Below are 120,734 nucleotides of genomic sequence, written 5' to 3' on the forward strand. Positions count from 1 at the left end.
GTATGTTTAGCATGCACGAGGTCCTGGGTTCAATCCGTAGTACCTCCATTATAAATAAATAAATACACTTATGTACCCCCCCAAAAAAGAACAAAGAATCATTTTGCTATACATCTGAAACTAACACATCATAAATCAACTATTTCATTTTTTTTTAAAGCTTTATGTAGAAAAACTTAAGAAAACCAAATTTACTTCAAGTGATTTCCTTCCTTCCTAACCATTTAGTCTTGAAAAATAAAATGAAAAGAAACCCCAAAATTAGTCACTGATGAGTAGAGATAAAGTAAGATAGCTATTTTCCAAAGCCCAGCTTAGAGAAAATAATTTCTGTATATTGATCTTACTCTAAGCGTAGCTTCAGATTTTTTTTTTCCTTCTTAATTGTCCTCAAAATTTAGTCACTTTTTAAACCCCACCCCCAAAAGCACCACATGCAAGGAAAGGGGAGAGGATGGATTTAGCTGCATCCAAAGGAAGGATTTCTGTCCAACAGCCATCACGATCAAAGCTAACAGGTGGCAGACCAAAGGAGCATTTGCAGTGACTGAAATTGGAAAAGGATTAATACATATTATACAAGGATTCTTGCAAATCAGCAGGAAGAAGGAAATCCAAAAGAAAAATGGGCTGTGGGTGATTCACAGGGCAAGCCCGAGTGGCTAACAAGAGGAGAGAAACTGAGAGCCAGACCTGTGCAAATGGAAATAAAGAGCGGCTACCTTGTGCCCCTGTATTGGCAATGATGTGGGGACAGTCACTTCTGTACTGCTCATCCTGGTGAAGACCCCAGTCTGGGAAGCAAGCTGGCAGCACTTTAGTTAGCTTGTCTGTGTCCCAGATCCGGTGTTCCCCAGGGGCATTTCTCCCTGGGTCCATAAGGGACAGAGGATGCTCTCAGCAGTGTTATTTAAGGTAAAGGTGGCAGCTGCCTGCTGGGGGGCACTGGGCAGCCATCAGAAACGGTGAACTAAACACAAGAACAACGAAATGGATGGATCTTAAAAACAGTGTTGAATACTTAACAAAGATACGAGCTTCCTAGCATAGTGCCATTTATGTAAATGTAAGGCCCGCAACACTGCGTCTGTCTGTGTGAGGATGTGCATGTTTCAAATACCAAACATTAAAGTGCAGATTATGGGGGATACAGTTGGTTATGAAAGGAGGACAACTGATAACACTGGTCTCCTTGTTTTAGGCTGACCAACCACACCCATTGGCCCAGAGTTTCCTGGTTCTCACACCCCAGTGAAGCCTCAGTTCAGGGCCCACGGGGGTGGTCAATTACCCCACCCCCAAGTCTCTTTCCAACAAGGCAGCCCTAAAAAACCCAGTTCAGATCACAACACTTGTTTGGCCAAACCCACCCAGTTGGCTCCTCTGTTTCACTCAAAGGATGAACCAAAGTTTTTATAATGGCCTACAGGGCCCTACACAATGTGCCTCCCCCAACTCCACAGCTCTCTGACCACATCTGATCTCTCTCCCCACCCCACTCCGCTCCAGTCCCACTGGTCTCCAGACCTTCCATGACTTGCCGTCCCTGCCCACCTGGCCACCTCCTTAAAGCTGGCACTGCTTTCCCTCCCCAGCACTTTCCATCCCCCTTACTCTGCTCTAATCTCTCCCCAGGGTACCACCTTCTAGCACACTGTACAGTCATTGTGTTCCCTGGGAGGCCGCTCTACCCGAAGGTAATTTACAAGGAGGGGGTTTAGTGTGTTTGTTTCAGTGTTGAATTCCCAGTGTCTGGCACAGGGCCTGATACGCAGTAAAGGCTCAATAAATATTTGTGGAATGAAGGAAAATAAGATCCTTGCAGGAAGGGGCAACAATGAGCTAAGACCCAAGGGGCAATGGATGCTTAACTCTACCCTCTCCCTCTGGGGTGCAGGGGCAGGAAGCAGGGCTCAAATGTCTTCCTTTATTGAACAGAAAGAAAGTGCTTCCTACACAGAATTATCCTAATAGCGTAAGAACTTATGATGTGCCAGGCAGCCTGTTGTAAGCACTTTATCAGCTCACATTATCCCGAAGACAGCATCTTGACGAGGTGCATTTATTGCTCTCACTTTATAGGGTGTAGAAACAGCCGTGGCGAGGTTATGTAACTTGCTACACAGCTAGAAAGTGGTGGGGCTGGGACTTGGTGTCCAGCCCCCCCACCCCCACCCCCATCTCCACCCCCATCTCCAGTGTATTCCACGGCTGTGCTGTTGGGTAACCGCAGGGGCTGGAGTCCACCTGCAGGTCCAGCTGCAGAAAGAGATGTCGCCACCTAGCGGCTGCTCTTACCTTGTGCGCGTGCGCACTCTCTCTAGCACGTTCTAGGAAGAAATGGTTCTCATGATGAAATAGTTAACGACTCCTCAAAAAGGGAGGGAAACCAGTGTGAGAAATGAGCGAATTCACTATCAGATTTGAACACACTTCTGCCAGTTATCAATAGATCAAGCAGCAAAACTCAGTTCACTGCTCTTAAATCACATGCCAAGTAAACTTAATATATGGACATTTATAGAGTATTTACTTAGAAGCACATGTAGAACATTTACAAAATTTGAGCTTAACAAATTTTGAGCAATTAGTTTCCCATAGACCATGTTTTCTCACCACAGTATCATTATGTTAGACATTACTAACAAAATATAATTTTTTAAACTCTTAATATTTGAAAATTTAAAACACATTCCTAAGCAACTCTCATGCCAAAGAAGAAGCCATACTAAGAATTAAAAAATAACTAGAACTGACCATTAATGAAAAAACCCTTAGTCGGATGATTTAATTGGCTGGTGTCCCTGAGAAGAAACAGGAGTGGACCTGAGGTTCCTTCCTTTCCAGTCAAGATCCGGGTGAGTGTGTGCTTTAGAGGTGGCACCACTAACAGCTGCCAATTAAAAAATAAAGTAAAATACAGTGTATCCCCAGGGAAAATTAGAAAGTGACCACATGGGCTCAGGGAAAGGTGCAGACTCAGAAAAGGGCTAAGAAGACATTAGTTTCTTCTGAGGAGGCTCTTTGGCAGAGAGGCAGCCTTCAACAATATAAACAAACAAACAAACAAACCAATAGCAAAAGAAACAGCAAATTTTAGGGAAAGGGGAGAATCTGGTTTCCACAGTTATCACATTATTAGATTGAAATGTCCAGTTTTCAACAACAACAACAATGAAATCAGAAGGCATACAAAGAAACAAGAAAGCATGGCCCATTCAAAGGGAAAAAAATCAACAGTAACTGTCTCTGTAAAAGACTTGAGGGCAGATCTATTAGACAAAGACTTTGAAAGAACTGTCTTAAAGAGGCTCAGAGAACTAAAGGAAAATGTGGAAACAGTCAAGAAAACAACATATGAACAAAATGGAAATATCAATAGATTTAAAAACTAAAAAATCTAAAAACAAAAAGAATTTCTGGAGTTGAAAAGCGTAATAACTGAAATGAAAAACTCCCTCTCTTCGTCCCCTCTACAAGACCACCCTGCCTTCAGACACCAGCTGCAAGCTTTGGGGTCCCCAGGCCCCTGCACTTCTGACCAACTGGCTACAAATTCTGGGTTTCTCACGGTACCTTCAGGTTGATAATAATTCTCTAGAATGACTCTCAGAACTAAGGAAAACACAATACTTAGGATTATAGTTTTATTATAAAGACTACAAATCAGGACCAGCCAAATGCAAAGACACATAAGACAAGGTCTGGGAGGGTCCCAAACCAGAAGCTTTCCTGTCGTCAGGACACGTTACCCTCCAGGCACCTCGCTGTGCATCACCAAACAGGAAGTGCCATCAAGCCTGTGTGTCCAGAATTTTTATTGGGGTTTTGTTATATAAGCATGATTGGTTTAATCTTTGGCTACATAATTAGATTCAATCTCTAACCCTCTTCTCCAGAGGTTGGAAGGTCAGGCTGATACCATGTAGCCCCAAACCCCAACCTTCTAATCACATAAGTGGTCTTTCTGGAGTGGCCAACCCCTATCCTGAAACTATCCAGGGGCTGACCACCTCGTTAGCATAAACTCACCTCATTAGCATAAATTCACCTTATTAGCATAAATATGCCTTAATAGCATGGAATTGGGTGTAGCCTAAGGAACCCAAGGAACCCAACATGAACAATAAAGAACCTCCTATCACTGGGGAAATTCCAAGGTTTTAGAGGCTTCCTGTCCAGAACCAAGACGAAGACCAAACAAATTCTTTATTATACAGCCCCTGACACTCTGAAAAAATATCTGCAGTTATCGCAATGCAACCAGTCCCGGAGTAGCATCCATGCTCTCTCGGCAACTCTGTTCTCCTTCAACCAAATTGACAGAACTTTCCCTGACTTTGAAGGGAAGAAGTGACTGTGTGCAAAACTATGGAAACTGAGTGATATGAACTTTTGATTTTTGAAAGGGAGGGAAGTCAGGACCGAGTGAGAACGTGGGTCGAGGAGCTACACGGGACAAGCAAGACCAGCTTCGGGTCTGCTCCTAGGACTCCGCCTCCTCAGAGAAATCCAGCCATTCATTCCACAACTATGCATTAAACAAAAGTACTTGAAATAGCAGTGAAAAAACATTAAGGAAAATAAAAAAGCAAACTCTGCCACTGTGGTGCTTACGTTCCAGTGGAAATGAAAACAAATGGATCATGTATACAGTATGCGACCAGGTTTAGAGGCTAAATGGAGAAATATAAAGCAGAGAAGCTAAATAGGAAATGCCAGAGGGGTAGGGGTGGAAGTTAAGTCAAGAAAGTTCTCCCAGAGAAATGACACTGAAGTCAAGGAAGCAAGGGAGGAAATCCAGAGACTCAAGGAAAGACAGTCCCAGCACAAGGGAACCTGTGCAAAGGCCCTGGGGCAGGAGCAGGCCTGGGGCATTTGAGGAACAGCAGTGGGACTGGAGCAGAGAAATGGAAGGCGAGACAAGGGTCAGAGAGGGTGTAGGAGCCTGTGGGCTGTTGTAAGAATTTGGCTTTCACTCTCAATGGGATGGGAAGCCAGGGCAAGGTTCTGATCAGAGGGTTGACAGGATCTGATGATATTTTTAAAGTATTACTTGGCCTGTGTGCTCAAAAATCCACCGTTGGGGCCAAGGTAGAAGCAAAGTGATCAGCTGGGCTATTTCAATCATCTAAGCATGAAGGGACAAGCGGAGGAGGTGAGGAGTGATTGGGTGCTGGAGAGCCAGCGAAGACAGAGCCAGCAGGATTTGGAGCAAATCTGGGGATCAAAAAGAAGAGTCAGACAGCAAAAAGGATGCCCATACCCTCTCTGACATGGGCAGATTGGGGGAGAGGACCGGGAGTGTAGTTCGGAACATAACCCAGTTGAGGTATCACTCGGATACCCAGTGGTGAGGTTAGCGTAGAGGTGGACATGGGAGTCTGCTGAGTTTTGGAGAGGACCAGGCTACGGATGTACACTTGAGAACTGGCAGGATATAGAGGTAGTTAAAGCCGGAAGCCGGGAGGGCACCCTCCACAGGGAGCCCTGGAGTCCTCCCATGATGGCCTTAAGAGGTCAGGGCTACAGGGGCAGGGAAGTCATTATCACAAAACAAAGAGAATGGGCACCTTCAGGGCAGGGAGGCCGTTTGGGGAAGGAGCATGTGGCTTGTGGGGATGTTTCCGGGATGCCAGCAATTTTCTAGTTCTTGAGTTAAACGGGAATTATACGAGGGTTTGCTTTATATTAGCTTATTATGCTCACATTTATAGTTCATGCACTTTTGTGTATGTAGGTTATATTGCATAATTTTAAAAGTTTTGAGATGATAGATAGATAGTTAGACAGATAGATATTGGGCTAATAAGGAAAAACTAGGAGAATGAGACTGGCCATAAATTATGTATGCTGAGCCACAGGGAGCTGTTTTTTGTTTTTGTTTTTGTTTTTTTACTATAGCTCAGGAGCTCCAGGGATCCTTTAAGGGGAAATGATTCTAACTCCCAAGGTAGAAGCTGTGTGGAGAGAGGGGTGGTGTCCAAAGACTGATGTGCATGAGCTTAACATCCCTGTTATGGTCTCCTAGCAACCAAAGAGGCTGGTAGCTGGGGACCCGCCCCCGACTGCACTGATATTCCTTGGGTTGCTCCTTTCATCATAATCTCACACCTGATCATGACGGAGCAACTTCCCTCTCAAGAGCATGTGCACGCTGAATTCCTTTCACCTTCTCAGCAGCTCCGTGAGGTACGTGGGGAAGATATCATTATTTCTCAATCTACAAGAAAGGACACCAAGATTCAGAGAAAATAGAACAAGGGGCCTTTGTTATCAGATTCAACCCCTTGTTTCCTGAGGAGAAAACCTGGGACTGAGGTCCAAGTTGTCTGACAACACAGGTCCATTTGGAGGAAGCGTTTTGGCCGCAACTGGCTCATCAACAGCTCCAGAGAATTAGGATAAAAAGAAAAATAAGATCTTAGTTTCATTAAGAAAGTAGTTTGACGTTGTGGATGATGGAAGGGGTCTTGGGAGCCTCCAGTGGTCCCTGGCCCACACTTGGAGAAGCACTGCTAGCCTAGAGCATCATTGGCCAAGTGGGAGATGGGTGTTACCTGGAGGAAAGGTGGGGCAGTAGCCTGGGGAACGTGGGTTTGGGGAGACACGGCATTGTTTCCACTTCTCTTAGGAGCTGGGCAGATCCTAGGAAGGCAGTGCGGGCTCAGGGTGATGAGGGGAGTGTGACTGTGGAGGGGAGAGGCTGAGGGCAAAATCCCCAGAGTCACAATGTGCCAACAGCCAGCTGTGGCTGGGAGGCCCAGGAAGGGAGGACCATGTGTGTGCTGTCTTAGTCAGCTCAGGCTGCTGTAACAAAATACCACTGACTAGGGGCTTAAACAAGTATTTATCTGTCAGAATTCTGGAGGCTGGAAGTCCAACATCAAGGTACTGGCAGATTCAGTTCCTGGGGACGACTCCCTTCCTGGCTTGCAGACGGCCGCTTTCTTGCTGTCACACGGCAGGAGGAGAAAGAGAGAGGGCTTGGATCGTCTTCTTTTCATAAAACCATGAATCCCACTGTGGAGGCTCCACACTCGTGACCTCATGTAACCCTCATCACCTCCCAAAGCCCATCTCCAATACCATCACACGGCTGGGGCATCAACATGCGAGTTTAGCTGGATGCGATTCAGCCCACAGCAGTGTTCCTGCCATTGTAATAATGAGCCCCTGGAGTTGGGGCCTTTTCTCTGAACCATGACTTCCTCAGAACTTCCCACCCTCTCCAGATTTTTTAAATAAGCCAACTGCCCTTGCAGGTTCTTGGGCGCCTTCTCCCCCAGGAATGAGGGGCTGGCCACATCATGATTGTGGATTTCTCTCCCTCCCCTGCGGTGCTGAACTGGGTCTGGGCACGCAGGAGCCTTGTAAATGCCAGTGGCTGGAATGAAATGGAGTCAGGCTGTGTCCTCAGTCAACCCGGCGCAACCCGGGCAGGCTGCTCCGCTCCGTGCTCTCTGGGAGCCTGCAGGGCTTTTGCTGGGCTGTGGCTGGAGTGGGGTGCAGGGGGACAGGTGCTGCCCAGATGCCAGCCCATCATGCAGCAGAAAAGCTCCCAATTTTGTCTGGCGCTCCTCCTCCCTGTTTCAGCGGCATCTTTGAGACGAGGTGGTCAGAGCTGGCAGAAGCCAGGTGTCTGGGAATGAGATTTGGACCAAATTTTTTTTAAACTTTTTTTCCTCTAGATGACTGTGCGAGGTGAGTCTCCCAGTCAGCAAGAAACTTTCTGGTGGAGGAGGGAAGTGGGAAGTGGGAGGAGCTGCAAAATTATAATGTGGGCGGAGCTTGTCTTCAGAACTTATCACCCCACGTTCTGTGGCTTTGCCAAGTTTCCAAGGTCCACTCTACCCCAGTCCCGTCCCACCTGTTCCCAGATGCCCTGGGGCTCCTCCTTGAACAAGAATTAAGCTGGTTTCCTGGGCTTGTATATTTCCCTCACCACGCCCACCTGGGCCAGCCTGGGACGCGTTGCCCCTTCTCCTGCCCAGTCCTTACCCCCTTCGCACCCACCTCCCCAGCGCATGCATGCCCCTCAGACTCCACGTGCCCCCCAGGACTCTCCAGTCCCTCTGATCTCTGCTTGATGCACGGTGCCAGGCACTTAGACCTGAATCTCATATGAATCTCATATGACATTGGTTATTTAATGTCTATATGATTTTTCTCTCCCAAATCACAAATATAAGCCCCAAAGCACAATATATACCCAATAAAAGAACTGTATCAAATTTTATTTATTCCTAGTACCAATCCCTCTTCCAAAATCTGGCCATTACACGCACGCACACACACACACACACACACACACACACACACACACACACACACACACACACACACATATACACACATGGAGACAGGTATGATGATATTCTAGGTGCTTTGTGAAAACTGTTCAGAAATAAAAAGACAAACCATAGACAGGGAGAAAGTCTTTGCAAAATACGTATCTGATAAAGTACAGTTTCCAGAATACACAAAAGACTCAAAACTCAACAATAAGAAAACAAACAACCCAATTAAAAAGTGGAGGAAATATCTGAAAAGATAATTCACCAAAAAAGGTAGGCAGATGGCAAATAAGCACATGAAAAAATGCTCCACATCATGTCATCAGAGACGTGTAGATTAAAACAACAATCAGACACCACTGCACACCTATTACAGTGGCCAAAATCCAGAACAGCAACATCATCAAATGCTGGTGAGGATGTGGGGCAAAGGAACTCTCTACTCATCTCTGTGTGAGGGAATGTCACTTTGGGAGACAGTTTCTTACAAAACTAACATACTCTTTTTTCCCCCATAATTACTCTGCTTTATGTGACTCCCCCACCGCCGCAATTGTTTTTATTGTGGTAAAATACGTATAACATGAAATTTGCCATCTTAAACATTTTCAGTGTACCATTCAGTGGTATTAAATATATTCATACTGTTGTGCAACCATCACCCCATCCATCCTCATAACTCTCTTATACATCTCATAACTCCATCTCCTACATCTTGTAAAACTGAAACTCTATACCCTTGAAACAATAACTCCCTGTCCCCTCTCCCCCCAGCCCCTGGCAACCACCATTCTATATCCTCTAAGTAGTAAAATCATACAGTACTTGTCTTTTTGTGACTGGTTTGTATCATTTAGCATCATGTCCTCAAGATTCATCCATGTTGTAGCATGTGAGAATTTCCTTCCTTTCTGAGGCAGCGTAATATTTCATTGTCTGTGTAAACCATTTAAACTAAACATGCTATTACCACATGATCCAGCAGTTGCTCTCCTTGATATTTACCCAAATGAGTTGAAAACTTATGTCCACACAAAAACCTGCACACGCATGTTTATGGAAGATTTTACTCATAATTATCAGAACTTGGAAGCAGTCAAGATGTCCTTTGGTAGGTGATGGATAAATAAACTGTGGTACATCCAGACAATGGAATATTACTCAGCCATAAAAAGAAATGAGCTATAAAGCCATGAAAAGATACAGAGAAACGTTAAATGCATATTACTGCATGGAAGAAACCAATCCGAAGAGGTTACATACTACATGATTCCAACTGTATGACATTCTGAAGAAGGCAAAACCATGGAGCCAGTCAAAGGATCAGTGGTTGCCGGGGGTTAGAGGAGAGGGTGGGATTAACCCATAGTGTAAGACCAAGAACGATTTTACATCCTAGAAAATAGATTATATGAATGAAATTATACTTTTAAAATAGGAAAACAGCGTAAGAATAAAAAGCTACAGATTTCTGGATCTGAAAAAGCCAGATAGGAGGGCCTGACAGATATCCAGGCAACACAGGACCACTAGAATATGTGAACGTGTGCTCCCTGGGGAAGGGCAGATGCATCCTAACCACTCCTGATACTTGTGCTTTCTGAGCAGATTTGTGACCCTTCTTGTGGTTAGAAGACCTCAATCTGGGTCTGGTTACAGCGCTGCTGCTGACCTGCCAAAGGGCTGTGACCCTGTCGACAGCCTTCTGGATCTTTGATTCCGTGTCTGAAAAGGAGATGCAAGGACCAGGTGTTCTCCAAAGACCCTTTGGTTTTGTAACTTGGAGCTGGAGAATGCAAGCGCTCAGTGCTGTGTGAGATGTGGACCACTAGGGGGAGCTGCCTCCCAGGAGAAAGTGTCCACACTCATTAAAAGTGGTTGTGAATCACATAGATCAATGGAATAGAACAGAGCGCCCAGAAATAAACCCAGGCACTTATGGTCCATTAATCTATGACAAAGGAGGCAAGAATATACAAAGGAGAAAAGACAGTGTCTTCAACAAGTGGTGTTGGGAAAGCTGGACAGCTACAAGTAAATCGATGAAATTAGAGCACTCCTTCACAATATAAACAAAAATAAACTCAAATGGATTAAAGACCTAAATGTAAGACTGGAAACCATAAAATCCTAGAAGAAAACATAGGCATACAACTCTTTGACATAAATTGTAGCAATGTGTTTTGGATCTGTCTCCTAAAGCAAAATAAACAAAACCAAAAATAAACAAATGGGACTTAATTAAAATTAAAAGCTCTTACACAGCAAAGGAAACCACTGACAAAACAAAAAGACAATCTACTGATGGGAGAAAATATTTGCAAATGATATGACAGACAAGGGGTTAATATTCAAAATATATAAACAGCTCATACAACTCAACATCAAAAAACAAACATCCCAATGAAAAAATGGTCAGAAGACCTGAATAGAAATTTTTCTAGAGAAGACATACACATGGCCAACAGGCACATGAGAAGATGCTCAACATCACTAATCATCAGAAAAATGCAACTTGAAACCACAGTGAGGTATCACCTCACATCTGTCACAATGGCTATCATCAAAAAGTACACAAATAACAAATATTGGCAAGGATGCGGAGAAAAGGGTGCCTTGTGCACTGTCAGTGGGAGTGGAAATTGACACAGCCACTGCGCAAACAGTATGGAGGTTCCTGAAAAAACTAAAAATAGATCTACCACGTGATCCAGCAATTCCACTCCTGGGTGAATATCTGAACAAAACAAAAATACTTATTCAAAAAGATACATGCACCTCAATATTCACAGCAGCATTATTTACAAAATATGGAAACAACCTAAGTGTCTATCAACAGACGAATGGATAAAGAAGATGTGGTGTGTATATAGACAATGGAATACTACTCAGCCATAAAACAGAATGAAAATGTTGCCATTAGCAACAACATGGTTGGACTTAAAAGGTATTATGCTTAGTGACATAAGTCAAAGAAAAACAAATACTGTATGATATCACTTATATGTGGAATCTAAAAAAATAAACTAGTGAATATAACAAAAAAGAAACAGACTCAGATATAGAGAGCAAGCTAGTGGTTACCAGTGGGGAGGGGAGGGGGGAAGGATGAGAGAGGGTAGGGGATCATGAGGTACAAACGACTAGGTGTAAAATAAATAAGCTACAAGGATATGTTGTACAGCACAGGGAAGATAGCCAGTATTTCATACTAACTATAAATGGAGTCTAACCTTTAAAAATTATGATTCACCATGTTGCACACCTGAAAGTTACATAATACTGTAAATCAACCATACCTTCATTTAAAAAAAATAAAATAAAAGTGTTTATGATTGAACCCTACAGATTTCTGAGTCAGAGAAAGCCAGATAGCAGGGCCTGCTAGACACCTGGCCAGTAAAGCACCCCCGGAACAGGGGAAATATTTGACCAACCTGACTCCTTGAACTACAGTCCGGTTCTCCAGGGCCAGATCCAGACCCACAGCCTGGCCCCTTGACAGACATTCCAAATCACTGTCCCAAAGGGCTGGACCAATGTTTGCCTGGTTGGTTGTTGGTTCCCCCTTTGACTTAACAAATAGGCAGGTTGGAGCCTCTTCTTGAGTTCCATGGAAGTAAATGACTGGTTTCTCCATTCTCATCAGTATGGGTACTCATTAATAACATCCACTAAAAATGATGTCTATTTTAATCATGTCCTTTTGTATTTCAAGTAAAACTTTTCAAGGGAAACTTTTTGGTTCCATCTGATTCACTTCAACAAACACTGATGGCTTGTGATATGTGCTGCTGAACCCAGAGGTTAAGGGTCACGGACTCATGGTTTCTGCACGCAAGGAGCTCATAACAGTCCTAGAAGAGGGGTAAATGGAATATACAGATAACAGGAACACGAAAAGGAAGCGATACATAGCGCAGGAATGATGCAAATTAAGTGCTGTGGAGTCAGGAGGAAGGCAGATCCTCTACTCCAAGTGTCCACATGGCGGCTCCAGCTCCCGGTTGCCTCCTCTGGGCCTCTGCCTGTGCCACCTCGCAGGTTGGCCCTTCCTGGCCTCCCCGCCCCCACTCCCATCGGCTGAAAGAGTGTGCGTGCTTCCCTCGCCTTCTCCCCTCCTTACCCAGCTTGGGTTTTGTCTGCAGCGCTAGCCACCGCCTGACTCCCATGTTTCATTGGCCAGCACATCAGCGGGGCCTCCGCCGACTCGCAGGCTGTGCTTCCTCCATGGGACCTGTGCAGACCCTAGTTAGGAAGGTGATTAGGCAACAGACCTCAAGAGCCAAGGACTGATCCCCACGTCTTGGGAACGTGATTCCCGTGGCCCTGGGGAGGTGAGGTGCGGAGTGGGCAGAGGGCCCTGCCTTCCCTTTGCCTGCGCCTTGTGGGGCCCCCAAGCTCTGCACACACAGGGGGTCTGCAGCAGTGCCCGGTCCTCCTCCCTGCAGGAGCGCTTGCCAAACAGCTACTTACACTTCAGTGCCACCCAGCAGGGACAGTTCTGTGTCCTCTGTGCATTTAGCCCTTTTCTTTCTTTAGGAGGTTTTGAGTAAGGTGTTTCCTACAGATGAGGCAGGCTGAGGCAAAGGAGGCACCCGTCCAGAGCAGAAAGTGGTGGAGCCACGATTGGAACCCAGGTCCTTGGACTGCAGAGGTGAGCTCTGAATCCGTGGTGTGGCTCCGCACAGAGCCTGGGAGATGGGGGTGGCATGGACGGACTTAGAGACAGGAAGCATATGGCCGTCACGTTGTTTCATCTAGAGAAAGAGTCTACTGTCTTCCTGAAGTGGTCTCCCATGTCTTTGGTTCAGTTCAACAAAAGTGCATCCATGAACTATTCTGTGCAAGCTTCAAATCCTCATTTTCCCTTGGGAGTGGGGGATGCAGGGACACAGGTGGATTTACTGAGGCCTCTAGTGTGCCGCTGCTTAGAACTTGCAGGAGGGGTCAGGCACCCGTTAGTGATCCCAGTTTGATCACTTATCAGCTCTGTGACTCTGGGGAAGTCACCTAGTCTCTCTGAGCCTTGGCTTCCTCATCTACAACAATTAGCAGACACCACACAGTAGCTATTGAATAAATATTACTTTCTCAAGCATAATTGTCCTGGTGTAATTTATACTAGTAATAAGTGGTAAACAACTTAATGTCTAATTGTAGAGAAATGATAGCATAGAACCTGGAATAGTCAAAACCCATTAAAAAGGACATTGAAAAAATGCACACTAAATAATTTAGTAAAAAAAAAAAAGCTGGATATAAAAACTACATCTATAATTTGGTCTTAAAAATATGAAGGAACTAGTCCAAAATGTGAAGTGTTTATCTGTGGGTGACAGGACATCAGGGTGACAAGATTCTTCATTATACCTTTTTTGTATTTTCTGAATGTTCCACCCAAAGCTTGCTTTTTTTCATAGTCAGACAAAACATTATTTACAAGGTTAGTTACTATTCATTTTATACCTTATTGGTTAATGCTGTAACAGGAAGGATAGGACAAGCAGGGGAGGAATCAGAGAAAAGGGTGAGGGAAAAGGAGAGAGCCCCGTCCCACTGGCATTTATTGAGCATCTTCTGTGTGCAGGGTGTTGACTGTAACAGCTGAGTGAGATGGCAAAGAACTAAGTGTTGCTGGGCAGACAGGCAAGGAAACGGCATGTGCAAAGGCCCTGAGGTTTGAAACAGGCAGAGGACATGGGGGAGATGGGTAAGATGGAAATGGCCTTGGCGAGGGCCCATCACCTGCATAAAGGGGTTCAGGCTGCATCCCAAGGGCCTTGGAGTTACTGTGGGCTTTTTCTTTTTCAGTTGAAATTTTAATTGAGATAACTGTAGATTCACATGCAGTCGTAAGAAATTATACCGAGATAGCCTTCAGTTTGCCCAGTTTCCCCTACTGGTGACATTTTGCAAAAGTATAAGACAAAAAGCACAACCAGAATACTGACACTGATGCAATCCACCGATCTTATTCAGATTTCCTCAGTGTTACTTGTATTTTGTGTCTGTAGTGTGTGTGTGCTTGTGTATGTTAAGTTCATACGGTTTTACCACCTGAGTAGCATCTTTTATCCACCACCACAGTCAAGATACTGAATAGTTTCAACAGCACAGGAACCCCAATGGCCCTTTTAGAGCCACGCCCACCTCCCTCCTGTTCCTTCTCCTCCACTGCTTGCCAGACCAGGGGGTGATTCAGTGTGGAGGGAAAGGAGGGCTGAAGAGAGCTCACCCCGGTTGGGATGGGCTCTGAGTTAGGGTGCTAAGTTTGTGGCTTGCTAGGTGAGCTGTGGCTGAAGGTAGGATGTCCTAGGGACCACTTGATTTACAGATTCAAAAGGTGAGGAGAGAAGTCTGAGCTGGACTCTGGGATCGGGAGTCACCACCTATCAGGGCTGGAGCTGTCGGTTTGCTTGGGAGGGAGTGGAGCAGGAGGAGAGGATTGAGGAAGGAGACGAGGAGGAGAATCACCACCTTAATGACACAGACTCAATCTGCTGACAGTCCCCTTCGGGGTTCAGCCTGCACAGAGGCCCACAGACGGGTGCCTTGTTTTACAGCTGGCTGCTTCCTGCCTGGCCAAACCTTGCTCTTGCTTAAGGAGCCCTGGGAATCGCCTCGGAGGGCTCCCTCAGCCCGCATGACCCCTCACTTGGTCCCCAGTGTGAGCTCAGAGCCAGGCGTGGAATGTCCTTCTGCACAATATGCATCCTTTGCTATGAACCTTTCAAGCCCCTCAGCGCACAGGGGGAAGGACCTTAGAGGTCACTGAACCCTAAGTCTCTAATTTACAAAGGAGAAAACTGATTCTCAGAGGAGGGAGAGGCTTGGGTGAGGCTGTAGACGTGATCTTCTGGAAGAAAGGGCATCTGTATTTCCCTTTCGAAACTGCCTTCCCCACAGAGGAGAAACCCGGGCAAGCCGGATGAAAGTTTCTGACCGCTTTCATTCATCAGGTTTTATTGAGCGTCTACTACGTGCCAGCAGGGCTCGCTGGGCTCTCTGAATAGGGAGATTGATTAGGCACAGACCCTAATGCTGGTGGATAAGGACACCGAAGGGTTAAATTCCGCGAGCTCTGCGGGGGGTGGGGGGGATAGTGTAGAGGAATCTCCCAGAGGAAAAGCCCGCTCCCGGGTTCTCAGGCTCCGGAAACCTGGGCGAGAAGAGCCTGGGAAGGGCTGTCCCGGGGGCGCGCGGCCTCCCCCGCAGAGCCCCTCCGTCCGCGGGAGCGGCCGCTCTCGGGTTACAACAAAGGGGCAGGAGGCCGGGCCTGCTGCGGGGGCCGCCTCCAGGGAAGGGGGAGGGTCCGGGGAGGGGTTTGCCGTCGACGCGGCTTAAAAGTACCGGGAAAAGAGTTAAGGAGCGACTCCAGCCCGCGGCTTCCTAAAGTTGGAGCTCGCTCGCTTTCTCCGGAGAAGTCGGCACGTCCCCTCTGCTCAGGATAGGGGCTCCGCGGATACCGGCGCAGAGAGGGGCCACCGTGGAAAACCGGCTCCAGCCGAGCCAGTTCGCACCCCTGCGGCCAAGTAAGTGCGCTGCCTGCACCTCGCCCTCCCCACGGCGGTTCGCGGGAAAGCGGGGGTGTCCGGGCGGGGGTCTCCGGGCCCCCTCCCTCGCAGGGCCGCCTCTTAGCGGTGCTTCGGGTTCCCGGAACCCGAGCAGCGGGCACACAGAGCAAAGGCTCCTTGCTCAGAGACGCGAGGACGTGCATGCTGACGGGTCCTCCTCTGGACTCGGGTGGACCCACCCAGCCCCACCTCGCCTGAACCCGGGAAGCCCACACAGCTGGCGCGCCCGCGGGAGCAGGGCGCTCGGTTCGTTGCTCTCCAGCGGCGCCTGTGACCGGGCCGGACAGAGCCCGTCGAGATTCATTGCGCGCTAGGTGCCTAGGAGGGTGCAGCGTGGGGGCCACTGGGGACTGCGCTGGTGCCCAGAGTTCTGGCTTTTGAGGATGTGGAGTGCGCAGGGGACGGGGACGCACTGGGGTATCCCCGGAGCTGTGGCTTTGGGGATGTGAAGCACGTGGGACTGGAGGGAGTTGGGGGAGGTAGATGGGGCATGGGGCTAGGGCTGCGCCTGGGAGCTTTAGCGCCCACTGCCTGGAATTTTCTCCCCAGCCTGCCGGAAAGGCTGAGCGCGGGAGCGCCCTGAGCCCTGTGGGTGGAGAGGTGCGGTCTGCGCCCCAGTATTCATTACTGGCTCGTCCGGGTACCAGGAAACCTCTCCCGCTGTTACTACCGGGAGGCCCTGGGGTAGGAAGGAGCCAGCACTAGCGAATCCACGGAACGTACGTGCAGCGTCGCTTCGGGGTTAATCCCGGTCTTGTGCGGAGGGTCCCCTAGTCCTCCGCGCTCGCAACTTTTACGCAGGCGCTTTAAACACAGCGCTTCCGCTCCCTCCGCCCCCCGCCCCCACCCCAATCTGGAAGAGCTGCTTGCCTGCGGTGTCGCTGTAAATCAGCGCCGGAATAGAAATGATTAGAAGAAACAAGCGAGATTCCTTTCTCTCAGTCATCTGCCACCCCAAAACCCAGCGGGGGTGGGGTGAGGGGACGCCGCGAAGCACTGCGGGGGAAGGGGACTGAACTTCAGGGCTAGGAAACCTAAGTCCTGACAAGAGGAGAGATATGCGTGGAAGTCAGAAACATGCCCCCAGTTAATTTCGTCCCCTGAAATCTTGGAACTGCGGAGAGTTTAAAATCAGGCCAGTCGTTTCTTTTGGCAAAAGGAAAAACGTGCTGAAGCTCAAGGCTGTTCCTTTAATTCAGGCCTCGCTCCTACCCTACCGCTAGCCTGACCGGGAACCCCAAAAGGCCATGTGTCACCCTTGGTGGAATTACTTAGTTATTTATGGTGTATTATGTATCTCATCGTCAGGAATGGGGCTTGGGACGAAGACGAAGGGTTCCTTTCCCTGGTCAATTCCCAGATGAACGACTGACTCCCGGGACCCTCTCTTAGCTAAACTATTCACCTCCCACCCTCCTTGTCCTGTTCCCCTCTCTCGTCCCTAGTATCTGTCCCTGGTATGACCATCAAACCCATAGCAAAGTGCGTGCACGCCCTGGGCCTCTGGTGGCTCTTGGGGCCCAAGGGAATGCTAAGTGGTGCATGTGTGCGCATGCGCGTGCATCTTTTTGTGACTTTGTGTTAAAAAGTGACTTGGTCTAAGGTCGCTAGCCATGAAGTGACAGAGCTGAATAGGAAACTCATGTCTGAAGATAAAGCGTCAACTTGACATTACAGGTTGGCTGATATTTTGTTGCACAGCAGACGAGATTTTGTGAAGAAGTTTCCATCTAGCTCCTTTACAGCTGGGCTCCTTGCCAGGCCTCTCCTGGCCTTTTCCCAAGTCCTTGTCCTCCGACTGCTGGATGACCAGTGTGCAAGGGTCTTGTGAGTGAGACAGATTTTCTATGCCCTGGATGTGATCATTAGTGAAGTTTTCTAGGGTCCTAGAAAGTTCTGCATTGTTTATTTAAAATTTATTTTTATTCTGAAAAATTTCAAATATGCACACTAGTAGGCAGAAGGCCCCCATACACGTCTCACACAGCTTCAGCAGTTCTCCATGTTTTGCCACACTTGCTTCAAATATCCCCTTCCTATTTCTCTTTCACTGAAGTGTTTTAAAGTAAACCCCAGACATAAAATCATTCCATCCCTACAGATTTCAGTGTGATCTCTAAAAATATTAAACAACCATTATGCCATCAATACACTTCAGAAAATTAACAATAATCCTTTGGTATCATCTAATACCCAGTCCATATTCCAGTTTTCTCCCAAATGTCTTTTTACAGTTGATCTGAGTTCTGCTGAGTTTTATGACTTAGGTTCATATTGTATGTTATTATTTTCAAACCACTATTCTATCCACCATGTTATCTGATTCTTACAATTTCCCACTAAAGAGTGAGGTGGGTTTTATTGAATTCATTTTGTAGTTGAGTAAACTGGCCAAACAGATAAGCTGTCCAGATGGCCCGGCTGGCGACTAGCAGACCTGACCCAGCCTCCTGATTCCTGGGCAGTGGTGGTTCTGTTTTTCAGTGCTGCTCATGGAATATCAGCTGTTCTCTGAAGCGTTCATCTTGGCCCTGGCTTCATCCCGGGCTTATCCCTTCCTATGCACCTGCTATGAGAAATCCCAGTGTAAATATTTAATAATTGGCCATTTGGAAAGAAGTCAGCTGCAGAGTCAGGAAGCCTGGGCGTATTTCCCCATCATTGTAAAACTGTATGAAAGCAACTCACCTCTCGTGAACTCAGGGTGGCCCTCTCTGAACTAGGAACCATCAGCCGTCCCCGTTCTCTGGCTCCTAGTTCTGAAAGCATGGTGAGTGAAATGACTGTAGTTGGAATTCCTGGAAGAGACAAAGGCCCCAGAAAGAAATCTCATTGAGAACAATTACCCCTCACTGATCATTGCCCAAGTATTTGGCAGCTGGTATCCTTAGTTGGAAGCTGCTAAACTCGATGGCAGAGAAAAAGCTCCCCTCTGAAGTCCTTCATTTATGGGCAACTTTGTTTATTCTACCATTGTCTGATGAGGATACAGAATGCCAGAACTTTTTACTTTTAGCATTTTCACTCCTTGTGTTTATTTGCTTTGGAAAGGGGTGGTGTCAAGGTCATTTTCACATCTTATTAATGGAACTCATGCATTGGAATTCTCCTTCCTTGGCTGGCTGTGTGGGAAAAATGGAATCTCTTATTTCTTGACTCCTAGATTTTCTGCTCTCACATTCATGACCCTGAAATAGACATCGAATGAACAGACTTTCCACAAAACAGCCAGTTAGGGACAGAGAAACCGGTCGCTCCAATCCCATTATTCAAGCATAGGAACGCAAAAGGGCCAAGCATTAGCCTTTAACCACACTGTCCTCTGGCAGCCGTGAGCTCTCTTCCCCTTCAGCTAACAGGCTGTCCCTGTGGGGCAGAATACCTTGGTGATTCCCCATCGGCAGCTGCCATTGCTTTCTCCTTTTTATCGTTTTGGGAGCTTTAGGAGGTATGGTTTCCCTCTCACGGGCCTGCTGGGTTCAGAACAGCTTGTAATGACTCTTGTTCATTTCCCCCTGGAGGGGGCGCTGTGGTCAGTCTGCATGGCTGCGTCACACACACCCCCTGCACTCTGGACCCTGGGCCCACCAGGCCTCAGATGGAGTGGCCATTGAACCAGCAGGACTAGAATTGTGTGCCAGCAAAGGGAGAATCAGGCCGATGCCTGGAGAGACAGGTCCACAGCAATGCGCTACTTACCTTCTAAGTCTCTGCCAGGTCTAGCTTGAAGCGAGTCTTCAGACCTTCTCCTGCTAGTCATTCAGCCATCCTCCTGCGGGAGCATGCGCGTGCTGGCCAGGTGTGCCAGCGAGCCTGCCCCCGCCTCTGGCATCGTGAAGTCTTTAGGCACCAGCATCACCCTTGCAGAACAAGCACTTACTCGAGGGTGATGAAGCATGATGGTGACAGTTTAGATAAGACTTCTGTCCAGAGTTTTAAACACTCCTTTTGTGCTTCCCGTGGCGGAAACAATATACCCAGATAAGTGTGTGTGGCAAACACTGGTGTTGAATGAGAACTAACCCAGCAGGTAATGAGGATGTGATTAGAATCACAGCCAGTAAGTTCTTCATGCCCAGGCCTTTTTGATGCCTTCACTTGAACATTATAATAAATTATATGCACATGGGGGTACATTTTCTTTTTAGTTTTTTCATGGTCAGAGTCTCTGTCAGGCAAGGAGACACTGGTGGCCCTGTAGCCGTTTCCATGGCAACAGCTCCCATATGTCCTCCTTCATGTCACCAACATAATGCTTGAGTACCTTCTGAGAAAAGAATGCTGCTTTCCTATAAAGCATATGCTTAAAGAGAAGATCGCTTTTGTCAGTGACTTGTGAACAGCTTAATTTGCTCAATTTCTTTATACTGCCTTCTTGAACTTGGACCCAAGAACTTCCCCTCACCACCCCCAGCCTTGTCCTGGGGCATCACTGATGTCTTGAGATAAACATAGCACAGCTTTCCAGAGTGTTTGCATGACTCATGATCTAGTAAAAAAAGATGCTTTTCTAAATATAAATGTAAAGCTCTTCTAAAACAAACACAAATGTAAATTTGAGTAAAGTACCTTTTTAAAGTAACCTCCTCCCCCAAGAATAGCAGACTTAAGTACTGTGGCACCAATCATACGCTTACAACTGGACAAACTTTTGTTTTTATTGTGGTAAAATAGACATAAGATAAAGCTCACCATGTTTAGGTATTACATTCACATTGCTGTGCAACCATCACCACCATCCATTTCAGAATTTTTTCATTTTCCAGAATGAAACTCTTAACTCTTCATTCTCCCGTCACCCTGGCAACCACCATTCTGCTTTCTGTCTCTATGATTTTGACTGAACACTTCATATAAATGGAATCATATAGTGACTTGTCTTTTTGTGACTTGTTTATTTCACTTAACGTATTGTCTTCGAGCTCGGTCTGTGTTATAGCATATGTCAGAATGTCCTTTCTTTTTAAGGCTGGATAATCTTTCGTTATTTGTATTTACCACATTTTGTTTATCCATTCATCCATCCATGAACGGTTGCTTCCACTTTGGGTAATTGGGAATTACGCTGCTACGAACTGAGGTGTACATATAGCTCTGTTCTGGGTGAGCTTTTACAAAATGAACATACCCGTGTAACTACCACCGAGGTCAAGAATAAGACATTGCCCAGAGTGCACAGATGTAAAGGTAAAATGGGAGATCTCAAATACATTTGTTGCGTGCATGTGGCTGCTTCCACAACACCTCAGGGTCTCAGGACTGGATGATCGTTTTCTCTACCATGAGACGATTTAGGACAGATGTTTGAAAAACCCAAAACCTTTTATAATCTGAAAGGCAACAAGATTAGTTGTGAGATTTAAGCAACTTCTTTCCTTAAAATGTCTAGGGAAAATAGCACAACGTCCTTGGGATTAGCAGTTGCAGCCGTATTAGGACAACGCCACCAAGTATTATTTTTCCAGGCTCTCCCTGGGCCAAGGGCTTTGCATCCACCTGGAGAACTCGTCTGTCAGCTTCTGCTGGAACATGAGTTTTAAGCCTTGAGTGAAAAATTCTGTGGCCACATATTGCCTTCCCTCCTTCCTTTCCTTCCTTCCTCCTTCCCTTCCCACCTGGTCCTCTCTTTCTAACTGAGATGATTTATTAGTGACTTTAGATGTGCCAGACACCCTGCCAGTCTCTGCAGGAGACAGAAATGAGTAAGACCTGATATTTGACATGTGCATTTAAAAAGAAATCATCAGTCAAGAATAATATTCTGATGCCTGGCAACCAACCCCATGGTGTCCACCTGGTGCCAACAGCAGCCTTAGAGCGCAGCCAAGGAGTCTGTGGAGTTTGGGCTCGTTGCAACCCACGATGAGAGAAGGCTACCCATCAGGTTACCTGGAATTGCTCTAGAAAGCCTATAACCAAATTGTAAGAAGAATTTTTTTAAAATGCTAAAGCTGCCTTGAATTCAGGTGTTTTGTCTGGGAGCACTCTACTAAGCACCATGTTTAGGGACCATTTTAATGATTCAAGAATAAAAAATTAAAATATAGACATCAGTGAAACCCTGTGAGTTCTCATCCTTTTCCGTGGCACTCTTGATTTTCTTAAATTGGTGTTCCCCAGGTGTTCTTTCTTCCTGCAGCTCTCAAAGCCATGCCCACCTCTCCACCCCACTACCAACCCCCATGTCACGTGTTACTCCAACATCGTGAAGTTGTGTGATGATGGTACCCCAGCGTCTCCTTTCCCTGGAGAGTTGCTAGTTTCCTAACTGGCTTCCTTTCCCTTGGTCTCAGCCCATGGGAAACCATCCTTTATGCAATAGGCACAGTGATCTTTCCAGAGCAAGGAATGGTAAACCTTTTCTCTAAGAGCCTGATAGCAAATATTTCAGATTTAACCAGTCCATACGATCTTTGTCTCAACTGGTCAACTCGGCTGTTTTAGTAGGAAAGCAGCCAGAGACAACAAGAAATGAGCCTGGCTGTGTTCCAATAAAAGTTTATTTCCAAAAACTTCGCAGATTTGGCCCATGGGCTGTAGTTTGCGGACTCCTGCTTTTTTTAAAAAAACTTTTTCTCCTTAACAGAGGTACTGGGGATTGAATCCAGGACCTCATGCACACCAAGCACATGCTCAACCACTGAGCTATACATTCAACCCGTTACTGACTCTTGCTTTAAATCACAAATCTGGCCCCCTCACCCTCCTGCTTACCTTTCACTGGCTCTTCATCCCCAAAAGGCAAACTCAGAATTGGTTGGCATGACATTCAAGTTTCCTCTTGGCCCTCTGATTGCTTCTCCAGGCTCACCCTTCCCACCTCTTCCCACCACACCCACTGTCCTGCAATTCTCAACTCCACATGACTCCCAGAACACCCTGTCTTATTTCCGACCTGCCTAGAATGAGCTCCTTTCCCACCATCTACCTGTCAAACTCCTGTTTGCCTTCAAAACTTGCTCAGGGGTCAGCCGTCTAGAGCGTTCCCTGTTCCTCAACCCCACTTATAATCACTGCCTTCCCAGTTCTATTTCTGTACTTGTATCATTTCTCTAAATATACCGTCAACTCCTTGAGGGCAGAATGCATGTCAGATTCATCTTTTAATTCCAGTGTCTAATACAGTGCTTGCCCTGCTGCAGACGCTTAGTAAATAGACACTACTAAACCAAAGTGTTGTTTAAGTTGATTCTTTTTTTCACAGCTTAATTGAGATATCATTCACTCACCATATAGTTCACCCATTTAAAGTGTCAGTGGATTTTGCTATATTCACGGATATGTGCAACCATCACAAAGGGAAAGCTGTATACTTAAGCCTCTTTATCCTCTCATCCTCCTCCCCGCACCCCTAAATGGCCACTGATCTACTTTCTGTCTCTATATTGCCAATCCTGGATATTTCATATAAAGGCATCATATAATATATGGTCTATTTGGTCTGGCTTTTTTTTTTTTTTTTTACTTCATGTAATGTTGTGAAGCGTCATCCATGTAGTGGCATGTATCCACGCTCCATTCCTTTTTATGACCCAGTAATATTCCATTGTGAGAATACACCACATTTTGTTTATCCATTCACTGTTGATGGACATTTGGGTTGTTTCCACCTTTTGGTGATTATGAACAGCGGCCGCTATGAATATTCGAGTACAAATTTCTGTTTGAACATCTGTTTTCAATTCTCTTGGGCATAGAAGTAGGAGTGGAATTGCTGGGTCATATGGTAATACTTTAACTTTTGGAGGAACTGCCAAACTGTTTTCCACAGAGGCTGCAGGATTCTATATTCCGTCCAGCAATGTATGTGGGTTCCAATTTCTCCACATCTTCACCAACACCTACTTTTCCCCCACTTAAAAATAATTATAGCCATCCTAGTGGGTGTGACGTGGTATCTCATTGTGGTTTTGATTTGCATTTCCCTGAGGACTAATGATGTTGAGCAGCTTTTCACGTGCTTGTCGATCATTTGTACGTCTTCTTTGGGGAAATGTCTATTCAAGTCCTGTGCCAATTTTTAACTTGGATTGCTTGTCTTTTTGTTGTTGAATTTTAACAGTTTTATATATTCTGGATACTAGACCTTTATCAGATGTATGATTTATAAATATTTTGTCCCATTTTGTGGGTTGTCTTTTCACTTTTTTGATTTTTTTTTCTCAGTTCACATTTTATTTAATCGACTTTTATTCTGTGCTGAGCACGAGGGATCCAGAGATGTGTATGCCCTCCAAGGGGTTCACAGTCTTAGGAGGGAGACAGATTTGCAAACAGTACAATAAATACTTGATCAATGTGCCCTTTTCTCTGCCCCCCACTTCTGCTGTCCTGGTACATGAAGCATCTTAATAGTGTCTTTTACAACATTGCTTTTTTGGGGGGGGCACAGGTAATTAGGTTTATTTACTCATTTATTTTTAGAGGAGGTACTGGGGATTGAACCCAGGACCTTGTGCATGCTAAGCATGCACTCTACCACTAGAGCTAGCCCCTCCCCCCTTGATAGTGTCTTTTGATGCACAAAAGGCTTTAATTTTTATGAAGTTCAATGCACATAATTTTCGGTTTGTTGTCCATGCTTTTGGTGTCCTATCTAAGAACCCATTGCCAAATCCAAAGTCCTGAAGATTCACCACTGTGTTTTCTTCTGAGACTTTTATAGTTTTAGCTTTTCTACTTAGATCTTTGATCCATTTTGAATTCATTTTGTAAATTGTGTGGGCTAGAGGTCCAACATCTTTCTTTTATTCAGTTACTCCACATTAGTTTTTGAAAAGACCATTCTTTCCCCATCGAATAGGCAAATCAATTGATCAGAGATGTATGAGTTCATTATTGGACTCTCAGTTCTATCCCATTGAGCTATATGTCTGTCGCTGTACCAGTACCACTCTGTCTGGTTACCATTGCTTTGTAGGACCTTTTGAAATCGGGAAGGTTGAGTCCACCCACTTTGTTCTCCTAAGAATCGTCTTGGCTATTCTGGGTGTCTTACAATTCCATATGAATTTTAGAGTCAGCTTGTTAATTTCCATGGGAAAGTCAGCTGAGATTCTGATGAGGATCGTGACGAATCTGTAGATCAACGTGTATTCTCATCTTGATATTAAGTCTTCCAATCCACGAACATGGAATTTTTTCACTTATTTGGATCCTCTTTAATTTCCTTCAACAATGTTTTGTACTTTACTGAATATAAATTTTGCGTGTCTTTCATTAAGTTTATTCCTAAGTATTTTATTCTTTTTGATACTGTTGTACATAGCATTATTTTCTCTGTCTCTCTCTTGTTTGGTCTTTAAATTTATTTATTTATTTATTTTTTATTGAAGTATAGTTGATTTACAATGTTGTGTTAGTTTCTGGTGTACAGCATAGTGATTCAGTTTTATATATATGTGTGTGTGTATATATATATGTGTGTTAGAACTCTTATCAGTTCTAACAGTCTTTTAGTATATTCCTTAGGATTTTTTTATATATACATATGACTAGATTCTTAAATACAGAGTAGGTGTTCAAGGGTTGGATATGTGGTGTCCTAAGCAGGGAACAGAAAGTCAAAGGCAGGATGGAGTGGAAGCAGGTATCTTCTGGGAACCCCATGCGCTCAGGTCAGTATGACCAGAGCTCAGGGTTGTGGGGTTGAACCTAGTGGATGTCATGCTAAAGAAAGTGGAAGCATCCTGTATTTGCCAGTGGGAGCCGTGCCACGCTTGGAGATGCGGTCAGAGTATTAGAGAATATTAGAATATTCTTAGAAGGAGGTCCAGAAAAGACTTGTGATCAGCACCAGTGATACTGATCAGCTCTAAAAGTAGCTGAGAAAGTCTGCCCTACCCCCACCCTCCCGCCCAGTAAGAGCGAGAACGTGTAGCTCTCTGTGTATACGTCACTGCTCTGTGGATGTCATTATCTTGACACAGTCCTAGCTGGCTCTGTGCAGCTGAGCCTGGCCAGTCTTGGTGAGGTGGCAGCTGGCGCCTGCTGCTGTTACTCACTGGGCTTCTGGAAGGGAGCCAGTACTTCTATGGATAGCGGAATCCCAGATCATAGGCCCTTAACAAACTTCAGAACGGCGCTCCTGCCCCTTCCCCTGTGTCACCAGACATTTCTACACGAGCCGGAGATGTGGTTGTGGTCTCTGTGCCAGCTGCTGCTTCCTTTCATGGGCCTTGGGGTCTGTTTGTCATCTAAGGGGCTCAGGCCTGAAGAACTGACTGTTGGTTCAGATTGCATTGCTTGGTTGGGAGCTTGGCCTGGGAGCTTCTGGAGACACAGAAGATGTCCAAAGCCAAGGTTAAGTCCTGCTATGACTAGCACTCCTTGAGGCATGAGGGAAGCTAAACAGGGAGGGCTTGGGGAGGGTGGCACTTAGGAACTGAGCTCAGGAGGGGTCTCCCTGGCTGTTTTGAGGGTCCATCTCTTAGAAAAGCTGGTTTGTATACTCCCTCCATCCCAGGACTCACTCCACTTCTCCCCTCCTCCCCTGCCTTCGGCCCATTCGCCCCTCTTACCCCCAACTGTCAGAGCCCCTCTCTGCCTCAATGTCTGTGCCTGGACCAGCCCTCCACACTCCCTCTCCAGAGATTTGTATGCAGTGGCCTCATCCCTAACTACACTTCCTCCCCTGGAAACCAGACTTGTTTGCAGTGATTGGATTGCTTGCCAAATTTGCACACCATTCTGGCCCTGACTTCTGCTCTCCTCCCCTCCCTGCCTTTTATGGATTTTAATATCGCCTTCAAAGTGGCACGGAAATTCAGACCCATTTGGCTGCTGTTAGTTCTGGGAAACAGTGGGTCTGAGAGTGTGCGAGGGGAGAGGGGCGGGGGTGGTTAAAACCTGTTACCCAAGTGCTGTGCTAAGAGTGGTCGATGGGTGAAGTGACACCCCTCCTGGAATTTTTCCAGGTTGTTGCCGATTTTATAATTATAATAGTTACCACTCATTGAGCATTCGCTCTGAGCCAGTCACTGACTGTCCTGGGCACTGGGTACTTTTGATGTGACCCACTAAGACCCTAAGACCTTTACTCTATTTGCCGAAGCCAGATTTGCACCGAGGACCCCTCACAGATGCCAGCTCTCACTCTTTCAATTGTTATATGTTATCCTGTGGTCAAACCATATCTCCATTTTTTTAGAGGTTGGAGGATGGCTAATTTCAACTGAGTGGCCATCCCCACCTCCCTGTTTTCTCTGCCACTGTAACGGTATTGCTTTCAAGCAGCAGCACTGTTTTTGGATTTTCCCTGCCCCTTCTTTGTGGGCTATATGCTGTAGAGATAAGATGTGTCTCTTACAGACTCTACGTACGTGGCTTCCACTTTCTGATTCAATCCAAGAGTCTCCGGTAGGCACATTTTAAAATGTCTGAAATTGTACCTTCGTTCTCCCCAAGAAACAGCCTGGTCAGAAAGAGATTCCACCGAGAACCGGAGTTGGACTGTGGGGAACCCCGATGGGTCACAACAAATTATGCCTGACAAAGGCCTCTTTCTGGAGGCTGAAAAAAAATTCAGCTTTGAATGCCTACCTTCTGGCCATTTCACTGTGCCCCAAACATTCCCACTCTGTGGCCAGAAATAGACAGGACCGAGGTGGAATCTTTGGCCAGGGGCCAAATGGAGCAGCCCCAGCCAAACCTGGTGTCAGAGTCTGCATTCTTGTCTGAGGTGGTTGGAAGGGCCCCTCGTCCCCACCCGCTTCCCTCGTGCTCCGAGCACCCACCCCCCATTCACCCAGGACAGCCTTCTTCCACAAAGGAATGTGTTCCCTGTGTAGCCAGCAAGCAGCATCCAACCACAGCTGTGGTCGCCCCTCCGGTGCGCTCTGGGCAGTGAATGAGGACCATTCATCATTCCTGGTGGAGCAGGAATCCCCGGGTGGGAGGGAGAGGGTCTGATGGAGAAGACAGCCCCCTCCCACCCCTGACCCCAGATCTGAATGCCGACATCTGGCGGAGACATCAAGCAGAGCGTGCTGTCTGGGCGAAAAGAACCCAGCTGGGCTCTGAGTCTCACCGTCCCCACCCCACCACTGTCCCCGCCCCAACACCGTCCCTGCCCCAGGGCCCCTGCTCCTGGCTGGGGAGCCGCATGGCTGCAGATGGGATGCTTCCCATTTGAGGCAGGCGGGCCCATTACTGGGGGCCCTGGAGCACAAGATGTGGGGAGGAATGAATCATTTCTCTACCTACCAGGGGCCTCAGAAAGGGAGAGGACAGTCACGCCAAAGCTGGGGCCCAAGTGAGGCCTGTTTTAAAAGGTCTTGTGCCCCAGACAGTCATGTTGGCGGTTGGGTGGAGGACGGCAGTTAAGAGGATCAGCTTGTATTAAGAGCAGTGCTTTTTGCTAAATGCACTGACAGCACTAAGCAAAACTAGTGTGTAATTTCTACAACGTGTTTCCCTCGTACCTGCGCATATCTTTGTTACTAAGAATCAGTTGGTCACGTTAGGCATTTTTTGACAGTGAGGTGTCAGTGGTAAGAGGCCGAGGCCTGTTGTGTTATTTAAGAATGCATTGGGGAAATCTAAAGCTACTTGGCTTTTTAGAAAATATCGCCGGGCCGGCCAGTTCTACAACACAGATTTTTTTGGAGTGGGCTTTGTTGTTCCTCCCCAGGCAGAATAATTCAGCTGTCAAATGAGCAGCCTAAGAAAAGGACCCTGGAAATTCCAGTCTTACATTTCCTCCTTTTCCTTTGGGAGCCCTGGTTGGGTCAAAATTCAGTAAAGGATCTTCAGATATTCACCCATTATCAGTACAATGCCATTCCCGGAATCATGGAAATCAGTGTTTCCAGAAGGTACTGGAAAGTTCCAGGGGTGATATGTTTCGAAGCTGTGTCCTCCAATAAATGATGTTAGCAGACAATCAGAGTCTTGTTCATGATGAACTGAGAAACGTGAGGAAGATGCAGGCTTAGAACTTCTTTCGCCCTCTGACTGCACCCTCAGCCCCAGCTCCCAACAAGACCCAGAAGCGTCGGTTGACTTCAGCCCTGCGTAAATGTCTTACTTGCAGGCACCACAGGCTGCCTGGAGCCCACCCTCCCACAGAACTGGGCACAATTTAAGCACCTACTCAGTTTACACAGCACACGTGAAGATATGTTTTGATTTAGGTGATTAAGCTTTTCCTAAATAGTGTGCATTCTTGAGAGCCAATGTCTATTCTTAGTTTTCAAGCAAGTTCTTGCAAGAACTGGGTCCTGGAGGAATTACCTAAGCTTATCCTTGGGAGTTCCCAGTACCCCAAATAGCACTTGGGGGAAATATGAAGATCAAAGTCAAGTACAACCACTTGCATTATACAACTTAGCATCAACCATAACCCACAGTTGGCACTTAAACATCCTGACCTAAATCTAGCAAACAGCACCTGTTTGAACCTAAATATTCTATCTGATGTTTGGGGGCCACCTGCTATGGGTCAGGAACTTAACAAACATGATCTTTGATTGTCATGAGTCACAGAAAAGTAGGTGTTACTTGTTTAAAAGTTGCTTTTAAGTACATATCATTCCCATTCTATAGATGAAATTCTGAGACTTAGAAAATCTGAGCGTGCCTGAGGTCACAGAGGCATCAGAAGGGGGATTTGAACCCAGTTCTCTGGGACTCTAAAGCGCCGGGCCCTGCCGCTTACTGGCAATTGGGAGGTGATACCAGGTCCAGCCCATCCTTCCTGGAGGAAGAATGTGTAGGCTCTGCCTGTTGGGGGCGCTCCAGGCCCTCGGGGAAGGTGAGCTGATTCTGGCCGATGTTTGTCAGGAGTGCCTGGGACTTTAAGTCCCTGTGATGTGCAGGAATTCCTTCCCCATCTCTCCCAGACACCCCCCGGGGGCCTCTTGTCGGCAAAGCTTACAGCAGTGTCAACTGTGTGAACGTATATCCTCAAATGGATTGAACTGAACGTAAGAATGACCTCAGTTGCTTAGCCAAGAGCCCAGTGAGAAAATATTGGGAAAGATAACTTGCCACTTCCTGCCACAGTCACAGCCGGTTTCTGCTGGCAGGCGCCGGCTCTTGGTCACATACTGCCGTCCTTGGGAACCTTGCCTTGACCCCTCGGGTCATGACCCCTCCTGAGCTAATCCGTGTGAATGATTAAGGCCATCTGCTCTGGCAGTTCCTAGATTTCACTCAGATGAGGTTTTAACAGGGTGGGTCTTCCTCTTTTAGGACTTTCCTCTGCATGCCTGGAGGAGAGTTGGGGAAACCTGAACTTGGTTTGCTGTGTGTGAACCAGCTGCAGAAGTGTCCTGCTGACCCAGCTGGCTTGTGTTCAGGGTGGACGATGTTCCTGGGGTTTCCGTGGTGGATGGCCATACAGCCTCACTGGCGTGGACCCTGGGCTGTTGATGACCTTGGAGGTGATCGCACATGAATGTTGAGAATAGGACTTTCTATTGTCTAAAAACCCTCCCAACTGGGGTATCAGATAGATGTCTCCACCAGGCGTCTGGACTTTTTTTAGTGAAAATCTGAATCTCTTACTGAGGGCCGATAGAACAGGTGTGAAGGGAAGAAATATGACTGCCATCAATCCGAATGTCATCAAATACCCAGAAGGTTAGAGGGAAAATTTACCATATTTGTTTATGATTAAGCACCAGAAAAAGGTAAGAGACATAGTGCCCTTCTGACTTTTTTCCCTTTTGTTCTATTCAAATTAAAATTCCAGCTTTTCTTTTGTTTTTAATCTTTAAGATCCTAGTACATTCCTTCCTTCCGTCCTTCCTTCTTTTCTTTCTTTCTTTCCTTCCTTCCTTCCTTTTCTTTCTCTTTCTTTCTTTCTTTCTTTCTTTCTTTCTTTCTTTCTTTCTTTCTTTCTTTCTTTCTTTCTTTCTTTCTTTCTTTCTTCCTAAGCCCCTTTAGGGGCTGGTATTTCTTTTCTTTTCTTTTCTTTTAAATTTTTATGGGAGGGAGGTAATTAGGTTAATTTATTTTGTAATGGAGGCACTGGGGATTGGACCCAGGACCTTGTGCATGCTAAGCATGCACTGTACCACTGAACTATACCATCCCCCCTGGTGTCTTTCTTAATGAAGCTCAAATCCTTTGACCCGAAGCAGTCTTCTCAATTAGTTAATAAAGGTATCAGTTCTGGTATCTGGCTGCCTCAGTGCAAATCCCAGCTTGATTACTTTTTAGCTATAGCCTTTCTGTCCCTTGGTTTTCCCTCAGGAAAATACCGATGTGGACAGTACCTTTCTCAGAGGGTGGCCTGGAGCTGTGCCATCCAATATGGCAGCCACCACCACATGGGGCCACCGGGCACTTGGAACGTGTTAGTCCACACTGGGATGTGCTGTAAGGGTAAAGTACACACCAGATTTCAAAGACTTAATACAAGTAAAGAATGCAAAGCATCTCATTAATAATTTTTAAATTGATTACATACTGAAATGGTAATATTTGGGATATACTGGGTTAAATAAAATCTTTAGCATGTATTTCTCCTATATCATTTTAGTTTTTAATGGGGCTACCAGAAAATTTTAAATTATGTAGGTGGTTTGAATTATGCTTCTGTTGGGAAATGCTAGTCTAGACCCAGAAGATTAAATGAGTTCACACTTGTAAAGCACTTTTCACACAGTAATTGATACAGAAGGAGTCATCAATAAATATAGTATTTAAAAAAAAATCTTTTCTCTTTAACAGAATCCCACTTTCAACGCCAGCCCTTGTGGTGTCCAGGTTGCTGTATAAAAGCAGGGGTCATCCTTTTAGAACAGGTTGCGGGGTGGGGGGATGGAATACATAAATTAAGCAGAGAGTAGGAAAGTGTAGACGTCCATCTATAGGTGCGGGGACTACATGGAAGTGCTCAGCATGGTCCTTGCATGTAAAATGACTGGGCCCCCAAAGGTGAAGTGCGTATGTCTCTCAGCTCCTTGTAAGATTCTATTATGCTGAAAGATAGCGCCTCCTGAGTTGCCCCACAAGCCTTCCTCCTGCCTCCCCGAGGCTGGCATCTGTTTGGAAATGGCCTCGGAGGGGCAGCGGGTGTGCGGGCTGCCCGATGCACTCGCAGCAGGAGGTGATGCCCATCCCCTGGAGCCTCCCGAGCACAGATGCAGGCGTTGTTGGAGGTGAGCCCAGCGAGAGGGCAGAAGCCGCTGGGGCAGGCTGCTTGGAAGGGAGTGGGGTTGGAGGAATCCCTGTTCCCTGCGGGTCTGCCCTGTGGGCAGACACTGCCGGAATCGGTCCTCCCCTCTGCACCGCGGCAGCGCTCCCTCCTCAGGCCTTGACGGGGCCTTAGGGCGTCAGTGTCTGGCATCGGTTTAGGGGCTCATCCTTTTGGGGGCAAACTTGTGTGTGCTGCAAGGTAGCACATTTCCCAGGAAATCAGCTGAGTTGGGGTGGGATCGTGTCTCACTCTGCTTCTTCTTCTTTTTTTCTTTTTTCTTTTTTTTTTTGTATATATGTATTTTTATTGAAGTATAGTCAGTTTACAATGTCGTGTCAGTTTCTGGTGTACAGCACAAGGCTTCAGTCATACATGAACATACACATATTCATTCCCATATTCTTTTTCACCTTAAGTTACTATAAGATATTGAATATGGTTCCCTGTGCTGTACAGTATGAACTTGCTGTTTTTCTGTTTTATATATAGTAGTTAGTATCTGCAAATCTTGAACTCCCAATGTATCGCTTTCCACCCTCTTTCCCCCTAGTAACCATAGTTTGTTTTCTATGTCTGTGAGTCTGTTTCTTTTTGTAAATAAGTTCGTTTGTCTTTCTTTTAGATTCCACATGTAAGTGATAGCGTATGGTATTTTTCTTTCTCTTTCTGGCTTACTTCACTTAGGATGACAATCTCCAGGTCCATCCATGTTGCAGCAAATGGCATTATTTTATTATTTTTTATGGCCGAGTAGTATTCCATTGTATAAATATACCACAGCTTCCTTATCCAGTCATCTGTCGATGGACACTCACTTTAGCCTCTTCTGGGTCCAACTTTATAACCCATGACTCCCATCCACAAGCACTGATTATTTTCTGGGGTGAGCTTTTATGATCCCAGACCCAACAGCTGCCTACTACCTGTACAACACAGAGTGAATTTTCGGAGGCACTGATGTCAGCAGATTTGAAGGGCATGGGGAAGGTCCACCTCCTCACAAAAAACCCTAACACCTTTACTTCCAACACTGCACAATATGTAAAATTCAACTATTAGGATTCATATCTAGGAGTTCCCTGTTGCTTTCCTATGCAGTCAGGTCAGAAGAAAAAGGCAGTTTTGATAAGATGTGAAGACTTGAATAGGAATTTATATTTATTCATTCAATAAACATTTACTGAGTCCCCACAGAGTACAAGGCTCAGAGCCCCACAATCAGGGGTTCAGAGGTGGTGTGAAGGAAAAGCCAGGCTGGGCTAACAAGCTGAGTCACAAATCTAAGTGTAACAAGTGTTGGATTGTTCTGAGTTCTACTGGGCTAACTCGTAAATCTAAATTAATAAGTGTCGGTTTGCTGATTCCCTGTTCATGTTTTTGCTAGCCAGCTGGATTTTCAAAGAGACATATCTGGCCTTGAAATGTTGATTTGCTGCCTCACTTCCTCTACTTTTGTGATAATGATGTTGCTAAAGCTATTGCGTGCCTATTGGCCGAATACCCCAAGCTTGTACTTAACCCTATAAAACCTCATGTGCAAGTCTTGGAGGTGCTCAGAGCTTCGGAGCAGAAGCCCCTCTGAGCCCACCGGCGTAATACATCTGAGTACTCCAACCCTCCGAGTGGTGCTTGTTTCTTGACTGGCCTGTCGTTTCCGTAACAGTGGCAGGAAAGAAAGAAGAAAGTTAGTGTGAGTGAATCTACGCTGTGTGCTAGGGATTTCCACTTGTTGTGTCACTTAACCATCACACACACACACACACACACACACACACACACACACACACACACACACACACGGAGGAGGGAGGGCATGTTTGAGGTGTGTTCTGTAGCAGCGCATCATCAGGCAGTAATGGGGGACCCAGGGAGGAAATGTTACTGAGATCTAGCAGCAGAATCAGGACCACTGATACTGGACCTGGGCTCAGAGGGAGGGATTCAGAGCCTAGAAGGCTGACCAGAGCAAGGCAGGGGGACACAAGTCAACTCATAACAACAGTCTTATCACCTAGGACTTCTAGGACTTCAGTGGAGTCATCAAATCTTAGAACCAGAAAGGTTCTAAAAACGATTGATCTGGTGCCTAGGATGACAAGTGCCTAGCAGGCATGCCACCACTCTCCTACTCAGCCCCATGGCAGTCGTCACAAGTCCGTGCCAGTGTTCTTGCCCCTTGGGTCTTGAGGTCACACCACTCAGCACCCTGGATAGCCACAACCAGCTGATTGAATCGGACATACAAGTCGAGGTCTTCTTGCCCTCCCTGTCCTGGCCCACCCTCCTCATGACACAGATGAGGAGCTGGAGGCTGGAAGTGGCAGGGACTGGTTAGGACTGTGGAAGAGACTGTAAGCCTCAGGTCTTGTCATGATCCCTGGCTGCATCTTGGGGCCCAGTGGGATGCTTCAGATCCTCTGCAAGCTGCCCTCAGCCAGGAACTTAGAGCCTGGCTGAGAGACAAAATAAGGATGAAAAGGGACAGACAGTGGCATCCTGGTATAGGGGACAAGACTGGCAGCTCAGATACCCAAGGTCAAGACGAGGCTCTGCCGAGTACTAACCATTGACCATGGGTCAACCTATTTCTTTTACCTGTGAAGTAAAATGAGGTTGACTTGCTGAATCTGAATTCCCATCCTGCTCAGCCCATCCATCCTTCTTTTCCAGCATCTTCCAAACACTGTGCTCCAAACACCATCTCTTCACTGACCCTGCCTGATTGCTCATTTCCACATCTAATTTCTTTCATCAGTGTTTGCTCTAGGCCAGACCACTCCACTTAATTCTCCTTCCCAGCCCTGCTCCAGGGCATCCTCCTCCCAAAGCCTCTCCTGACCTTTGTGCTGAAGTGGGTGGAGTCCTGGACTTGCGACCCAGGAAATATAAACTATATTGCCTGCTCTTCCTCCCTTAGCTTTCTGACCCTGGGCACGACCCTCCCATTTCAAATAGCCCTGTGTGTCCTTTCTGACTCTAACCTCCACTGATTTTGTTCCAACTCACAGGGACCTCTCATACCCATAATTCCTAACACTCCCCTAGTCTGGACCCAACTACTTAATACTTGAGTAAATTCTTTCCTTATAATTCTCCCATCCAGATGGAGAGATGGGACCAACCCAGGAGATCGTGGGAGAATTGAGGATAGAATTTACATTCTAGATGGGGAGACAGCACCAACCTCACAAGAATCTGGGCACCACTCATTTCTTGTATTTCCCACTGCAGCAGCTCCATACTGGTTCCATAATAGGTGCCCAATTAAATTCTCATCAAGTGTAATGATACTTCTTTTTATTTACATAGCACAATTGGTAATGATTCTCCGAGCTGAAAGGAACTGAATGAGGAGATGGATCACAGACACTAAGAGGTCATAGACTGTCCTTTCTTCCGTGGAAAAAGGGGAGGGCATATTTCTCTGCATATTTTACTTACCACCTTCTCTGGGAGGATGAATCCAAGAGGAAGTTTCTACTGCAGAGGCTACCAAAATTCAGTCAACAGCCCTGCAATTGTTCAATGAAAGATTGACTTCTTTTACCTGCTTTAATGATCCTTTCTGGAAGAAGCATGTGTGTAAACCCAGCCATTACTTACAGTAATGGCAGAAAAAGCAGAAGGAGGCTGTTTTTCCTGTTTGAGGTCTGAGTACTGTTTATCACCCTTCTCTCGGAGTTCTCACAACTGGGAATTCACACAAGGCACCTAAAGCAGATCCAAGTAATCACTCTGGGTGATAAAGGTGATGAGGGAAGGCAGCTTGGGTCAAGATGTGGCTCCCACCCCCAGGGAAAGGTGAGGATGAGCTAATCAAGTCTCTCTTCTGCTTTGCCACGGTTTTCATTGGCTGGATACATTCCATCGCAGGTAAAAACCAAAGTGTCTATTTTGCAGAGAAAACAAACTGCAGAAGGAGAAGTGATTTTCTAAGGGTAACAGAGCCCACCCGTCCAGCTCCTCTGTTAGCTCCCTGCTGTTTGTAAATAAAATTAAGACTCTCACACATGATCAGCAGGACCTGCGGTTTACCTGGTCCCCACCCTCGCCCTCTCCCCAGGAGTCTGGGTCTACCTTGAACTATCCATACCCGGTTATTGGCCAGCTTAACATGTGACAGGCACCTTGCTAGGCACGGGGCCCAGCCGAGTCTCCCCCCCCCCCCCATCACCCACAGCACCCGGTCCACGTGAGCAATGAGCGGAGAGGGGACATCCGGCCCCACGGAGCCAGGCAGCGCCCAGCCGACCGCATGCTGACCCGGCCTGGTTCGCAGAGAGGCCGCGGGGCCGGAAAGCCAGGTCAGCGCGCTGTCCCCGTCGGGGACACCAGTCACCCGAAGCGCCCCCGTGGGCTCACGTGTGCCGCCCACCCAGGGCCACGTGCGGCTGCCGCCTGAGCTCGAGGACTCCGCGGCCCCGGGGCCCACGGCGCTGGGAAGGGCGGAGGAGCGGGGCCCCGGCCCCCGCGCAGGAGCGCAGAGCGCGGCGGCCCCGTCGCCAGCCCCGGGGTCACTCCGCTGCTTCCGGGAGGGGCGCCGGTCCCCGCCGCCGCCGCTGGGACCTGGACCCACCGCCGGCCCACCCTGCACCCCCCGGGTGGGGCTCGTTTCCAGACCGGATCATCAGGCTGCCATCAGCCTTGCAATGGTACGCACCGCAGCGGTGGCCATAAGCAGGGTGACCACTCTGGACGGATGCCCTACAGACCACAGTCGCCCCCAGCAGCTGGGGTCCCCGGCCGAGAAGGGGCTGAACTCCAATTCAAGTGCAGAACGGAAACTGGCTCGTGGAAGGAACGGGTGAGGCCTCTGGTCTGCAGGGTGGGTGTGGCAGAAAGGAGCCCCCCCGCGGGGCAGAGGGGCAGCGGGCGAGGGAAGCCAAGCAAGCATCTTCCACTCCATCCTCGGAGCTCGGCCTTGGACGTTGGCAGTTTTTCCCTCCTGAGGGTTGGATGGATGCCAACGTGAAAAATGAATTTTACAAAGCAATAGGGGAAAGATACACAACAGGAACATACAGTAGAAAAAAGGATTTATAAAAAATGAAGAGCTAATTTCCCAAAAAAGAAACACAAGTGGTCAATAGAGCCAGAAGAAAAAAATATAGGTCAACCTCACTAGTAACAAAAGAAATGCTGGTTAAAACAATACCTTTTTTTTTCTTAGCAGATGGAGAAAGATTTGAAAACATGGGCATAGCCAGAATTTTTAAGTTTGTGGGGAAACTTACATACTCCACGCTGATGTGGATACTGGCACAGTCTTTCTAAAAGGAGTTAATACAGTTTTTCAAAAGTGTTCACTTTTTACCAGCCCTTTGACCTAGCAATTTTACTATTAGGAATTTATCCCAAGATTGTGGAAAGTTTCAGTTACAAGGATATACATTTCAACAATGTGTATAGCAGTAAAAAAAAATTTACCGGTAAGATTATTCAATCTTATGGTACATCCGTAAGATTGAATACAGTGTAATAAAAATCTTGTAAAAGAATAGTCAGTGAGGCATGATGTTTGCAATATACCGGTACATATGAAAAGCAGTTTCCAAAGCAGCATGTAGAAAATTATTCCAATTATTAAGAGGAAATATTTATGTATGTTGTCAAAATGTCAGCCTCTATACTGTGTTGAATTGAGTTTTGGAGACAGAGTTTTGGGTGAAATAGGAAAGAAACAGCTTTAATTGCTTTGTCAGACAGAGGAGACCACAAAAGGCTAGCATCTTTAGAACTGCAAGTCCACCAGAGATGGGGTGTGGGGAGGTTTTATGGCAAGGGTCTAGGGTGTGAAGCAAGTGATTAGAATCAGGGTGTATGGGTCTTATATTCTTGTTCCAGAAGTCCACTCAGATACAATTGCATCTGGCATCATGGAAACCTCGTGATGGGTTTGTGGGTTTCCGGAGCCCAGGTGGTTATTAGAATATGACCTTCTTCCTAGAACAAAGGAAGCTGGGGTGGAGGGGGGATCAGGAAGTGAGAGTGAGTATGAGGGGGCAGTTAGGGGCTCTATAGCACAAAAGCAGTTGAGCAAGTTAAACAGAGATGGTGGGTTGTCAGAGAAAAAAAGCAAGTTGCAGGAATTCCAAGTCAAGAGAAGGTATAGCTCAAGTGGTAGAGTGCATGCCTAGTGTGCACAAGGTCCTGGGTTCAATCCCCAGTACCTCCATCAAAAAAATTAATAAGCAAATCTAATTACCTCCCCCTGCCAAAAAAAAAAAAAAAAAAAAGAGAGAGAATTCCAGGTCAGAGTGAATCAGCTTTAGCATCAGGGAAGCTACTTTCGAACAGAAGCGAGTTTACCGCTCCAGGTACAGAGAGAAGGCTGGGAGGGGTGTTCACCAAAATGCTGACAATGATTACCTTTGACAGGGTTATTACTGATTGTTTTCTACTTTTTATTTGTTTGCATTCTCCAGATTTTTATTACCAGCTTGTATAACTTTTGCAATAAGGAACCAAACAAGAAAGAAAAGGAAAAAAAACCATCGAAATTATTTTTAAAAGAAAAGAGAAGCATCTGGGTCTAATATTTCACAATCCCCCAGAGTAAGGAGTAGGAGAAGGCCCCACAAAAGAAGCAAAAAATTCAGGAGCACTTTTCTAGGAAAGATTTAGGAGCTGAACGCTGGCTATTCGCACAGATTGGAGAATCCAAGAAGATGGGTGGGGCAGTTTAAAGATACGCAAATCCAGAGGTTACGATTTCTTTTTTAAAAAATTGCAGAACCACGTATTTTTTCCATTTCTTTTTGAGGCGTGAATAGACAATCTGCAAGCCCCTTTGGCTCTCGCACGTGGGGTGATAGGCAAATCCTGGACTGGGGTGAAGCTGCTGGGGGCTGCAGAGCACAGAGGTGAAGGACGCAGGTCAGCCCACCACCCTCCTTCAGAGCCTGCCTTGCTGCTTAACCAACAGTCCAACTTGAGGCAACTTGCTGCAACTTTCTGGGCCTTGTTTTCCTCCTGAGGATAATAATGGTGTTCACTTTCATTAATTAACACAGAAGAATATGAGAATCATGTGTTTTGGAAATGAATGCAGGATTTAGTTTAATCAGGTGTGGAAGGAAGCACAGACATGGAAATGGCTGTCATGGAGGAATAAGGTTATAGTCACGGGTCCCTGGAAACAGGGGGCTGGGCACATGGTGCAGGGCCACACGGGGAAGCACCAGGGATGGTTGAGGCAGAAGGAGTGACGAGAAAATGTGGACAAGAGCCTTTACCGTGACTTTCACAATACGCAGGCTAAGCAGGTTCAGGATTGGCTAGCTGAATAATTTTGGCTCACTCTGGGGCATAGGGGCTGTCTCGGGTCATTTGGTTCCTAGTCCTGGTGTGATTAGGGCTAGAGGATAGTGGCCCATAGTGTGAGATCTTGAGACAGGAGGTAGTTGAGAGGATGTAGCTCTGAATGGGTTGGTTTGTATGTGAAAAGTACTTTGTAGGTGAGTCCTTTATCATCTCTAAGAATTAACCAAAAGGTAGGCAGGGTAGTTTCTGGGTCATCTTTCTCCAGAGTCAGGAAGACCCCAGATGTCAAGACAGCAGAAATACAGAACATGTAAAGGCAAGATGAACGCACGGTGCCCGAGTAAAGGCACTTTATACTGTTAGTTTCATACTGGTTCTACTCTGTGACCTTTGGCAAGTCATGGACTTTCGGTCTTAAATTTCTGTAAGATGAGGATATAGAAGCTGTATGGAAGAGAAAACTTTCTTACAAAATCAGGCCTCCGGGCTCAGGAGGCTCAATCCATGATCATTCACTGATTTCCTGTAGGCAAACCACAGCAAGAACACTAATGCATGTCAGAACCATGGAAAGAGCACGTCTGCCTTACTTACATGAAGCTTAACATGTAGCAGGATCTCAGTGAATATTTGTTGAATGAGTGAATCATTTTGGTACTGTCACCTCAATGGAAATTAATAGCAATCAGTTTTTTTTTCTTTTTACATTGTTGCCAAATACTTGGGGATTTTCTAGTTATTCTTTTATTGTTGGCGTATAATTTAATTCTACTGTAGTCAGGTAACATATTCTCTGTGATTCATTAAATGTGGGGATACTTGCTTTATGACCCAACTTAGGGTTCATTTGGGTAAATCTTGCATGTGAACTTGAAGTGAATCTGTCTTCTTTACTTGTTGAGTCCAGCTGATACAAACTTGTCACTTAAGTCACATTTATTTATGATGTTGTTCACTCCTTTAGTGCAAGGATTTTTTGTCTGCCTCTCCTGACCAAAGATGTGTAAAATCTCCCACTATGACCATAGATTAGTTGCTTTTTTCCTATTAATTCTATCAATATTTGATTTACATATATTGAGTCTGTACATACAAACTGAGATGAGTTAATATCTTCCTGGTGAACTGACTCTTCAAACGTTTCCTTTTGGTCTCCAGTAATGTTTTTTGTCTTAAAGTAGACTTTAATCTCACTTTGTACCCAACTTTTTTTTTTGATTAGTGTCTGCATGGTAAATCTTTTTCCAACCATTTCCTTTAATCCTCTGTATCTTCTGTAGGAAATACAAAGTAGTATTGCTTTGTTAAATCCTTTGTGACAATCTTTGTCTTTTCATTGGAATTTTTTTTCCTCAAATATAATTACTGATATATTGGGGTTTAAATCCACCATCTTATTTATTGTTTCAACTTCTGACAACTGTTCTATGTTACTTCTCTGCTTTCTTGCTCTAATTTTGACTTACTTAGGGTTTAAAAAAATAACTTTATCATTCCCCCCCCTTTATTAACCCACTCATTCCACTTTTTTTTCCTTTTCTTATGGTGACTATGTAAAAACTACAATATGCATCTGACAAAAACTATTTAGACTTACTGAAGTCCACCAGGAAAGGGCACTTTTACTACTCCCCAGGTAGCGCGAGATCCTTGGAACATTTCCATTTAAACCCATCCTGCCTTTTGTGCTGTTGTCCCCGCCATGTACTTTAATGATATGCAGATTTTAAACCCCACAAGAAGTTATTATTGGTTTCCACTGTTGATCTTCATTTAGATTTACCTCCATAGCCCCCCCCCCCCGCCTTCCATCCCCTTCCTCCCACATCCAGGATGATTTGTTCTGTGGTCTGAAGAACTTCCTTTAGTATTTCCGTCTTGTGGATCCTCTGATGACAAATTCTTTCCACTTTTGTGAAAACGCTTATTCCCTCCCGGGGGTACAGAATTCTAGATTGACTTATTTTTTTCATCCCTTATGAGAATCTCATGTGATTATCTTGTTTCCTTGGTTTTTTTGTTTGTTTGTTCTTGTTTGTTGAGAATTCAGCTTGTTAGCCTAACTGTTGCTCCTTTTATATTCTGGCTGCTTTTAAGCTTTTTTTTTTTTTTTTTAAGCTTTTTTCTTTCCTTTCCTGCTTTCTTTCTTCCTTTCTTCCTTTCTTCCTTTCTTCCTTCCTTTCTTTCTTTCTTTCTTTCTTTCTTTCTTTCTTTCTTTCTTTCTTTCTTTCTTTCTTTCTTTCTTTCTTTCTTTCTTTCTTTTCTTTTGTGGGAGGAAGATAATTATGTTTTTATTTATTTATTTTTTAATGGAGGTACCCATTAAACCCAGGACCTCGTGCATGCACCTCCCCCCTAATCTTTTTTGTCTTGGATTTTCCATGGTCAGATTTCGATGTGCCCTGGTGTGGTTTTCTTTGTCAACTCTCCTGCTCTGGCTTGGTATCTTTCATCAGTTTTGTGTAATTCTTGGCCATTATCTCTTAACTGTTTCTCCGATAACCTCTTTCTCTCCTGTTTTAGAACTCCAATTGTGTAGATGTTAGCTCTCCCCAATATGTAGACCACAACTCTGCCCTGGCTTCTAGAGCTTAGGGACCTCCCGTCTGAAAGCCTGGGCTCTTTAGCAGGGCGCTTCTTCCTTGGCAGGCTGTGAATTCCAGTTTCTGTGTCCTCATCCCTGGGAGGCTGCCTGAAGCTCTGCTTAGCTACCCAGCCTTGGAATTGGCAGGTGCCTTAAGCGGAAAAGCAGACATGAGTGTCGGACTCTCCTCGCTGCTCTCCCCATCTCTCTGGATTTTCTTGACTTCTTCGGTCCTTGCTGCCTCGATGGCTGTCCAGTGACCTCAGATGCATACTGTTAGTATTTATCTACCTTTTCCTGTTGTTCTTGGCAGGAACGTTTATCAGTTACAAGTTAGCCTGCTGTAGCCAGAAACACGTGGTACTGTCTGAAAATGACAGGAGATGGCTTCTGCCCCTGGGGCTTTGGGTCTAGCAGAGCCTGACATGGCAACGGTGTAAAGCAATTTTACAAGCAGAAAGCAATTTTAAAGAGAATCAGGGAAGACATTTATTCTGATTAGGAGCACCTGGGATGCTTTCCTTGAAGGACAGGAAGGATTGTGACATATGCTATTTGGAGGGAGGGGGAGAGGTGGGGACAGAGCATGTGGATCCAGATGGGAAAACTTAACCAGGTCTAGGCTGATATGATCGGAAGGGTGGCAGGTGATGAGCTGGAGTGAGGGCAAGGAGAGGAGTGAGATTGGAACTGAAGTCAGGGATGTGGGCATATGCCACATTGTAAAGGCGTCTGTGTCCCATGTAGAATCTGGACTTTTTAAAATATCTTTTTTAAAAAATTGTTTGTTTTGGGGGGGAAGGGGTGGGGGTAATTGGGTTTATTTATTTATTTTTTAGTGGAGGTACCGGCCATTGAACCCATGACCTTATGCATGCTAAACAGGCACTCTACCACTGAGCTATACCCTCCCCTCTGAATTTGGACACTTTTTATACATGATAGTGGATCGTTTATGTTTTGGTAACTTCAGGAGTTCTGGCTTTGCCTTCACTAACTGTGCAACTCCAGTGACGTCTAATAGAAAAGACCTCTCTGGTTCCTGATTATCTCCCTCATAGAATAAGAACCCTCATCCTTGGCTCCTCCACCCACTGAAGTTTCTGGTGAGGCATAGATGAGCTCGTGGCCGCAAATGTGCTGTGATGGGAATGAAGTGCAGCGGGGATGGAGGAGGCGATGAGGGGTCCCTGCAGAGGCACGTGCTAGCTTGTCTGGCTGTGGTCTGAAGGGGGCCATTGCAGGAACCCCACAACTTTCTGACGTTGTCTGTGAGTCACAGGGTGAGGTTGGCTGGATCTCCAGTGAACCAGAGAGCCTCCCCAAGTCCTTGGTCCTGACTGTCCCCCAGGCAATGGCATCTCTGCCCCAGCACCCACGACGGGACTGCGCACTGCCTGGTCGTCCCAACAGATGTGGAACTGCCTCTCTCCACGTTACCGCATCCTTCCTGGGCTGCTCTTGGGAAGTTAGCTGATCCTTCCTTGATGGCGGTGTGCCATGAACTGAGGGATACGATTGGACTAACGCTCTGTACCTGGTTAAAGTGTATTCGGCTGGTCCTGGTGACCTTTTGGGCCCCCACATCCCAAAACTATGCCCTCTTCCATGAAACACACCTGCAGTCCTTTAAGGTAGCTTCTCCTCTCTCTGAATTATGGAAGAACCAATGCTCATGAGCATATATGTTTATTTCCTGCTATATGACCTCATTCTGGAATTCTTAGATGTAGGTGGGTATGGTGACCACAATCTTGAGAATTTAAAATTTTTATTTAGCAAATGCTCCTATAGGATTTATTATGTACCACTCTTTCAATCTTCACAGCAATTCTGTGAGCTAGTTACAGTTATTATTCCCATTTTAAAGATAAGAAACATGGGGAAGCACAGAGAAGTTTAGTGTTTTGCCCAAGGTCACACAGCTGGCCAGTATCAGAAGGAAGATTCAAACTCAGACTGTCTGGTTGCAGAGTCTGTGCTCCTCCCCTTCTTCCCGCACCCCTCCCCACTGTCTAGTCCTCTCTGGACTGATGACAGGCTACTCAGCCCTTCTCCTGTTTGCCTCAAAGAGCTTTATGCCTCCCCTCTCTGTGCTTTGGACTCAACCCGGGCAGCCCTCAGGGACGGGAACTATGAAAAGGGATGGAATTGTTGCCTGCACATCCTTGGCTTCCCCAAGGGTGAGAGGCACCTCAGGGCTGTTCTCTGAGGCTAAACTGCAGTTCAGCTAAGGACAGGCCCGGTGTCAGAGCTGTTTCAGGGGGTTGCCGCTGACCTCCTCATTCTGCGGCCTCATCCGTCTTGAGTTCCAGAGTATAAGACATAATGGGGTGTGGGTGGGCAGCATATGGGGGTGTCTGAAGGCCTGGGGCCTGAAAGCAGAGCCGTAGGAGGATTCAGATATGTGACAGAGAGAATAGCAGCCCCATGAGCAAGTAGAAACAGAGGCTTGAAGCCTCCTAGGGTTATTTTCAGCACCTGGAAGAAGCCATTTCCATCCAGGTCAGCTAACATCCAGAGGAGGGAAGGCTCCATCGACAGATGAATGGATACAGAAGTTGTGAGTATATATACAATAGGATGCTACTCAGGCATAAAAAAGAATGAAATAATGCCATTTGCAGCAACATGGATGGACCTGGAGATCTTCATTCTAAGTGAAGTAAGCCAGAAAAAGAAAGGAAAACACCATATGATATCACTTATATGTGGAATCTAAAAAAAGATATAAATAAACTTATGTACAAACCAGAAACAGATTCACAGACGTAGAAAACAAACTTATGGTTACCAGGGGGAGGGGGAATGGGGGAGGATAAATTAGGCATTTGGCTTGAATGGATACAGACTACTATATATCAAATAAATAAACAATAAGGACCTGCTGTAGAGCACAGGGAACTATATTCAATATCTTGTAATAACCTGTAATGGAAAAGAATCTGAAAAAGAATATACATGTATGTATATGTATGTATAACTGAATCATTTAGCTATGAATCATCTAAAACTAACACAACATTGTAAATCAACTCTACTTCAATTAAAAAGGAAAAAAGCCTCTCCTCAAATTCAGTCTGAGTGTGCTCCGGTTCCTGCCAGGAGCCCCACCGGAAAAAAGCATTTCAGAGATCTGGGAAGGCGGTGGGCAAAGAGGCAGGACTTCCCAGACCTGTCTGGCTGAAGTGTGAGGTGGGAGAAGAGAGGAGGTTGGCGTCTGGAATGGGAAGAGCTTTCAATACTTAAGCAAAAGAGTACGAGATCACGGGGTGATCTGTGGATGTCTGTGACCCAAACCTCTCCTCTCTTCCAGGAAACTCCTGCCTTCCCTCCTAAGCGCCAAGCGCCCCACTCCGTCATGTCCTCCAGCCAGAGGACAGGGATGGAGAGGCGTGGAGGCTTCTGCCTTTGCAGCTGTCTGGCTGTGCTGTCCCTCCTGCCCTCCCTGAGCCTGGCGCAGTACGAGAGCTGGCCCCACTACCCCGAGTACTTCCAGCAGCCCGCCCCCGAGTACCACCGGCCTCAGCCCGCCTCCGACGTGGTCAAGATCCAGCTGCGCCTGGCCGGCCAGAAGAGGAAGCACAGCGAGGGGCGGGTGGAGGTGTACTACAACGGCCAGTGGGGCACCGTGTGCGACGACGACTTCTCCATCCACGCCGCCCACGTTGTCTGCCGGGAGCTGGGCTACGTGGAGGCCAAGTCCTGGACCGCCAGCTCCTCCTACGGCAAAGGGGAAGGTAAATCGCTCTGTGCTGTGGAACTGAGCACCAGTGTCACCCGGGACCAGGCTTACACCCAGTTAGCCTGGTAATCGAAGCTGCAGTTACTGTCAAGTGCAAACTCCTGTTAACACTCTATCTGGGCATCCTCTGTGTCTGTGCTGGAAGGTGGGAGCAGAGGGGTGCTGGGGAGGGGTATAGGGACCAACGGTCCTGCTTTGCCCGGGACTTCCCTGGTTTTAGTGTGCAAAGTCTGGCAGCCTGGGAATCTCGTCTTAGGCAAATCGGATGGATGGGGAACCCTAGGTAGTGTCTGAAGTCAGTCTGCGCTCATCTCTCCAAGCCAGGTGCCTGCCTGGGGCTGCATCAGCCAGGGGAGACAGTGCCTTTCCTCCAACCACCCCTTCAAAGGGGTCCCTTTTGCTCTTTGTCACAGAGGCTGCCCACAGGCTAGCGTTCCCTGACTCTCCACCCTCCTGGCCAGGTAGAGCCCACACTTTTAACACTAACATATCCTTCTGGGCTTGGCCAGGACAGGAACAGAACTGCTTTGGGTTTTTCACTTTGATTGGCCTTTTCTTTCCTCCCTTATTAAGCTCAGTGAATACACTGAAAACAACTTGGAGGTTGGGAGCGGTCATTTTGAGGGAGGGCAGGTGTTGAAGCCCAGAACCTTGGGCTCAGTCCTATGCTGACCTGTGCTTTATGGGGAGACGCGTACCTCCTTGGTCTCAGTTTCCCAATCTGGAACTTAGGCTCTCTAAGAACTCTTGAAACTCTCATGGTCTGTGGTCCAAAGTGGGAAAGTGGATAAGGGTCAAGGACATTATTTAAAACCTTACAGGTATCAGTGTGGGCCTGGCCACTGGACTAAAGCAGAGATGCCCAAAGTCGCATCCTGGACAAATGGGTTAACGCCACACTGACTGCATGAGAATCACGGGGTGCTAACCTGTGGTGTTCTGGTCTGTGCTGGAGTCTAGGACTCTGTAACTTTTAGAAGCCTCTCAGGTGATTGTACACATAGCCAGGTTCAGAGTCACTGCAATGGATCATCGTTATGGTCTCTTCCAAACCTTGCTTTGTGTTCTTCTAGAAATTACAGGAGAAAGGAAATCCCATCTCCTACATTTCACCTCTGTGCCATTGAATATGTCCCTTTGGAATAACTTGATCAAGAGACTGCTGTTAAGGTGTTCTCTGAAACTGACTCTGGGTTCTTTAGCACATGCTGGGCTTCTAAAACCCATTTCCTGTCTTCTTTACCAAAACTCTGGACACTTCTCCATACATCTCTATTTATTCTGCTAGCTGGGTGATCCAGGGGGTAACCTCAGATTTATGTTTTCTATTCCAGGCTCTCTAAGCCTAATTATCTTATAACAAGTACTTTCCAATGACTTTGGGTTTTTTTTCCAGTGACAACTTTATTTTATTTCTACCCAAACTTAAAGTTTACCTGTCATCAGATAAGATGGGTATGGTTTTTCCCCATCCCATGTTCATCTGCGCAGGAGCAGGCATGGGATAGCTGGAGAGGTGAGTTAGCCTGGCTCAGACTTCATCCAAGAATGATGAAGGGAGAAGAGTTCTCCAGAGTAGACGGAATATTCAAGGGAGCAATTAAAATCATGGTTCATGGAATCCAAGCTGGATAAAGGAGAAAGGTCCGTGGAGCAGTTGAAGGACTGGGGAAAGCTGCTAGGATCGATGGATTGTGGGTTGAGATTGCAATACTGGAGGGAGTATGCTGGAAAGATGGGGTCGGGAGTGCAGAGGCACAGCAGAAGAGGCATAGAGATTGGGGCGGGGGTGCGATTATTTCTAATTCAAGGTCTAAGCTATGACCATGAGATGCTAGCTGATTTAGGGCAGAGGAGAGTCCTTGCAGAGAGGAGGTGTGGTAACCAAGAGTACTGGACCGGTCATCTCTGTGGATATTGAGACCCTCAAGACTCAAGCAAGGGTAAGTGTCAAAGAAAGGAAGGGAGAAAAATGCTAAAGCTTTTTAACTGTCGTGTCTCCAGGACTTTAAGAATTATGCTGTCTGCATAAAGAGGTACTCAGTTTATCCTGACAGACCTTTTAAATATAAACGTATTTGAATCTCATCAGCATCAGTTCAGGATTTTTAACATTGGGCACATGGTGGACACTCAGCAAATGTTAAAACCCCGACTGATGCAGTTTGACTTGGAAGAATATTAAAAATAAGGCAAATAGCACTTGGCCTCGTGACCAGTGCCCTGGGGTGTGCTCCGATGGGGTCTAACCTGTGAGTCGGCTCCGTGGATGAACCACTGCAGGTGGGCCCATGAGATGCCACCCCTCCAGGAGTGTCTCCATCACCTCCCCCTCTGAAGTTCAGGCTCTAGTAATGGAACCGTCTAGGGAGGGCACCCACTGACCTGTGGTGGGTTTTCCAGCCCCACCTGTCGGTATCTGTTCTTCGTCTTTTCGCTGCTCGCTGTCCTCTCCTCCATCCCTCAGCCGGTCTGGTTTCTCTCACTGTGGGTGGAATGAGGGCTCTGCTTCTTTTCATCATCCCTGTCCATTCAGCAGCTTCGCTACAGAGTGTTCCCAAGGAGAGGCCCCTCCGAACGTGGAGGGTCTTTTCCGTTGCTGGTACTTAGCGAGATAAACATTGGTTTGTTGTCAATAGGTCTCTTCTCTCAAAGCATCTCTGAACTCAGGGAAATCCTGGGCCCTTTTACAGAGTTCTGAGGGGGACGGCTGCCCCATTTCTCATCCTCTGGATGGTCTCCACGCCCCCCGAACCTCAGACGGTTGCTCTCCTTTACCAGTCTTCACATCTGAGGTTAGATGTGACCCCCTCTCATGGCCCTCCCCACCCTGCATTCTTCAGATCAGAGTGACAAAGCCAAGCAGATGACCACAGAGGGGCCCTGAAGATTCTACCCTGAATGATGGCCATTGCCCTGACAGCCTGGGGGAATGCCAGCATTCACATAGAATTATATTTATGATCTTTATCCTCCAAATGGTCTGTTAACTTGTTTACACATCTCTCCTCCTTTCATCAAGAGAAGAATTTCTTAGAGTAATTGAGAGGAAAGAGTAAAATAACATTTTGCTTCTGACTGGCATTTTGTGTCCAAAGTTGATGCCCCATCTGTGTCCCAGGTGCCCCTGTCCCAGCAGCTCTGCGAAGGCAGGTGCTGAGCTGTGCCCAGAACCATGCTGCATGCCAGCTGCAGAACCAGAAGCTGGTTGCTTTGGAATCAGAACAGTCTAGTTGATAGGCATTAAGCATTCAGGAAAAAGAAGAATAAAAAAAAAAGTCAGGAAATCAGGCGAAACTAGTTTACCATGCATGGTGACGCTGTCCTGGGCTAAGCACAAATGTGCGTTTCCACATCTAAGAAAGGCACTGGGTGGGAACACGCAGAGGGTAGAATTACTGGGGGTGAATGGAGGCTTCTTAAGAAAGCGGCTCTTTGGGGTAACCGTTCCCATTAGCTCTCCAGGGTGCTCCCTTCATCTGCTCCTTATCAGAAAGCAAAGCAAGCCCCGGGGCATCTGTTTGGCAGATTTTCGCTGCGCTCCGTCCTCTTCCCCATCCCTCAGCCGGGCTGGTTTCTCTCGCTGTGGGTGGAATGAGGGCTCTGCTTCTTTTCCCCATGCCTGTCCATTCAGCAGCTTCACTACAGAGGGTTCCCAAGGAGAGGCCCCCTCCAAACGTGGAGGGTCTTTTCCATTGCTAGTACATAGCAAGACAAACATTGGTTTGTTGTTGAAACAGCCATCGATTAGGGAGCCTGACAGCTTGGAAACGAGGCCAAATTGAGAAACCCATTGGAAAACCTCAGCCCAGATGTTTTCAATAAGCCCTCTGTTCCCCTCAATGCGTCTGAGGTGCTCTCCTTTGAGCCCTGAGCAGCCATCTGTCACAGCAGGCATGTTTCAATGGGGCCTCAGGGCCCGCCTGACCTTGAAGAGCCTCCGATTCTCCTCAGTTTTCTCATCTCTACAATGGGAGCATTTCTGTCTGCTTTTTCCTTGCGTCATGGAAACAACAGAATTCATTGCTTTTCTGACTTATTGGAAGGAGGAAGGGGAAAGGGAGGATGAACACGTACTGAGCACACACGTTATCTCATTGAATCTCCATGGCAGCCTGTTTGCGGATATCATTGTTTTCACTGGAGAAATGGGCACGGTGAGTGGCTGACCCAGTCACGTAGCGCCCAAGCCCGAGGCAGAGAGAATTTGTGCCCAGGTTATCCGACTCCACTCTACTGTGGAGTCCTCATAAAATCGGGAGAAAAGGGACAGGTTTGACTTTTTTTCCTTTCATTTTGTGGTGATACTTGTAAAAAATCACCCTCTAGCACTTAAACATTTAAAAAGTTTTTAATTGTGGCAAAATACACTTCATAGAAAATGGCCATCTTAACCATTTCTCAGTGTACAGTTCAGTAACGTTAAGAACATTCACACTGCTGTGTAATCATCTTCAGAACTCTTTTCATCTTCAAAACTAAAACTCTATACCCATTAAACAACCACTCCCTGTTTCCCCTCCCCCAGCTCCTGGTAAACACCGTCCTGCACCCTGTCTCTATGATTCTGACTACTCCAAGTTCCTCATATATGTGCAATCATGTGGTATTTGCCTTTTTGTAACTTGACATTTCACTTAGCACAATGAACTCAAGGTTCATCAGTATTGTAGCACATGTCAGAGTCCCCTTCCTTTTTAAGGCTACGTAATATTCCAGTGGATGTATAGTCCACTGTTTGTCAATGGACACAGTGGCTATTGTGAATGATGCTGTAATGCCCGTGAGTGTGCAAATATCTCTTTGAGACCCTGCTTTTGATTCTTTTTGGGTATATACCCAGCCATGAGAATTGTTGGATCATATAGTGATTCTATTTTTAGTTTTTTGAGGAAACACCGTGCTGTTTCCTATAGGGGCTACACCATTTTACATTCCTGCCAACAGTGCGCATGGGTTCTAATTTCTCCACATCTTTGCCAACACTTATTATTTTCTGGGGGGGGGGGGTTGATAGTAGCCATCCTAATGGGTGTCAGGTGGTGTCTCATTGCCGTTAACCTTCTAGCACTTTGCACTCGGAATTCTCTACTTACTGCGACTCAGGTAAAGGCACAGGAGATGAGCAGAGTGCCACAGGGCCTCCCAGGCAGATTGCCTGGCAGCAAGACAGCCCTGCCTTCACCTGACTTCTGAGATGTGAGAGGGCGTCTCTGTGGGTTAGTCTGGCTCGGCCATCACTGAATCAGGGGACAGGAAACATCAGGAAGTGAGAAGAGCACTGAAGGGACCAGGGTTCGGGGCTCAGGAAGTTGGCCTTGCACGATGAGTTGCCCTCTGAGCTGGTCCACGGTCAACATCACTAAAATCATCATCATCATCATCATCACCGTTACCATTTTTCAGTAACTATGGACCAACAGTAAACTAGGCACGAGTCATGTGTTATCTCTAATGGGCACACACCCCTGCCATTCAAGTGTCATTATTATCCCCGCTTTACCGATGACAAAAAAGAGCTTTGACTGGGGTCATACAGCCAAGTGGCTGAGCCAGAATGAGTATCATACAGCTTGGTATCCAAAGTCCCTGTTCTTTCCCTTATAGCACGTGACTATCGGGCTTAAATCTGATTTCTACCCTAATCACATTCAATCTGCCACCGCCCCCAAATCATATCCCTCCAGCGAGGGAATCCAAATGGTCTAGAACTGTCTGCAATATCTCAACATATTAAAAACCAGTCTATCGGGAGATAGGTATAGCTCAGTGGTACAGTTCATGCTTAGCATGCATGAGTTCCTGGGTTCAATTCCCAGTCTCTCCATTTAAAATATTTTTTAATAAAATTTTAAAAAATTTAAAACTAAAAACTAATTGATGACCACACACAGCTGCCATAATGAGAAAAAGATTCTTTCTGCGTACATCGTTATTGCCCCCAAAGACTCGAACCTGCTCTGACACAGTGCTTGGCTTCTCTCTCCTCTGTGTCCTTCAGGGCCCATCTGGCTGGACAACGTCTACTGCACAGGCAAGGAGGCGACCCTCGCAGCCTGCTCGTCCAACGGCTGGGGTGTCGCCGACTGCAAGCACTCGGAAGATGTGGGTGTGGTGTGCAGTGACAAACGGATTCCTGGGTTCAAGTTTGACAATTCGCTGATCAACAACATAGAGGCAAGTCCTGTGCTCTTGATGACTCCTTCACGTGAGCGTTTTCCTTCTTCCAAGTAACTCGCTTCTCACCTACTGATTCCAAGAAATGTGTGTGTGATCGCTAGGGAGGAGGACCTAAGCCAGCTTGATTTTGGTGCCAGGGCAGTTGAGGGGAGGATCTCCCTAGATGGGGATGCTGTTAGTGGAGTAAGGGCATTCCAGGCACAGAGAATGGATTGGCCAAAGACACAGAGGTGTGAATGGCGGATAAGCAGGTCAGTACCACTCAAGACTATAAATTGTGAATCTAGAAATAGTGTGAAATGAAATTGGAAAGGTAGCCATGAAAGGTCGGCTGTGCTCTGTTCGGGAGTTTGCCCTTTGGGCTGAGAAAATGTATCAGCTATCAACTACAGTGTAACAAATTACCCCCACCTCATATTTTCCAGCTTCAGACAACAAACATTTATTATCTCGAGTAGTTTCTGAGGGTCTGGATTCCAGGAGTGGCTTAGCCTGTTGACTCTGCTCAGAACATCTCATGAGGTTGCAGTCATGCTGTCAACTGGGGCTGGGGACTTCTCTTTCCAGTTGACTTGTGGTTATGGGCAGGCTTGAGTTTCCTTCTGGCTGTCAGCTGGAGCCATCTGATCCTCTTCCCACAGCCTCTCCATAGACTGCCTGAGTGTCCTTAAGACAGGGCAGTTGTCTCCAGAGTGAGTGACTCAGGAGAGAAAGAGAAAAAGCAAAACATGGAAGCCACATCTTTCATAACGTCATCTCGGAAGTGATGTACCACCATTTCTGCTGTATCCTATTAGTCACACAGACCAATCATGTACCGTGTGGGAGGAGATTACCCAAGGGTGTGACTACAGAAGGCCGTGGTCATTGGGGATCATCTTGGAGGCTGGCTGCCACAGGACAGTTGTCCCCAAATCTACCTGGGGATCAGAATCACTTTGAAAAGGCACTGGAGCCTCACCCCAGACCTACTGAATGAGAGTATCCCACTATGGGGACCAGATTCTTTTTTTAAGCTTTCTCAGAGGACCCTCAGGTGGCCTGACCCACGTCAGAATTTGGGAATGGCAAAAGGGCTGGTGATGCTTCTTCTGTATTTATGGCTAAATTTCAAATTTATTTTTTTCAACAAGTTCTCCAGGCAAACAACAATTTGCACACGTTTCATGCACTACCCTGTGTGCAGCATTTGTGGGGGTTAGGGCAGGGGGAGGAGGCAGCCAAGGTTCCTTCCCCAGGGAACATGTTGGAGGTCACCCCGAAGGGGCTGTGGGATCTGCCACGAATCCAGGCCAAGGAGCCTTCACTGTGCCTTAGCCTCCAACTGACCTCAGGACTAATGCTGAAGAAAGTTGACTCTTGAAATTGCCCTATTTGGGCTTCAGAGGAAGTTCTCCCCCGACTGTGGTCTTTACATTTTCTTTCTATGACTCACACTGTCCAGCTCTTTCTCATATGTTCCTAGCTCGCTGAGCACGCTGGAACCTTGTCCAAGCCTGCGAGATAGTGTGGAAGAGGATTCCCAGCCTTCTCTCAGCTGGCAGTACAAGATCATTTCTGGTCGAGATATATATATATATATATATATATATATATATATATATATATATATATATATATATAATCTTTCCAATGAGATTAGAAGCTCCCGAAAAGCAGGGCTACATCCAGTCACCATCGTATCCAAAAAAATAATGCTGGGTACCTAATAGGAATAGTATCTCGAACTCCTAAATTTTCTTCTGAGGAAGGAAAACCAAAGATGATTATCCCCTTAGGTAAGAATAGCCCAGGATAAAATATCAAACTAAACAGGGATGAGAAGCCCATAGAAGCAGATCATTCCTTCATGGCATCGCCCCACTTAACAGGACAGTGAGCTTATTGGTGACATCTTTCATGGGCTTCTGTTCAGCCTACAACCTCAGCATAACCTACTTGGATTATCAAGCAAAGGTCCAGGCTTCTGGGCATAAGAAAGTCACCGATAGCTGGAATCAAACAGAGGTGGGCCAACATGTCAGTGGTGGGGTTAGGAGAATGAGAAGACACATCTGCTACTAGAAAAAAAAAATGATTCTGGAAAAGGACTCTGTGAAGGGCATTTCAACAGGGAAGTGTTTATCGAATACCTCTGTGGGCCAGTTCTTCTGCTTAAGCACTTAAAGGGGAAATAAGATGCATCACAGAACCTTGATTGGGTGGGACAGGCAGCGAAGTGACTGGAAGAAATATGTTGGAGAGTTCTTTCTTATTCTGGAAGGGCTGAGAGTCTGGGAGAGGAAAGCTTAGGACTGACCTTTGTTCTGGACATTTTTGGGCACCTGCTGAACACTCATCATGGTCTGGGACCCCACCGGGGAAAGCAAACAAGATCCTTGTTCTCCTGTCCTTACACCCGAGAAGACAAGACGCATGCCTTGGGGGAAAGCTGAAGATCATTCCAAGGCAAGGAGCCAGGATCCTAAACAAATTTACAGTAACCCAGAGAGGATTGGCTGGGGGTGTCTGGAGGGCTGGGTGACTTCCATGCCCTCTAAGCTTCGCATTTGCCCAGAAGGCCTCCCTCTTGCTGTCACACACATCGGACTGGGTACCATGGGCCAGCCTGGGAGCGTCCCTGTTTAGCCACAGACACCGAGGACATTTTCAGTTGATGCGCTGTCCCCCATGATCTCTTTTCTTTGGTATCCACTAAAAGTAGGTCACGAATGGGTCTAGATCTCAGGGTGTCTGACAAGAACCTTTGAGAGTTGCCACAAGATTCTTCCGTCCAGGACTTCGTGGCTAACACGCATGCTCACTGGCAGGGCTGGCCGAATGGGTAGGGAGCCACCCAGACCACCGACTGGGGATATTTGTGGGATGTGAGAAGTTTCTCCGAAATACATCATGTAATAGCTGTGTCCGGAGCTGAGGTCATAGAACCCCTCCTCTTGGCTGCAGAAATTAAATGCATGTGGACAAGAGTAAGAGACGTAGGTTTGGTGGATGTGCAGTTGGGCAGAATCATGACTAGTGATACCCGGGGAAAACTGCTGATGCTTTAGCGTGAACACCGTGGATTGTCTCTAATGGTGTAGCCCAGGGCTCCGCTCCCGCCTCTCCTGCACGGGTCAGAAATTTGCCTGGAGATCAAAATGTGCACCCATCAAATTTGTAGGAGACACAAAACTCAGAGGGATTGCTGGAATATTACATTATGGGATGAGGTTCAGAAAAAGCCTCAGGAGATTGAACTAATAGACCCAAACTGGAACATATTAAGGATGAATATAAGGTCCTGTATCAAGGTTCGGGGGGTTGGGGGGAAACAGCCACAGAGCGAAAGCCAGGGAAAGTGACTGAAAGCATTAATTATATTTAAAAGATCTGAAGGGGATTGGTTGATTAAAGGCTCAGCATAAGCCAAAAGTGTATATGGTTGCTAGAGAGCTGAATGTAAACGGATGCACTGAGGGAACAATTATTTCCCTAAACTCTTTGCTTTTTGGACCAAGAACTGAGTGAAGTTCTGGGGCCATCTCTTAACTAGGTCACCCAGAGTGGGGACGAGCCAGGTGGAGACAGGTCTGGAAACCCCATCATGGGAGGAAATGAAGCTGTTGTGTCAAGAAAAGAGATACAGCGGGAGACATGTTGGTTCTTTTCAAATCTTGAAGTGCTACCACGGAGAAGAGTGTTTATGACTTGTTCTAACTCCCAGAACTGAGATGGAGGGGAGGGGAATGGGACGTAGATTTTAGCTCAGGGCGAAAACTCTGGAAGGCTGAGTGATGGGGCTCCACCTTTCAGCACAGTGTGAAAACTCCATGCACAGTGGACGGGGCTCCCCTATCAGTGGTGAGCTCCTTGTCATTGGAGTAGTTCAAGCGGGGCGCGACCGGGTGACCTCCTGCCAGGAGTATTGCAGCCAGATTCCTACATGGGAGGAAGCAGGACAAAGTGATTAACAAGTTGTTTCTCTGCACCTATAACAACGTACCAGCCATGCAGCAGGTGCCCACTAGCTGGCTATTGGCAGTGTCCACCATTGTGTCCATTGGCGTCATGCGTGTTACACACACACACACACACACACACACAGAAGGGATGCCTGCTAACATGTGTGCTCTGGTTCTCTCTCTGCCTCTTCTCTGGCCCATAATGACTTTGGCCTTGAAAGCACTTTTCACCCTCCCTCTTCCACATCAAAGTGAGAATGAAACCCACTCCTTATCTCTGCCACTTCCCCCCAGCTCGAGGCCCATAAATTCAAAAGCAGCCAAGAGTGAAGTGTCAGTTAATGCCTTCTCTGTGTGGTGCGGCCCCAGGGATAAATGACTAGGCTAGTGAATGTCATGAAGACACCCATCTCTTCTCCCTTCTATCTTGAAAGCTTGTGGCCAGGGTCTGTAGCATCCACCCTCATTGACTCCTGGAGACTGGGGACAGGTCACAGCCCATTAGAGATGGCCCTCACTGGCTTTTGCCTTCTCCACAGCACACTGGAATTCCCCAAGCCACGAGTGGAAGAAAATTCTGCATCAGTCTAGACCAAGTGCATCCCACTCTGGGATGCATGAGGCATGAGTCACTGAACCCTGGGACCTGGATGATGGAATTTCGCTCGATGAGCTAACTAGGCTTCCGTGGACTCTTTCACATCTGCTTGGGGCATCCCCGGGGGCTCCTTGACACTTTATCAGTTCCCTTCTAGAGGAGGGGAAGAGTGCTCCTTCTTCAGATGAACGACCCCACCAGGGGAGAGTCCACAGGTTTGACCCTGAGCTACCTGTTGGCCAGGAGCCAGAGCACAGAGCAAGTCCACTGTCTTCTTTGAGATGAGTGGGTTGGATTCAACCCCTTCCAGCAATGAGAGTCTGTAATCCTGAGTAGCTGTGGTTTCTCCTTCAGAAGGACACGGCACACAGTCATTGTTTACAAGGTACTTTTACATATTCTGTAGGGGGGCAAAAATCAGATGATTTTCTGTAAAAGTACTTTGCGGACTAGAAAGAGCTGCAGTAGATTCACCTTACCACTGACCCGCCAGCCCTGGTTCATTTCATCCAGAAAATTAACTGAGAAGGATCTCAGTCTCCCCTTTCCTGTGGTCTAAGTTTTAGGCCCGAGAGTGGAAGGCAGGACCCCTGAATTCTGGTCCCATTGGCGCCTGAGACTTACAGCTCTGTGTCCAGAGCGACAGACCCTTCTTGGGTCTCTGGACACCTCACCGTAAAACAGCATTTTCCAAAGGAAAATGAGTCTTAGGCCAATTTTCAACACCTTCTTAAAAAGCGGTCAGCAGGAGCAAATAATAAAATGTGAAATACTGGTGGTTTCAAGCGAACAGACCTTTTTTAAACCTAGAAAACAGAGCTCCAACCGCACCTCCCAGGATTTCAGAGGCTCTTAAATCAAGAGGCTTTGTTTCCTGTCTGTGGCGGTGGACAAGTTGGAAAAAGCATTAGATAAGGAGAGATTACAAATCCAGATGCCCTTCTGAGCAGCCCTCTCTCCACTGGCTGTTTTGCACATTGCTAAGTCATGTGCTCACGGAAAGGCTCATGGCTGGGGCCATGTGCTGTCAGTTCAGGGAACACACAGGTCTTTTCCTTTTCCTTCACCTCCCCGCACCACCTTCCTCCCTACCCGTTTTTAAAAGGCTCTTTTGCAAAGGCAGTTTGGTTCCCAGAACTGCTTGGAAATCCTCCGGCTGTGAGAGTTAGGGTAGCCTGTCCCCGACGTGGCCCCAGAGTCTCAGTTTCTCCTTTGTGACAGGAGGTGATTCAGGAGGCCCGGAGGGGCCGAGAGTGGGAGGCTGAGGATGGAGCCTGGAGATGGATATTCACCTCCCAACAGTGCAGAGAAGCTAGTACCTCTCCCCTCTGATCCCTCACACCCTTCTGGAAGGGCCCGGAGACCTGAAAAGCTCTTTCTTCTCCTCTTAACCACAGGGACGAGGCTGTTGTGAATTTTTTAAATTCCAGGAGTCCAGGTTTTTATTAGTCACAGTAAGCTGCCAAATGCTTCATTTTCCTCTTAGTAAGCAGCCTTATCTCATCAGTATCTGGGGGCTCCTAGGGGTGGCAGCCTGGAGCCTGAAAGGAAGTAATTAACTATAGAAAGGTCCAAACACTTCGTGGCCAGGAGTTTCGAACCCCCACCCACTCCGACCCCACCAGAGAGGAGGTGCCACAGGTTACACTGGGTGTTTTAGGAAAGAAAGGGGGTCTGTTTTCATCCCTGTGCAGTTTGGAAGATGGTGGTCCTTCCAAGCTAAATATAGCCCTACTTCCCCCCAACGCCCGCAAGGGAGCTGGACGGCCTCCTGCTGTGGCAGGAGGAGGAATGCTCGCAAGTGGGCAGTTTGTGCTGGGCTCTTCAGCAAAGGAGTGAGGGGCTACCGTGGGAACCCACAGCCTCTGAATCCCCAGACTTGCCCAGCTGTCAAGCCAAGCCACCGCATGTAGCGTTCCTGGGTTTCCTCTCCCGGCCTACAGGGAGCGTGGGCGAGGAGATGTATCAGACTCTGTCTGGCGCTCACATTCCACGATGCTGTTTATCAAGGGCCTCTGCATGGTCCAGGCTCACCAGCCACCACAAGGGGCACAAGAGAAGTAGTTCTGGGGTGACCTATTTTCCCAACTGAAAATAGGTCACAGCATCTGAAAAGCAAAAGGGCATTTATGCAGCTAACAGAACAGACTATTCGGAATTGGGGAGCATCCTGGCAGATCCGGGAAACCGGTTCCTGGCCAGGGTGCTACACCAACAACCCTCTGAAAATGATAAAATACCTTATAATTGTTTGTGAGATGAGATAAGTACGTAATGTCATACTCACTTGTGAGATGAAATAAGTGAATAAGCAGTGTTATAATTTTCTGCAGATGAAGTAAATGAACGGCGGTATGTACTGGGACTTTGAACAGTGTGGATTACATGGAGCGCTATGTGGCAGTTCGGAAAGGGAGAAGTTAGTGGGGAGGGACCAGGGGGAGGCGTGCTATAGGGAAGAAGTAGGGGCTGGAGCCAGGCTAGAGAAAGCCCCTCTTTGCCCTGGTTGGGCAGATCCATTCTGTAGGGTGGACCAGGGTGAGGGTGGTGGCAGAGGGCCGAGGTGGTTCACTGAGTCACCTCAGCCCTGCTGGAGGACTCAACGCCGAGGAATCCCCCCAGCCCGTCCCCATGAGGCTGTTGCTAAGGCAGCTGCGTGTTGTGTCTGTTTATTCATTCATTCAGTACGTTCTAATTGAGTGCCAGACCCTATACTCGGCCCTGGGAATCAAGGGATAGAGGAACTGAAAGGGCGGTCTTGCCCTCCCGAAGTTTTCTGTCCAATAGGGGAGGAAGACGATTTCATAAGTCGTTCCTGCGTCACCATGGTGATGGTTGCTAGGAGGCCAAGCATCAGGTACCCCACCGGGGAGCGGGCTGGACCGTTTGGCGTGGCCCAGGACTCGCCTGGTCTGTGGCCTCAGCACCCCCACTGGGCCAGAGGGACTGGTTGCCGGAGCAGGTGTCCTGCCAGCTTCCTGCAGACAGCACGGCTAGCCTGTTCTCCAAAGAAGCAGCCTCTGTTACCTACCCCACTGCTTTCAGGTTGGAAAATGAAACAGAGTCTCCAGCAGCACTGAAAAACTCTTGATTTATAGGAGGAGGTCCCAGACTGCCTGCCGGCTTTTTCCTCTGATGGCTCCACATGACCTCAGCGCTCACACCACTCCCACCCCTACCCCTCCACCCCACTGGTCTCCATCACACACAGCTGAGCAACAGACATCTCGGCCTTGCCTTCCCTCTTCCCTTTCATCCTTCTGGCCAGGCGGAATCACTGGCTAGAGAATGTTCCCAGCAGCTTCTTAGGCTGTGAATTCCTGATCTGATCCTCAAAAGGGGATAATGACAGTGTAGCCAGACTCTCCCCGTGCGTACCACATGCCTCATGCTGTTTACAGATAATTCTCACTTAGATAAACTGTCTAAACGTACACTGATGATCAGATCAGCTTTTAATTCAGTTCAATAACTATTAGCATCAGGTTTCGAGGGGGAAAGGGAAGGGTGTTAAATAACTTGAATGACAAAAGAACGGACACATGGATAAAGTCCTCGTCCATCCGTAGGTCACACAAGCAGTGTTTATGCTACGAGGTGAGGCAAGCCTCTCTGTTTATTTTGCATTAAACAGAGAATAAAGGCAGTCTTTATTACATTTTTGGCTTGAGAACCCAGTGTTGCTGGTTAAGCTGAATTCCTGTCACTGGATTTTTTTTAATGGCTATTAGTTTATTCAAAAAATGTATGAGGACCCACTGTGTGTCATGTCTGGCACTAGTTGCCTTGGGGAATACAAAAATAAAAATAAAAAATAAAGCACCGTTCTGTCCTTAAGAGACTCACAGTCCGATGAGGGGGCAAAAACCTGTGGAAAGATAAATGGTTGTATAGATAGTCAGCAGAAGCCCAGGTCGAATTGAGGGGCTCAGAAATGCTGGAGGAACAAAGAAGCTGAATCTGTGTGGATGAGATGTTCAGGGAGGGGGCTTCATGGAGGAGGTGAGGCTTCTCTTTCCACCTCGGGCATGAACGGGCATGAACGGCAGCAGGAGGCTTGTCCATCTGGTTGCCTGAAGTGTCCCAGGGCCTCACAGGGTGCCTGGGGCATCGTAGCACTCAACAGGGATTTTTCAAATGGATGAATGAGATTGTCCTTAAGGGTCAGGAGGATTCTGATCGGTAGAGAGGAGGGAAAAAAGGATTGCAGGGAGGAGCTTGATGCTGGTGTTAAAAGAGTGATGCTGGCCTGGCAGTGAGGGATGCTCGTGGGTGGAAAAAGGGCAGGGAAGGAATGAGGTGGGCCAGACCAGGAAGGCTCTCAACCAGGAGCGTAAGACCTGGGGGAGCCACGGGAGGGGTTTGAGCCAGACACGCGGGTGCACGGTGGTCAGCTGGATAGGTGTGCTGGCCATGTGTGAGGTGGGCTGGGTCAGCCCTTCCATCTGGACGAGTCCCTGTGAAATGACAAAGCTGTGGTGCCCGATTCTTACTTCCCTGGTTCTCACTGCACACCTGTAAGAGTGGGAGTGGGAAGGTGACGAAAGGACAGGAAAAGCACGGCTGGGCCAGGATGGGCCGTGAGAGTGAGGAAGAGGGAGCAACAGGCATGTGAGGGCTGGGGGCCTCCATCAGTCAGAGGAGGAAAGACTAAGGACGTCCTGGGGGTGTTTGGTTTGAGAAGCTGAGGAAGGTGCCTGCATGGTACTTGGGAAAACAGATCTCTACATGGAAGGCCGTTTTAAAAAATAGTCGAATAAAGAAAGCTAAGGGTTTTGATAGCAAGATGCAGGACCCTGTTCACTGTGGAGGGAAGGAACTTGTAAATGAGCAGAAGTCATGCAGAACTAACCCGTCGTGCGTGCTGGCTGGGATGATGGCGGACTGGTGTATCTCCATCACGGTCCTCCCACCTGACACCACTCCAAGGTAACTTCTTGGGTGGGGAGGCCTAGGCTGATATTAAATCATGGCTTCTAGAGGGAGGGAAGGAGGAGAGTTGGGCTAAGACCTGACCCTTGCAAATGTGCATCCCCTGGGGGCGATGAGCCTCCTGCCGACTTTCAGACAAACTGTGAAGTACTTTCTTAAAGGCTTGCTTGCTGGTGTGCCTAGCCTTGCTCTCCCTGTATCTCTCCCTGATGCAACTTCCAATGAGACTTTCAAAACTGGTGATTTTTCCTCACTGGCAACAGCCCCAGACTGTCACATTGTGGAATTTGCAAGTCATTCTCAGATGCTGCAAATGTGAAATGTCATTCAAGCACAAGACTGGGAGACCAGCCCTGGACCTTTCACTGGCCTTTTTTTTTTTTTTCCACCAACCCACTGGTTAAAGCAGGGCAGGTCATGGCCTCAATGCACCTTGAGTTTCCCCTTTGGAAGCGGGTGATAATCATTCCCAGGGCCCAGGCCCTCCCTGGGGAGGTGATGCGTTTTGAGTAGGACAAGTCCAGAAGATTCTGTGAATTCCTCGGAGGAAAGCCTTTTGGAGAGCCGGGGGAACTGTTGTCTCTGGCAAGCGGGCCCGCATTCAGACTTTAATTTGAATTTTAAAACGTGCCAGACGCATGGCCAGTTTCTGGGCTATTGGGCTTAACGTGCAACTCGCAAGTCTAGAGAGACTTTTGTTAGAAAAGGAAGCCGTGTATATGGTTATTTCAACTCTTCTCTTTTGAAGTTGAACTTCTGGGAAAAAAAATTCCTACCACTTGTGGTTGTGGAAGAGATTCCACAGCAGTGAGGTCAGGAGGGACGTTCTCCGTGTACGTGTGTGTTTTCCTGCACCGAGGGCTCTGAGCGGCCCACGTGAGCTCATTGGCCTGCAGCGAGCACGGAATATGAGCCACAGAGGGTTTCCCCGCCGCCCCCTGGCCCAAGTCCAAGGGCAGCTGGGAGGCAGTTCTGTCTTCCCTCACGTCCACTCCGGCCTGACTCACGGCTCCTCCGGGCGGGGCGCAGGGTGGACTTCAAATGTGGACTTCGAACGTGTAGACCTGGAAGGGACCTCCGAGCAGGCTGAGCCCCAGGCCCTGCCACGTGAGGCTCGGCTTAATACTGGCAATGAGTGGGGTGCGGACGGGAGGGTGAGGACCACTCAGAGTCCCGTGGTTACGAGCCTGGGGCACGGGCTTGGAGTCAGAACTCAGTTTTCACCCTTCTTTATCGACTTAGTGGCTGTGTGAACTTGGAGAAGATGCAAAACCTTGCTGAGTTTTCTCATTTTTCACCCGTAACACGGGTATCCCACTGGCTCTCTCATCCATTGTCATGGGAACTGAGGAGGGGAATGGATGTAAAGTTCTGAGCACAGAGCCTGATGGGTAGTGAGTTGGCTGGTATTTGATAAATGAGGGCCCTCAGGATCGTTATGATTCAGAAAAGAGACAGGGCCCTGTGGTTGGGGCATAGGGAGGAAGACTGGCAGAGCCCGTGGAGGGGAGAGATGGTGTTTTATGAAATGAATGAAGTGGATTTGAGCCCAAGAGAACAGGAAGGAATTGGTTCTGTGGAGGGAGAACGGAGAAGACATTCCATTTGGAAGGAACGATCAATGTGGAGCTTACCTGACCGCTCTCCCCGGGCTTTGGAGGGAAACCGTCTGCATCTTCCTTCACCACGTGGGAGCACAGACACACACACTCTGCACAACGCAGTCACATGCACATCATCCTGCACACGGACACACACAGGCAGTGCACTTCCACAGAGACATGTGCACAAGTGCATGGACACACACAGAGACACACACACACAGACACACTGTAAACACTCAGGTGCACACACATGCGGTGAGTCAGCAGAAGAACAAGGACAGTGACATCAGTTCTGGCTCTTTCTCTTCTCCCAACATCATTTCCCGCATCCCAAAACCCACCAGTCATCCTTCTGCTGAGGGGACGCTGCTCTGCATCAAGACAAGGGTCTGCTGAGCCCACCCCCAACCCCAGGCCTTCCTCCTGCTGGATTCACCCATCACATCTCCCCTTAGCCTGTGGTGGTGCTGATGCAGGGGGTGGGTTGGGGTTGTGTGGGGGGTGGATCTGTGATCTGTGAATTTCATAAAGTCAGCCCAGCCTGCCTGCCCCATGAAGCCACAGGGGTGATGCCACAGCAGTCACTTTCCTGGAATTCTAGCCTGGCCTCCTGAGATGCAAAGATGCAGGAGGGGGCTGGCGGGTCTAAACCTCAGGGCCTTTCTTGCTCACCCCATCCATGTGTCTCGGTGGCACAGGTCCTGTGACCTGAATGGGTGCTGTAAAGGATCCAGAATCCAGGGTGGCAGACATAATCCTGCCACTGGCGGCTTTCTTTCCGCTCTGCATGGAAAGGAAGCAGGGCCAAATGCCACCCCTCCCAGCCTGCATACTTTCCGCCGCCTTGCAGGACCGGGGAATCAGGGCCTGGCTTTGCACCCTGAAGCCAGTGGCAAGGAGACATGAATCCCTGGGCACCCAAATAATGGTCCTGTTCAACCTCGTGGTTCATTTGCATCCTGGCTGGACGGGGGTTTGGACACTCGGGTGCCTGGGTTCCTCCATGCCAGCACCCCTGCCCGGCTCCCCTGGCTCAGCTCGGGGAGCCTGTCACCCTGTACCTCCAATGCTCCCTGCCTCTGCGTGGTCCTGCGAAGATCACTGGAGTCACCCAGTTTTCTCATCTGGAAAATAGCGATGATGACAGCTAACCTCCTCATTCTGCTGTTTGAGGATTAAGTGGGAAGATGAACATAGAGCATGTACTGAGGCCCTGCTGGGCACAGGCCGGGGCAGAAAGAAGAGGGGCTGAGAGTGAGGGATTCAGGAACTCCCATGGTGTCTGGGGACAGATTGGGTGAGCCTCGGAAAAACATAAAAGCTATCACTGCAAATCCCAGGGAATCCCTGGTCCTCCACCCAGCTTGGCCTCCCAAGGCCCCTTGTCCTACTAAATCCCTGGGACGTGGGTGTAGACTTGGGGCAGGGACACTGTAGCTCAGTGGCCGGGGTTGGGGAGGAGAGGTCACACTGCAATGAGACGGGAGCCTGCCCTCCACCCCCAGCCTCTTCTGTGTTCTCCTAGTGGGGTCCGGCCTTTGGCTCACTGCCACGGAAAGGGGGTGGGGGGAGGGGGAAGCTTTACCGAAGGATAAAGGGGAGACACACACACACACTCACACACATGCACACGTATGCTTTGGAGTAAAATGCAAACATGCAAATTATTTTTACTATTGAACATGAAATTCAAGGAACACGTTTTCTCTTCTGCTCTCATTTTGAGACCCCTGCAGGAGGAGGCTAGGGTCCTCCAAGTCTCTGATTGCACAGGTCACCCCTGCTCCCTCTCCTGTGGTCCCTGCAGCCATTCGACCTCCCACAAACAATGCTTGATAATTGTGGCCTCATGCTGTGTGCTCTCCGGGAGCACCCGCAACCCCCCTAAGCCCCCTGCAGGACCAAAGGGGAGAGGCAGGCTATAGCTGAGTGCCCAGGCTGTTGTCACCTCTCCACGGCCAGAGTAGGAAGGTAACCCATCTCCTTCCTCCTAGAACATGAACATCCAGGTGGAGGACATCCGGATCCGAGCCATCCTCTCCGCCTACCGCAAGCGCACCCCGGTGACAGAGGGCTACGTGGAGGTGAAGGAGGGCAAGACCTGGAAACAGATCTGTGACAAGCACTGGACGGCCAAGAATTCCCGCGTGGTCTGCGGCATGTTTGGCTTCCCTGGGGAGAAGACGTACAACACCAAAGTGTACAAGTAAGACTGCTGCGGAGAGTGTGGCTTCCTGGGCTCTGGCCCTGCCTCGTTGTAAGAGTAATCTCTGCAGGGTCCCGGGCCCCCGGGGTCCCCGCAGCAAATGGTTATCCTGAGAACCCTGGGATTTTGCATCAACTGTTAGGAAATTGAGAAACTGATCCATTTGATTCGGTCACACACATCCTGAGTAAATCTTGCCATCCTGTTATAGGTTCCAAAGTTAATATCTCCCAAGGGGAAAAGGAGATTTAGAGTAATTTGGCCAGAGTGTGTGTCTAGTGAAGGGTTTTCAGCCCATGACAAGCTGGTGTATCGTCTGGTCGTGGGGTCGTCCTACCTCCTCTCGTGAGGGTAATAATCATCTGTTTTTACAGAAGGCTTACTGTGTGCCAGGCTCTGTCCTTAGTCCTTAATCCTCACAACACTAGGAAGCAGGGGTCTATTTCAGAGTTGAGGAAATGAAGTCAGAGAAGGATGACAGAACTAGAAAGGGGCAGATCCAGGATCCAAACCTGGGTCCCCAGTGACAGGGTTCAGACTCCTCCAAGAGTGCAGACTGACAAGACTACCTCTCTCCTTTCAAGCCAAAGAGAGAAGTGGCTTTCAAGCCAGGAGACGGGGGCTCCACCCCAGCTCTCCCTCCAGATCCCTGGGGTCAGTGCAGGCTGCGTCCCTGCCTGGGCTTGGCCTGGCTGCCTTTGGTCAGAGCCCCCAGTCCACCACGAGGATGAGTGCTGGCAGGGGAGCTGCCCAGCTGGGCAGGCGATCAGAGTGGTGATTCCCACTCCAGCCACCCCCAGACATGGCCCAGACCTTCCTGTTTGCACAGGGCAGAGTGAGGGGGGTGAGCAGGGTGGTCCCCATCCTCTAAATAGTTTGGTGAACCCCTGCCAGCTGGCCAACTCCTCCCCTGGAGACACCATCTCAGCTTTTCCTTCCAATTAGAGCCAAGAAAAGCAAGCCCCCTTCCTTGACAGACCTCCTACCTGCTGGCCCCACCAGAGCCCCCAGCCTGGCACAGGTCTGAGCCCAGTCCTGGGAGCAGAAAGTCTGCCATCAGCCCTGCCCAGAGCAGGATGGGGTGCCATCCTGTTCAGATGGCATTTGAAAGCCACCTTCTCAGTTGCAGAAGGTCCAGAGTCTTGTTCCTGGTTTTGAAGAGAGATTGCAGATCTCAGATCCCTTTTGGCAACTGGGCCCAGGGAAGTCCTCTCATGTACTGGATTTTAAACCCCCTCCTGGCTCCTCCCGCTCTGTCTGTGGCTTTGCTTTTTCAAATGAGGGCAGGAAAAGGCTTCCAAGGCTGGGAGGCATCCGAAGAGGTGGTGGTGGGCAGTCCCCTCAGCCAAGATGGGAGACGATTAACAGACACTGGAAACCAGCTCCTTCTCCAGCCCTCTCGCTGGAGATGGTGTAGAGCAGCCGTGGTGGGTAAGCGAAAACCTTCTGGGTCTCAGCTTGTCTTTGACATCATGTGTTAGTCTCTGAGATGCTACTGACAGTTGAGCCCCAAAAGGGAGAGGCGTGCTGGGAAGAGTTTCTGTGCCTCAGTGGCACTGTTAGTGGCTGAGATGGCAGCTGGGAGGCGGACTGGGGAGAAGCTGTTAGGGAAGAGTGGGGTCCTTGGACGTCCCCTAGCCCAGCCCTCAGGCTGCGCAGGAGGAGACCCAGGCCTGAAGGGGCCACAAAGCAGCTTCTGCCAGAGCTGCTCCAGGGAGTGCTCTCCGCACTTCAGACCTGGCTCCAGCTTTGCTCCGCCCTGGAGGCAGGGCCTATCTGCTCCCCACAGGCCCTCCCCAGGGGCTGACTGGTAAGTCTGAGAGCCGGAGCAAGACTGGCCTGGGGACAGGGCTATCTGTGAGCCCTGCTCAGAGACTGAGGACAACAGAGGCCTCAGAGCCAGAGTGACGGCCACACTCTGCGTGGTCCCTGAATCCATGCCTTCCAGTAGCATCTTTCCCCACCACCCTTTCACCCTTCCTGCTGCCTGTCACTGCTGTTGCTGACATCACGCCCCCAAGGCAGGCCTCGGGGAGGCCTTCACTCTAAGAAGTGATTCCAGCTGGGGTGGGTTAGTGATCTCCAGGCATCCACCAGGCCCCTGAGGGAAATTCACCTGGGCAGCATCTGAGGCCTCTCTAGCCTGGCTCCCTCCACTAACCTGCAGGGTTGGTGGCTTTACTCAGTGGCCTTAGAATTATCCCCAAGGCCAGGACTAGAACTCTTCATCAGAGGCTCTGCTTGTCATCCACCCCTGACTCCCCCCACCACATCAGAAGAGTCTGGCGGGGTCACTCACAGGTCCGCCAGAGGCCTCTGCATTCATAGGCTCGCCCCAGAGTGAGTCACGAGCTGACTTCTGTGCTGAACTGGGGAGCCACACACGTACCTCTAAACTGATGAAGCCGAAGTCTCAGGGCCCATCCCCCAGGGCCAGGAACGTTTCGTAGTCCTTTTTTCCTTTCTTAAAACAGGACCCCAATATTGATACTGATTTGTGGATACGAGCTCACTAAGCAGATGCTGTGTCCCATGTCGCTTCTTGGGAGTCAGGAGGGTGCACTAACACTTCGGTAGGTTGGATGAAACAGAGACCCGAAGGAGGCCCCCCACAGCGAATCAGAGATGCCTGGACCCCTTGGTTTCATGTAGAGGAAGGGGTACAGAGGCTTGGGGAGACTGGAATGTTGGAGTGGAATTGTCCTCTAAGACCTGTTCACCCACCCTGGGAGGGTCCAGAGACACACTGTTTGCCATGACTGCGAGGAATGAATTTGTGAGGGGAGCCCTGGCATTCTTAAGAGTCCCTGACCACTCTTCTCTGTAAGCCAGACCGAATGCTGGAAGCTGTAGTCACTGCAGGTTGCAAAACCTCAATGCAAGGGGAGTAATTGGATTCGGGGAGTGGTCAGGGCCAACTGACAGCAATCAAGGTCAGAGGAAGGTGGGCATGGCTGCCGCATGGCCAGCAGAGTCAAAGCAGCCATCAGACCAGTCCGACTCCCGCAGGCCCATGGCGTTGGCTACTTGATCTCATTGGCTGGATCCTGGTGCTCCCAGAAGTAAAACAGGAAGCCTACTAAATTTTTACTTGATCTGTAAAAGCAGGAACGTTCTAAGTCAAGAGAACAAAAATCTAACCTGAATCATAAAAGCAGACAATCGTGGCCCCTCCATCGTTTTCCAGGCCTAAGCCAGTTTACAGACCCAGAAACCCTTGAATGAAGAAAAGAAGGGGGGGATCCCCCTTGAGGAAGGACCGTGGCACACTGCCAAAAATTTGTACTGTTAGTCATTCCCCCAGCCTTCCTCAAAGGGACCTACGACCTTTTCCCAAGGTCACTGGGCATTGTGGAAAAGGAAATAATCAGAACTTTCAGGAACCCATGGACACCAGCTCTGAACAGAGATTGATTCCAGGGGCCCAAACATCACTGTGGCCCACAGTTAGAGTGTGGACGTCAGGTGACCAATGGCGTTTTAGCTCAGGTCCGTCTCACAGGGCCTCGGTGGGTCCCTGAACCCATTCTGTGGTTACCTCCCTAGTTCCAGAATGCATAACTGGAATAGACATATTCAGTAGCTGGCAGAGTCCCTACAAAGTCTGGCTCCTGTCTTGACTTGGGGAGAGCCAGGAGGACTTCTGAATTTTAGTTGAAGCAGTTCAGTTCAGTGTTCTTCCAGCTACCCAGCCATTGGCCTAGACACCTCCTTCTCAAGCAGGCTTCCTGCTTGGCCAAGGCTCTCCTCTAACTCCAGTCACCCACCAATCACCAGGCCTGGAGGGGGCTGTCCACCCATCCTCCCCAGCGCCTCATCTTTGCATCCCCTGGGGCCTGTCCCGAAGTGAATCACGGGGGCGGGGTGGGCTGCCGGTGGCGGAGGCCTGTGGAGGATCACAGTTGAGTTCCTGTGAGCTGACGTAAGAGGGCAGGGGCCTGTCTGGGGAAGGAGGAGCAGCTCTGTGTCTGCTGAGGGTGCTTCGCTCTATATTAAGAACTTAGTACCTCTGTGGCCTGGGAGAGGGTGGTGGTCACTGAAAGCTGGGAGCAAGAAGGTGTTCCAGTTCAGTGAGGTCTGACCACTCCTTGTGCAGCTGACATCCCCTGGGTGTGTTCTCTGGCCTGATTGTGGGGAGTCATAACAAGCTGTAACCACCCCCAGCATGTTCTCCAGTCCGATGTGGGGGTGTCATGGGAAACAAGCTGGAGGCTGTGTTTCCAAGTGCAGGGCCTTCCAGGAAGTGGGAAAAGGCAGTGGCTCTTGGAATCATTAACAGTCCTCTGGTGTAGCTCTCTGCTCTGGCTGTAGCGATGTTGAGCACACACTATGAATTTTTCCGAGATAGTCCTTTTTCAAAGATTCTGTCATTGTACCCGCAGGTACAGTAGAATTATTACCAGTCACAATTTTTAGTTAAGGAAAGATATTGGGAGCATCTGTAGGGTTTCTCCTTCCTCTGAGACAACGCAGAAACTTCTCATTGACTCTGAGACAACGCAGAAACTTCCAGGCCTACTAGACCAGCAGGGACAGACCCGCTTCTGCGCATTCAGGGCCAGCCTGCCCTGGGCCTCCGCTCGACTGGGCAGCTGCATGCTGTCCAACTCTGCCTGGCAGCTCACTGAGCTCTGCCAATCAGGGGCAAGCACACAGACCCCAAAGACCCAAGACAGCACAGGAGGACAGGGCGTCCTCCCCACTCTCCCCTTTTTCAAATCCGGCCATCATTCAAGGCCCAGTTCAAACTCAGTCTTCCAGGAAGTCATCCATCATCACTGCAGCCACAGGCTCCCTCCCTTCTCTCATCTCTTCTTTTTTTCCTTTAACCAATATGGTTTTTATTTATTTAGAAACATTTAGGTTTGTAACTTACATTTAAGTAAATTTGTAAATGCTGGGCACTGTGGTAAGTGCTTTACAAGTATTAATTCATATAACTTTCCTACCAATCTTATGACATAGATCCCACTGCCACTTCTGATTTGGAGATGGGGAAACTGAGGCACAGTTTCCTTTCCGTTAACTGAGTCATTACTTGTTGATTGGTTATCATTTTAGAAAGGACTTTGACTCACCTTGATCCATATTCTGCCTTCCAAAAAAAAAAACACCAAAAAAACACACAATATAGCCAAAGAGCTTCCCTAGGATGTGACATGGAGACAGCCTCGTCCCACCGACTCCTGGGTGAAGATTTGGTGTGGTCTGTGGCTGAGTTTCATCACCATTGTAATTTCCACAACAAAGCCAATTCAGCAGGTGGGGTAATTCGTCTGTTCTCATTGTTTCTCAGTGGATTTGCACCTTTAATCTTGTCTATCATTGTGAGAGTTTTATACTCAACTTATCCTGCTCATCAACAAAGGGAAATAAAGACAGGGAACCACAACAGATCATGTTAAAGTGACCAACCATTCCATTTGCCCAGGACTGAGGGGTTCCTGGGACCAGGGCGCTTATCTCTCTCTTTTTTTCTTAATTGATCAATTAATTAATTTATTTATTATTGAACTATCATTAATTTACAGTATTGTGTTAATTTCAGGTGTACAGCAAAGTGATTCAGTTTTATATGTATATATTCTTTTTCAGATTCTTTCCCATTATAGGTTATTACAAGATATTGACTATAATTCCCTGGGCTACACTGTAGGACCTTGTTGTTTATCTGTTTTATATATAGTAGCGTGTATCTGTTAATCCCAGACTCCTAATATATCCCTCCCCCTCCCCTTTCTGCTTTGGTAACCGTAAGTTTGTTTTCTGTGTTTGTGAGTCTGTTTCTGTTTTATAAATAAGTTCATTTGTATCACTTTTTTAGAGTCCATGTATAAGTGATATCATAGGATATATGCCTTTCCCAGTCTGACTTACTTCACTTAGTATGATCATCTCTAGGTCCATCCATGTTGCTGCAAATGGCATTATTTCATTCTTTTTTATGGCTGAGCAATATTCCATTGTATTCATCTCTTTTAGAGCCCTTTTTGCACTTTGTATTTACAGGCTTAGTATTATCTCACTACGCTGAGTTAGTCTTTTGTCTCCTAGACTGTGAGCTGCAGGGGGCAGGAGGCCATGACCACCCTTCCAGGTCCTGCTCCCCAAGGCCCAGAGCAGGCCCTGCATGACCAAGGTGCTGAGGTACTTGCAGACTTTCTGGAGCAGGACTGGGCTCCAAGAGCAGGGACCATGCCCGTCTGGTTCCACCACCAGATCCCCAGCAGCCACACAGTGGCTGGCCCTGGGCAGGGGCCCAAGGCCCAGTCATGGAAGGAGGGAGAGGTGGGCACCACGATGCCCCGGTCACCTGCCCCGTCTCGCCTTCCGCAGGATGTTCGCCGCCCGTAAGAAGCAGCGCTACTGGCCGTTCTCCATGGACTGCATGGGCACGGAGGCCCACATCTCCAGCTGCAAACTGGGCACTCAGGTGTCACTAGACCCTGTCAAGAACGTCACCTGTGAGAATGGACTGCCGGCTGTGGTGAGTTGTGTGCCCGGCCAGGTCTTCAGCCCTGATGGACCCTCGAGATTCCGGAAAGCCTACAAGCCAGAGGTGAGGACGAAGCAGGAGTTCTGCCGCTTGGCACCTGGAGGGGCGGGCTGGTGGTTAAGTGAGCAGACAGGGACCCCCAAGAGAGGTGAAGAGAGCCTGCCCCAGCTCAGACCACTTTTCTAGAGGGCAGGAAGGTAGAGGACCCTGTCAGGGCCAGCCTCACCAAAAGATGCCACCTCTAGGGGTGACAAGCAGCTGGGCCCCTGCCCCAAATCGTTAGCACCCCCACCTGCCCTTCCAGCACTGCTGCTCCACTTCCCTCCCCAACCAGAGTCCCCTTTGTAGAGGACAAATACCCAGGAGAGGACTGTGCCTCATTGCTGACCATCACAGGCGCTGTGCACGGTCTGTGGACCCGTGCAAAGGGTGGGGTGAGGGGCGAACACCTGGGGTTCCTGCACGATTCCCGAAGGAATCAAGCATCCTGGAGACAGGACACAAACCTCAAAAGCACATGAAATCAGCTACAAAGGTTTTCAAACATCTTTTCGTTTATTCTACAACAGAAAGAATAACAATTTTTTAAAAGCTTCCACCAGGGTAGTAAATGGGAATGTGCCGTCACTGTATTACCTGTACCCGCTCTCACGTTGTATGTTTGTGAACCAGCACATGTGTGTGCGTGTGAGTGTATGCAAGGGATGTCGATGTACATCTGTTCACATAAATTATCCCCATTTCAACTGACTGCATCACCCCAGCCCTGGCAGGCTCAGCACGTCCCCTGAAGAAGAGAAAGTGTCCTATTCTGATCTTCCCTCGTAAATCATTAGGAGGCTTTTCTTTGTCCTCCCCTCCTGTTTTCATAGCCCCACAAAGGGTCTCTGCTATTTTGGGCCAGTGCGTGGGAATAGCACCTGGGAAGAGGAGAGGGCGGGCAGGAAAGATAGTTAATCATTTCTTAGGGAATGATTCCTGTGCCAGATAAAACCTGATTACTTGGGAATCGGTGCCCTGGGCTGGAGTGAGTTCCAAGTCAGCTCTGATCACCTCAGGGGTGAGAGGAGGGAAGAGGGCTCTGATGGGGGCGGGTGTCAGCTGGGTCCAGGAGATGGGGCTGGAGTAGCGGCCCCTCCCCAAGCCGAGGCAGCCTCATTCTGTGTCTCCTGTTCCCTCTCCCTGTCTCTGCCCCATCTTTCCCCTCTGCCGTCTCCAGTCTCTCCTCTCCATCAACATCAAACGACCTGCTCTCGGGCAAGGGGTGATAACATTCATCCCCTGGAAACTAGGGGAGGAGCCAGATAAACCACACTGGGTGCCCCCTCCCAGGCCAGGGTGGTGTACTTGGACACAAGAAGAAGCTTTAAAGGAAAGGAGGGAAATGAACGCAGCAAGCCCAGCCATCAACCAGAGGGTGCGGGAACTAATGGGGATGTCTTCTTGGCACTTCCAGCCGGCAGCCAGCCCTGCCCCGCTCCGTCCCCACAGGGGCCTCTAAGGTGCACAGACCCCACCACACATCACACATGTGCAGCCAGGCCACACAGGCACTCCTGGACAGGGCCAGCCCCCCTGCAGCCCCTTGCTTGCCCCTCTGCCAACGGGATGTGACGGCCACATCCTTTCTACAGCCTCAGCCTGGGCCTCTGAGCTTTCCTCATGTGTCATCCAGAATACCAGGCCTACTGTTTTGGAATTCCTCTTACTGTGTGGTTGAAAGCAAAGGAATCAAGTTCATACCAAACCAATTAAAAAATAAAAATAAAAAGAGCAAGCGAGGGTTACATCACATTTTCCCCTGTTTCTTTCTTTCCTCCCAGGCCAGCTGACTCTGCCTGGCCACTGCCAGCTGCAGCGAGGTTATTTAGGACTCTGCCTCTTAAGTTTGGGTCACAGATGGTCCACTCCATGGGAAGGGGGCCCTGGAATCCAGCTAGGCAGCTTGGGAAGGGAAGTGGGGGAAGGGAGAGGTTCTACAGCAGTCCACGGCTGGGGCCAGTAGTCCTGTTGTGTTTTCTAAAGCTAGAATGAAGGTTCCAGAAGCCAGTGGAGGCTTTGTACCCCTCCTCGTCCCTCTTTTCTTCTCCCCCTAGTGCCAGGGTCAGTCCCTGAGGTCTGCAAATCTGGGTGCTGTCGCAGCACCCCACCCTGCCATGGCAGCCAGGAGGCACAGTCAGTGGCGGAGAGAGGTGTGGCCGAGTGGGGACCTCAGTTGGAGGATGGAGACACAGGTTCTTCTTCGATGCCTTGGCCCTCAAGGTGGCTGGTGTACATTAATGCTTGAAAAACACCACCTCCAACCAGGCCTGCTTTGAGTGGGTGGGATGAAAGGAGTCCCGGGCTGAGGACTGCACAGGTCACAGTAGAACAATGACTCTGGTCTGATCAACACAATTAGAAGGGCTGCCCAGTCACCCCTTACATCCTCTGTGTTAAATCAGACGGAATCAGCAGTAACTAAGAGCCTCGCAGCCTTCTGAGTTCCCCACCGCAACACACACCCACGTGCACACACACATGCATGCACAGAGGCTGATGCAAACCAGGGTATGTGGACAGATGGAGTTGAATGACCCGCCTCCCATCCTGTAAGGTGAGATTCAGTGGGATTAAGATGCTGGTGAAGAGTAGGTCTTACTCCTGTGCAATTAAGTAAACCTCATAAGGTGATTAAGGCTCCCAGGCTGTCAGTGAGCAACTGGGGTATTTAAACAGTAACCGCCCAACCCTCTCGGTGTATCTGGTGGGGCTGCATCTTCTGAAGAGTTGGGCTGATTTGGACGTGGAGTAGAATCAGGGTTGGCGGGAGCAGAAGTGGTAAACAGCCCAGCTCCAGGACAGATGTTGGTCTTAACCAGTGTGAGGCTCCCCATCCCCTGGCCACATCCGTTCTTGGCTGCCTTCTTGGCGAGGCCCCGCCCTCTAGCTCCCTGTCTTCTCCCTCCCTCATCTCATTGGCCTGCAGAGCAGGATCCTTGCCGAGTGATCTGTTTAGTGCCCTGGAGTCTCCCCCAGGGCTGGACCACAGCACTCCGTTACCAGCATGATAGAATTACGATAGAATTACCATCCGTTTGGAATCTGCAGACTTTGGGGGTAGGAGCTTCTTTCTGTAGCTCTGAAGCTTGAGGTTCTGGAGTGAGGGAGTGGAGGGAAGGGCAGGTGGTAAGGTCCTCGGGCTAGTATGGGGTGGGGTGACGAGCTGACGAGGGCTCCCGAGTGGTCCAGGGACGAAGCTCCACGAGAAGCCCGCGAAGGGAGCTCGCAGCAGAGCCAACAACGCAGAGGGAGCATGCGCACCACGCGGAGTGAGCATGCGCACTCCTCCCCTGTAGGGGGTGCGCACACACAAACCCGGCACGGCCGGCCCGAGCCTGGGGCCTGGGTTTGGAGTGTGGTGGTCGGGAAGGGAGGGGCGTACGCTGGGACCATCAGCGTCTCCGCTCAGCAGGAGCGTGTGTCTCTCTTCAGCAACCCCTGGTGCGGTTGAGAGGCGGTGCCAACGTCGGGGAGGGCCGCGTGGAGGTGCTCAAGAACGGAGAGTGGGGTACCGTCTGTGACGACAAGTGGGACCTGGTGTCTGCCAGCGTGGTCTGCAGGGAGCTGGGCTTCGGCAGCGCCAAAGAGGCCATCACGGGCTCCCGGCTGGGGCAAGGTAAGACCGGGGAGGACGTGCCGTGGCCTCCCTTCACGGACAGTGTCACGTGGGGCGCCTAGCTCCGCGCTGGCTGGCCTTGTGCTTTCCAGGCTTTTCTTCCTTTGCCTCCTCCCTCCAGCAGCTGCTGCTCTGTTGGAGGATGCTGGGCCTCCACCGCGGCGGTCGGAGCTGGAAGGGCTTTAGGGAACATCCAGTCCCCATATTATGGATTTGGGAGCTGAGGCCCAGAGATGATGAGACCACTTATTAGCAGCCAATGAATACTCTTCTGGAGGTCTCCCAGCTCTTAACCCTGTGCTTGCTCGCACGGCCCCACTGAGAATGCTGCAATTTCCAGGCCCTTCTGCCCAGAGGAGGCCTCAGAATTCATCAGGCTGTGGACCACCCTGGGCACAACAGAATCCCAGATGTCACCTTACTTTTCCACCCTGGGTTAGCACCACAAATATTCTCTCCCTGCCACTAGAGGTTGGGAACAGAATGCCCTTCGCCCAGTGTCATGAGACACTAACATAAGAAGTAGCCTGGTTTTTATTAAGTGTCCCAAACAAATGTCATTGGAGCAAAGAAGAAAAGTATTGGGAGGTTTTCAAGCAGGTCGCCCTGTTGAGAGGAGTGTTGTAAACATGACAAGACAAGGGACCGCTCTCCCTCCTGACCCCTGTGAAGAACACTGATCTCTGCCAACCCTGGTCCTACAGAGGGGGGAGTCCTCGCCCCCAGTAGACTCTGCGGCCCAGTGAGTGTCCAGCCCTCATCCGGAGAACTGTATGTTGAGCAAGGGAGACTGGAATCTTTTCAGTGTCAACCCCCAGGGAGGCTGCTGCCAACCAGGGGCTGCCGTAGTTGGGAGGGGTGAGGAAGAAGGAGAGTGGGATGCAGGTGAAGGGGGGAGTGTCCTATCCTGTGGGGAGAGGATGTTTCCATCAGTCAGAATAGGACCATTGTCCCACAGCAAGGAATGCGGTGAGGTCACTGATCACAGCCTGGAGGAAATAATTGCCCAGGGGACCCGGGAGAGATGGCACTGCTGCAGAGGGGCTCAGTGGTCATCCAGTCCAGTGGATGAGGACTCTGAGGCTCCAGAGAACGAGCCTGAGATCGGCCGATAATTAGTGGCAGAGAAAGACTGAAAGTCTTCTAACTCTCAGATTTGGGCTTGTCCCCCTACTTACCTGTCTCAGCCTGTTCGCATTCAGGACACCTCTCTATCTCCATTCTCTAATCCCTGCAGGCTTCCTGGGGTGCGCTGAAGTTTGGGGGTCTAGGGTGGACTTGAACATTGCACCGTGCTAGCAGGCAGTTATGCCACGTGACAGACCTCACCCCCCACCTCCCAGTGGTGAGCTCTTCTGGGTTCCCTTGGATCTTGAATATTCCCATAGTCCGTGGTACTAATTGGCTAATGTGTTGGTTTGTGGTCTCCCAAGGCCTACAGGACAAAGACCACTCATGCTGAGGAATAAACAAGCACTGGATGACATAAACATTCCATTTATCATGGGCGTGTGCTATTTGACCTAATTATTTCACTGCCCAGAGCTGCCAAAGGTTTCCAAGGGCCTATGGAACTCTGGGAGAAAGAGACATTTGGCATTTTCAGTGCTGTTCTTGAAAGAACCATTGGCTGATTTATTATCTTCTACCATGCGGGGCAGATCAACTCTGGTAGGCAGAAAGGGAAAAGTCCACATTCAGTGTCAAGTCACAGAGCAGACAGGGTCAGTTCTCAGTCCTGGCTCCAGCCGGTGGATCCAGTGACCACACCCACAGTGAGGGTGGTGACAGGGCAATGCCTGAGAGTCTGGTAGGCTGAGCCCTCGTCCCAGCCCTGCCACCTACATGCTCGGTGACCTTGAGCAACCTTCTGGGCCTCAGATTCTTCACCAGACTCACAATGTCTGAGGTTCTGTCTCTCTAGCCTCCTGTAATTCTGAGACCTGCTCTCATCACCAGGATGGATGTTAGGGCAGAAGCAGGCACTGCACTCTGTGTTCTGAGACCCTGTGAACGCATGTGGACTCCAGCTCTCTGTTTATACACCTGCCTGCCCCCACGCCCCACTCACAGCACTGTGGGAATATTCATTTTATGAAGAATGAATGAATGAACGAATGAAGGTGTAAGTTCCAGTTGCGTAAGCAGGGTCAGCTGAACAAACTCTTGGTAGAGAAGTTTCAACGTTCCAGACCCAGCTGTCCATGAGACATATAACGTGAGCCATGTATGTGATGTTACTTTTTCTAGTAGCCGTGTAAAGAACAAAGAAAAAGAAACAGGTGAAATTCATTTTAATAATCTACTTTCCTTAACCCAGTATATCCAAAGTATAATTTTAACATGGCAATCGGTAGGACTTTGATTACTGAGATAGTTCACGGGTAGTGTGCTAACTCTCTGAAATCCAGGGTGTGTTTCTGCACTTGAAGCCCGTCTCAGGCTGGACTGGCCACATTCCAAGTGCTCAGCGAGGCAGTGGCTGCTGCACTGGACAGGGCAGCTCTAGAGCTGTGCCTTTCAAACCCGTTTGCCTGATATCCCCAATCAGAAATACTGACAGAGCATGCTGTGCGTGTAACGCTGAAACAGAAGTCTCCGGAAATGGTGCTGACTTTCGTAACATGCAGAGCGCTGTGCCTGTCCTAACCGATTCCACTGTGCTCCTAAAAATCTGGTGGTGATACTTCAATTAAAAAAGAAAAAATAAAAAAATCTGGTGGCAACCTGCAGAGTCTATTGTGGGTCCAGAGTCCATAACATTGTTCTGAGGGGTTGGATGTGGCTTCTCCCCAGCATCCTGTTTCTGCCCCAGGCCTGTGGGGCTGAAGCTACTCTCAGACTGAGGCTATTTTCTAGCATAGGGTTTCTTCTCTTGACTCTCTTGAATGAGCTTCAGAAACTCAGCAAGATCAAGCTGTGGGGTCAGATTGCCTGGTTTGAATCCTGGTTCCTCCGTCAGTCCAGTTATTTAATCTTTGGTCCCCGTTGGGGACCATTTTACTGGGTTGTTGGGATGATTAAATGAGTTAATATAAATGATGTGTTTAGGACAGAATCCAGCACATGGTAAGTGCTCAGTAAATATTAGATACCATCACCATCACCACCACCACCATCACCACCACCACCACCACCACCATCATCACCACCACCATCATCACCACCACCACCATCACCACCACCATCATCACCACCACCATCATCATCACCACCATCATCACCATCATCATCATCCTCACCTTCATCAAACAAGCCTGTGATCTAACCGGATATTCAAGACCAAGGTTGCTGCCCATCTTAATTCCTGAGCTGTGGCCCTGCTTGTGTCACAGTCTCTGTTTAGGGTCTGTGTTTTGCACAGCTTTTCTGCTCTCAGTCCTTAGATATTTCCAGCCAGAGTTCCTGATGTGTTTTTATAAATTTTATAAAATTCCAAGCAATTAGAAGCTTCATCATTTATGAATTTCCAAGGAAACGGAAACTTGGCTCTTACCTATTACCATAGGTGGCTCCTGGAAGTTAATTTTTGGCCTCAGTGAGCCCAGGTGCCAGGTATCTCCAGAAAACCCACTACCACCCAATAGAGCCAACGGCCCTCTCCTTTGGGCTCCAAAGCACAGGTTGTCACCTCCGCTTTATGCTTTACCCCATTATAAGTCTTTGTGTAAAGTGTCGGCCTCCGCCAGGCACTAAGTGTGAGCGCGTCATGGTAGGTGCCTACCTCTCCCTTCTGTGAGTCCCCGACACCTGGCATAGAGGCTGACATCCAACGGGCACTTATTGATCAAGGACAGCCATTCAGGTGCTGTTTGTAGCACTTTATGTTTGCCAGGCTCTGGCTGGGAATTCCAAAGGAACACAAACGTGATGCCTGCCCTCGTGGGGCCTCCAGCCCCTTGGGAAGCAGACAGACACTGATCACAGAGCTACCTGAGTGCAGCGTGAAGCAGACAGCTCACTGGAGACTACCTGGGGGCCCTGCTTAGACAGGATGCTGAAAGGCTGTGTCATCAAAGTGGCACTGAAGCCCAACCCTGAAGGGTGAGCAGGAGTTCACTGCTGAGGAGAGGGAGGAAGAGGGCCCAGGCAGAGGGAAACGCTCCATAGGAGGCTGGTGGGGCTGAGCTGTTTTACCCTGAGATGCACTGAGACACTGTCACAGAGTTTTAAGACCGGGAATGACATGATTGGTTTTTGTGTTTTTTTTTTAATGGAGGTACTGGGGATTGAACAAGTACCTCGTGCATGCTCAGCATGCGCTCTACCAGCTGAGCTATACCCCCACTCTATTCCAGAAACTTTCCTACAGAAGGTTACATAGCGCACGTTCATTTCCATCCACAGGGATAGGACCCATCCATCTCAATGAAATTGAGTGCACCGGAAATGAGAAATCCATCATAGACTGCAAGTTCAATGCCGAGTCTCAGGGCTGCAACCACGAGGAAGATGCTGGTGTGAGGTGTAACATCCCCGCCATGGGCTTCCAGAAAAAGGTGAGGAGGACTGGATGCCCAGAGGGGACCGTGTTCTGTTTTGGTCAGTGAGGCCCCAGAAAGTATAGACCAGGTGACCTCAGGCTGAAGCTTTCTAACCGATGTATTAGGGTGCTCTGACGGTGAGCTCAGAAAGTTGTCGATAACTATCACCTCACCTTGATGGCTGTGTCAAGTAAGAGGGCTGTCCTTACTAGGATGTTGGGCATCCACTGTGCACCACGCCCTGCCTTGGGGCTGGACAAACAGTGTGATCGCAACTCAGTCCTTTCTGTAAGGAATTCAAGGTCAACACCACCTGTGAGACACTTGGCAAAGGCCCTTTCCAAGAACCCAGAGGAACCACATTACAAATCACATCTGCAAATCACACAGATGTAAGTACAATACAGACAGTATTCGGGGACAGAGACTATATTTTGGTTTCCAGAGGGAACAGAAAGGGAACCTTAACAATATGTCTGAGACACACCCCTCCCTTCCTGAGACAGGATCTCTAAAAACCTGCATTGTCTCCTGGAGTGCGTGGCCCTTCCCACAGGGGTAGCCAACAAGATGAACTTCTCTTTGCCGGGAGTTCTATCCAATCCTACAAAAAGGCCCAGTAAATCCTATGTAATGCTCTGCACTGACCCATGAATTCGGCACGGGGTTGGCACATTGGAAGAGTTTCTTGAGGGATTATTTAAAATATGAGCAAATGCAGATACCTCAGGGTGCAGGACGGTTCCTCAGCCAGGTTCGTGCTTGGACATATTCTTGACCTTGGCACCAGCCTGCCAAAGGCACTACTGAACTGAGCAGCCACAATTCATGCAGTTCACCGCCCAGGGGCCAAACGTGTGAAGCCAACGGCGCTCAGCCAAGCCGTGTTTGCTTGTGGGTGAGCAGGGGTGTGGCCCCAGCCCCACAGCCATGGGGAAGGCTTGCCGTCTCTAGCTGCCCAGCAGGATTCTACACAAGCCTTAATAGAGCTGTAAAAGCTGGCATTCCAGGTGTCCTGAGACACTGTTCACTTAGGACAGATTGGAATTGGGTGGAGTGGGATTTTTAACCCAAAATAAAAGACCTAGACTGAAGAAAGTGAAGTTTTCCAGAAAGGTTTTATGGTGGTTGGAGCTGAGCCAGCTGGTGTCCCTGGTCATGCAAGAGGCCCCCCCACTCCCAGCACAGACAGCCCCCACCTTTTCACCATCCCTCCAGGCTCTGGGAAGTAAGCCCTGCACTCAGGCCTAGGGCGAGTTTTATGCCTGAATCTGCCATTTCTATCCCCTGGGAAGGAAAGGGGGATGTCACCCCTGAAAGAAATCCCTGTGGGCCAGGCTTCCGGAAGGCCTGGCTGGGGGCTTTCCAGGGTATTGGCAACAACACGGGGCCAAAAACTTGAGACTCTTGAGGTTTATCACTGTGTTAGTTTGCTGGGCTGGCGTACCAGAACGCCACAGACAGGGTGGCTTCAAGAAAAATGTTAAAAAAAAAAAAAAAAGAAAAAGAAAAAAAACAAGAAAAATGTATTTTCTCACAGTTCTAGAGGCTGAAAAGCCCAAGACCGAGGTGTCAGCAGGGTTGATGTCTCCCGAGACCCCTCTCCTGGGCTTATAGACAGCCGCCTTCTCACTGTGTCCTCGCGTGGCCTTTCCTCTGCCCGCACATCCCTGTGTCTCTTCCTCTTCTAAAGACACCAGTCATTTTGGATTAGGGCCCACCCGTATGATCTTGTTTAATCTGAATTACTTCTCGAAAGGCCCTTCTCCAAGTCAGTCACATTTGGACTAACACGATAGTGAGGGCTTCAGCATGTGAGTTTGGGAGGGGAGGGGGACACAAGTCAGTTCCTAACCCTCACTCACTAGCTGATTCCTTAATTAATCTCTTTAAAGTTTCAGTTTCCTCCTCTGAAAATAAGGAGGTAGGAGAGGTGACTCCCAGTTTCCCTTCCAGCCCCCAGTTCATTCCGAAATTGACTTTTCTGTTGAATGACTAATAAAACTCACAGACCTGGAACTGGGTAGTTTTGTCCATCCAGCCACAGCAGAGCCACATCTCTTTCATCGCAGGGAGAAGCGCCAAGGCGGGGTGGCTCTGGGCATGGCTGCGGGGTGTACGAGGCAGGTGAAGCCGCACAGGGGCACCGGCCGCCTTGCTGACCTCCAGCTCCCCTCTGAACTGCGGGCCTGGCCCTGTCTGGGGAGCAGGACCAAGCCCACGTGTGGAATGTGAGTTGGAAAGTGTCCATGCAGCCTTCCATGTTAACATCTGGGTTGTGGTACCTCACTTCCTACCCGCCACCTCCAAAAATAGGTGTGGGATTGGCTAACCATAACTTTATCAAAACACGGTGTGGCCTGGCCAGGCCCCATGGGCTGGAGGTCGTGTTTTGTTTTTCCTATTCGTGCTCAGAAACTCAGCTGCCTGCACTCCACTCTTCTTTCAAACTCCATACCGCTGCTGCCCAGAACTAAAGGAATAGGAAAAGAGAAATGCCTTTGGGCTGTTTTAAGAAATTCAGAGTATTGACCTTCCCTGACCTCCCCAAGGGGTAATGAGGTGGAGAGGGTGCGGGCCAGAGGCTCCTGGCTGACCTCGGGGCCCCTTGGGGTTCCACTGATGCCGGTGGCGTTAGCGCATCCTTCGTCAGCACACCAGGCCACGTCCCAAACGGGGCGCCTGCGATTGGAGCCCTGGGAGTGGAGAGCTGGGTCCTGGGCCAACTTTGAACTTCATGGTTGGCCTCTCTTGTGCCCTCCAGTCTTTTCTAGAAAATGAGAAGATGCCCCCAGTGCATCTTGAAGTGCCGGGGTTCCTCCCAGGGCAAGGGTGTCTGGTTCCCTGTGCCAGAGGCTGCAGCTTGGAGTTTCGGGAAGTGCTTCTAGGAGAGGCCGTTGGTGCGCGCACGTACATGCTCCTTGCCCCAGAGCAGTGTGCAGCCGCGTTCTTCAGCCAGAGCCTCTGAGACTTCCGTCGGCTTTAGGAGCCAGGACAGGAACACAGCCACGTGGCCAGCCAAGTTTGGCTGCCCAGGCAGTGGTGGACAAGGGACAGGTACCCTCCCAAAGAGAGCCCTAGAGACAGGAGCCCCCCCATTGAGACCTGACCGTGGGAGCCCCGCCGCCCTCCCGTAGCAGGAAGACGTGTGAACGGGAGGTTCTTCAGGCTCCTCCATCCTCATCTTTCCCTAACTTTGGGGCAAGAAAATGATGTCAGTTCTGGGAGGGCAGTGGCCCATGAAGGGGGCAGCAGAGGGAGCTGTCTACCTCCAGTATAGTCAGTGAGGCAGGGCACGTCCATAGGGAAATAAAAAATAATAAACCCACTTAAAAGTCCTGCTTTTCATCATCACTGCCCACTGGCATCCTGAATTTCAGTGCTAACCTGGGCCTTGAAAGGGGTCCTGGCCCACGGCCCCACCTCCCCAGGGTACCCCACCCTCCACCTCCCCCATGCTTGGCAGTGGGACTTGGAAACCATGCCGAGGGGAAAGGGAGAGGATCTGGACCTCCTGCAGAGAAGGGAGACTTCAGGCTTCCTAAATCAGGGTGCCAGCTGTTTGAGGGCTCCCCTGAGGCCTGGAGGTGAGGCCTGCAGCCTCCATCACATCCCCACTGCCTGTCTGTCCTGGACACAGTGTCCTCAGGCCACAGCCAGCCCAGGACGCTAGAGACGTGGGGTCAGGAAGGTGGGAGAGGGGGTATGCGTGAGGGGCTGGCCGATTGGTCCTTACCAAAGCAATAGCCTCTCAGAGGCAACCTGAGAGGGTTTTACACAAGGCACCAAATAAAGTGTCTTACTGAGAATCCTAAGCCTCAGGGCTCAGTCTGACCCCACTTGACAATATAGGCCTCAGAACCCTAGGCCCAGGGGCCCCGACCTCCCATTAGGAGTGCTCCGGCCCCCATCCTGACTGTCGCAGTCAACTTGGTCCTCAGTTCTGGCTCAGTGGTCCCTGCTTTGGGGCAAAAGCATCCCTGGAGAAGGGGGCTTACATGGATGGTTTGGAGGGGGTCTGGTATGGTAGCTAAGAGATGTTTAGTTTATCTGAGACTCCACTTTCTCATCTGTAAAATGGGGATGACATGGTACTGGCTGCCTCCTAGGGATGCTGTGAGGACCAGATGTCCCTAAAGGACTTGCCCAGGGCTGGGACACAGTAAGTGCTCTGAAAGTCTGCCTGTGCATTTCCCAGTGCTGAGCACAGCACCTGTCACGTGGTAAAAGCTAGGTAAATGCTGGATGACTGAACAGAGCCAGTGAAATCCACACAATCCATTTCATCTCTGGGGAAGATGCCAGTGTTACCAGCAGAGATCAGTAAACTCATTAGGGAAGTATAAAATACAGGCCTTTACTAGGTCTCAAATAAGCAGAGGGGACAGCCTGAGAGATATCCCCGGGAATGGGTTGAAGGCGCACCCTGCCCCTGGGCTGCTGGCCTTCCTCTGAATGTTGGAGTTGGGTAGCCTGCCTCCTGCTGAGGCTTAGGCCCTTCTAGGACTTTCTTGATGGCTCTGCACATCTTAGTTGTTTGTGTTTTCACAGAGGCCCCAAAATATGTTAGTCATGTGTAATGCACAGTCCATATCCAGTGTCCAGGGCCCACCTTCACCGCGGGCTCAGCCCAGAGGCCTCCCGAAGGCCAGCCCCCTTCCTGCTGGCTATGACCCCTTCTAGCTCCTCTGGAGAGAGGTTTGCTTTCTGATGGGACTCCCACCCTAAAGATGATCATTGCTGTGACAATGTCTAGTATTTCTCAAGTATTTCTCACTGTACCCACTCTACCTGAACCGTCTCATTGAATGCATCCGCTCAACAGCCCTGGAGGTCGCCTAGTATCATGGCTGCCCTTGGCATGTCTGTCTGTGGGCTGACCTCACGCACCCGCCCAGCCCCTAAATCCAGAGGAATTAAGACCTGTGCTTTAGGCGTCCTGCCGTTGCTAAGAACGGGCAAACAAACAGCTGAGGGTTCCTGGAAGTGTGACACCTTATCTTGAAGGAATGAACTGCTAGCAGTGTAAAGGGAAGCAGGGTAAGTTATTTGGATTAAGGGATTCATTTTCAGAACCCTTCCCCAAATGCCAGATCTCCCTGCTTGGGCTCATGTAAGCTGGGCTGGGCGTTCATTCTGTAAGACTGAGTGTATGTTCATCCATTCCCAAACTGCGCGTGGCATACCTGCGTCTTTGGGAGGTGCTGTCTTGTTTATCGATGGCACAGTAAACCAGGGGAAAGGCAAACACAGCCCCGCCCTCTGGAGCTTACATTCTAGCAGAGGAGACAGACGACGAATTGCAAATTAGCTTAATTATAATTGTCAGGAATGCTAAGAAGGAGATGTGTAGGGAGTGTTGGTGGATGAAAAGAGGGGAGGCAGGAGGAGGTCTGGCTCAGGCAGAGGTGATGGTGCCTGGGAGGAGGGGGCGGGGATGGAGCTGGGTGGAGCAAAGGGGGTGGATCGGAGAGAGACTTGGGAGATGAAATCCACGGAGGAAGATTTTGACAGGATGTGGGGGATAAGAGAGAGGGCGATGCTGAAGATCGCTCCTAGATTTCTGGCTTGTCTAACGGAATAGATTTGGGATCAGCAAACTACAGCCTGTGGGCCAAACCCATCCCTCTGCCTGTTTTTGTAAATGTGGTTTTATTGGCACACGGCCGTGCCCAGTCATTTACAGCTCATCATCTCTGCTTTCACAGTACGTGGTAAAACAGGGCAGCCGGCCCACGGGCCTGAAATGTTGATGGAAAGTTTGCGGCGCCTGGGACAGATGGTAGTGGCTTTAGCTGAAATAGAGCACAGGTTTAAGGGGAGAGGGAAAAGCGGGCAAGTTAGATTTGGGGTCTCCAGGGTGCCAAGTGGGACTGTCAAGGAGGCAGTTGGCTGTCTGGGTCTCAGAAGAGAGTTCTGCTGGAGAGGACAGCAGGGGGTGCTGTGGGAGGAGATGCCATCAGGAGCTGGAACCAGCGAGCAGAGGGTGTGGCCAGGAGAGAAGGACCCAGGAAGGAGTTGGGGGGTTCTACCATTTTAAAGTCCCTTGAGTCGCATCCTTCCAAGTGTCTGATCTAAGGGCAGCGCCCCGCTGGTGGGCTCATGGGGAGCAGAGCAGATTCCTCTGTGCTGCTTAGGGGGGTCAGTGGGTCTCCTGGCTGCAGAGTCTTCTAGGGCCCCAGGATGCCTGCAGTGAGGCAGGGGAGGGGACCCAAGACCATGCTGGGCACGATGCCGGCACACAGTAGGCTCTCAGTGATGCTGGTGAATCTGTGTCACAGGCAGGACCCCCCACCTTGGGGACATTGGGACTGAAGGCAATATGGTGGGGGCAGCAACCCTCCCTCCCCTCCTGGTGACCATGCCTTCCTTTCTCTCCACAGCTGCGCCTGAACGGGGGCCGAAACCCCTACGAGGGCCGGGTGGAGGTGCTGGTGGAGAGGAACGGGTCCCTCGTGTGGGGCATGGTGTGTGGTGAGAACTGGGGCATTGTGGAGGCCATGGTGGTCTGCCGGCAGCTGGGCCTGGGGTTCGCCAGCAACGCCTTCCAGGTGAGACACCGTGGCCTTAAACCCTCCATCCAGTCTGACCCTGCCCATCTCCAGTCAGCCCCCATCTTCCATGATCCCTGGGAGGTGGAGAGCCATGGGCTCAGAGGCAGGAACCTCACCCGGGCCTCCACTCCGCCCCCATGGCCGAGTCCTTGGGTGGGCCACCCGCACTCTGGCCTCTGTCTCCCCGCTGCAGAATGAACCCCTGGACTCTGGTTTCACTGTGCCAGCTCTGCTTGCTGGGATTGTCCTGAGGCCCGGGGCTCATCCTGGTGTGCCTTTTGCAGAGGGAAGCTTCCCAGTCCTATGGGGCAGTGGAGACCTCCAACCCAACACCCCAGACGCCTTAGCTCGCTCCTTTGGGAGGCCCCTCTGCCCAGAACATGCTTCCCCGCAGTGTCCACGCTCACGCGTTCTCCCACTGGTTGGCTGGTAAATCCCCGAGCCTCCTCCAGGGCCCTTTCACAGCTGTCGAACCTGCCTCCCGCTGGGCCTTCCTTAAAGAGGAGGACTCAGCTAAGTTTCTGCTCCTGGAAGGCAGCAGAAGAAAGACGATTAGCACTTTGGCTTCAAAAATCATTGCTTTCTGGACCCTATACCGTGAGAGAACATCGTCAGAAAGAGGCTGGGGGCAGGAGGAACAGGAGCCGGGAGGCTTGGGGTCTGCTCCCAGCTGTACCCCCGCCAGCTGGCTGCATAAATCTGGGGCAAAGCAGCCCCCCTTCCTTGCCTCCCTGTGACAGGGAATGAACAGTCCCAGGTCCTCAGTAGCCTGACTCTAAACACTTTCCTTAAGCTTCTCACAGAACAGGAAAATGTCTGGAGCCCCTGTCTTGCTTCGCTAACCCTGACTCCAGCCCCTGTGCCCCGGGTGGCCCTGCTTGGGAAACGGGTTTCGTAGGTTGAGATGTGGAGATCTCAGGCAGCCCTGCTGAGCCTGACTGCCTGCTGCGGGCTGGCCGGGTGCAGGGTAGGCACTGAGCCCTGAGCAGGGGCTGTCCTCTGGCTCCTCACCTCAGCATCCAGAAGAGGCAGGCCTTTGATACCGGGGCCTGTGCCCTCTGGGGGCCTAGCTTCCCAGAGCAATGAAATGTTTCTGCTAATACTGCTTATGACAAGCCATGGCACTCTCTGGTTCTCCAAGGAGAATAGAAAAACAGTGCTCATTACAACAGAGTGGCTGTCTGGCTATTCTTTTTCCTTGTCAGCTCATTCCCAAGACGCCTGGGCCTCAGCTGGGGCTGTGAAATGCCCTGCCCCTAACGTCAGTCCCAAGTCTGCCCCTGACTGCCCCAGTTTTCTTTAGAGGATGAGGGGTATGTAGTCAGTTCTCTCTAGAGAAACAGAACCAATGAGATGTATGAATACAGAACTATTGACATATGTAAATAGAATTCCTCTCTCCTGCCAATTCTGATCAAATTGGTAATGTCTTCCTGCGAGCACATTCAGGCTTAGAGGAGAGAGTGCTATGATTGATTAGTAATGTCTGCCCCAGGCTCAGGGTGAGGGAGCAGGCAACACGAGTGCCATTCTAGACCCACAGCATTGAGCACAACCTTAGCTGTGCTTTCCAAAGGGGAAGAATGGCAGAATCCAAGTGTGAGGGTCTCACTCACTCACGCTGCCACCAACAAACTGCATGACTTGGGTAAGTGACTCTTTGTTCCTCAGTTGTCTCCATCTGAGAAATGGGCTCAGAAAGCCTTGGGATTTTTGTGAGGCTGCAAGTTGATAGTCTATGGGAAAGTGACAATTCAAGGTGATGTACTGGCCATTTCTTTTGTCAATTCATCCAGGAGACCTGGTATTGGCATGGAAATATCTACGCCAACAAGGTGGTCATGAGCGGAGTGAAGTGCTCGGGAACGGAGCTGTCCCTGGCGCACTGCCGCCACGACGGGGAGGATGTGACCTGCCCTGAGGGCGGGGTGCAGTATGGAGCTGGAGTCGCCTGCTCAGAAAGTGAGAGCTCCTGGGGGTCATAGCCCACCCTCCCTGCCAGGTTCTGGGAGGGGACCAGAGTCTCACTGGTTATTCCTTGCAAGGTTCCAGGGCCTCTGTCATGAGCCCAGCAAAAGAGGAAAGCAGAGGTGGATTCTTGTGAAGTGAGAAGAGTCAGGGCCGGGGTGGAGGGGGTGCAGCCAGGGCTACCCCCACCCGCAGCCCTGGAATCTTGCCTGATGGCAGCGGAGAGGAAGGCAGGACGGAGGACGTGGGTGTCTGGGGGCCTTGGGTTCAAATGCAGGGCCACTATAGACTATTTAAGTGGCCTTGGGTGAATTAAGTGACTAAGAGCTTGTTCTTATCCGTTAATGAGGCGGATAACACTTCCTCGGAGCGTGGCTCTGGGTTAGCAGATGGAGCCCGGAACACGTGCTCTTCCTTCCTTCCACCCTGCTCCACAGCTCATTTCCAGTTGTCACACCTGGAGTGATTCAGCCTCCTAGTGACTCCCTGGGAATCCTTGACAATGGAGAAGGAAAAGCTCCCCACCAGGATTCAGAATGACCGGCTCAGGGCAGTTCGGTTCCATGCTGAGAAAACTGGCTGACAGCCTTGTGGGCATGCGATTCTCTAGGTCCCCACCCCTTGCCTTATCAAATGATTCCCCTGTGAATCTGGGAGGTGGGAGAGGCGCAGAGTCCGGCCAGAGAACTCCAGACCAGACCCTGCCTGCCACTTATTAGCTGATCTTGGCAAAGTTGGTTAACTGCTATGATCTACAGTCGCTGCTGTTTTTCCTAGGAACTGGAAATTAGATGTGACTACACGCAAGTGCTTAAAAAGCACGATGCTCTGCCGTTTGTCATCATGGAGAACTAGGGAGAGGATTAAACCTGAACTCCATCACTTCAGTTCTCCCATCAACCCCTTTAGACCCACTCTGCATTTCCTAACCCTTGTAAGGCAGAACTCTGAACTCCAGCACGAGCTTCTCCAGGCAGCCGTCACAAGCTGTCGCATTCTGCCTGAGAGGAAAGAGCACGAACTTACTAGACCCTGAAGGGGAGAGCATCGGAGCAGAGGGAAGCTGTCTCACCACTGCCAGGAGCCCTTTTCTGGCTTAACAACTTATTTATATTTATAATATATCAGGTTTTTTTCCAAAAGAAAATTAAGATAATATAAACCTAAACAAAACTCAAGGTAGCATAAGATAAAAGCAGAGGAAAGAAAAGTAGGTATTGGCAAAAAGGTAGTGGCTCAAATTGGAGCCGAGAGAGAGGTTAATTAAAAATATGTACTATAAAATCCTAGACATGTACTGCTATAGAGTCCTATACATTCACTATTGTAATTTTACAGTGAGCTTCCTGGCAGCCAAAGGGAAGAGAGAAACCTGGTCAATAATATAATACATGAGATAGAAACAAACCCATGAGTCAAAAGGAGCCCACTATTCTGGATACTGAGATCAAAGAGAATTTCTCACTATGAGGGCTGAGAGTTATGAAATAAACAATGCCCCCCACATCCTCACAGCAGACCAAACATGACTTTCATGGGACTACTGCTCAGAGAACCCCTTAGCTTCAGCTAAAGACGTCAGTTAAAGTCTGCAGGGGTGCAAGAGCCATTTGGGCCAGGAACGCTGATCTGGCTTAATACTTTATTCAGAAGGATAAAGTACATTCTTCACACAACCCTTTGTAATTGCTTTTTCTCATGCAACCTGTTGCTCCCTAAATCTGCAAGTCCTCCCTGAATGCTCTCCCTCTTCCTCATCGCATCCACCATGGTCAGTCCACCTGGATTTTTACCTTTCCGTGTTTTCTCCACTCCCTCCACCTCCTTCCATTGCACTGTCCCTGCCTGTATCCCGATGACCATTGTCCACACCGCATTACCACAGAGGCTCTTCCCTGGCACCTCCAATTGCTTTCCCTCCCTGAGGCCAGAGTCAGCGCTGGTTCCCCTCACTCGTGTTCCTTCCTCTTCCAACCCCGTCCAGACTTTCCCACCACACTTAAATGAACACAGGAACTTGCACGCGCACATGTTATCCAGCCTGATTTCAGGTCACCTTCCAAGCCCCACCCCTCCGCAGTGTCCTAACCACAGGGACCTTGGTCCTCCTTATGTCTCGGGGCTCCGCACATGCTACTTAGATTAGCATCTTAGAGCTGTTTCCTTTAATTTGCTCCTCCTCCAGGAAACAACTAGAATGTAACTGCCTCCAAAGAAGTCTCCCCAGTTTGGGTCCCCTGTTATAACTCCCAGCTGACTCCATATTTCTCCTTCAAACACTGGCTGCAGTTGTAATTAAGTGGTTAATATGCACTCTGTCTGCCTCTCCTGCTAGAGTATAAGGTCTGCCTTGTTAGCCATCCAGAGAGCCTAGCACAGGGCTCCTAATACCTGAAAGATGGGTGGATGAATGCGTGCCTCCAATGAGCTTCTGGTGGGTGTTCTGGGTGTTAGGGAGGTCAAGGCTCCATTCCACGACAGGTGCTGAGAGTGGGCTTCCAGCTAAGTCAAGGCCATGTTACCTTAAGACTCCTGAGCTGGAGGTAGAGCTGGCCTCTTCTCAGAAAGAGGAGGGCCCAGTGGAGACCCCTCTGCCCAGCTCAGGTAGGCAGAGGGTCTGTCCATTGAGTGCTGACCAGTGTACAGATAACAAATAAGAGACTTACAACACTCTCCATTAAAGTGGGCCCAGAACACTCAGCGCCAGAACGCTGCATCCCAGTGTGTGCCCTCCAAGAGGAAATCGTTCTTAGCAGATGGGAGCCTCCTGATTTGTCTCCCCTCCCTAACCCCTCATTCCATCCGTGAGCCTTTTTTCACTCCCCGGTGGTTCCACACCCAGTCCCTGCAGGTGGATTTGCTCTCTGGTGGCTGCTGGCGCCCCACATGCAGCCTGGGGTTGGTGGGAAGGGGACGCAGGCAGGTGAGGAGTACTCCAGGCCTGGCAAGCTTGAGGTGAAGCAAAGCTCTCGTACGCTTTCTCACTTCAGAAATTTACAGCAACCGGTCAGAAGACAAAAGATGGATGGGTCTTGTAAATGATTCATAGGAAACATTTTTGTGAATTGAAGTGCACTGGAAATGTTCAATGGACTCGGACTTTAAAGGGAAACTTACAGTCAGTCCTTTGGTAAAGAAGCTGATCTTCCTAATACAGTTGTTTAGTAAACATAGGTTGTAGCCACTAGTGATTTGTTTTTCACACCTGTTGTGTGCAATGTGGTGACTGAGCAAATCATGCTTGTTTTGAAAGAGGCACCTGGGGGAAAATTCTTGCCCAGAGCCACAGTGCCAGTGGAAACTGGCAGAACCTGATATACATCAGAGCCTTGAAAGTATGCAACCCTGCCCCTTGGCAACTTCACTTATGGAAATATATTCTAAAGAAATAATGAAAGTTACATACACAGATTTACTACAGGTTGTTTATCACAGCTTTATCTTTAACTGTGAGATGTTCCGAGCAACCCATGTAGCTAAAAGAATGGAATAGGGTTATGAATTAGGTAGTATGTAGCCATGCAATTGATGTTGTAATGGATATTTATTAACAAGGAAATATGTCAATATGTGTTTTAAGGGAAAGAATATTAGCAGACTGTAAATCTACACACAATATTACACACGTTGGAAAATATATTTGTATTGTTCCCAGAAGAATCACATCAAGTCAGTAAGAGTGTTGTCTCTCTGGGTAGCACAATTTCGTTGTTATTGTTTGCTTTTTATTATGGAAAATCTCAAGACACCCATAAGTAGAATAATACAGTGAAGCCTCACATGCCCATCACCCAGATTGGACCGCTGTCAAAACATTTTGCCCATGTGCACTGAGGTCTGCAGAGGCGTCCAGGAGGACTCCCCGAGGAGGAGACCAGGGATTGAGGGTAGCGATCTGCAAGGAGGGTGACCTGGACGGGGTGACCATGAGCCAGTTCCGGTCGGTGGTGCTCGGCAGGGGTGGAGACTAGTCCCAGCTCGGGAATCAGAACTAACACACTTGGGAAGGGGCGCGGGGTCTCTGGCCTTGTTTGAACACCGTGTCTGCCCTCCCAGCCGCCCCTGACCTGGTCCTCAATGCGGAGATAGTGCAGCAGAGCACGTACCTGGAGGACCGGCCCATGTTCATGCTCCAGTGCGCCATGGAGGAGAACTGCCTGTCGGCCTCGGCCGCCCAGACCAACCCCACCACCGGCTACCGGCGGCTTCTGCGCTTCTCCTCCCAGATCCACAACAACGGCCAGTCCGACTTCCGACCCAAGAACGGCCGCCACGCCTGGATCTGGCATGACTGCCACAGGTGAGCCCTCCCCTCCATCGCCACCAGGCTGCCCCGCCTGACTTCCAGCTTGGGGATGAGATTCAGAATCACCGGGTCACTTAGAGACGGCCGAGAGTCCACACAGTCCCGGGGGCGGGGTTCTCCCAAGCTGGAGGGAGTCGAGCCTGCCACACTGACCCCTCCACGTCTGCTGACCCATTTTCCACTCCCAGTGGCCCTGGCCCACCCCACCTTCCCTGGACCCCTTCTCTTTCTTGTCTCCAGCATCTCTAACATTTGGAAACATCACAGCAAGTTCTTGTTCTGCAGGCTGCTTAGGGGTTCTGCAGTTGTTGGACTCTGAGTTCACTTAGAAATACATTTTAAATGCCAGGATATAGTTTAAATATCTCTAGGAAGACAGTGGGTGTGGAGATGAGAGATCTAGTGAGTCGTGAGACCTGGCCTCTCAGCCCTGCGGTGCCTCTGAACAGCTGCATGATGTCAGGCCAGCTGGGCCACATCAGCCGGGACCTCTAATGTCCCTTCCCGCTCCGAGTCTGTGGATCTGTTCCCAGTGCTATATAAGTCCTGGATGAGGACAGAGTGAAATTCTAGAGCCAGCCCTAGCTGGAGCCAACAGAAGCCACCCTGTTTATTTCCCTGACTTCTCCCTTTTTCCTTTCCTTTGCCTGAATTCCAGCTCTAGTCCAGAACTCGCTGCTGCTGCTTGTTCATATTTTCCTACTCAGACCTGAGCTGGGCAGGCAGAGGGCACAGAGTGAGCACACTTTTGAAAATGAAGAGAGGGAGGCCAATGCCATTCAATACGGCAGCAACCCCCTCATCCCCACCCCAAGGGGCCCACAGACTTGGGCCCGGCCAGGGCCCACCTCTGTGCTCAGAATCCCACCTGTACAGAGCTTTTGCATGAGGTCCCTGCTTCTCAGAGTGAGATCCAGGGGTGGTTGTGGATTTGCATCAGGAATCCGCCAGTTAACAGGATCCCCTGGTGATTCTGTGCACATCATAGTCTGAGAAGCCCCAGGCTGGCTGACCTCTGGGCATCCTTCCAGCTCTGCAACGTGGTGATCCCTGTTCGGGGTGCAAGACCTAACATTTATTGACCCCCTTCTAAGTGTCAGGACGGGGAACCCCCATCTTCATGGGTAAGGACACAGAGGCTTGGGGTTCGTGTGGCTTGCCCAAGATAACACAAGACGTTGGGGAGCCAGGACCCTGACTTGGGTCTGTCTGATTCCCAAGCGTGTGCTCTTTCTGTTCAGCCTCCGCACAGTCGTCATCAGACGTCTGTGTTTGACTGCCTTTTCATGTCACGACTCATGACCTAGCCACATTGAACCTGTTTTGGGATAGAGTTGTTCAACCCATTTTAAAAGAAAGGGCTGTGGTAGAATTCAGGGGAGCTGACTGTCCTTTACATAGTTGACCCGTGAACAACACAGGTGCGAACTGCACGGGCCCACTTAGCTGTGGATTTTTTTTGCAATACATAAGTCCCTACACGTATTTTCATTTTACCAACTTTAATTAATTCCGTGTGGGGAAAAGTTTGTGTTCGATTAGAGATCATAGTATGTGGAATCCAAAAAATTGGGGTTTGAGTCCCGATTCTATCCAGACAGTTTCTGGACTCCTGCGCTTGGGTGAGTCATTTATCAGCTCCTTTGTTTCTGAGGCAGAGAGAGCGGTACGTGGATTTTCAACTGCACAGGGGTCAGTGCCCCTCACCTCCGCGTTGTTCAGAGGTCAAATGTAATTACTGTCGGTATGTCCTGAAAGTCCGAATTAGCCAAAGAAGTTTTGGTCTTTATATAGAAGCATGTAGGTCTTCTGCAGGGAGGAAGTCAAAGAGCAAAATTAAAGTCATGACATCAGTGCCCGATTCCCTTCAGAGAGCACATGGGCGGAAGCCCTGGGTCCAAGGTGGGGCTGACGCGGCCTGTGGGTCTGTAAGTAGAAGGTAATTGCATCTCTGCCCTGCATATGGCGCTCCACCCAGACGTTACAGAGTAGGAGTCTCCCTGTGACATAGGCTTGCTCTCCAAGGAAAAATCTTTCCTCTAAGAATACACATGGTGCCATCATGGAAGTGTTTTTTCCCATCTGGAGCTGCAGGGACCCTGATCCCTTCCCCGCCCCCACCAACCCCTGCTTTTCCTGTGTTCTGTTTTATTTCTTTGTTTGCAGATGTTGCAATTAATGCTTTGGGAGGGATGGGTGGGAAAGAACACACTGGCTAAGCATGTGTCCCTTCAGGCCTCGCTCTCCTGGCCCATGACAGAACCTCTGGCCTCCCCACACCCTCCACCCCTGCCTCCGGGGCCCCAGGGGGCCTTCTCCAGGCTCTGTGGGGAGGACCTTTCAACAGGACTCCTGGCCCCAGATCTCTGTTGGGTCCCTTTGGGAGTGTGATGAAAGCTGGCCCGTCCTCCACTCAAAACAATTATTTCTAGATTTAACATCCTATTTCAGCAGATTTACAGGCGCTGAAGCCCATCTGTGGAGCCCTGGCTCAAGTTAGTGTGAATGGGGGAAACCATCACCCCCAGTTCAGTTGATGCTGCAGTGAGGAACAGAGCTATGTTCTTTGAAAGCCTGCAGATGAAACACAGAGACTGGCCCCCTTAGGTGTCTCCTCGCCAAACAGACACAGTGGAAAATGCCCTGAGCCATCCTCGCTTGTATACGTTGCCCTAGGTGGATGATCTTGGTGGGGGTCCCCCTCCTGCTTCTTGTGCCCCCCGGGAGTGGGGTCACACCTGCTTACTTGGTACATCATGTCGCAGTTTTGACAGGGGCCAGATGAAGCTGGGCACGGGGCAGCCCTGCTCCACCCTTGTTCTCAGCCCCTGCGGTGTCTCTCAGCTCAGCCCTCCCACCTTGAGGAAGTTCCCAGAGAGGAGCTGGGAGGCAGGGAGGCAGGGAGGTGGACGCCAGCACAGGCACCAGCCCTCTGAGTCAGGGGTGGCCCGGCTACAAAGGGGGACCTTTCATTCTCTCCACCCTGCCCCCCACCATGTGCGTTGCAGCCCCCGTATTGGGCCAGAGCCCCACAGATGCGATGTGGTCTCTATGAGCCAATTTTAGAGCCTCATCACATCCGTGGGGCTTTGTTCTGGCCGGGGGCTGCCTAGCACATGGGGAGGGCAGGGCAGAGCAAGCGGACGGGCCCCTGCCCTTTGTGGCAGCACCTCCTGAGGCTGGAACACACCCCTTCCCCTCCGTGTTCTCTGAAATGGGGACAGGGGCATTTTCCCAACCACAGCTGGGCGCTGGCCAGGACTGTCCATCCTGGAGACACTGGGCGGGGGACATGTGGCTCGTGTGGGAAACAGTGAAGAATGGAACATCTCCTCTACAACGTGCACCGATTCTTGGACTGAGAGTTTTATTCGGGCCCAAGATGAACTAGGATAACAAGGAATATACCCAAACCTCCCTTCTCGCTCTGGACTAGCTGTCTGTCATCCCCGCATTCACCAGCACCTCCCAAGTAGAGGATCGCTTTCTGGAGTCTCATGGTGGAAGGCTGGCCTTCCTTCCGTCCAGGTTACCATGATCTCCGTCTCATGTCAGGTATTCTCTGTCCCCTTAGATTTCTGGAACTTCTTTGCCAATCGGAACTTCCCTATCTTTATCCCATGGATCAGGCCCCCTCTTAAGACTTCCAAAGGTGAGGGTGCTCAGCCTGAAAAGAGGAAGTGTCCCCTGATCACTACGATGTGACTTCCCAGGGGCCCCGATCTGCATCTCCTGGATGTATGTGTGGTTGGTGGAGAAAGGTGGGTACCCCTGGGCTCTGCAGCCAGCCAGCTGACAGAGACATGTGGCCCCAGGGGCGGTTTCCACATAGCCCCAGAGGTAAAAGCCCAGAGGCTCCTGGACGGCAGCTAGCTAAAATCAGAAGGCTCCAAACCAGCTGTTTCCCGGCCCCCGGTGTCCTCAGGGGAAAAACTGAAGAGCTGGGGAAGACTCTTAAATCAAGTCTGCAGGAAGCGGGGGGAGTGGGAGAAGGTCAGCCCTACAACAGTCTGTCTGTGGAGTCCGTCTGAATTTTGTTTAGACAGCGGAACATAAACCCATTCCTCTTCAGTCTTTCCAGCTGGTAAACATGGTAACAAAAACCCCTCTCTGAAAGATGCAGACATATTTTAGGCAGTGAGTCAGACCTCATGTCTCATCTTGCTCCTTCGAGAAGCCAGAATGGGCTCTTTCAAAGTCATCCCTTCAACTGCCACAAAATGCATCCTTGTGACGTTCAGTTCTCCGTGGGCTCCCGGCTTCGCATCCTTTCACCCAGAAACATGAGTGACCTGGGAAAAGCCCAGCTTAGGAACCTCTGACATTATTTTTAGCGCCCAAGCCAACACAGGAGGAAGGGAAAAAAGAGCCTCTAATTTCCTCTCCGAAAACCTGTCCTTTTAATTCCCGTCTCCCTCTGTCCCCTCCTGCTCCCGTTCCAGCGGAGGGAGCCTGAGGCCGAGCAGCCGAGGCTCGGAGGCCAGGAAGCCGCTGTCGGCCTGGGAATAATCGTAGCAGTGGCGCTGGTGGTGGTGGTGGTAACAACCCCCCTCTCCACGCCCAGGAGCAGCAGCAGTCATGAGCGTTGACACATACTGAGGACCCCTCTGTTACAAGCCTTGTGTTAGGTGTTTCTGTGATTTTTCCTAATCCATCCTTACAGAACCTGAGACGGGGTCATGCTCTCATTGCCTCTTCCCTGGAGAGGAGACGCGGGTCACGCGGAAACAAAACACGTGATTCTGCTCCCCAAGACTTGGTTCCTTGTTCCTCTGTTTTTCCCCATGTTCTGAATGTCCCTGGAATGATGGAGACAAACATGTTCGAATATTTGCAGCCAATGGTGATGCACACGGAGCAGCTCAGGATGGTCCTGGCCACCAAGTGCCTCAGGAAGGCCCCACAGCCACATGCAGCAGCCGTGTTTCCCTTGTTTATTCTGCACCAAACACAGGCCCCTCCAAGAATCTGCATCTGTTCTCAATTCCTCCCAAGTGACGAGATGGAGAGATGGAACACCCTTACGTAAACAATCCGCAGAGGCAAGAGTCTCGGGGCAGCAGAGCCCCCTCCTTCCTCTGCTTCCTCCCGGGCCCACTGGCTGTGCCTGCCACCCGCTCCCTCCTACAGGGCCTGCGAGCCCTCTTTTCCCCTCCTTTTTGCTCCATTTGCTGGATGCCAGAAGCACAGATTTCTGCTGCTCCCTTCCCGGCTGCAGGCTGCACCCTGCCTCTGTCACCTGGTTTAGGACACGCGTGTGCCCTACTCCTCAGCCCCCGCCCTTCCCGCCGCTCCTCCGTATCCACGTGTCCTCCCCCTCTTCATCCTCTCTCCCTCCCTCCCAACCACACTCCCACCTTAAAAAGTTTTCAAAAGACAGACTGACTTGCGGTCATCTGCAGAAAGTGTCCCAAACAGGAACAGCCTGTGACAGCCACTTGAGTGTTCGGGAGGTTATTACATACACTCACTAAAAATACCCTCATATATTGAGCTTATCGGTGCCACCTGTGATCATCAGTGCATCTTGTTAATTCCCGCGACAGCCAGTGTGTTAAGTGCCTTGTTAATTATGTGCATTGTTAATTACATTCATTGTTATTCCAATTTAGCTGATGAGAGAACTGAGGCCTGGGGAGGTGAGCGGGCTGTCCCCCTCCAGAGCCCACATGAGCATCACTGTTACTGACTTCTGGTCCATTCCCCCCTTTTCTCATGCCCTGTCACCCACTGCTCTTCTACCGGCCGCCCCTCTGGACTGCTCTTTGCTGCCCTAGGTGTCCCCAGAGGGAAATGGCCAGCTGGGCGATCGCTTACAGGCAGCAGTCATCCCAGAAACTGACTTCCAGGCCCCCTCTCTCGCTCCCAGGCACTACCACAGCATGGAGGTGTTCACCCACTACGACCTGCTGAACCTCAATGGTACCAAGGTGGCAGAGGGCCACAAAGCCAGCTTCTGCTTGGAGGACACGGAATGTGAAGGAGGTATCTGTGTGTGGGGGTAGCGAGCTCCAGGGGGACTTGTGCTGCCACGGCTGTGCTTACCCGGAGCCCAGGCCTGGCGTGGGACTCTGTCACCCTGGCCACTGCTGACTCTCCATGGGACCTTTCTTGCTGGGACTCCCATGGCTACAGCTTGGGACCAGGGCAGGGGGTTGGGCGAGGCCTGGCTATAAAGGCACCTGGTTCCCCAGAGCTCTGCTGATGGGCCCTGCCAGGTCCACATTATCTCCCGGATAAGGTCCAGACGCTTGGACCTGACACGCAGTCCCCACTCACTCTAGCTGCCACAGCCCTCCTCCCTGTGTCCCCGCGCCAAGTGTCCCTGCCCCACAGGCCCTTATCTTCAAGTCCAAGCTCAAATGACCCCCTCGGGGGTCCCCAGGCTCTCTCGACTGCCCCAGGCAGAGGCAGCGTCCCACTCACATACCTTGTCTGCCACCACACCTGCACTGTGTCACCTGTGGGTGCACCTGCCATCCTGGCATGACCCAAGGAGACATGCTGACTCTTCTCCACAGGGCCAGGGCTTAGAGTGAAACCCAGACATGGCAGCCTCTCAACAAATGGGTGTGAGTCAGTTCTTGACGTGGCCCTTGACATGCTATGAAGTCATGCAGCAAGTCAGTTTTGAGCACCTACTATGTGCCAGACAATGGGCTGACCCAGTAAGGGTCAGAGGGACAACTCAGATCCAAGCTCACATCCGAATGTGGATCCCCCAGAGGGAGACACAACGACCCCCACATAATCTCAACAGTAAACACACAAACCCACCCAGATAAGCACACACTTCCTTCCCAGGCTAAGATTCCTTGGAAAGGCCAGGGTGGCCAGGGAGGGCTTCATGGAGGAGGGGGCCCTTGGCGGCCCTGGAGGGAGCAATGGGATGTGGGTGGAGAATCAAGGGAGGGATTCCATCGAAAGGAAAGGACAGCAAGGACGGGCTGCTGAGCCCAAATGAAGAGGCTGTGGGTTTAGGGGAAGTGAGAGAGATGCTGAGGGTGGGGCCTGGGGATGTCAGCCACCAGCAGGGCTGCTTGAGGGCCTTTGCGGGGAGGGTGGCACAGATGGTAGAGGAAGCCTCTTGGGGCACTGGGGCCACGGGTGCGTAGTGACCGGGCTTCCTGCCTGCAGACATCCAGAAGAGTTACGAGTGCGCCAACTTCGGCGAGCAGGGCATCACCATGGGCTGCTGGGACATGTACCGCCATGACATCGACTGCCAGTGGGTGGACATCACTGATGTGCCCCCTGGAGACTACCTGTTCCAGGTGAGGGGCATGAGAAGGGGTCTGCAGCCCCCCACGGAGGGGAGGAGGGGTCTCTGCATTAGCAAGGGGGGAGGCAGCCTCCTTTCTGTTGACGCCTAAACAGAAAACACATGCGTGGAGGTCAGGCTGTCCATAGTGCATGAGTCCGACGCCCGGAAGCCGTCCCAGTCCACCAGGTAACCTGGGTATGTGAGGCGTGCAGGCCTGTGGGGAACGGCAGACCTGAGCTGAGGCATCAGTTCACACCCGGCGCTGGCAAATTAAAATGCATCTGTAGGCCAGATTTGGTCCTCAGGCCAGGAATTTGTGCCGCAGACTCTAAGGCAACGTACACCTCTTGTGTCCTTTGAAACTATACTCTCACCTCCACCCCGATTTCTCCTAGTGCCCTCACCCTGCCTCAGTGTGTGCTGTCAAGGCCGAAAGCAATCGCACAAAGAGCCAGCCATTCACTCATAAGTGTTTGTGCCCTGCCTCTCCCAAAAATGTTTGCCTCATAGAAGAGGATCTGCAGAGGGGGCAATTCTCAATGCAAAGAAATGAATCTCTAATGGTAGAATGTCAGGCACTAGAGACAGCCTGTCCGGTGATTGTGCAAGGACTTCCCAGGGCTTCCACATATTCTGTCCAGGGGGACGGCCCGCCATGAAGAGGAACCAGGAGGCTTTGGCCTCCCACCTTCCTGCAAATAACTGCCTGCCCAGCCAGGCCCTGGCTGGTGGGGGAGCCAAGGGGTGCTGTATCCCCAGTGTCTCCCTGTTTAGAGCACAGGTGCACTGCTGCCTGCAGAGGGTTCGTTTCGCCTTCTCATTCTTCCCACATCTCCGCCCCCGTCTCGCTTTCAGGCTTGATGGTTGGCTGGCAAAGCAGGGGACCAGAAGTGTGTCATTCTGCCTTGAAAGCTTTCCTAAGGAGGCATCCAGCCAGCCCAGGGCCTGGCCACTGTCCCCGCCCTATAGACAGTCCTGGGAGGAACCAGCACCTGCAGGGAAATGACCACAGAGGGGCTTTGAAAGTTTCCCTGGGCAATTTCAGATGCTGGGAATCAGACAGCCAAGCACTTTTCCACCCGCAAGCCCAGAACCGCAGACTTGGAGAGGCCCAACCTACGAGCAAAGTACTCTTTATTTTAAAAACTGAATATCCGTGTCGCTGCGCACGTACTCCATGCGCGGTGGTTTACGTTTGAGGTCGGCTATCACTTTGCCAGGTGAAGGTGCGTCGAGTATTCTGACAACGCCATCTACTTAAGGACGATGGCTCGTTGAAGGTGTATGGTGGGCCAGACCCTGCCTACGCCCTGTGCCGGCATTTCTCGTTTAATCCCCCAGGGAAGGGCATCACCATGACCCTCATTTCACCGCCGGGCGAACCCAGGTCACAGCGACTCTGTATTCTGTGTTCCCGACCCCTAAACTGTATCATTAGCAAGTTAACTCCTTAGAGGCATGTTCGTGGAAAAGAGTATTTCCCTTGGGATAGATGTGGAGCTTTAGACGTATGAGAGCCCTGGCCTGGGATTCCCCGGCCCCTCCATTCCCGCATGGACCCAAGTGCAGGCAGGAGAAGGCTGGGCGGAGGGGCTGTGCCCAGAGGCTCAGAGGCACGGCTCACTGGGTTACTGGGTTCCTGTGTTCCTGTTCTCCTGTTCTCACCATTGCCTGGATCCACAGCAGATCTTTCTTTTTTTTTTTTCCCAACACAAGGCTACCACTGCCATTTTATTTATTTATTTTGCTTGTTTGTGGGTTTTCTTCAAGTTTTTTTTTTTAATTTGGGTATAGTCGATTTATAGTATTAGTTTGACGTGTACAACATAGTGATCCAAAATTTTTCAAGATTATACTCCATTTATAATTATTATAAAATGTTGGCTGTCTTCCCTGTGCTGTACAATATATCCTTGTAGCTTATTTATTTTATACATAGTAGTTTGTACCCCTGTCTTGCCCCTTCCCTCCCCTCACTGGTAACCACTAGCTTGCTCTCTATATCTGTGAGTCTGTTTATTTTTTGTTACATTCACAAAGTTTGTTGTATTCTTTAGATTCCACATCTAAGTGATAACATGCAGTATTTGTCTTTCACTGACTTATTTCACAAAGTATAACACCTTTCAGGTCCACGCATGTTGTTGCAAATGGCAACATTCATTCTTTTTTAGGGCCAAGTAATATTCCATTGTGTGTATAGACCACATCTTCTTTATCCATTCATCTGTGGATGGACACTTGGGTTGCTTCCGCGTCTGGGCTGTTATAAACCACAGCAGATCTTCTGTCTAAGGAACTAAGGCCACTGCCCACAGATCCTCACGAGATTGAGAACCATACATGTGAGAGTCTGATGGGATAGTGGAGATCATTCATATGGGCTCTCTGGGGGCATGGCTGTCTGTGGACAAGAAGCTGAGGGGCCTCAGTGCGTGGGGTTTGTCTGTCCCGGGCCATGAGCCCTGCATGGGCTGGAGCAGGGGACAGCCAAGGTTGTCAAGTAGAAAAGAGATCAAACAAGTCTGGCCACCCCAGAGCGAGACATAAGACTGGCCTTAGCTGGAGAGACAAAGTCACGTGGGACACATCCTAGGTCCCCCAGAATGGCCTGCACTGGCCAGGACACAGAGCTGGAGGCCCCCTCCCCCACTGGCCTGTTTTCCACAGCAGCTCTGGCTGGCCCAGCCAGCCTGCTAACGGGTCAACCCAGGCCCTTCTGGAGGGCAAGGTCCCGAGGGCCCCAGACCTACAGAATGTGCCTTAACTAGCAGGCTGCCCACCCCCATCACACCGACCTAGCCTCCGGGGGTCTCAGCCCTTCCAGATGTGGCCGGGCCCTCGAAGGAGGGTCTCGGTTGTGTCCTCCATACCTTCACCCATAGCCCCAGGCCCAGTTTCTGTCTCTTCACCTCCCACTTCCCCTTTCTCTTTCCTTCTGGGTTCCTCTCCCCAAATCTCCCTTTTCTGTCCGTTCACAGCAGCCCCCTAAAAATGATGCTCCTTCCTCTTCCTGCTCCTTGGGGCTACACCCTCTTACCTGAGATGATGCAGAGGATGGGGGTGCAATGGGGCCCCGTCTTCCCCAGCGCCCGGGCCCTGCACTGGTGAGCAAGAAGGGCTTGGGGACCGCCTGGAGCCAACCATGGCTGGAGAGCAGAAGGGACGTGTCTGGTGTCACACCGCCAGGAGCACTGTGGTCCCCAGTGCCCCGGGAAGCCCTCCTCCAGCTCCCCAGAGTGCCCGGTCCCCGTCCCCACGTCCTGCTCCCCGGCTCCTTTCTGGCTCCCTCAACAGCCATTGTGTGCCCTCCCCAGGCCCCAGCTCCTGCCTCCCTGCCAATCTCAACCCTCCCAGGGCACCCAGCAGAGGTAAGCCCTTTTTGAAGACTTACTCTTGGCAGGGGTGCTTGTGTGTGAATTACACCCAGACACAGAAGCACGGAGGTCTCACTCTTCCAGGCTTCGCCCTTCCCTCCACCCCCCGCCTCCCTGACCTCATCTCCCGCCAGCACTGCGCCCGGATGCTCCCGGATGCTCCCGGAGCACAGCACCTGCCGTGTTTGAACTCCCTTTCATGGAGGCAGGCCAGTCTCAGCATCTCAGCTGGGCCCAGGACGGAGGGTGGCCGAGGCGGGACACCCACCTCTGACCTGACTTTCCCCCAGGTTGTCATTAACCCCAACTATGAGGTGGCCGAGTCTGACTACACCAACAACATCATGAAGTGCAGGACCCGCTACGACGGCCACCGCATCTGGATGTACAACTGCCACATAGGTGAGGCCCCCGAGCCCCCAGGGCTGCCCCCAGACCTCCCAGGGTCCCCACCGCACAGCCTACCGCCAGGAGCCAGGCAGGAGCTGCCCTGCTTTCTCCAGGAACCAGAGCAGCTTTCTAATTTGGGCCAAGACCTCGGGGAAGGGAGCCAGCCTCACGTGTCCACACACAGCAGGGACAGTGTAGACACGAGGCCTGGAGGGAGGTTTTCATAGCCGGCTCTGGCTGAGGGAGGAGGGTACGGAAACAGACCTCAAAGCTATTTAAGGCTCATTATGCATGAGACCTCAAAAAATGTGGGCTCCAGCCATTTGTGGGCTTTGTATATGGTCTTCTTGCTGAGAGCTAGGAGCTGGTCCACCACGGCGGCTCCCAGTTGCCAACAGAGCAGCTTTTCCTTGCGTTACGCCACCTGGCTTACAAGAGGAAGGTGAGCTTTCTCTTCTGCAGGAAAAGTGATGGCCTCGCTCTCGGTGAAGGTGAAAAGTAAAGGCATTCGACTTAGTCACTCCTTCGCTTGACTCTGATAAGACACCTGACCCTGCCTGGCCCTAGCGATGGCCAGCACCTGTCGCCGCCCTGGTGGCATCACACAGAGGTGGCCCCTGCAGGCCACCTGGGGGAGGATGGTGGCTCCAGCCCTCGTGAGGCCTGAGATCTGGTTTACCTAACTCCATCTCCCCGATGCCCACCCCCCAGGTGGTTCCTTCAGTGAGGAGACGGAAAGAAAGTTTGAGCACTTCAGTGGACTCATAGATAACCAGCTCTCTTCGAGGTAAAGCGGCGACGTGGTCACCTCCTGCCCTCGGGCCGCAACGCATCTCCCTGGACACCTGCGGCCTGGCCCGATGGCCCTGCTCCCCGTCGCCCAGCCCGGCCCCGCCCGTCTCGACCCCCTGCAGCCACGGCCAAGCGCGGGAGGAAGGCGAGGATGGCGTGTTCTGACCTGCAGCCTGGACAGGCCTCTGGGGTTGGGGCTCGGCCGCGGGGCTGTGGGAGCAGCGCCCGCCAAGCGCCACCTCGTCCAGGACCCCAGGCGCGGAGGTGGTCGTCGGCTTGTCCCACCCGAACCACAGTCCACTCTGAGTCTGACGCCACCCACGCAGCTCACCACAAATAACCCCATTTCCTCCTCAAATTACGTGCTGGCAGCGTGAGTTACCACCCGAGGTGGTCAGGCCGAATCCTGTTCCTCCTCCTCTTAGGTCGTTTCCAGCCAACCTGGCTAGACTTCTCTCCCAGTTAAACAAACCGCCTCTGCTCTGTTCTGTCCTAGTCACGTGTGTAAGTAATGCTGCCACCGTCTTCTTCTGGTTGGGTGAGCTCAGCCCTGGTGCTTCTCCTCCCCCCAGCCCCCCACAGCCCTGTGTCCTTGTTTTTCAAGATACTATTATATTATTTTCACAGACTTTGAAGCACAAAGTAATTTAGTGGCATTTAATATTGGGCATCTGGGCCTTTGAAAGTATAGCTCAAAAGGAAAACCAGCCCACCTGTGTAAGTGACTCATCCCTCTGTCCTTCCAGTTCTGTGGGCAGTTAACTCAGTGGTGCTAGAACCAGGGTCCCGGGTGAGGAGGACACTCACCGATCACCATGTGTCATCGTGGACACTTACACATACTTGAAACTTGGAATAAAAGATTTATGACCTGCATCTGGGTTTCATTTGGGCCTCTGCACCCTGCTGCCGAGCAGCAGGGTTCCTTTCCGTAGTGGGCAGTCGGGGCTTCTCGGCCTTACAGGGTCTCTCCCGCAGAGGCGTGGGTCCTCGGGCCCCTCCAGTCCAGCGTGACCACAGGGGGGCCTCCTTAAATCAACCACCAGGAGGAGCAACTCCTGAGAACAGCAGTTTAAGGAGGTGATGAAAATCCACAGAAATACAGGACCTCGCCTTTCTTCGCTCTTGTTTTTTGGTGAAATTTGTCAGGGGGCACAGTAGCTGTGTGAGGACCAGATGGGACCTCAAGACTTAACTCCCGGGAGGCCTCTCCAAAGGGCAGGGCCTGGGCTGGGCTCTGGGGGAGGAGCGATGACGCAGATGGGGGCCCACACTCTTCCTCGGGGCACAGTGAGGGTGGGCCCGTGCTAGCCGCTGTCCCCCAGCCACCGTGGCAGAGCGGACTAGGGCCCAGCACATCCGGGGGTCCACAGTGACCTCAAAGCGCCAGGTAGGGCCACTTGGCACCAACTCCACCCAAACCAAACACATGAGTGTGCTAGGATCCCATCCCCACAAAGATGCCCTCACACCCGCTCCTGTGAGGGGAGCAAACTCAGCGGGCAGTCCTGATTTCGTCTCTTGGCTTGTTCACGTTTATTTCTGCAAGGTCCCCTTGTGTAACCCACACCGCAAGTAACACTAGGATCCGTCCAAAGTTGTGGCCTCAGCACTGCCAACAGCCCACAGCTGCTCGGGGTGGGGGGGGGGGACTGGGCAGGTGTCACACAACAGGTGTAATCTCCCCTCCAAAACTGGGCAGCTCTGCACAAAAATGCCTTCGAGGCCCAGCAGGACCCCCCAGGCCACTCGGCTGGCACCAACTTCCGCAGCCCCAGGTCAAACGTGGGAGGCGAACAGCACCCCCTGGTGTCCGGCGGTAGGCCACCACATTTTGAAGCCATCATAGTATAACAACTCTTACGTTTTTATTTTTCAACTTCTGAACCCAGACCAAATTAAAGCCCACCACGCCCAGTGATGCTCCAAGGATGGCTCAGGGCTCTTGTGTGTGGCCTGCGGTGTTGGGGTCCCAGCTGAGCTGCGGGGGTGGGGGCGCCGACCAGGCCGGCCCTCTCAGGGCCCCTCAGGGCAGCAGTTGGCTCTCCATCACAGGCCGCTCTTTCTTTCTGTGTTGGAGCCCCAGGGCCCGGGCCACCAGCCTCCGGGCCACAGCTGTGTTTGTCTGTGGTCTCTCCTTCGCCAGACGCAGGAGCTCTAAGAGGAAAAGCCCCGTGGGGGTGGGGACCTGAATTCAAGCCTATGGCCTCCTCCCAGGGCCACAGTGGCCTCAGAGGCCATTAGCGATAACCTCTGAGGCCCAACTGGACCCCGGTGTGGCCAGATGCTGGTGGGAGGGCCCTCTGTGGGGCCCTGATCTAATCCTGCCACCTCTTTGCACCCTCCCTGCTTCTCCCACTGTGGGGGGCAGTGCTAACCTATCCCCCTCCCTGCTTTGGGGGCCCTCTGAGAGGAAAAGCAAATCAGGATGGGACACCTGGAGCTCTTGGATCAACAGACGGGATGTTTTTTGTCCCCAAGAAGTCTGGGACAAAGACCACGTAATCCACAAGAATGTGGATGGCCTCAGCAGGCTTCTCCGGGGCCAGTATTACCAGCCGCCACTTTGTGGCCATGGAAAACTGGCCTCTGAAAGTCCCCATCGTTCCTTCTGGAAGGAGGAAGGGCAGGGGGAGGAGCCATCATGTGACACCTTCTCTCTGCCCCTCACCACCGCTGGCTGGTCCGCAGGCCCTTTTTTTCACTCCTCCAGGCTACTCTGCTTATCTCCCAGAGAAAGAAGCCAACTTGCAGGCATTAGGTGACTTGCTCGAGGCCAACTCAGGTAAGTGCCAGGGCCAAGATCACACCAAAGCCCAAGTTCTTTTACTCTAAAACATGGTTTGCAGGCCCTACAGAGAGACCAAGCTTCTCCCTGAGCCACGCCCGCAGGACGTGTGATTGGAGGCCAAGCCCAGGGCGGAGCAGCTGGCAGGCAGCACTCCTGATGGGGCCCTTCCCTCCCTAGGTGGCCCGGTCCCCTGCAGTGGGGCAGGGGGACCCCACAGGCCACTGCAGCCCCGGGGCCCAACAGCAGAGAACCGAAGGGGGTGAAAAGAAGCCCACCCAGCCACATGCCCACGCAGCCCTCCGTCCACACCGCCTGCTCCCTTACTGGGCCTCTGCAGGGCCTTCAGCTTGGACTGCTTGGTTCCCTGCATGAGGGGCCGGATTTTGAGCGTGGAGAAATCCCTGGTCAGGGCCTCAGCAGCTGTGGAAAGACAACAGACCAGGAGCCATTCCATCTCCCTCCTGCTGAGGCCTCCTCAGGACCCAGGAACACACATGTCATCCCAAGGGCGATGCCACCCCTTCGTACACCCATTCCAAGCTCAGGGCCAGGGCTGCTGCCACTCCGGCGGGGCAAAAGAAGACCTCCATCAGCCCCCTCGTCCCCCAGAGCCCTCAGGCCTGCACGGGCCCATCCGTGCTCTCAGACGGCGAGTCTACACAGAGCCCACAGGTTAGGAGCCGCACAGGGAGGCTGCAGTTCTGACATCAGGAGAGGCGGGCCCCCACCTTCCAAAGCCCCAGAGCTCAAAACAAACTCCACCCTTCCCCTTCCAAGACGCTGCGAGGGTGTGTGCCCCCCCTGCCCCCAGTTGTGCTGGGCCACGGAGCACCTGAGCCACTTACAGAGCACGTCAGAGCTGGGAGGGGCTTCAGGTCCAAGCCACCGTACAGATGAGGAAACTGAGGCCAGGACGTGGCCTGCCCACGCCACACAGCTGGATAGAGCCCAGAAGGCAGCTGCCAACGTGCCTGACCCCCTGTTCCTTCCTCCCATACCCCCCACCTCCCTTTCAGTGGCTCCCTCTCTGGGGTTGAGGCCCCCACCATGCCCCGGACCTCTTTCTCCCTAGACACTGGCCCCTGTCCCTGAAACTTCAGGCTCTCCTGAGGATGGGGCCCGACCCAGCCATGGTCACTCGCAGCTCTGTGTTGAGAAGCCCATGGTTCTGAGAAGGCCAGGCAGGCAGGGCAGAGGGGTGGCTCTTTATAAATATGCCCAAAGTGAGCAGTGGTGTGTCAGGGGCAGCTCGGAAAAGTGGCCAAGAGGAAGGAGCACCAGAGTGACAGCTGGGGGCTGGCTTGCGTCCCCTGCTTTGACATAGAGCGGTTTTGTAACCTTGACCTGACATCCTGGGAACCTCGGTCTCCCCATCTGTAAAACAGAGGTCACCTGACCCACTGCTTGAGGCTGAAAGAAAACAGAATGAGGACTCATCTGCTCGAATCGTACAAAACTGCCAGCATCTGAATGATTTTGACCTATAGAAACAGCAGAGGAGGGGCCGAGCCCACCACGCAGCCGCCTTACCTGAGGCCAGGCACGGGAAGACTCCGAGCGCATGCGTGTCGTCCACCCACTGGATCCTGAACCCCTTCTCTCTGCACCGGGGAAGAGAGACAGAGTGATTACGAGAGCAAAGGGCAAACCCCTTCTGCTACGGGAAGCCCCTTCCACCTCCAACCCTCGGACACTCCACTACGAGCCCAGGACAAGTTCCCGTCTCCTCTGGGAGGAAGACCACCACCGGCAGCAAACTCTCTGAAGACAATACATTCAGCTGCACAAAGACAAGCGTCACCCCTGCTGATAGGCTGGGCCCCGAGGCCTGGAACTGAAGGAGCCAGGACTGCAGCCTGGAGCACGCGCCGAGGGCGGAGAGGGCTCCTCACAGGCGCTGTCACGCCAGGCCGAGGGCATGGGGCCCGGGGCTGGAGACAAAAGCTTTCTATGTGGGGACAGGACCTAAAAGAAGCATGTCGATGCAGCTGCCCCGACAGACTGTCCTCCCGCCTCGCAGGAGAGCATCCCTGAGTCCCGGCACAGTGGCTTCTCTGTGGCACTGCCACGCAGGCCGAGGAAGTCACCAGTGGCCCCAGCTGGCCCCACCCTCAGGGGTGGAGGGCAGATGAGCCCCGTGTGCCCCACCAAGCTGCCCCTTCAGCCTTCCTCCAGCTCAGGCTCGGAGAGGGCCAGGGAGGTTGTTCCAGGAGTGTTCAGAAAAGGTGCTGGGAAGAAAGGGGTGCTTTCAAAGCCTAAGCAGGAAGAGAGAAGAGGGACTAGAGAAAAGAAGGTGGGCATTTAGAAAAAGAAGAAAGGAGAAAAGATTGGATTTAGATCCAAAAAACTGGGGGAAATGAGATGTCTTTCTCTCAATATATCCCCAATCTCCCATCTCTACGCGGACTCTGCCCCAGACCTGCTCAAGGCCAGCTCACCCCAGAAATAGTTCCTGCACAGAGATGGCCCTCAGGGTGGAGGCAGGAGCTGCCTGCATCCTGCATCCTGCATCCTGATGGAGGCCCCCCGGGTCCTGGTGGGTGAGTGGTCTTGCAGGGAGCCAGAGGTCTGCTGCCGTGTGCCAGCAGGACTGGGCTGAGGGCCCCTGGAAAGTGTCTACAACCGAAAAATCGGCTCTCCTCCTTTGTACAGTCTGGCCAGCAGGCCGAACTGCCCAGGACTGTGGAGCCCAGAGCACTTTCTGTCTGTCTTTCTAGATTGGGGGAGAGGCAGGCAAGTGTCCCCCACAACAAAGGGACGTCCCAGCTCCTCTCCAAAGGGTGGGTAGCCACCCTCATACCTCCAACTCCCACCCCCTGAAGCCTCTCTGACACTCACTGGAACTCGGAAAACGCTGCCAGCAGGTCCTCGGTGGTGAGCGCCGGCTCAAAGTCATAGATCTCCACCACGTGGGCAAAGTCCTTCTCTCCAGGCAGCTCCTCTGTGAAGGAGGACGTGTCCACGTGGATCTTCTCTACCTGAATCTCCTTCTCGGTCAGGTTGTCCGTTATCTGGGAAAGATCAGACCCTTTAGTGAGGGAGCTCTGACACACCGCTTCAAACGACTGCTCTCAAAACCACACACGGAGAGTCCTGCAGGCTTCTGGGTGGGCAGGGAGGAGAGTGCCCCGCACAGGGGCCTGGGAAAGTTGGCAAGATGGCAGACTGGGCCAGAAGATGGAGAAGCATGAGTTTTGGGGGGAGGGAACTTACTTTGTGGAGTCCCCACTGGGTGACCGGCACTGACACACATTATGTTTCATAGAATCCTGAAGTCTATTCTATAGACCTGCTTTACAAATCAGTAAACTAAGTCAAAGGATTACGTCTTCTACCCAAAGTTGCCGTCAGTAAGAGATGGAGCTGGGCAGGTCCAGGTTCTTTCCTTCTCTCATTAACGGGGTGATAAAAAGCAAGGCTTTCTGGTCTCCATCCTTCACCTACAAAGTAGTGATACAGGAGGCCCGCTCTCCCAACTGACACAGCAGTCAGGCTCAGGCGCGAGCACACAGCTCCAAGGAAACGAGATTTGTTAAGACAGAGCTTCAGGTAGAAGAGTAATTCTCACCACCTGTATCTGTAGTGCATTACGAAGCATGTGTACATACTTCCTATCTCATTACCTTGAGAAGACTTAGAAAACAAAAGCAAAATGACTTGCCCACCGTCAAATAGCTCCTACGTGGTTGAGCTCGGACCCAAATCCACACCCCAGATCCCAAATCCTGAGCCTCCTCCCCTCCCCCAAGTAGGTCCCAATTCCTGTGGGCAAGGCCCCGGTGTCTTTCCCCCACCAACCTAAGGGACCCCATCACCCAACACCCAGCCCTGCTCAGCCGGCACCTCCTCCACCCCTCCACACCATGACCCCTGGCCCCCACCCACCCTCGACTACACCCACCTCACTTCCGCCCTCCCTTTTCCGGGCTTAAGAGCCTCATCACCTCCTGCAGCAGCTCACTGTAATCGTCCTCGGAGCAGCTGCCAGGCCCCTCCTCTTCCACCTCCTCCTCTTCCTCCTCGGCCGCCAGGCTCCTCTCCAGCTCACTCCCATTCCCCTCTTCCAAGTCGGGCTGCAGACCCGGCCCAGGCTGTGTGGCCGTCTCTGACCCGTGTCCCGTCCCTGAGTGGCTCTCAGGCCCCAGGGACTCGGCGGCCACTGAGTCCGGCAGCGACTCTTTCTTACAACTTTTGCCCGGGCCTTTTCCGTCCTCTGCTGCCTGAGTCACTGACACAGGAAGTTCCTGATCAGAGCTGGGGTCCCCAGCACCCATATCTCCGGGGTCTTCTGGGGGCCCTCCGGCTGGAGCATCTCCCTGGAGCCCTGGGGGAGTGGGTGGCGCCCACTCTTGCCTGCGCAGCACGCGGGGCACATACAAAGCCTGGTCCGGCTTGCGTCCGCGGTGCCACCGGCCGGCCCGCGCCCCTCGGGGACCAGCGGCCGCTCCCTGGCTTGAAGCGGGCCTAGGACCTCGGTACTTGCTAGGGTGGGAGGCAGGAGGGCGGCAGGGGCCAGAGAGTCCATCTGAACTGGGTAACCTACAGAGGGAGCAAGCGGTGATCAGAGCAATGTTTGGGCCTTAAGGGAAATGACTTACTGGAGCGACCTGCCATTCAGGCATGAAGCTCTCAAGTCAGCATTAGGCAAAAACCAAAGCCAAAATGCCCCTCGAAAACATCTTAACAAGGTTGGATGCCTTCCCTGAACAAGCTCAAACCAGGCAGCATTCCCTCTAATGTTATAAACCGAATTAGAGACAGCTGAGTCTTCGGTTACTCACCAGGTAAGGTAAGTACTTGCATTTAGGAACTATGTTATTAGAAAAATATGTACTTGAAAGGCTGGGATCATAGTCATTATAAAATCCTGCGAGACATACGTGGAAGCACCTAAGGGAAGGCCCAGGTGTGCTCTCACGGTCATGACCTCTGTGGGGCACAAGCTTGCTGAGAGGAACACTGAGTAGACACCCTCCCTGCTTAAACTGCTATCTCTCTCGTGGCCCAGTGTGTGCAGCTGCATTTGTTAAGTGAATTCCACAAAAACGCACATCTACTCCCCTGCTGGGGCAGAAAGCAGCGCTGACTCTGAGCAATGGAGGCTGGGGATAGAGGTGATGGCCTGGGGGCTCCCAGCCCTAGTTCCCTCCCAGGGGCTGACCAGCGAACCCAACCACACTGAACTGCTGAAGGGCCTCCAAGGCGGCAGGATACACACCTGATGTCCAGGTGACAGATGACCGTTCTCCTCCTCCAGCCCTCCCCAACAGAGAAGCTGCTCAAAAGATCAAAATTCTCTGCTGTCCTGTGGATCAGGTACCGGAGGCGACTGGAGAGTGGAGGGAAAAGAAGGACCCTGGGGAGAGAAGTGAAGGAATGCTGAGCTGGGGCTCCAGGTGCAGCCCCCAGGCCTGACCCCCACCAGGTCCACCCCCAGTTCAAAGGGGGCTTCAACACTAGGCTCCCTCTGCCCCCTTGGGCCCACGCTGACTGCAAAGGACCTGGGAATAGCACCTTCTGGTGCTGGGCCCCTTCAGTCTCCCAGTGATGCTCAGAGTTACACAGGAAAGATGCAGCTGGGAGAGGCCTTATTAAACATAAAGGCCAAGGTCAGAGTCAGCTGCGAACCCGTTACTTTCAATGCACCACTGGATGAAGGGGCACGGTGACCCTAGCAGAAAGGGCGCGGGCAGCCGAGGCCCCCACCTTCATCCCAGCTTACTTTGACAGCTGCTTCTGCAGCAGGAAGCGGTCCAGCTCCTCCTGGATGCGGTGCACGAAGTCATTCTCGGCCGAGGAGAGGAAGACTCCGTCCAAGCAGAGAAGGGCCAGGGTGACAGGTGGGAGGGCCTGCGGAGCAACAGAAACGGCCGCGATCAGAGCGCAGACACCGGGCCCACCCACATCCAAGGTCGAGATCTCTCCTCTGTCCAGTGAGGAGCTGGGCTCGGAGGCTGGGGAGGGACGTGCGCAGGGTCCTGGGGAAGGGCAGCAGCCGGTCGGGGGGGGGGTCTCCCGGCCCCCGCTGCGCCCGCGCCCCGCCGCCTCGGGCCTGCTCCACGGGCACGATGGACCGTCCCCAGCCCCTAAGCAAGAGGCCCGAGGCGAGCGCCAGGCCAGCCGCTAGCGGGGCGACTGGTCCCCAGGCCGGCCCGCTGCACTCACCGCGGCCGCCCCGCGCGTCGCCGCCGCAGCTCTGAGGGTCCCCAGAAGCCTGCGCGCCCAGGCGCCCGAGAACCACCCGGGGCCTCCGCATGGCCGCAGCGCCACCGTGCGGCCCGGGGGAGGCATCGCAGCAACGACAGAGGAATGTTCTTGATTTGTCCCTGAGAGCTCACTGTCTCCTAGGACCAATTAATTTCGGGGAATACTTTGGAGTGGTTCCTATATGCTAGGTTGTGGGAGTACCAGATTTTCCAGTTCATTGTTCCCCTCCCTAGGGACGTAAGAGAGGAATCAATAGGAAGTTTCCAGGCATCAAGTATTTCTGTCATTTTGACTTTATCAAAGTTGTTTTCATTTTCTACAAAGTATATTAGATATATCAATAACATTACAATATTTATAAATTGAAATTTAAAACTTAATAAAAACTAGTTATTGAAATGTTATTTCCATACACTAATGTAAGTTAAAATCTAAATAACTATACGAAATATTTTGTGAATAAAAAGCCAGTCTCAGACATAAAAAAAATTCTACACAAAACTATATGGAATTTTAAGAAAAAGCAAAGAGATTAAAATAGCTAAAGAAAATATAAATACAGAGGCTTGCATTGTAGATCCAACATATGACTAATAAACCTGAGGAAGCCTCTCATTTCGTGCCTAGCGCAGCCATGGCTCGTGGTCCCAAGAAGCACCTGCAGCATGTAGCAGCTCCAAAGCATTGGATGCTGGATAAACTCACCGGTGTGTTTGCTCCTCTTCCATCTACTGGTCCCCACAAGCTGAGGGAATGTCTCCCCCTCCTCATTTTCCTAAGGAAGAGACTTAAGTATGCCCTAATGGGTGAAGAAGTAAAGAAAATTTGCATGCAGCGTTTCATTGAGATTGATGGCAAGGTTCACACTGATATAACCTACCCTGCTGGTTTTACGGAAGTCAGCAGCGCTGACAAGACTGGAAAGAATGTCCATCTGATCCATGACACCAAAGGTTGCTTTGCTGTCCATCATATTACACCTGAGGAGGCCAAGTACAAGTTGTGCAAAGTGAGAAAGATCTTTGTGGTCACAAAAGGAACCCCTCATCTGGTGACGCATGATGCCCACACCATCCGCTACCCTGATCCCCTCATCAAGGTGAATGACACCATTCAGATTGATTTAGAGACTGGCAAGATTACTGATTTCATCAAATTTGACACTGGTAACCTCTGCCTGGTGACTGGAGATGCTAACCCGGGGAGAACTGGTGTGATCACCAACAGAGACAGACATCCTGGTTCTTTTGATATAGTTCATGTGAAATATGTCAACGGCAACAGCTTTGCCACCTGGCTCTCCAACATGTTCATTATTGGCAAAGGCAACAAACCAAGGATCTCTCTTCCCTGTGGAAAAGGTATCTGCCTTACCATTGCTGAAGAGAGAGACAAGAGACTGGCAGCCAGACAGAGCAGTGGATAAAATGATCCCTAGGTGACAGGATTGGAAAAAGTCTTTGTACTTTAATTAAAGATAATACTGAATAACTTAAAAAAATAAACCTGAGGAAGGAAACAAAGCTATTGGAACAGAAAAAAATGCAACAATATTTTGTTGGAACCAAGAAAAATGTGAACCTACAGATTAAAGTCGTTTACTGAGTTCAAGAAATGATTGATACACAGATACATAGACATAGATAGATAGATAGACAGACAGATAGATAAAATGCCTGATACAGATCAAAGTAAAATTATTTTCTCTGGGCAAAAAAAAAAAACTATATTTAGGCAGACTACAGAGTAAAAAATTCAAATAGCTTGCAGATTTCCTCAGCAACTCACATGCCAGAAGAAAACAACACCTGCAGACGTTTAAAAGGGACTATATGAAGACCAGAAAATTCTATAAACTATGATGGCAAAAGGAAGATGTCTTCAAACCTGCAGTGACTCTGGAAGTCTCTCTCTCTCACAGAAATTCTGCTGAGGGATGTGGAGCCGTCCTGGCCTAAGGTGGAGATGCCAGAGGCCACGGACAGACACTATTTGCAGACAGCCTGTCACATGAGTTGCACAGCTTAAATCTCAATACTTTTAAGAAAACCCACAAAAAATGAAATTGTTTTCTCTAATCACAGAGTCCTTATATTCCAGGATAGATTGCCCAGACTGGTCTCTTTGACGGTCCCTGGCTAATCGCCTTAATTAGAAAAACAAAATTCACTCCTCCTAGACTAGCACCCTTTTTCCCCCTTTTCCCCTCTCCCCACTTTCTTATAGAATTCCTTCCCTCCCCCCACCTTTTTGGCTTTGTTCATTGATAAGAATCTGATGACTGTCTCCATGGTGTGCTGGTGAGTTGGTTATACAACACACTGACTTTCTAAGTTATGCTTTGACATCCATTATCCCTCCCGGGAAGATACTAGAAGCCATAACCCAGACAACCGGGAGATGAATCCAAAAAAAAAAAAAAAGACTCACAAACTGAGAGTCCTGGGAGACAAAGCTTTGTGATGAACATTTCATTTGCTTCAATATTTAATTAACTGAAATAATGCACAGCAACAAAAGGACATGCGAATGTAATTCTTGAAAGGGGCACAAAAAGCATTTTAAAAAATCCCAATAGCTTAGAACAGGCACCCCAGGATGCATTCTAAAGTGTGCGGGAAGGGCATATAACTGTGGCAAAGCCAGTCAGAACTACTTTTTCCAAATAACTGGTAGAGGCTGGGGACCATGATTAATAAAGAAACACTGACTATATAGCAAAATATAATACAGGGCGGGGGGGGTGAAGCTTAAAATAGACAAAAAAGAGTTGACGGAAGTAACACTAAATAAAGCTTTTGTAACAAAACCATAAATGGGATAGACTCAATTGTATTACAAACATTAAAACTGATTAAAAAGACAAAATACCATTATATATTCAATAACTAATTCACACCTAGAACAACCCTATGCAAGTTCATTTAAGGATCTGAATGAAGTCAAAACACCAAATCAAACTTCAGGGGGAGACACTAAAGATACTGCATCAATTTCAGAAGGCAGGGGATATCTACTAATGCCTGTTCTCCACACCCCCCCTCCTTTTTCTAGAGGTACTGGCAAAAGCAATTTGGCAAAAGAAAGAAAGAAAAACTGGAAAGTTTGGAAATTTGATGAGACTAAATGATTATTGTTTGCAGAATATTTGATTTCTTTTTCACCTAAAAATTCAACTAAAAAACTCTTATCAGCAAGAACTGTTTCCAGAAATGAAGACCATCTGGAGCAGAGGAAGTGGGTGTCATGACAGAAAGGCGAGGATCAATAAGCCTGTAGAGAAACGTCCAGCCGAGGAAAGGAGGAAAGGAATGTATGGTTCAGGGTGAGGGCTGGAAGAGGTGATGGTGGGGCCAGAGAAAGAAGGAAAGGAGAAATCCACCCCCAGTCCCTGCTCTACCTGACTGGATTCTGTGTGCGCCATCCCCTGCTGAGGAGGGTCCCTGCCCCACCCTGCCCCCCAAATCTCTGATCCCTTTGTTGTCCCTCTGTTCCCAGGAGACCACAGCCCTGAGCTAGTCTGAGTTCTAACTCCATTCTTAAAGGGCCAGGGTAACAGGAACCCAGATGGGGTTTGGAGTTGGGGTGGGGGGTCTGGCCAGTGGGCTGTGGGGCTCAGGCCTGCCCTCATCTCCGCCCCCCGGTTCCTGCCCACTCCTTACCTGCAGTGACTCTGCAGATGCTCACACACCCTCCTCCAAAGGCAGATGCCTTTCCCCAGTGTCAAGCACCACCTCACATCAGAGCCTGGGGCCACCATGGGGTCTGAGGGACAGGAGGGAAAATGAATCTTAAGACTTTGGAATAACATAGGAAGGGCCCAGGCTTAAAAGTTCAGTGGAAAACAGGGCACAAAATTGATCTCCTCTATTTTAAAAAAGACAACGGAAAAAATTTTTGGAAGAAAACGTCCTGAAACATGGGCCGCAGTTGTCTCTGAGTGATTTTATTAAGGGTTGTTACCTTCTTTAGACTCCTCTACTTCTCACACAAAATTTCTATCATAGTAGAAAATGTCTGTTTCTATAATATATGTATAAATGTATGTTATTTTTATAGGCAGAGAAAATACACTTTTTAAAAAATCTTCCCAAATCATTCAAAGCAACACTAAAAGCAAATTGAGCAAAATTTTAAAATTTTAATAGCTCAGCAAACATTTTAAAAATAACCCTCCCCTTGTGAAGAAAAGAGAATCCACCTACACTGTTCGTGGGAATGTAAATTGGTGCAGCCACTATAGAGAACAGTATGGAGATTCCTTTAAAAACCACAAATAGACATACTATATGATCCAGCAATCCCACTCCTGGGCTTATAGCCAGAAAAGATGAAAACTCTAATTCAAGAAGAGACATGCACCCCAGTGTTCACAGCAGCACTATTTACAATAGCCAAGACACAGAAGCAATCTAATCGTCCATCAACAAACGAATGGATAGAGAAGATATATATGGTGTGTGTGTGTGTATATCTATCTCCAGTGGAATATTACTCAGCCATAAAAAAGAATGAAACATTGCCATTTGCAGCAACACGGATGGACCTAGAGATAACCATAGTAAGTGAAGTAAGTCAGAGAAAGACAAATATCTTATGATATCATTTATATGTGAAATCTAAAAAAAGATACAAATTAACTTATTTACAAAACAGAAATAGACTTAGAGACATAGAAAATTTCTGTTGTTTGTAAGTCTCTCAGTCTGTGGTACTTTGTTATAGCAGCCTGAATTAAGACACCCTTCCTCTGACTTTTAAGTTCCTGGAAGGCAGGGGGCCCTGTCTAAAACTTCCTCCTTTCCCCTACTGACTTGTTACCTCACATGTAATCCATGTACCACTTAGGTTTCTTAATTTAAAAAAAATTTTTATGTTTCTTTTTTTTAATTAAAAAATAAAAGAATGTTGATTCTTCCAATCCAAGAGCACAAGATATCTTTCCATTTCTTTCTATCATCTTCAATTTCATTCATCAATATTTTACAGTTTTCAGAGTATAGGTAACTTCCTTGGTTATGTTTATTTCTAGGTATTTTGTTCCTTCTGATGCAACAGAAATGTTTAGGACAGTTATAAAATTCTGGTTTTTGAAGTGGAAAAAAAAAGGGAATAAAGGGCTGCAAATGGCAAAATATCTTTCTTTCTTATGGGTGAGTTGTATTCCATTACATATATACCCTGCATCTTCTTTATCCATTCATCTGTTGATGTGCACTTAGGATGATTCAATATCTTGGCAATTAGAAATAATGTAGCTGTTAATAGCAAGGTGTATGTATCTTTTTGAATTAATTCTTATTTTGTGGTTGGCTTTATTCCTTTGATAACTATGTAAGCTTAAAAAGCTAAAGCTCTAAACATTCTTAGAAACAATGAACAGTACATATATGTAAATTTTTAAAAATATGTGCAGTATATTGTATATATGTATTTATATGCAATACATTGAATATGTGCAGGCAAATTGTAGCATTTCTACCTAGTAAAACTGCAAACTGAAAAATAAAATAAAATAAAAGCAAAAAAAAATTTTTTTGGTAGGGGGAAGTAATCAGGTTTATTTATGTATTTACTTATTTATTTTTAAGTGGAGGTGCTGGGGATTGAACCCAGGACCTCATGCATGCCAGGCATGCACTCCCATTGAGCTACACCCTCCCCCTCAAGTTTCTTAATTTTTAACTTTCCTGGGTTGAGAACCCCAGCATGGTATTTTGAGTAGCTGAATTCTCTGCCAACAGGTATAATCTAGATATGTTTCTATTATCCTCGGCTAGCCCATTATGTGGTAACCCAGTAAGCCAGCCTACATTCATCATACCCTGCAGAGGGATGGGAATCCACTAGCTGAGATTTGATCCATGCTGCTGTTCTCTACGTGATAGGGGGACCTTGGGGGGACCATGTCACCTGATCACAGCGTTGGTTATCTCACGAGGGTCCTAAGTCTGGCTCCATCAGGAAGGGCAGCCCAGAGCTGCGATCTTTTTTCCCTGCACAATTGATGTGCTTGCTATAAAATACAAGTCAAAAAGGTTACCATTATAATGCATATCAGCAAAGGAACAGTGTGAAAAATGTCTTTGGTTTCATGAAAAATTGGAAGCTGGCCAGCCAGTTAGGAGGCGATTTCGACCCACAGAAATCTGTGTAATCGCAGCACTGATGGCCAGAGGAAGCCGTCTCCCAGCTCAAAGCACTGAAGCACCCGACCACTCACCACCCTCCCCGCCCCGCGACCACAACCACAGGAAGCCCTTTGAAGTTCTGTAGTTTTTGAGACTTTCTTATGAGGAGCCTGGGGTAACGGAGAGACTACCAAACCGGAAGTCAGCCATCCTAAATCCCCCCCGCGAGCTCCGTGACGGTGGGCAAGTCGCTGCAGCTTTAGTGTCCTCATCTGGGAAGTGGGGGCTTGAACTCCAACTGATGGGGCTCTTTCTGGCTCTCAGGCTCAGGTGTCTATCATGTCTGTGCAGGAGGAGAAAAGGCAGCACATTTTCTTCCAAAGAGTAGCTGCAACTCGGGTAAAATGAGACGTTGGTGGAGAAAGCGGTAAAATACTTCAAAGAAAAGGTGGCCAGGCTCACCCATCAACCTCCAAGCCGAGCTTCGTCTGGATTCCTTGTGCACCCACCGCTCTGTCAGTGGCCTCATCCTTCTCTACGGCTTCGGTCTCTCTTTTCTGATGGCCTTGATCACATTTCCAGCAGATTGAACCCTTCCGGGGGCGTCTGCTCAGCCTTGGGTGCTCTTGCTGCCCTTCAGGCTGGCAGTTTCACCCTCCCGGTCCCTCACAGCAGGGGGGCCGACCTCAGAGCCCAGCCAGCCGCAGGGCTCTGGCTAAGAGCTGCTTCCAGAGGATTCTGAGCCTGGGTCCTTCTCCCTTTCTCCCCTCTCCCCAAATACTCAGTCCTTCCCACCCCTCGCCCCCACCAACTGCTCTCTGCACGTTGCATCACTGTCCCCAGCTGGCAGTGACGGGGGACTCTCTGGCCACCTTTCCAGGGGTGGCATTGCCCCAACTCCTGTCAGGAGGCAGACGGGATTCAAGAAGGGAGACGTGGACCATACAGAGGAACGCTAAGACAATCAGAATTTCTGGATTCACCTGTCTGTCTGCCTCGGCTGAGGGGAGGCCTGGAACCAGGTTTCCTGATCCCACCAGGACCAGGAAATTTGTTACGTTTTATCCCCCTGCTTGGTCTCAGTGGAATCGTGAATAGATATTCTAAAACTTGTTGATTTCTTGACAAAATTTTTAAAACCCCAAGGAAACGTTCAAGGGACTTGAGAGCTTGGCCGCCATGTCTTCGGTGAAGCCCTCCCCAAGCCCCCAACTTGAAATACTTGTTTTCTGAACTTCC

At 49.9% G+C, this 120,734-nt stretch overlaps 3 protein-coding genes across 6 annotated transcripts; 2 read left to right on the forward strand and 1 right to left on the reverse strand.

Annotated features, from left to right (window-relative positions):
* Positions 1-15,603: 15,603 nt before the first annotated feature.
* LOXL2 (lysyl oxidase like 2) lies at positions 15,604-105,242 on the forward strand. 2 transcript variants are annotated; one of them, XM_010954969.3, is made up of 14 exons: positions 15,604-15,832; positions 45,185-45,608; positions 51,615-51,790; positions 64,866-65,077; positions 71,414-71,636; positions 75,048-75,231; positions 79,579-79,730; positions 86,099-86,266; positions 88,066-88,231; positions 92,294-92,537; positions 98,413-98,528; positions 99,681-99,817; positions 103,475-103,586; positions 104,286-105,242. In XM_010954969.3, exons 2-14 carry the CDS (start codon positions 45,230-45,232, stop codon positions 104,363-104,365), a joined length of 2,349 nt encoding a protein of 782 aa, XP_010953271.3. In that variant the 5' UTR covers positions 15,604-15,832; positions 45,185-45,229; the 3' UTR covers positions 104,366-105,242. The 2 variants fall into 2 exon arrangements, with proteins under 2 accessions (XP_010953271.3, XP_074211726.1); XM_074355625.1 differs by lacking the exons at positions 15,604-15,832; positions 45,185-45,608; positions 51,615-51,790; positions 64,866-65,077; positions 71,414-71,636 and adding an exon at positions 74,403-74,672.
* Positions 94,070-113,468, reverse strand: R3HCC1 (R3H domain and coiled-coil containing 1). Of its 3 annotated transcripts, XR_012503453.1 has the most exons (9): positions 113,323-113,468; positions 112,880-113,007; positions 112,376-112,513; positions 111,102-111,696; positions 109,996-110,168; positions 108,688-108,758; positions 108,003-108,567; positions 107,482-107,577; positions 106,480-106,523 (listed from the first exon to the last, which is right to left on the reverse strand). XR_012503453.1 is itself a non-coding variant. In XM_074355626.1 (8 exons), the coding sequence occupies exons 1-8, from the start codon at positions 113,446-113,448 to the stop codon at positions 106,393-106,395; spliced, it is 1,458 nt and encodes a 485-aa protein (XP_074211727.1). In that variant the 5' UTR covers positions 113,449-113,468; the 3' UTR covers positions 106,213-106,392. The 3 variants fall into 3 exon arrangements, 2 of the variants coding, with proteins under 2 accessions (XP_074211728.1, XP_074211727.1); XM_074355626.1 differs by lacking the exon at positions 108,003-108,567 and having other exon boundaries at positions 106,213-106,523; XM_074355627.1 differs by lacking the exons at positions 106,480-106,523; positions 107,482-107,577; positions 108,003-108,567 and adding an exon at positions 94,070-94,352.
* A 128-nt stretch (positions 113,469-113,596) lies between these two features.
* Positions 113,597-115,089, forward strand: LOC105068965 (small ribosomal subunit protein eS4, X isoform-like). The gene has a single exon (XM_010954970.3). The coding sequence runs from the start codon at positions 113,951-113,953 to the stop codon at positions 114,788-114,790; it is 840 nt and encodes a 279-aa protein (XP_010953272.2). The 5' UTR covers positions 113,597-113,950; the 3' UTR covers positions 114,791-115,089.
* The last annotated feature ends 5,645 nt before the right edge of the window (positions 115,090-120,734 follow it).

Source organism: Camelus bactrianus, chromosome 31 (genome assembly GCF_048773025.1).
Source record: "Camelus bactrianus isolate YW-2024 breed Bactrian camel chromosome 31, ASM4877302v1, whole genome shotgun sequence".
Classification (NCBI taxonomy): Eukaryota; Metazoa; Chordata; class Mammalia; order Artiodactyla; family Camelidae; genus Camelus; species Camelus bactrianus.

What these genes read in the sequence shown, in the direction of transcription:
- R3HCC1 (XM_074355626.1), bottom strand. Translation starts at nt 113,448, where the DNA reads ATGCCTCCCCCGGGCCGCACGGTGGCGCTGCGGCCATGCGGAGGCCCC. An exon ending in ACAGTGAGCTGCTGCAGGAG is followed by an intron (nt 110,169 to 111,101) that starts GTGATGAGGCTC and finishes GATCTTTCCCAG; the next exon opens with ATAACGGACAACCTGACCGA. An exon ending in GCAGCGTTTTCCGAGTTCCA is followed by an intron (nt 108,759 to 109,995) that starts GTGAGTGTCAGA and finishes TCCCCGGTGCAG; the next exon opens with AGAGAAGGGGTTCAGGATCC.
- LOXL2 (XM_010954969.3), top strand. Translation starts at nt 45,230, where the DNA reads ATGTCCTCCAGCCAGAGGACAGGGATGGAGAGGCGTGGAGGCTTCTGC. An exon ending in GGGCTCCCGGCTGGGGCAAG is followed by an intron (nt 75,232 to 79,578) that starts GTAAGACCGGGG and finishes TTCCATCCACAG; the next exon opens with GGATAGGACCCATCCATCTC. An exon ending in ATCTGGCATGACTGCCACAG is followed by an intron (nt 92,538 to 98,412) that starts GTGAGCCCTCCC and finishes TCTCGCTCCCAG; the next exon opens with GCACTACCACAGCATGGAGG.
- LOC105068965 (XM_010954970.3), top strand. Translation starts at nt 113,951, where the DNA reads ATGACTAATAAACCTGAGGAAGCCTCTCATTTCGTGCCTAGCGCAGCC.